At 37.2% G+C, this 144,179-nt stretch overlaps 1 protein-coding gene across 1 annotated transcript; it reads left to right on the top strand.

Annotated features, from left to right (window-relative positions):
* The first annotated feature begins 42,147 nt into the window (after positions 1–42,147).
* Positions 42,148–105,584, top strand: ARSJ (arylsulfatase family member J). Its single transcript, XM_065878018.1, is given in 3 exon segments — positions 42,148–42,548; positions 104,434–105,304; positions 105,306–105,584. Coding segments are annotated over 3 exon segments (1,551 nt in total).
* Positions 105,585–144,179: the final 38,595 nt, after the last annotated feature.

Here is a 144,179-nt window from a genome sequence, read left to right as displayed (position 1 = left end):
TTATTTGAGGAGTGAAATGAATAGAACTTCATGATGAATCGGCTATAGTGGATGAGAGTGTCCACAGGGACCTACATGTTTGGCACTTGCATATACCGTTGACTGAAATGGACCATGTTTGCAGGGAAGGTCATGAGTCTGGTTTTACATTACTGTGTTTGAGGTATCTTTGAAGCTGAGGCTTGTAGGGGCTCACTTTTTGTATCTGTAAAGTGAGAGAATGAGTAAGTCATCTCTAAGATTCTCTTTCAGCTATATACTTTGATTTTATTGTCTCCTTTAAATCTTATCTATAGGAGAAACTGAAAACTTGAATGTCCTTGTCCCAGTAAGTTGTCTAATTATAATAAGAAATTTTTAGAATTGGGAAAAAAAACCAGCTTTATCCTAATCTTGACTACTTGTATTTTCAAAGTATATTTCAGAGGAAATGATCTTTGGGGTTCAAGCTGTCAACTATAGTTTATCATTCTTGGCCTTAAACTGAATACAGCATCCAATTCCCTATGCCAGTTCTGAAACATATTTACATTTCTCTTTTCCATCAGGGGAGGATGGGGCAGTGGTAACAAAGAACTGATAAAAACAGAATGCCATTAAAAATGTAGAAAGGCAGTAAATACACAAAAAATAAAAGGTCATAAAAGTTAAGTTTTAAGGTCAAGTCTACAAATGCATTAAATACTGCATACATTTCAGCAAGTATAAATTATAATTAGCTCAAAACAACACTACATTTGCAGTGGTAATGCAGGGTCCTTCCTGAAAATGGTAGTAATTCCAATTATCTTCATGCTCTTGTTAGAAGTAGGAATTCGGTTACTGTGAAAGGCAGCCTCTAAGATGGCCTCCAATGATCCCCACCTCCTGGCATTCACACCCGTGAATGAAAGCTGTTTTTTCTGGATTGCACTTCATCCCTAACCCCATACCTAACTAAAAGCCAAGAATACATCAGAAAACTATTACTCACTTATACCATACGCATAGCAGATCTTTCGCTTTTTACTGTCTCTGTTTGAAAGATTCAACTGTCAGTAGGAAGAAGCAATGCAAACTTCAATTATGACCTCAAACTTCTAATTTCCTACACAAGAATAATTGTACACCCTAAATATACCTCCATGTTTTTTCATGAGATTATCACTCACCCCCGCATCAATTATGTATCTCTACCTGAACTTTGAAAAATCTTAAGAGAGTAGAAATAACACGCTAACATGGAAAGCACACTTTGAAGATAGTGTGATATGCCAATTGTTTCATATAATCCTCACAATAACTTTATAAAGGACATTAGCCCATCCACATAGAACCTAGAATATTTAGACAAGCTAAGCACATTATTAAAGGTCTTATCTAGCAACTGATAGAGCAGAGCCTCAATACATCTGATTCTGATTCTGTCCTTTTTTCATGGCCCTATTCCCACCTCTTGAAGACATGCTTGAAGAAGCAGAACCCAACTGCCCAAAGAGACTATATTCAATGTCAAAAGCTATCATAAATCCTTGTTTCCTCACAGAACCAGTAGCAGATTTCTTTGCATCTGAGTCGGGGATGTTCCCTATTGTTTTGGAATTCTCTGAAAAAAAAAAGAGAGAGAGAGAGAGAGAGAGAGAGAACCTTCAAAGAATGTCTCCAGTGGTACAGAATGGTTTTTCTTTGTATCTCTGTCCATCTCTTCTCTCTCTCTTATTTTCTCTCTCTCTTATTCTCTCTCTCTCTCTCATATTCTCTCTTTCTTCCTTTCCCTCTCCACAGGGGGATGAAGGGGTAGGGTTTGCAGGGTTATTTTTCAATTTGGGCTCCATATTCCTAAAGAGGAAAGAATCTCTGCTCAGCCTGTTAAACTGCACTTTAATTCTTCAACCCATCCTTTCTGAAAAGGTAACACAGTCCTCTCAGGTGAGTGAGTCTCAAGCAAGGAAATTGGTCTGTGAGCCAGTGTACATTTGCTTTTTTGCTGCCATATTGCCAATTGTAAAAGTAGACTTGGCTACATAGTCAAACCTTCATTACTCTTTATTCTAGTGTTTGTTGTAACATACTTCTTAAATATTTGTTGAGTGAGGAGAGAAGAGCAAATTAATGAATACAAGAGTTATCTCAGTGTGCCTAAGAAAGACAAAAGCATTTTTTCAGCCAGACATTAAATGGACTTTAGCAGCCCCCAAAACTTCCCAATCAGTCTCTCACTTCCAAAGGGGCAAGGGGATGGGGGGCACTGATGGAGGGGTGGAGTTAACTGAGGCACTTTTCAAAGCTAACAAACAATACCAAAGATCCCAGGACCTTCATACCCACTGAAGATAATTAGACACAATGTATTTTGTTGGACAAAAAGTGCCTTTGGTGTTTGAGTAAAAATGAAAGACACATTTTTCATTTTCACCAAGAATTTTATTGAACAACATATTCACCCTTTTGCTCCACTACCTCTGCCATTTTTCAGGCAACTTCATAATTCCATCTTCCTAAAGGTTTTTATCTTTTTGAGCAAAGAACTGTTCCACGTGCCTTTTACAGTCTTCCAGGGAATTGAATTTTTTCCCATTAAGAGAACTTTGTAAAGACCGAAATAAATGGAAATCCGAAGGTGCAATGTCTGGTGAATATGGCAGATGAATCAGAACTTCCCAGCCAAACTGTAACAGTTTTTACTTGGTCATCAAAGAAACATGTAGTCTTGCGTTATCCTGATGGAAGATTATGCATTTTCTATTGACTAATTCTGGATGCTTTTCGTCGAGTGCTGCTTTCAGTTGGTCTAATTGGGAGCAATACTTGGAATTCATCATTTGGTTTTCAGGAAGGAGCTCATAATACAGGACTTCCTTCCAATCCCACCGTGTACACAATGCCATCGTCTTTGGATGAAGACTGGCCTTTGGTGTGGTTGGTGGTGGTTCATTTCACTTGCCCCATGATCTCTTCCGTTCCACATTATAATACAGTATCCACTTTTCATCACCTGTCACAATTTGTCTTAAAAACAGAACGTTTTCTTTTACGTTTAAGTAGAGAATCGCATGCGAAAATAGAGTCAAGAAGGTTTTTTCGCTTAATTTATGTGGAACCCAAACATCAAATCGATTCACATAAACAAGTGCAAATGATTGTCAGCCCTTGATTTGGATACTTTGAGTATGTCGGCTATCTCCCGCATGGTATAACTTTAATTGTTCTCAGTTAATGTCTCCATTTGATCGCTATCAACTTCAACTGGTCTACCCGACCATGGAGAATCATCCAGCAAGAAATCTCCAACACAAAACTTCATAAACCACTTTTGACATTTTCAATCAGTCACAGCACCTTCTCCATACACTGCACAAATCTTTTTTGTGTGTTTCAGTTGCGTTTTTACCTTTCTTGAAATAATAAAGCATAATATACCAAAAATGTTGCTTTTTTCTTCCATCTTCAGTATTAAAATGGCTACACAAAAATTCACCAATTTTGATAAATCTTTTCTTAAATGCACGCTGATATGACAATTGTCACATACAATCTAACAAAATTGTTTCAAATGAAGTTAAAGACATCTAAGTGCTACTAGAGCCATCTTGCAGAAAAAAACCGAACGAACCTTTTGGCCAGCATGATAGAAAGGACCCCGGTTCCATGCAACATCAGTTTCCATGACCCCTCTTCCTTCAGCTGATATTAAGTATTGCTATAGAACAGACATTGCGCTAAGCCTTAAGCCTAGCAAAACCTGACCTAGTTCCTACTCCAGTGGCGGCGGAGGCAGGTATTAATCAAATATATTATAATTAGGGCTTCCCTGGTGGCGCAGTGGTTGCGGGTACGCCTGCCGTTGCAGGGGACACAGGTTCGTGCCCCGGTCTGGGAGGATCCCACATGCCACGGAGCGGCTGGGCCCGTGAGCCATGGCCACTGAGCCTGCGCCTCTGGAGCCTGTGCTCTGCAACGGGAGAGGCCGCAACAGTGAGAGGCCCGTGTACCACAAAATATATATATATATATATATATATATATATATATATATATATATATATATAAAATAATTATAAGCTAAAATAAACATTCTGGACAAAAGGAATTTAAGGTAGATGGAGGGCAGGACTGGTGCATGATCAGATCTGTATTTTTTTTTAATATAATTGCTGAATGTAGAAAATCAATTGGAGGAAACCCAAGTAATTCATCACTTTTCAAAGTAACCTATTTTTAATATTAGGTTAATAAAAATATACATAGAGGAAACCTCATCTTATGTGCACTTCTCTGGAACTTTGAAAACTAAATTTTATATTCCATGTAGGAAAACATATAAGCTGAGCAACATCTAGGCAAAGTAACTCTACATTCAAGATACTTTTGATGTTTTGTTGTGTATTCTTTTCATGCATTTTTTTAAATTTATTTTTTAATCGAAGTATAGTGATGTACAATATTCTATGTTACAGATGTACAATATAGCGATTCACAATTACATTAAAAAAATTTTTTAAATAGATCTTTATTGGAGTATAATTGCTTCACAGTACTGTGATGGTTTCTGTCGTACACCAAAGTGAATCAGCCATGTGCATACATATGTCCCCATATCCCCACCCTCTTAAGCCTCCCTCCCATCCTCCCCATCACACCCCTCTAGGTCATTGCAAAGCACCGAGCTGATCTCTTTGTGCTATGCTGCTGCTTCCCACTAGCTAACTATTTTATGTTCGGTAGGGTATATATGTAGATTTTACTATCACTGTGCCCCAGCTTCCCCCTCCCACCCCATGTCCCCAAGTCCATTCTCTATGTCTACAACTTTATTACTGCTCTGCAACTAGGTTCATCAGTACCATTTTTTGTTTAGATTCCATATATTCATTAGCATACAGTATTTGTTTTTCTCTTCCTGACTTACTTCATTCTGTATGACAGAATCTAGGTCCACCCACCTCACTACAAATAACTCAGTTTCATTTCTTTTATGGCTGAGTAATATTCCATTGTATATATGTGTCACATCTTCTTCATCCATTCATCTGTTGATGAACACTTAGGGTGCTTCCATGCCCTGGCTATTGTAAATACAGCTGCAATGAACATTGTGGTACATGACTCTTTTTGAATTATGGTTTTCTCAGGGTATACGCCCAGTAGAGGGATTGCTGGGTCATACGGTAGTTCTATTTTTAGTTTTTTAGGACCCTCCATACTGTTCTCCATAGTGGCTGTACCAATTTACATTCCCACCAACAGCACAGGAGGGTTCTCTTTTCACCACACCTTTTCCAGCATTTATTGTTTCTAGATTTTTTGATAATGGCCATTCTGACTGGCATGAGGTGATACCTCATTGTAGTTTTGATTTGCATTTCTCTAATAATTAGTGACGCTGAGCATCTTTTCATGTGCCTCTTGGCCATCTGTATGTCTTCCTTGGTGAAATGTCTATTTAGGTCTTCCACCCATTTTTTAATAGGATTGTTTGTTTTTCTGATATTGAGCTATATGAGCTGTTTGTATATTTTGGAGATTAATCCTTTGTCTTTATTTGTCCTTTGTTTTATTTGCAAATATTTTCTCCCATTCTGAGGGTTGTTCATGCATGTTTTAATTGGATTAGGGTGTGAGTGGGTGGCGGGCAAGTACCCTTTGTTAAAACTTGCTCTAATCGTTTGCTCTATAAAGCTTCAGGATATGGTTAACGGTGGAACTAGATTCAACTAGTTGTTTGTTATTTCTGAATCAATGTATTAGATCAACAACATGGATCTTTAAAAGGAATCACAACACAAAATATACCTTGTCATAACAGATTCCTCTAGTTATTTCCAGAAAATAACATTGACTTAAGAAATTCAACTAATACATATAACATCAAAAATGTTAAAATTAGAATAGTGTGGGAAAATGATACCTTTTTATTGAAAGTGACTTAAATAAAATATATTTTAAATCTATAATAAGACAATACTCCCATTTTTATCTTTCCATTTTTATGTAATATATATTTGTGTATTGATTTTCTCTAAAAATTCAATTATTCTTCCATTATTCCTCTACAGTTTTTTCCCATTTAATCTCAAATTATTTGAAACACCACTATTTGCTTACCACTCCTTATATAGTCTAAAGTATATTCAGAAAGTTCCTAACATTGTAAAGTATTTACTTCCTTCCCTTGAATTTTGATTTTTTCTACTTCACAAGATAGGAAGTAGAAATTCTCTTGTTACAAATGTCATTAAAGTTTATAGCAGTGAGGGAAAGAATACTTAACCAAATCAGAATTATTTTCCACCTATCAATTTATAAATTTTAAAAGCTCCCATAATAGCTGTACACCCATAATTATTGCTTATTTTATGTTCAATTCAGATAGGTTAATTGGATATTTCCACAAAAATGATACTATATGATTAAACGTATATTTACATGTACTTTTTTTACTAAAACTATTAACATATCAACACAAAGGAAATGCAGGTTCCTTAAATTCATTCATACAAAAAGAAATTTATGAATGTTGCAAAACTAGTTTCCATGTGGTATTAAACTGAAAGAAACAGAATACTTTCATTTTATCTCCAAAAATTTTTAAGGCAGATATTTATTATAAACCAGAGTCAGACGCTACTTTATAACCAGACTTTATGGCTCAGAATTTTCAATATGCTAATAGAAACATCTGCAGATAATCTATATTTTTATTTATAATGCCAAGTAAACACAAAGGGCCACAACGGGAAACATGACCTATAAAATCTTATTTTTATGAGCCAAATCTTTGATATCAGCAGGAAATTATATAAATTACAATATCGTTTAAAGCAATGAAATGCCTTTCCCATGGTATTATTTTAATATGAAAATCTGACAAACAACATTTTAAATATGGAATGTAATCTTAAAAGACATTTTAAAAAAACTCTTATCAGCAATATTCGTTTCCTCCACTGTGGACAGGGAATAATGTAAAACATCTGCATGTTTTACTGTTGCCAAAATACGTTATTATTGCTACAGTTGACCCAGCAACTTAAAATCAGAAGCTTCCTAAGAGACTGGAAGGGGGTGGGGGGCTAAGCGTTATATTCCATCAAAATATAAAAGCGTATGTAATGCCCATTCCACTTATTTTCCTTTTTTTTTTTTGAACATCTTTACTGGAGTATAATTACTTTACAAAGGTGTGTTAGTTTCTGCTTTATAACAAAGTGAATCAGCTATACATATACATATATCTCCTTATCTCAACCTTCTTGTGTCTCCCTCCCACCCTCCCTATCCCACCCCTCTAGGTAGTTACAAAGCACCAAGCTGCTCTCCTTGTGCTATGTGGCTGCTTCCCACTAGCTATCTATTTTACATTTGGTAGTGTATATATGTCCATGCCACTCTCTCATTTCGTCCCAGCTTACCCTTCCCCCTCTCTTTGTTCTCAAGTCCATTCTCTATGTCTGCATCTTTATTCCTGTCCGGCCCCTACGTTCTTCAGAACCATTTTTTATTTTATACATTCCATATATATGTGTTAGCATACAGTATTTGTTTTTCTCTTTCTGACTTACTCCACTCTGTATGACAGACTCTAGGTCCATCCACCTCACTACAAATAACTCAATTTTGTTTCTTTTTATGACTGATTAATATTCCATTTTACATATGTGCCACATTTTTATCCATTCATCTGTGAGTGGACACTTAGGTTGCTAACATGTCCTGGCTATTGTAAATAGTGATGCAGTGAACATTGTGGTACATGACTCTTTTTGAATTAACATTTTCTCAGGGTATATGCCCAGTAGTGGGATTGCTGGGTCATATGGTAGTTCTACTTTTAGTTTTTTGAGGAATCTCTGTACTGTTCTCCATAGTGGCTGCACCAGTTTACATTCCCACCAACGGTAAAAGAGGGCTCCCTTTTCTCCACACCCTCTCCAGCATTTATTGTTTGCAGATTTTTTGATGATGGCCATTCTGACTGGTGTGAGGTGATACCTCACTGTAGTTTTGATTTGCATTTCTCTAATGATTAATGATGTTGAGCATTCTATTTGTTTGTTTGTTTTATTTTTTTGTTTTTTTGCAGTACGCAGGCCTCTCACTGTTGTGGCCTCTCCCGTTGCGGAGCCTGGGCTCCAGACGCGCAGGCTCAGTGGCCATGGCTCAGGGGCACAGCAGCTCGGCGGCATCTGGGATCTTCCTGGACCGGGGCACGAACCCATGTCCCCTGCATCAGCAGGCGGACTCTCAACCAGTGCGCCACCAGGGAAGCCCAGTTGAGCATTCTTTCATGTGTTTGTTGGCAACCTGTACATCTTTGGAGAAATGCCTATTTAGTTCTTCTACCCATTTTTGGATTGGGTTGTTTGTTTTTTTGATGTTGAGCTGCATGAGCTGCTTGTAAACTTTAGAGATTAATCCTTTGTCAATTGCTTCATTTGCAAATATTTTCTCCCATTCTGATGGTTGTCTTTTGGTCTTGTTTATGGTTTCCTTTGCTGTGCAAAAGCTTTGAAGTTTCATTAGGTCCTATTTATATATTTTTGTTTTTATTTCCACTTCTCTAGGAGGTGGGTCAAAAAGGAACTTGCTGTGATTTATGTCATAGAGTGTTCTGCTTATGTTTTCCTATAAAAGTTTTATAGTGTCTGGCCTTACATTTAGGTCATTAATCCATTTTGAGTTTATTTTTGTGTATGGTGTTAGGGAGTGTTCTAATTTCATTCTATTACATGTAGCTGTCCACTTTTCCCAGCAACACTTATTAAAGAGGCTGTCTTTTCTCCATTGTATATTCTTGACTCCTTTATCAAAGATAAGGTGGCCATGGGCTTCCCTGGTGGCTCAGTGGTTGAGAGTCCGCCTGCTGATGCAGGGTACATGGGTTTGTGCCCCGGTCTGGGACACAATCCCGCAGAGCAGCTGGGCCCGTGAGCCATGGCCACTGAGCCTGCACATCCAGAGCCAGTGCTCCGCAACAGGAGAGGCCACAACAGTGAGAGGCTCGCGTACTGCAAAAAAAAAAAAAAAAAAAAGATAACATGGCCATATGTGTGTCAGTTTATCTCTGGGCTTTCTATCTGTTCCATTAATTTATATTTCTGTTTTTGTGTCAGTACTGTACTATCTTCATTACTGTAGCTTTGTAGTATAATCTGAAGTCAGGGAGCTTGATTCCTCCAGCTCCGTTTTTCTTTCTCAAGATTGCCTTGGCTATTTGGGGTCTTTTGTGCTTCCATACAAATTGTGAAAAAATTTTTTCTATTTCTGAGAAAAATACCAGTGGTAGTTTGATAGGGATTTCATCGAATTTGTAGATTGCTTTGGGTAATATGGTCATTATCACAATGTTGATTTTTCCAATCCAAGAACATGGTATATCTCTCCATCTGTTTGTATCACCTTTAATTTCTTTCATCAGTCTCTTATAGCTATCTGCATACAGGTCTTTTGTCTCTTTAGGTAGGTTTATTCTAAGGTATTTTATTCTTTTTGCTGCAGTGGTAAATGGGAGTGTTTCCTTAATTTCTGTTTCAGATTTTTCATCATTAGTTAATAGGAATGCAAGAGATTTCTGTGCATTAATTTTGTATCCTGCTACTTTACCAAATTCATTGATTAGCTCTAGTAGTTTTCTTGTGGCATCTTTAGGATTCTCTATGTATAGCATCATGTCGTCTGCAAACAGTGACAGCTTTACTTCTTCTTTTCTGATTTGGATTCCTTTGATTGCTTTTTCTTCTCTGATTGCTGTGGCTAAAACTTCCAAAACTATGTTGAATAATACTGGAGAGAGTGGACAACCTTGTCTTGTTCCTGATCTTAGTGGAAATGGTTTCAGTTTTTCACCACTGAGAACGATGTTGGCTGTAGGACTGTCATATATTGCCTTTATTATGTCGCAGTAACTTCCCTCTATGCCTATTTTCTGGAAGGTTTTTATCATAAAACAGTGTTGAATTTTGTTGAAAGCTTTTTCTGCATCTATTGAGATGATCATATGGTTTTTCTCCTTCAATCTGTTAATATGGTATATCACATTGATTGATTTGAGTATATTGAAGAATCCTTGCATTCCTGGGATAAACCCCACTTGGTCATGGTGTATGATCCTTTTAATGAGCTGCTGGATTCTCTTTGTTAGTATTTTGTTGAGGAGTTTTGCATCTATGTTCATCAGTGATAATGGCCTGTAGTTTTCTTTCCTTGTGACATCTCTCTCTGGTTTTGGTATCAGGGTGATGGTGGCCTCATAGAATGAGTTTGGGAGTGGGAGTTCCTCCCTCTGCTATATTTTGGAAAAGTTTGAGAAGGATAGGTGTTAGCTCTTCGCTCAATATTTGATACAGTTCGTCTGTGAAGCCATCTGGTCCTGGGCTTTTGTTTCTTGGAAGATTTTTAATCACAGTCTGAATTTCAGTGCTTGTGATTGGGCTGTTTATATTTTCTATTTCTTCCTGGTTCAGTCTCAGAGGCTTCTGCTTTTCTAAGAAACTGTCCATTTCTTCCAGGTTGTCCATTTTATAGGCATATAGTTGCTTGTAGTAATCTCATGATCTTCTGTATTTCTTCAGTGTCAGTTGTTACTTCCCTTTTTCATTTCTAACTCTACTGATTTGAGTCTTCTCCCTTTTTTCTTGATGAGTCTAGCTAATGGTTTATCAATTTTGTTTATCTTCTCAAAGAACCAGCTTTCAGTTTTATTAATCTATGCTATTGTTTCCTTCATTTCTTTTTCATTTATTCTGATATGATCCTAATGATTTCTTTCCTTCTGCTAACTCTGGGGATTTCTTGTCCTTTTTTCTCTAAATGCTTTAGGCGTAAGGTTAGGTTGTTTATTTCAGATATTTCTTGTTTCTTGAGGTAGGGTTGTATTGCTATAAACTTCCCTCTTAGAACTGCTTTTGCTGCAACCCATAGGTTTTGGGTCGTCGTTTTCTCACTGTCATTTTTTTCTAGGTATTTTTTGATTTCCTCTTTGATTTCTCCAGTGATCTCTTGATTATTAGGAGTGTATTGTTTAGCCTCCATGTGTTTGTATTTTATTCAGATCTCTTCCTGTAATTGATATCTATACTCATAGCATTGTGGTCAGAAAAGATACTTGATACAATTTCAATTTTCTTAATTTTACCAAGGCCTGATTTGTGACCCAAGATATGATCTATCCTGGAGAATGTTCCATAAGCACTTGAGAAGAAAGTGTATTCTGTTGTTTTTGGATGGAATGTCCTATAAATATCAATTAAGTCCATCTTGTTTAATGTATCATTTAAAGCTTGTGTTTCATTATTTATTTTCATTTTGGATGATCTATTGGTGAAAGTGGTGTGTTAAAGTCCACTACTATGATTGTGTTACGGTGTATTTCCCCTTTTATGGCTGTTAGCCTTTGCCTTATGTATTGTGGTGCTCCTATGTTGGGTGCATAAATATTTTCAATTGCTATATCTTCTTCTTGGATCGATCCCTTGATCATTATTTAGTGTCCTTCTTTGTCTCTTGTAATAGTCTTTGTTTTAAAGTCTATTTTGTCTGATACGAGAATTGCTACTCCAGCTTTCTTTCGATTTCCATTTGCATGGAATATCTTTTCCATCCCCTAACTTTCAGTTTGTATGTGTCCCTAGGTCTGAAGTGGGTCTCTTTTATATATATATATAGCATATATATAGGTCTTGTTTTTGTATCCATTCAGCCAGTCTTTGTCTTTTGGTTGGAGCATTTAATCCACTTACATTTAAGGTAGTTATTGATATGTATGTTCCTGTTACCTTTTTCTTAATTATTTTGGGTTTGTTACTGTAGGTCTTTGACCTCTCTTGTGTTTCCTGCCTAGAGAAGTTCCTTCAGCATTTGTTGTAAAGCCAGTTTGGTGGTGCTGAATTCTCTTAGCTTTTGCTTGTCTCTAAATGTTTTAATTTCTCCATCGAATCTGAATGAGAATCTTGCTGGGTAGAGTAATCTTGGTTGTAGGTTTTTCCCTTTCATCACTTTAAATGTCCTGCCACTTCCTTCTGTCTTGCAGAGATTCTGCTGAAAGATCAGCTGCTAACCTTAAGGGGATTCCCTTGAGTGTTATTTGTTGTTTTCCCCTTGCTGCTTTTAATACTTTTTCTTTGTATTTAACTTTTGGTAGTTTGATTACATGTGTCTTGGCATGTTTCTCCTTGGATTTATGCTGTATGGGACTCCCTGCACTTCCTGGACTTGATTAACTATTTCATTTCGCATATTAGGGAAGTTTTCAACTATAATAATCTCATCAAATATTTTCTCAGACCCTTTCTTTTTCTCTTCCTCTTCTGGGACCCCTATAATTTGAATGTTGGTGTGTTTAATGTTGTCCCAGAAGTCTTTGAGACTGTCCTCAATTCTTTTCATTCCTTTTTCTTTACTCTGCTCTGAGGTATTTATTTTTACTATTTTATCTTCCAGGTCACTTATCTGTTTTTCTGCCTCAGTTATTCTGCTATTGATTCCTTCTAGAGATATTTTAATTTCATTTATTGTGTTGTTCATCATTGTTTGTCTCCTCTTCAGTTCTTCTAGGTCCTTGTTAAAAGTTTCTTGTATTTTCTCCATTTTATTTCTAAGATTTTGGATCATCTTTACTATCATTACTATGAATTATTTTTCAGGTAGACTGCTATTTCCTCTTCATTTGTTTGGGCTGGTGGGTTTTTACCTTGCTCCTTCATCTACTGTGTGTTTCTCTGCCTTCTCATTTTGCTTCACTTACCGTGTTTGGGGTCTCCTTTATGCAGGCTGCAGGTTCGTAGTTCCCGTTGTTTTTGGTGTCTTCCCCTAGTGGCTAAGTTTGGTTCAGTGGGTTGTGTAGGCTTCCTGGTGGAGGGTACTGGTGCCTGTGTTCTGGTGGATGAGGTGGATCTTGGCTTTCTGGTCGGCAGGACCGTGTCCATTGCATTTCGGGGTGTCTTTGACCTTATTATTATTTTAGGCCACCTCTGTGCTAATGGGTGGGGTTGTGTTCCTGTCTTGCTCGTTGCTTGGCATTGAGTGTCCAGCACTTTAGTTTGCTGGTTGTTGAGTGGAGCTGGGTCTTAGCATTGAGAAGGAGATCTCTGGGAGAGCTTTCGCTGTTTAATATTAGATGGAGCTGGGATTTCTCTGGTGGGTCAATGTCCTGAACTCAGCTCTCCCACCTCAAAGGTACAAGCCTGACACCAGGCCAGAGCACTGAGACACTATCAGCCTCACACGGCTCTGAAAAAAAGTGAGAAAAAAAAGAAAGAAAGAAAGAAAGAAAAGAAAATAGAATAAAATAAAGTTATTAAAATAAAAAAATTGTGAAAAATTAAAAAGTAATTTAAAAAAAGAAAGAAGAGAGCATCCAAACCACAAAACAAATTCACCAATGAGAACAAGTGGAAAAAACTGCTAAAAACTATTCTAAAAAAAAATGGACAGAGAGAGAGGAACCAAGATGGCGGAGTAGAAGGATGTGCTCTCACTCCCTCTTGCGAGAACACCAGAATCACAACTAGCTGCTAGACAATTATCGACAGGAAGACACTGTAACTCACCAAAAACGATACCCCACATCCAAAGGCAAAGGAGAAACCACAATTAGACAGTAGGAGGGGCCAATCACAGTAAAATCAAATCCCATAACTAGTGGGTGGGTGAATCACAGACTGGAGAACACTTATACCACAGAAGTCCACCCACTGCAGTAAAGGTACTGAGCCCCACGTCAGGCTTCCCAACCTGGGGGTCCGGCAATGGGAGCAGGAATTCCTAGAGGATCAGACTTTGAAGCCTAGTGGGAATTGATTGCAAGACTTTGACAGGACTGGGGGAAACAGAGACTCCACTCTTGGAGGGCACACACAAACTAGTGTGTGCATCAGGACCCAGGGGAAGGAGCAGTGACCCCAGGGGAGACTGAAACAGACCTACCTGCTAGTGTTGGAGGGTCTCCTGCAGAAGCCGGGGGTGGCTGTGGCTCACCATGCGGACAAGGACAAGGACACAGGCAGCAGAAGTTCTGGGAAGTACTCCTTGCTGTGAGCCCTCCCAGAGTCTGCCATTAGCCCCAGCAAAGAGTCCACATTGCGTCCACTATAGGGTTGCCTCAGGCCAAACAACCAACAGGGCGGGAACCCAGCCCCACCCATCAGCATTCAAGTAGATTAGAGTTTTACTGAGCTCTGCCCACCAGAGCAACTGTCAGCTCTACCCACCACCAGTCCTGCCCATTTAGCCTCTTAGATAGCCTCAGCCACCAGAGGGCAGACAGCAGAAGCAAGAACTACAATCCTGCAGCCTGTGGAACAAAAACCACATTCACAGAAAGATAGACAAGATGAAAAGGCAGAGGGCTATGTACTAGATGAATGAACAAGATAAAAGCCCAGAAAAACAACTAAATGAAGTGGAGATAGGCAACTTTCCAGAAAAAGAATTCAGAATAATGATAGTGAAGATCATCCAGGACCTCGGAAAAAGAATGGAGGCAAAGATAGAGAAGATGCAAGAAATGTTTAACACCTAGAAGAATAAGAACAAACAGAAATGAACTATACAATAACTGAAATGAAAACTACACTAGAAGGAATCAATAGCAGAATAACTGAGGCAGAAGAACGGATAAGTGACATGCAAGACAGAACAGTGGAATTCACTGCTGCAGAACAGAAAAAAAGAAAGAAAGGAGCTGCAGGCAGCCTAAGAGACCTTTGGGACAACATTAAACACAACAACATTTGCATTATAGGGGTCCCAGAAGGAGAAGAGAGGGAGAAAGGACCAGAGAAAATATCTGAAGAGATTATAGTCAAAAACTTCCCTAACACGGGAAAGGAAATAGCCACCGAAGTCCAGGAAGCACATAGATTCCCATACAGGATAAACCCAAGGAGAAACATGCCAAGACACATAGTAATCAAACTGGCAAAAATTAAAGACAAAGAAAATTAATTGAAAGCAGCAAGGGAAAAATGACAAATAACATACAAGGGAACTCCCATAAGGTTAACAGCTGATTTCTCAGCAGAAACTCTACAAGCCAGAAGGAGTGGCATGATATACTTAACGTGATGAAAGGGAAGAACCTACAACCCAGATTACCCAGCATGGATTTCACTCAGATTCGACAGAGAAATCAAAAGCTTTACAGACAAGCAAAAGCTAAGAGAATTCAGCACCACCAAACCAGCTCTACAACAAATGCTAAAGGAACTTCTCTAAGTGGGAAACACGAGAGAAGAAAAGGATATACAAAAACAACGCCAAAACATTTAAGAAAATGGTCACAGGAACATACATATCGATAAATACCTTAAACGTGAATGGATTAAATGCTCCAACCAAAAGACACAGGCTTGCTGAATGGATACAAAAACAAGACCCATCTATATGCTGTCTACAAGAGACCCACTCCAGACCTAGGGACACATACAGACTGAAAGTGAGGGGATGGAAAAAGATATTCCATGCAAATGGAAATCAAAAGAAAGCTGGAGTAGCAATACTCATATCAGATAAAATAAACTTTAAAATAAAGACTGTTACAAGAGACAATGAAGGACATTACATAATGGTCAAGGGATGAATCCAAGAAGAAGATATAACAATTATAAATATATATGCACCCAACATAGGAGCAACTCAATACATAAGGCAACTGCTAACAGCTATAAAAGAGGAAATCGACAATAACACAATAATAGTGGGGGACTTTAACACCTCACTGACACCAATGGACAGTTCATCCAAAATGAAAATAAATAAATAAACAGAAGCTTTAAATGACACAATAGACCAGATAGATTTAATTGATTGTTCTAGGACATTCCATCCAAAAACAGCAGATTACACTTTCTTCTCAAGTGCGCATGGAAGATTCTCCAGGATAGATCACATCTTGGGTCACAAATCAAGCCTCAGTAAATTTAAGAAAACTGAAATCATATCAAGCATCTTTTCTGACCACAACACTATAAGATTAGAAATGAATTACAGGGAAAAAAAGGTAAAAAATCAAACACATGGAGGCTAAACAATACGTTACTAAATAAGCAAGAGATCACTGAAGAAATCAAAGGGGAAATCAAAAAATACCTAGAGACCAATGACAAGGAAAACACGACGATCCAAAACCTATGGGATGCAGCAAAAGCAGTTCTAAGAGGGAAGTTTATAGCTATACAAGCCTACCTCAAGAAACAATAAAAATCTCAAGTAAACAATCTAACCTTACACCTAAAGGAGCTAGAGAAAGAAGAAGAAACAAAACCCAAAGTTAGCAGAAGGAAAGAAATCAATGAAAGAAATAAATGTAATAGAAACAAAGAAAACAGTAGCAAAGATCAATAAAACTAAAAGCTGGTTCTTTGAGAAAATAAACAAAATTGATAAACCATTAGGCAGACTCATCAAGAAAAAGAGGGACAGGACTCAAATAATTAAAATTAGAAATGATAAAGGAGAAGTCACAACACACCCTGCAGAAATACAAAGTATCCTAAGAGACTACTACAAGCAACTCTATGATAATAAAATGGACAACCTGGAAGAAATGGAAAAATTCTTAGAAAGGTATAATATTCCAAGACTGAAACAGGAAGAAACAGAAAATGTGAACAGACCAATCACAAGTAATGAAATTGAAACTGTAATTAAAAATCTTCCAACAAACAAAAGTCCAGGACCAGATGGCTTCAGAGGTGAATTCTATCAAACGTTTAGAGAAGAGCTAACACCCATCCTTCTCAAACTCTTCCAAAAATTGCAGAGGAAAGAACACTCCCAAACTCATTCTTTGAGGCCACCATCACCCTGATACCCAAACCAGACAAAGATACTACAAAAAAAGTATACAGACCAATATCACTGATGAATATAGATGCAAAAATCCTCAACAAAATACTAGCAAACTAAATCCAGCAGCACATTGAAAGGATCATACACCATGATCAAGTGGGATTTATCCCAGGGATGCAAGGATTCTTCAATATATGTAAATCAATCAATGTGATACATCATAATAACAAATTGAAGAATAAAAACCATATGATCATCTCAATAGATTCAGAAAAAGCTTTTGACAAAATTCAACACCCATTTATGATAAAAACTCTCCAGAAAGTGGGCAGAGAGGGAACCTACCTCAACATAATAAAGGCCATATACGAAAAACCCACAGCAAACGTCATTTTCAATGGTGAAAAACTGAAAGCATTCCCTCTAAGATCAGGAACAAGACAAGGATGTCCACTCTCACCACTATTATTCAACATAGTTTTGGAAGTCCTAGCCACGGCAATCAGAGAAGAAAAAGAAATAAAAGGAATACAAATTGGAAAGGAAGAAGTAAAACTGTCCCTGTTTGCAGATGACATGATACTATAGAGAATCCTAAAGATGCCACAAGAAAACTACTAGAGCTAATCAATGAATTTGGTAAAGTTGCAGGATACAAAATTAATGCACAGAAATCTCTTGCATTCCTATTAACTAATGATGAAAAATCTGAAAGAGTAATTTTGGAAACACTCCCATTTACCATTGCAACAAAAAGAATAAAATACCTAGGAATAAACCTAACTAGGGAGACAAAAGACCTGTATGCAGAAAACTATAAGACACTGATGAAAGAAATTAAAGATGATACAAACAGATGGAGAGATATACCATGTTCTTGGATTGGAAAAATCAACATTGTGAAAATGACTATACTACCCAAAGCAATCTACAGAGTCAATGAAATCCCTATCAGACTACTGCTGGAATTTTTCACAGAAATAGAAAAAAAATTTTCACAATTTGTATGGAAACACAAAAGACCCCATATAGCCAAAATAATCTTGAGACAGAAAAACAGAGCTGGAGGAATCAGGCTCCCTGACTTCAGACTACAGTACAAAGCTACAGTAATCAAGACAATATGGTACTGGCACAAAATCAGAAACATAGATCAATGGAACAAGATAGAAAGTCCAGAGATAAACCCACACACCTATAGTCAACTAATCTATGACAAAAGAGGCAAAGATATACAATGGAGAAAAGACAGTGTCTTCACTAGGTGGTGCTGGGAAAACTGGACAGCTACATGTAGAAGAATGAAATTAGAACACTCCCTAACACCATACACAAAAATAAACTCAAAATGGATTTGAGACTTAAATGTAAGACCGGACACTATAAAACTCTTAGAGGAAAACCTAGGCAGAACACTCTATGACATAAATCACAGCGAGATCCTTTTTGACCCACCTCCTAGAGAAATGGAAATAAAAACAAAAATAAACAAATGGGACCTAATGAAACTTCAAAGCTTTTGCACAGCAAAGGAAACCATAAACAAGACCAAAAGACAACCCTCAGAATGGGAGAAAATATTTGCAAATCAATCAACAGACAAAGGATTAATCTCCAAAATATATAAACAGCTCATGCAGCTCAATATTAAAGAAACAAACAACCCAATCCAAAAATGGGCAGAAGACCTAAATAGACATTTCTCCAAAGACATACAGATGGCCAAGAAGCACATGAAAAGCTGCTCAACATCACTAATTATTAGAGAAATGCAAATCAAAACTACAATGAGGTATCACCTCACACCAGTTAGAATGGGCATCATCAGAAAATCTACAAACAACAAATGCTGGAGAGGGTGGGGAGAAAAGGGAACCCTCTTGCACTGCTGGTGGGAATGTAAATTGACACAGCCACTATGGAGAACAGTATGGAGGCTCCTTAAAAAACTAAAAGTAGAATTACCATATGATCCAGCAATCCCACTGCTGGGCATATACCCAGAGAAAACCATAATTCAAAAAGACACATGCACCCCAATGTTCATTGCAGCACTATTTACAATAGCCAGGTCATGGAAGCAACCTAAATGCCCATCGACAGACGAATGGATAAAGAAGTTGTGGTACATATATACAATGGAATATTACTCAGCCATAAAAAGGAACGAAATCGAGTCATTTGTTGAGTTGTGGATGGATCTAAAGACTGTCATACAGAGTGAAGTAAGTCAGGAAGAGAAAAATAAATATTGTATATTAACACATGTATGTGGAACCTCGAAAAATGGTACAGATGAACCGGTTTGCAGGGAAGAAGTTGAGACACAGATGTAGAGAACAAACGTATGGACACCAAGGGGGGAAAACAGCAGTGGGGTGGAGATGGTGGTGTGCTGAATTGGGCGATTGGGACTGACACGTATCCACTGATGTGTATAAAATTGATGACTAATAAGAACATGCAGTATAAAAAAACAAACCAAGAAAACAACTAATACTAAACTTTCTTTGGGTTATGTGTATGGAAATATGTTAATATAAATGTTTCAGACATTACATGAAATTTCTAAAAATTTTATATGTTCTGGTATAATGTTACATCATTATTCTAATTACTACTTTAAAATGTATATCTCAGAAATAACTAAATTTCCTTGTCAATTGCATTATTATGAACTTTCATCAAGTCTTTATCCATGGACATTTTTAAGTCTCTTGTCATTTACAGACAGTTCTGGGTGTACTCTGATGTTTTTGCAAAAATGTTCCTATAAAAGGGTTTCATCTTCAAGGAATTCACGGAAAAGACTGACAAGTACAGGTTTCTGGTAACTGACTATACTGCTGAACTGAATCAATAAGCATTTTCAGAACTCTAATGGCAAACTGATGAATTCATAAAAGTGCTAACAAAAGATCAAGATGAAAAAAAATTAATTATATGGGACTGAGTGAACTGATGAGGATGATTATAATTTTTGTGACTTTCTGTTTGAATAATAATAAAAAAAATCCCACAAGGACTCAGAGGCAAAAAATATACAAATCAATTTTCACTGTAAAGTAAAGGAGCTGTTACAGTGGAGGATTACTGGACTGAATGTCAATATTATGACATAGAAAAAAAAACATATATATATATATGTGTCATCTTGGGCATGTTACTTAAAAAAAAAAAAAAAATGGTTACCAAGCACTTTCAAATACAAAGTGCCATACAAGGTTAATAGTGATGATCACCATTTCAGCATACATTTCAATTGCATAGCACTTCTCAACTAGGGAGTTCAGAGAATTATGAAGATATTAACACCTTAATTCTGGCAACATCCTGAACAGGCAACAAATGTTCAATATTTACCTAGAATAATGGAATGATCCAAACCCATATAAGACATGATAAAACCACAGCAATAACCTTACATTTTTAATTTCTTCCCATGTATGTCTTAAAACACAGAGAACAACCTTTAAAAAATCCTGGCATGAAAAGCATCCAGTTTAGTCATTTTTCCTTAATGTTTTCCTTTTTTCTTTCAACTTTATTATGCAAAATTTCAAACATACAGGAAAAAAAACTGAATAGAATAATACACACCTCTCTGCCTATCACCCACCCAGTAATTAACATTCTCTCTCTCTCACATATATCTTTGCTGATCCACTGAAAAGTAGTTGCAGAAATCTAAACCTTGCATCCCCCCCAATATTTCAGCACATGTATCTCCAGAATAAGAGTATTTAACATAACCACACTTTCATTATCATACATACAGAAATTATGCCTTATTTTGCCTACTTAGTGCTTCATGATCTTGCTATATTGACCGAAACTGATTGAATTAGCAATGATAATGCTGTAAAGAGAACCATCTACAGGTTAGGTGAAGGAAGTCCAGTAACATATAAGGAGACCTGATATTAAGTATTCTACCTATTAGAAAAAATTCAGTAAATTACAATCTTGAAAAATGTAGAATGTAAGTACACAAAAAGCGGACAGATGATGCAGAAGTAGATTAGAGAAAAACCCAGAGTTGAAGCAAAGGAAGTATATAGAGTAGCAAATTTAGAAAAATCAGAGGTAAGAGGAGCTGGGTCACAAAGTCACTAGAGTAGTAAGCACTGGGTGTCCACTAGACAAGTGGGTTGGGTCACCAGAGCCATGGCTGAGTTAGTGAAATTACTGCTGATCCACTACAATTGCTGTTGAATCCAAAACAGCAGTGGCTATTGCTTTGAATCTTCATGAGAACTGCCTGGCTCTTGATACGCTTTCTTTGTTTCCTTCCATACATTTTGTCTTTATCTACTAATAAACCACATCACTGGAGAAAACTTGAGTATACCTATTTTTCCCTGTGACCTGAAAGTCACAAATTAAAACAAACTCCTCAATATTCTCTGGTTTCACACACTTTCAGCTGCTGTGTCTTACGCTGCCTGACCCAGAAGTGAAAACCTGATAGCAGTTTCCCTAATTCTGGCCTTCAAATAGAGGAGATATGACACTGTCATCTATTTATTAAATATTTATTAAGGAATTACTTATATTCCAGGAACTTTGCTCTGGGGAGGATATCATCCATGTTTAATAGGGGAAACAATCAAATTGTTATAACTAATAATATAATCTCTAATGTGCTATAACAGATGATGAATTTAAGGCTGTGACATCAACAATAGGGTAGATAACACTTCTTTAGTGAGTTGGGAGGTTAATAGAAGCCATAACATTTATGCTAGTTAACGTAAATATGTAGTAAATAAGGAGTAAAAAGAGACTTTTGGGCGGAGGGATATTATAGTTATGGGGTTATAAAAGAGCCATATTATTTTAGAGAATGATGGAAAACTAGCTAGCAAAGAAGTGATGACACTAAGAAAAACAGAGGGTTCAAGTTACTTTAATTTGACTGGATGATAGAGCTATGCAACAAAAGACACCTAATATTTTAGGTCATTTGTACAAAAACTGCTTTGACTGTGAAATGTTTCAAACTTCTTTTTATTCAATAGCTGGCTATGTATTTAGACAAAGTGTGGCCATGTTTTTCTGTGATTAAAATCAAATGAATTGGTTCATATTAGTGGGAAAAAAAAATGGACAGACAGAACCCTAGGACCAACGGTAAAAGCAAATCTATACAGACAAAATCACACACAGAAGCATACACATGCACACTCACAAAAAGAGAAAAAGGAAATATATATATATATGGAAGAGAGCAACCAAATCAGTAAACAAATCTACCAATGATGATAAACTCTAAATACTAAACTAAGATCAACATAAAACCAGAAACAAATTAGATGCAGAAAGCAAACCCCAAGTCTACAGTTGCTCTCAAAGTCCACTGCCTCAATTTTGGAATGATTCCTGTCTATTCATGTATTCCACAGATGCAGGGTACGTCAAGTTGATTGTGGAGATTTACTCCGCTGCTCCTGAGGCTGCTGGGAGAGGTTTCCCTTTCTCTTCTTTGTTCTCACAGCTCCCAGGGTTCAGCTTTGGATTTGGACCCGCCTCTGTGTGTAGGTCGCCTGAGGGCGTCTGTTCTTCGCTCAGACAAGACGGGGTTAAAGGAGCAGCTGATTAGGTGGCTCTGGCTCACTCAGGCCGGCGGGGTGGAGGAGGGGGGAGGAAGCACGGAGTGCGGGGCGAGCCTGCGGCGGCAGAGGCCGCCGTGACGTTGCACCAGCCTGAGACCCGCCGTGCGTTCTCTCGGGGAAGTTGTCCCTGGATCACGGGACCCTGGCAGTGGCGGGCTGCACAGGCTCCCGGCAGGGGCGGTGTGGAGAGTGACCTGTTCTTGCACACAAGCTTCTTGGTGGCGGCGGCAGCAGCAGCCTTAGCGTCCCATGCCCGTCTCTGGGGTCCGCGCTGGTAGCCGAGGCTTGCGCCCGTCTCTGGAGCTTGTTTAGGCGGTGCTCTGAATCCCCTCTCCTCACGCACCCTGAAACAATGGTCTCTTGCCTCTTCGGCAGCTCCAGACCTTTTCCCGGACTCCCTCCCGGCTAGCCGTGGTGCACTAACCCCCTTCTGGCTGTGTTAACGCCGCCAACCCCAGTCCTCTCCCTGAGCTCTGACCGAAGCCCGAGACTCAGCTCCCAGCCCCGCCCGCCCCGGCGGGTGAGCAGACAAGCCTCTCGGGCTGGTGAGTGCTGGTCGGCACCGATCCTCTGTGCGGGAATCTCGCTGCTTTGCTCTCCGCACCCCTGTTGCTGTGCTCTGCTCCGTGGCCCCGAAGTTACCCCTCCGCCACCCGCAGTCTCCGCCCACAAAGGGGCTTCCTAGTATGTGGAAAGCTTTCCTCCTTCACAGCTCCCTCCCACTGGTGCAGGTCCCGTCCCTATTCTTTTGTCTCCGTTTTTCTTTTTTCTTTTGCCCTACCCAGGTACGTGCGGAGTTTCTTGCCTTTTGGGAAGTCTGAGGTCTTCTGCCAGCATTCAGTAGGTGTTCTGTAGGAGTTGTTCCACATGTAGATGTATGTCTGATGTATTTGTGGGGAGTAAGGTGATCTCCGCGTCTTACTCTTCCGCCATCTTGAAGGTCTCTCCTCCACTTATTTTCTTAAAATCAAATTCCTTCCGAATAATTGAGTGTAAGAACTGACTTCATTAATAATATTTTACAGAGGACTATGTTTTTTAACTTTAAGCTAAAATCTTCTAGCATTTAATTTATAAACAAGAAGGAAGACACTTTAATAAATAATAAAAGGCATGATGTCATGAAAAAGGAAACCACGAAAGCAGAAGCAATAGAAGGCTTGTCCTTTCATTGCCTCTTTAGTCAAGGATTTTCTATGTGACCTTGAGAAGGCAACTAACAACTCAAAGCCTCCCTTTACATGTCTGTGAAGCAAACACAAAGTAATAGTTACCAGCTGTTTCCAGGGTCCATGAGTCTGGGTGGGATCTTCCCTTGTTATAATAGATAAATGCATCTCATCTGGGTCTGGCCGAGCCTGTCTATGACCAAAAGGGATGGGCTCCATTACAGTGCTTCAGGCCCAGCGGACACCACACAGGACAGCGTCGGGCCGGAGGTGGTCCAGGACGGCACCGTTCCTCCCACAGACACACTGAGTCTGCAGCTACATATGGAACCGTTCCCTCTGGAGAAGACCCTAAAACTAGCCAAACAGCTCCCTCGCCTCAGGAAATGAGAAAAGGGCCACTTCGAGGTACAGGTACAGTAGGAGAGGCTGAGACACAGTCTCGCGATAAACATGCCCTGACCACGCCGCGACCACAGAGCAAAATTCAGAACTTCTCTCTGAGGGTTGAAGGGTTCACACCCCACATCGGGCCCCCCAGCTTTTAAAGACCTGAACTTGAGAGAGGGAGCCCCTAAAACGTCTTTGAAAACCAGAGGGGTCACCTCCAGAAATCCGAGGAGCTGTGGCGAACCAGAAACTGTTCTTAAAGGCGCACGCACAGACCCACTCGCCCCAGGTCCCAGCGCAGAAGCAGCAGTTTGAAAAGTGCTGAGACTATAGATGAAGGAGATTTAGTTGCTACATTTAAAGCTTCTGCAAGAGGGGCAGGGCCTGTCAGGTTACTCTCCGGGGATAGAGGTGCTGGCAGGTGACCTTTTCGTGTTCCCCCTCCACCTTACCTACGCCACCTGGCGCCATTTTTCCTGTCGGTGGGCGCCATCTTCACTCTCCCTTTACCGCCCTCCACAGCGCCAGTAGCTCCCGAAGGGGAGCTTTTACACACGTCTGGTGCCCTGGATTTTGCGGCTGCAGTTTAGGGGACCCTGCTTCATCACCTGGCTCTGGCGTCCAGGGGGCCTTGCGTCCCTGGGACCCACAAGACAGTAACGATCCGTGAGATAGTTCTCAGCAGACTACCATCCTCAGGGTGCTGCACAGCGGACCACGGACTGAAGCAAACTTACAGCTTTTCTGAGAAGGAGGCCTGTTTTCTTGTCCTGGAGTTTCGGCCTGAGGGGCAGGCTTCTGACTGGCACTCTTCTAGAGGCTCTGAAGGTTCTCTCGGGGAACGGAGGCCGGCCGCCGCCATAGTTGTGCTCCACCCCCACCCCCCTCCAGCTCACTGGCCTTTTCCGGGAAGGAGTTCATCCCCCTGTCTGGTACCCTGATTTTTGCAGCTGCTGCCAGGGGACACCTCTACGTCACTTGTCTCCGGTGACCAGGCGGGTTTATGCTGGTGGGTACCACGGGACTATAACCAAGGGAGAAAGAGCCCTTAAACTGCTACCACTGTCAGGGCACAGCAAGAGGCAACAGAGCCGGGAGCTCAGTTTTTCAGTGAAAGGGGCCTATCGGCTTTCCGTCAGAGCTGCAGCCTGAAGGGCAGGCTCCTAATTCAACACACATCTAAGGGCTGATGGTCAACCTCCCCTGAGACTCAGAGGGTGGGCAATGTCTTCACATTCTTCCTCAGCCCCAGAGCGTCAGGATCTTCTGGAGGAAACTCTTACACGTGTCTGGTGCCCCAGTTTTTGCAGCTGCTGCCCAGGGGATGCCCTTTCATCGCCCGGCTCTGGGGGCCAGTGGGACTTGCATTCCTGGGTCCCAGGGGACTGTAACAATTGGAGAAACAGTTCTTGCCAGGCTACCACCTCCAGGGCACTGCACAGACCACAGACTGAAACTCCTCCAAAGTCTTTCTGTGAAAGAGGCCTATTTACTCATCCTGGAGCTTCAGCCTGAGGGGCAGGCTTTAGGTTTGCCACACATCTAGAGGCTAGGAAGATGTTCTCAGTTTGTGCTGTTCCTCTACCTCACTCCAGCTGGCTGGTATCTCCCAGATGGGAGCTTACACAATCGTGGAACGTCAATTTTTGCAACTGTCACCCAAGGGGTACCTCCAGATCCCCTGCTCTGGAGGTCAGCAGGATTTACCATTGTGGTCCCACATTACTATCTATATTTTCATACTTGAAAAGCTGCTGCCTGAGAATCTGGCTTCCAGTCAGTCTGAAATTATGTGCTAAGCTTCTTCCCCTTGGGAAACTGACAGGTCTGGGCACACCCTCAACAACTGGGAGCTATTAAAAATAAAACAGCCTGCTCGGACAATCACAAAGGTTCCAGAGACAACCAAGAGCTGGGGCAAGGTTGAACAGTAAGTTTCATCTTCTGCAAAGGCTACTCCTTCAAAACTGGGAGAGGTAGCTGTTTCATCTGATACATAGAAACAGAGAGTTGAGCAAAATGAGGAAACAGAGGAATGTGTTCCAAATGAAAGAACAGATAAAAACCTCGGTAAAACCTTATGAAATGAGGTACGTAATTTACCTGATAAAGAGTTCAACATAATGGTCATAAAGATGCTCCCTGAACTTGGTAGAAAAATGGATGAACTGTGGGAACTTCAACAAAGAGACGGAAAATATAAGAAAGTACCAAACAGAAGTTACAGAGCTGAAGCATACAATAACTGAACCGAAAAATACACTACCAGGGTTCAACAGCAGACTAAATGAAGCAGAAGAAAGAATGGCACCTGGCACCTCAGGTGAGACTATGCAGAAAAAGTTGGGTGCGCTGGGAGACAGGTCCTCTTCCAGTCACTGTAGAACCAGGAGCTGAGAGGGCAGGAATGGGAAAAGGGGAGAAAAAGAGAAAGGAGGGACACAAAACTAGCACATTTTTTATGAAGGTTATCTGTCAAAACCAACAGTAGAAATCATTGTAAACAATAAAGCCTAAACCATTTAAAAACATAAGAACATAAGAATCAACACAGAGATGCCCATTAAAACGATTGTTACAAATGTTTTGGATGTTCATATGAATTTACTAAGATAAAAAAAATTAAAATAATTCTTCTAAACATTGAGAAAAGAGCTAAATATTGGCAATGGTATTATGGTATACCTGAATATCCAAAATATTATATTAAATAAAAAACTACCAAAATTAGAAGAAAAAAAAACTAGCACATTTTGAGCACCTACTATAAAATGCAAATGGCGACAGTACCTCAGAGGATGTTAATGAGCGTTAAAAAACTTGACTCATTGGAAAAACCTTAGTGAAATTCCTGAAATATAAAAGTACTAAACAAAATTGTTAGTTTTAGAGAGGTGGGTTGGGAGTGAGACCAAATCGAATCTCTGTTCCAATATATTAGCTGTGTAACTAGTTACTTAACTTACCTCTGTCTCAGTTTCCTTAATTCTAAAATGGGGGTAAAGACACTACCCATTCATAAGGCTGATGCAAGGATTAAATATGTTAATACACACACAGTGTGAAGAAAGTGCCTAGGACTAGTAAGCCATTCAATAAGAGAGTTATGGTGAAAATATCACATCCTGCCAGGTACTGTGCACAATGCTTTCACAAAGTCATCTCATTCGTGATGCCCAATTCATGTTCTCTGGGGCAAAAAATAATAATTTGTATTCTCTTAAAGAAAGATATCACTAGGATATCATTATGTTTCTTAATCCCCAAAAATCTGACATCAAGTATTTTTTAAAAGTGGATAGCACTGGACAGTATGCTATTATTAATCTTGAAATATCCTAATGGAAAAATATCCTTTGAATTTATTTCTCTTCCACAAATATTTACTGATATGTGCCTGAAATATGTTGAAACTCTGTATGCATAATATTGAAGGAATTTCTTTCAAAAAAGGCCTTTTTATTATATGACAAAAGTTAAGGTCAGAATAGACTTTCTACCATGTCCATTATGTTCATAACTTTTATTCCCAGGTGACTTTTTCCCTCTAGTTTGCATCTCTTTTCTAAGAAGCCATTCAATTCATTTCCTCCTCACTTTGGTCCCTGGAATCAGTCCTTGTTGGTCTTTCCACTCTCACTTCAGCATGCTGCTGTTTTAGGAAGAGCGTCCATCGAATATGGCCCTTTATTGTCAGGCCTTGTATCATGGCCTGGGTACAGGCAGAGGCAAATTAACTACAGGGTTGTTTGGCAGTGTGACTTGCTATATAGCAAACAACACCCAAACTGAGTAGCTTAAACTGAGCCACTTTATTTGCTCATGATTCTCTGAGTAAGCTGGGCAGTTCTTGGCTGTGGTCAGAAGGTAACTCAGCTGGGGATGATGATTTTGGATGGCGTCATTCATAACTAGTTAGGTCTACTGGGCTTCATCTCTGGAACAAGAGACAATTCGTCTCTGCTTCATGCAGTTTCCCATCCTCCAGTAGGCTAGTTCTGTCACAGAGATCTCAAGGTTCTGAAAAACAGAAAGAGGAAAGGCAAGTCCCCAGGTACAAACACTTTTTAAGCCTCTGTTTACTTTAAGTGTACTTGGGTCCCATTGGACAAAGGAAGTCACATAGTCAAGCTCAGATTCAAGGAGGGGAATATTGATTCCTCCTCTTGATAGGAGAAGCTTTGCAAAGGGCAGCATACAGAGAAGGGAAGAATTTATGACCAGTCTGCACAGGAGGGTGAGCCTAAAAAAACTCATGACATCACACATATTAGGGGAAAATGAAATTTTTGATATTTGAAATTCAAGAAGGCATTAAAGTGGTTATAATAGAAAAATCAGTACTAAGTTGGATTTCCTTATAATGACATAGGATCTTGATGTTTTAAATTATATGTGGAACAAAAATGGACACCAACTCCTTTTCATTACTTAGTGTCTTAGTCCATTTGGGCTGCCATAACGAAATACCACAGACTGGGTAGCTTAAAAGTAACATAAATTTATTCCTCACAGTTCTGAAGGCCAAGAGTCCAAGATCAAAGTGCCAGCATAGTTGTGTTCTGGTGAAGTCTCTCTTCTTGGTTCCTATCCAGTGCCTCCTTTGCTATGTCCTTACATGGTGGAAGCAGCTAGGGATCTCTCTGGAGCCTCTTTTATAAGGTACTACTCCCCGTGAAATTTCCACCCTCATGGCTTAAGCACCTCCCAAAAGCCCCACCTACTACTACCATCACCTTTGAGAGGTTAGGATTTCAACAAATGCATTTTGGGGCGATTCATTCAGATCATAGCATTTAGAAACCCTAGGGGTCTTCTTCCAGTTGTCCTCTTCTCTGTTAGCATCCATAGTTGATACAGTTTTAGAAGAAGCAGTTTCAGAGGTAAACCTAAAACTAACGGCTCATCCTAGTTTTATGGTGTCAGTAATATTAACATGGATTCAGGATACATTCTCAGCATTCTAGGTTCAGAAACTCCAGCTCTATTGTATTATTTCATCCAAGCATGAGCAGATTAGCAATTTATGTGTGAGTAGTTTACACTAACCAAAACTATAAGAAAATGATCAAAAAAATAAGAATGCTAGTTTATTATTTTGAATTTATTATTATATTTTCAGTAGCTAGACAGGCTGCATTTGCTAGTGAAGGTAACTGCTTTCTCTTTTCCTTATAATGGACATAGTAATAAAAGGTCAAGCAGTGAGAAATGAATCAAGGTATATAGATATGATGATTCTTAAGAGATATTTTATGCAGGTGTAGATAGAAGCTGAGAGTATCTAGGCTCCAGTATGAAGGGGAAAACCTACATCTGTCACCTTTTCTGTTAAATTTGGCTGTATCCTTCTGGCATGAGATTACCACATGTAGGTGACAATTACATCACAGCCTACTTTACATTGATTACATTTTAGCCTTCAAAAGCTGTGAGAGAGAACCTTCAACATCATTAAAAGGATAACTAAACAGCAAGGAAAACTCCCCTGAGACTGAATAGCATGAAATCAAGCAATACTCAGCAGCATGGAAGCCAAAGTAAAGAAAATAAATAGAGCTGTTTACCTAAAGTTGGCATATGATTTCTCCCATATAGATTAGGACCCCTGTTTTAGACTCTCGTAGAACTAGATATATCACCTTCAAAGCACTTATCACAATTGTAGCTAATCAGCCATTATTTATTCTACCAGTAAACTGCAATCTGCATGAAAGCATGGACCGTGCCTGTCTTATGCTCTGTTGTATGTATTTCCAATGACTGACAATAATAGTGGGCCCTTGATAGGGGATAGTTTAACAAATGGCAAAGCAGGAGGAAGGAAGAAACAAAGAGTAAAACAAGCATATTTTTGAAATTGATTTGAATTGATTGAGAGGATGTGAGCTGAGTGAAGGAATAAATAGGAGAGGGGCCTGCCCACACATGTTAAGAAAGGAAATGATCATCCACTGAAAGAACTATAACAAAAATATATTTGGTAGGAATGAAAGTAGAAGTAGGGCATGAGCAAAGATTTCCCACTTTGAGGGATTAGGAGGCCCATAGTGAAACTGAGCCTAAGGGTGGTTAAAGTGGAAGTAAGAAGGAGATTGGGCAGTTAAAGAGGCTGATAAATCAAAAAGCCAGAAAGAGTACTGTAGACCTGGGCAAGAGGAGCACCTGCCCCAGTTCCCATCCTGTAAAGGGCCTACTCTCCAGCCCACCTTCAGTTCTGCTCCTTCCCAGAGGGCAGGAAGCCTACGCAGAGTCCACATACCCCCTTTTAGATCACATTTGGGACCCAAACATTCCATGCAAAGATCCTTTTTGCAGGTCTTTTCTCCTGAGGGTGGACCACACACCTATAGTATGCTCCCTGGATCAAGGAGAGAACACAACTGTTTATGGGGATATGGACAGTTTGGTCCTGTGGTCTGGAGTGTCTGCACAATAAGTATCTAAAGGCCTTCTGGTGCAGGAGCAGGGACAGGAAAAGAAAGGCATGAACATGAACTTAGGACCACTCAAACCACCAACTAATGACAGGGAACTCTGACAAGTCCAGGAATTCTAATCTTGATAGGCTTCCAGATCATTCTGAAGGTAAATATACATTCCAGCTCTCAAATGATATCTTTGTTTCCCATGTGTATTCCTTTGCTCTTCCTATAATAGGAGAATGCAGGATTTCTAGGGCAGAAACAAGCTAGACATGAGCTAAATTGATGAAGTCAGAGATTTCAAACGGAAGCCAACCAGAGGAATTCATTGTAGATAGGAGGGTAGAACCTATTTTGTTTAACAATTTATTAGCTTGACATAACTATTAAATATTTAGATATATGGCACATAGGCCTCCATTTTCAATCTTGACACCAGCTCTGTAATGTTAGGAGTGGGCCTAGCCAGGATGTTTACCTTATACTAGAAAGCTGTGATTCTGTAATGATCTTTCACTATGGGTTGATATTGGCTGGTTGTGGACTTCTTAGTATCCATAACTCTTATTTTTATGTGGAAAGTTAACCAGACTCTTTCCACAACCACTGGCTTAGGTTTAGAGTTCCACCAACTCTTTTCAGATGGGCACAGAGTCATTCATTTGTTCAGGAGACCCCAGAGGCAAAGCGTTTTCTGAAGTCAGAAAAATTAAGGAAACTGGGGAGAGATGAAAGACCAATATGGTGCTTGATAGTTTCAAAACACTTTTATGTTTACCATCTCAATTTGGTTCTTAGAACCACGCTGTAAAAGTAGATGGGGAAGTTATTATTTTCTTTCTTCACAGCTGAAAACTGAAACTCAAAGAGATAGCACCATGGTGGACAGCAGAACTAAACTTGAATCTAGTCTTCAAATGTACTTTATTTTTCAAGTAAGGAAAGAAGTACCATATTTACAAAATTTGAGGATATTTTTTAATAAAACAAGATATGTGAACCTACAGTGAATACCTATATGTAATTTCACTGTGAGAAGATGATATAGTATTCTTTGAAAATACATAAATTATTCGCTGGCTTGTGTTTTGAAACCTCTCTGACCTTATCAATTTAGCTGGTATCTAACAGGCTTAAGGCCTAGAAAGCCTGTACTTTTATTAAGGAGAGAGAAAAGGAATTAAAAAAAGGAAACAAAGGGTATAATTTTAGGGCTAGAATTCTTCTGACTCTTTATTTTTACCTGATGTCACTGAGGCTCAGAAAAGTTAAGTGAATTGCCCCAAATCACAAAGACACAGAAGGAAGAATATGACCATGAAACCACATCTGATTCACAACTCTGAGGCTTTCCTTCTCGCTGTGTCCCGTTAAACTGTTTTCACTCCCTTGCATTATATATAAATAGTGCTCCCATGACCGTTTGCATCAATATACCTTTTTTATTCTACTGAACTATTTCCTTAGGATAGTGTCAAAGAATGCTGTTACTGAGCTAATATGTTGAGATATCTGTATCATTTGTGATACGATATTGTGATACATATTATGCTTAAAGGATATATCAAACCAATGCTCTCAGAGGAGTACCAATTTCACGCCAATCTTACTAATATTATATATCATATACCATTCTTTTTACTAACTTAATAGGTATAAAAATGTATGATAGGGTTTCCCTGGTGGCACAGTGGTTGAGGGTCTGCCTGCCGATGCAGGGGACACAGGTTCGTGCCCCGGTCCGGGAAGATCCCACATGCCACGGAGCGGCTGGGCCCGTGAGCCATGGCCGCTGAGCCTGCGCGTCCGGAGCCTGTGCTCTGCAATGGGAGAGGCCGCAACCATAAGAGGCCCGCGTACCGCAAAAAAAAAAAAAAAAAAAGTATGATAATTTGCTTCACTTTATATTCCTTTCATTACAAATAAGATAAATGTTTTTACTTTCTTTTGATCCATTTCTATTTGCATTAATTGCCCAACTTCTTTACATACTAATTATTGGTGGTCAGGATATTTTTCTTATAAATTCGAATGAATTCTTTATATGGAAAACATATGATCTCTTTTCTTGCTATAGTACTAGAAATATTTTACCAGCTTATTTTCCTTTTAGGGTTTAGCTTTGCAAATTAATTTTCACATAGTTAAAATTTTGTATCTATTACGATGAACAAGCACAACCAGCAGATTCTAACAACTTTGTTTTTATTTCTCTGTGTTTCTTTAAATTCTGTGGGCCTAATGTCTCTTGCCCTCAGACTTCTAGACTCACTCACAAATAACAAATAATCTGTGGTCGTGGTACATCACAGAACCTGATCTTAATTCAGAATTAGGATCCCCAATCATATATAATTAGGAAAACTCTGAGCTTCATTTAAAGCAAATCTTCTGTCTGTTCCCCAGATCAGTACTACTTCAGCCTGGAAACCTAGAGTATTTTTCCAGTTCCCTGTTCCCTGCCTTGTATTTCCACTTCTCCTTCTCTAGCTTGTTAACTTCAACTTCTACTCCTCTAGGATCGGTGTGCAGGGAGAGAGAACAGGTAGGTGAGTCAAGTAGGTTCTTGAATGATGCCTATGATGCATCTGGGCCTAGCAGGTGCTCAGGGTGACTTTTCTTCATGTGGGCCCCCCACAGTGTCTTATCTGCAATTCCCTTGACATGGGAACAGGCGTCTCTAGGCATATTCTAAAGAGTCAACCCCTCAGAATGGACAGCTACCCCTTGATTCTCTTTATGGAAGTCTGCCTGAGCCTGCAGGAGACCTTCCTGAACACGACCTGAGACAATTCCGGGCCAGCTTCCTTTCACATGTGGCCCACATCTGGTTTCCAGGGAACACTCAAGCATCCTTTGCCCCACCAAACTCTGGGAGAGCTGGTCAGCCCCTGTAAACGCCTCTCTTCCTTTGGTTCATTGACAACTTGTCCTGATGTGTCTCAAGCAACAACCAGGTACCAGACCACAGGACCTCAGAGTCAGTATCTCCCACCTTGGACCCATGCAGGCAGGTTTAGAGGCAGGTTTAGGTGTTCTCAGGGCACACCAACAACTTTATAAAAATATGTCTTCACAAATCCTTTCTAATCTCCACACACTCTGACCCTTTATTGCCTTGGCATGGGTGAGAATTTTAAGAGTTGTCAAACTTGTTTTTAATAATCTCCTTTGAAAACTGGTATCTTGTTCTGGCATACTTCTTTGGAAAATCACAGCTTGAATCTTGGCACCTTTATTAAAACTTCTGATGTAATAGTCTGTTAAAAGTATTTCATAATCAGTCATTTACCATTGAAATTTCTGTATCATTTAAAAACAAAATAAAATATACCTGACATATAGTCAATTAAATTTTCTGTTGGAGTTTCCTTCATTTAAATTTTTTTAAGCTCTCCAACTTCAACTAGATATGTTTTTCTCTTGGTGTGTGCTAATTATTCATTTTTTTTAGTATGGTTACATAATTATCCAAGTATTATGTTCATCACTCTGTCTTTAACCTTTCTCTCATTTTGAAAAGTTTATTTTCGTATATGTTTTCCTATAACATCAAAGCCATTTTTGGCCTCTTCTTTCTTTAATTAATCAGTGTTTAATTATTGTTGTACAATAATATGTTCTACTACCTGGTAAGGCTGGGGCCTTCCTATAACTCTTCTTTTTGAGATTACCTTATGTTGAGTTCTGAATTATCATCAGATAGAGGTTTTGACTCAATGACATTAAACTCATTAAACTTAGGAATAATTTATAATTTAGGAATAATTATCATAGTAGTAGCAAATTAAAACAAACATTAATAATGCTTACAATGGGCCAAGCATTGTTCTATGTGCTTTTCAAATATTAACTCATTTAATTCTCAAAACAACTTTGAAAAAAAAAAAACAACTTTGGTCTATTTAATTATCGGCCCTATTTCTTCAACTCTTCCTGTATCCACAGCTTTGTCATGGCCTAATCCTGGGAAGGGTGTATTTTCTGCCCCTGACTCTGGGCTTGGTCATAAGATTTGCATTGGTCAATGGCACATGAGGAGATAAGCTGAGTGTTGGTATGTGCTTGCTTGGCTGGGCTTGCTCTCTGTGCTTCAGCCATTGCCATGAGAAGAACCTGTGTCTATCCCACTGAACGCAGGAGGAGATGGGAAACACTTGGAGCAGAGCTGGTCCAGCAGATGCACAGATCTGTAAGACTAAATTATTGTTGTTTTTAGCCATTGAGTTTTGGAGTGGTTTGTAAAGCAGCACTGTTTGGCAACCTGCCACACTATCCATTAGGTTCTATTACTATCCCCGTTTTACAAATGAGAAAAATGAGGCAAAGACAAGATAAGTGACTTATTAGCTAGCAAATGGGCAGAATGGCTCTAGATGCATGCTTTTAACTATCTTTACAATATTTGGTCCTTCGTTTTGAAGAAAGTTGATTCAAAACCATTTATTCAAATTTTTTCATCTTCCAATATAAATATATACTTTTCTTTGTAAGGACTCCACATGTCTCATCTAGTTTATTCTAACATTTATATTATTTGATGATTATTAGGGTTTTTCTTTATAGATTTTGGACTAAAACCTTGTTTTATTTTTCAACCTACTTTGTTATCAATACTTCAAAACTTTAGAGCTTTATCATTGTCAATGTTGGTAAACACAGATGAGAAATAAGCTTTAGTAAGCTATTCGCAGAGAACTTATCCCAATGAACTAACACCTACTGTGTTCTTTATCTCACTGTCCTCTTTACTCTTGACTCTATTGACCTCTCCCACTTCCTGGTGTGCTGGTTCTCTGGTTCTTGGCTATTTGATATACTATTCTCTTTGATGTCCTTCTCTTGCTCCCCACTTTGTTATAAAATAATAACACCTGTATAAGTAAAGGTATGGTTGTGAAGAGCACTGAGACAGTTCATGAAAAACCGCTTCATATAGTGCTGGCACCATGCCATTATTAAGTAATGTTCAATAAATGTCGCCCCCTTGCCATTATATTTCTCTTGCTACTTCTTAGTCTCCTTGTGGGCCCCATTTTATCTTTCCTATCCTTAAATAGTTCTGTCCTAGGCCCTTTCTCACTCCCATTTTCCACCTTTCTCTGGGAAATTTTACCCACTCTAGGTGTGGATGAAATTTTCTGTTCTGCCCTATTCCCTGAGGTCCAGACCCATATATCCACCTAACTATTGCACTCCTTCATTGAGGTGGCTCACAGACCTCAAATTCAACAACATTAATTATTTGCTGTCTACTCCCCAAACCTGCTAGTTCTTTCATGACTCCTACCATTGTAAATGGTACCACCATTCATTCAATTTCTCCAAGCCAGAAACTAGGTATAATCATTCATTCCTTCCTCATTCTTTTTCTCCAGTCACTAACTTCTATTGATTTTACTACTGAATATCTTATAAATTTCATACAATTTTTATTCTTTGATTCAATTGATTCTTATATTCTTAAATTCATATGATTGTTATAGATTCATAAAGTCCATAATCAGGAATATGCTACTTCCCTGGATATCTGATCAAGCACTTACTCTTACTGGTGAGCCTTGACTTTGGATTTCACATCTGTCTAGCCCCATTGAGACAAGACACTACACCACATCAATATCAGGAGGTCAGCACCCTACACCTTTGGTCCATGCCACAGGGATAGTAACAGGAATTTTACCCAAAGACATCTATGGAGGAGCTGGATTCCAAACTTAGCTCTTCCTGCTGGTCTTCCCTTTGAGTGTTTCTGAATCCACCAATGCCTGCACAGACTGCTGTCCCACATAATCACCCCCTTAGACTTTAATGCCTCTCCCTTCTTTTCTAGATCCTGGTGGTTTAGCCATATCCCAACTGTACTTCTTCCTGCCATCTTACAAGAACTAGGTGCTCAGTCCTCAGATGTGCTGACTCTAGACTTACCCACCTATTTTTCAGCTGTGTTTCCCATATTATATTTGGTAGATGGCACCAACCTTATCCATTAAGCAATCGCAGTAAAACTTCTTGATGCTTAAGTTCTAAATCAGTGGTGCTCAAAACTCAATACACATGAGAATCACCCGGAAAGTTTTTTCTAATATAGATATTTTCAGACTTTGGATATCGTGATTTAGGTTTTGGGTGGAGCTGGGAATTTCCTTTTTAAAAAATCACTAAAGGATTCTATTGAGCAGCCAGGCTTAGGAATTGATACTGTAAACAGAAAATTGCTATGTAAATGATATAGAATTTTATTTACAATTTAATCAATAAAAACAGATTTTAAAATTATAGAAATTACCATGCTTTCCTATAATAAACATTTTGTTTAAAAGTCTGCTTTCACATAAAGATGTTTATAGAATGGAAGAAAGATCTCTTCTTTGAGACTTCAGATTTTCTGAATTTCTCATGTCAAAAACCTTGCTACTTTTGGGTAACCACAGTTGAAACTTTGGTGTCTCATGTTTTCTTTATAAATTATTATAGCTTATTTCAACAGAGACTTTCCAAAAAAGGGGAAGTGATCTCAATTACTAAACCAGGCATTTAACCATCCTACTTGGTCTTATTCAGCGAGCTATTGTTTCTTGTGACAATGGCTCAAAGTAGCCTTAGATCCATAGCCTCAAAAAGAGTTAATAATGATTAATAAGGAGTTTATTATATGGAATTCATGTGAAGATGACTATATTAGGACAAACTTGTTTTAGACAATTTGTATATGAACTTAAACTTAGTAATAGCCTTCATTTTTAAGAACTTAATATACTTATAAACCCAAACAAGCACCAGTTAGGATTTTAAATCTTTTAATAGTCTGTAGATCCCTAGATTGACCATTTTCACATTTTTTTAAAGCTGCATTTAAAAATTAGCTGTATCTCTTAAGCATCTGAGTACATGTTTAGTTGAAAATAAATAAACTACAGAAGAAAAGGAAACAGTGTAGTAGGCATGCTATCCTACTAGGCAAAAAATACCAAAAAACAAAACTTGTTTATATGTATGCAATTTGTAAGCTAGGGCAATTCTGTCCATGCATGCTGTGCTACAGGAAATGTCATCTTTATGGTGAGGCTTAACATAAATGTTTCAAAGAAATTCTGTGCAACTACACATTTTACTGCTTATCTGTGATTTTTCTTAGCTTCTCTATTTACTGATAGGCTCCTCACATCCACTCCTTCATTCCACCCTCCACTCCTAGCCGTCGACTACCCTTGGTCTGTCCCCTGAGGAGCCCCAGGCCACACTGTGGTGCCTTATTCTGATCTCCCCTCTCTAGTAGTGACCATCCTGCCAATTTACCCTACTCATTGTTTTCCTTTAACATTATCCAATCAAAGGAGGTCCTATCTTGTGTCCCTTATTCCTTTGTCCCATGTGTTCCTCTTAGTTGATTACTTAGTTCTTTCTAAACTTGCAGTGAATGCCCATCTCCCATCAGATGGCATAGCCATAGCATAGTTCTTTATCCTAAAATATATATTGCTGTAGAAATTTTACACATTGTGGCAGTTGTGTGAGTCTAGTCTTTACTCCCTCAAATCTCTCCCTAAAAATGTTCTGTGATTTCTTATATTTTTCATCACGTCTTGCTCTAAAACAAAAAACTTCAATAGACTTAGTATTCTCAGGGTAAAACTACAACTCTTCAAACTTTTATGGACTGAAGCAATTCATTTGTAGCTTCTATCTCTACAAATCCCAGAAATAACCTAAATAAGATTTAGTAGAATAGTTTATCATATTATGTCCTGTTTAAAGGACCTCATCACTCCTAATGCCCTCAGAATCAAGCTCCATCCCTTCATAGCTTTTCAAAGTCCTTCAATATCTGGTGTCACTTGAACATTCTAACATGATTTTCCAAACTCTCCCAGTCCAACTGGGTCTTGGCCAGTTGGTATTCTCTTTCCTTTTATCTGAAATGTCCTTCCTTTAACTTCTCCTCCTTTCCAAATTTCCATCATACTTTAAGGCATAGCTTCAATCCCATCTCCTGATTAAGCTTTACCTGAATAATTGGTTCACACCAATTTCACCTCTAAGCAATTCTGCTTTTCTCATCTTTTTAACTGAATCAAATAGTATCTTTAATTTTTATATAATCATTCCATAACTAGAGTAGTGTATTTGCAATGTGACCACATCCAAGCCAAAATAAACCTAAGATGTGATTCCACAAGGGAACCTGATGCCTGAACACCAAGATGCCAGCTCAGGAAAGAACCATAAGTTATTAAGGGTCTTTAACTTGGGATTTCATGAGGATGTTAAAACTATTGCTTAGAGTGCATGAAACCAATCCTATAATTAGAAATGCAAAGTTTATGTATTTAAAATATCAATATAGGTACAATAAAGCATAGGCCATTCAACAGCCTCTGATTTCATTCTCAAGTCTTATGTATGTGGAAATAATCCTTATCTATATCCTACCGTGGGTGGGGCACTCAGCTGATGGATTTTCCCCTTTGAGTCACATCTCCTTTGGTCTACCATGGCATGACCATTCTTGTTTCTTGGCTCTTATTACTAACTGTAAGTAGTTCTTAGTCTCCTTTAGTGTTACTCCAGAAATGGCTTTTTTAGGGCTGAGTTCTGCCTTTCCATCCTGTGTGTGGATAGTCTGCATGCCTTGTGTGGGGATTAGAATTCTCTGACTCTGGCAGCTGTGTTCTTTCTGTGCTGTATGGCTGGAAAACATCTTAAAGCCACTTGTGGGAAGAACAGCTTTTGAAAAATATGGGTTTTATAGTCAGACAGATTTCTAAGTCTAAATTTCCTGCAAAAGAGGATAATAAACAATATAACATCTCCCTCAATTTTAAGGTTACTTCCTTGTACCACCTTACCCACTAACCACACTAAGTCAGCTTACTTTGTTTTAAAATGTCTTGGAATTTTGTTCCTTCTCTTTTGAATACTTATCTGGATACTTATACAGAATACCACAGAATAGTAGGTATTAGAGTTTAGGAATGATTAGTTTATCAGTATATTTCTTCCCTACCACAATGTAAGTTCCACTAGAGCAGAGGCTATACCTGACGTAGTTCACGATTATATTTCCAGCTTCCAGCGCTGGCCCAGCTCCTCAAATATTTGTTGAATGGGTGGATATCTTATAAGGTTGGTGGAGAAGGAAAGGAGGCACAGTGTATAAAACACTGTATAAATACTTACAGATATGTGTGTGTGTGTGTGTGTGTGTGTGTGTGTGTTTATCAGTACATAGAGTGTTATGGTTAGCACATGTTAAGTATTTGGTAAATGTTAACGTTTATCTTTTTACTCTTGCTTGAAATCTAAACTGAAAATGGCCCTCTTTCTTGTATAGCAACACGGACACTTCTTGTATTATGTCATTGACCCTCCCCAACTAAAAGTAGCTGGATTGATCTGAATGTTTATTTTCATCTTTTCTACTCAAGCACCTGGCTAGACCCACAGAGCTAGGAGCATTACCTCACAGTGCTTTCAATCTCCCAATACTCAGTTCACTCATTACACATTTGGTGATTTAACTCACAGAATTGCCAAGATCACATTTCCAAGCAGGTCTTCTAAAACTGCCCATCTCTCCACGGACTAACCAGAATGGCCTCAGGGAAGAGAACAGACTAGTAGAAGGCTACACATGTTAGCAAAAATAACTGCATAGTGCACACTACAAGTTTCAACGGTGTTAAATTTCCATTTGACTAATGTTTTGCTTAGAAACTTAACAGGAACTTTAGCAACAGGACAGAATATAACATTGTAAATCAACTATACTTCAATAAAATAAGTAGATAAATAAAAATAAGTAAATGGCTAAATGAAACTTAGATTTATACCTAGGCAATTGGGAGAATCTGACATTTTATGTGCCAGCATATAGTAGGTGCTCAATAAATAACTACTGAATGAATTTGGGGAGGGGAGAAAGCATGTCTCAGTGGCTCTTGGCATTAATTGCCTCCCCCTACAGATACTATAAATCCCATTCCTGTCTTTGAGCAGGGATTTAAAAACAGGACTCTAATAAAAGTAGGCATATCTTCATAATCAGGACAAGCTTTTGCTTTACTCCACATAGTTATAAAAAAACGCGGGGGGGGGGGACAAAGTTCCCCGAATTTCTAGATGGGAAATGGTGGTTTCTGTACTGCAGGAGTGCAGACCGGCCTCGTGGTTCCTGAGGGCGAGATGTGTAACTCCTCTTCCTCCCCATGTTCTTGGCTGAGACACGCTAAGGGTCAGTTTGTGGAAATGTAAGGAGGAGGCGATTTCAGTATCTTCGTGTAGAGAGACGCTAATGAGGAAGTCAGGCTGTAAAGGCCAGCAATAGGGAAAGGGAATTCAACTTAACTTGTAGTCGGGACTGTTTAAAAAAAAAAAAAAAAGGAGGCGGGAATAAAAGAAGTAGGAAAAATTGGGGGGAGGAGAGAGACTAGAAAAGGAAAACCAGAAGAGCAAGGAAGGAGTGTTATCTACGCAATTTGTTGTTTCTCCTGCTCTTCCTCTCTCACTCCCTCCAGAAGCTAGAAAAAGTTTGCATGCACAGCATTCGGAATGGGAGAGCGGCCTCTTGATTTGCAGACCCGTGAGGAGAAGCGCCCACTTCACCCTTCCCCGTTCCCGCCGCCGTTTTCCCCCTCTCCGGAGGATGGAGGGCAGTCCTCGAGACCCAGAGAAGCGGTAGCCCAGGCGGATCCCCCTGGATCCAGCAGGTTTCAAGCAGCGGGCAGCTCTCTCTCCGGAAAAACCTCCCCTCCCTCCTCCCTCCTCCTCCCGAAAAGGAAAAAGATCGAACCTCTAAACCGGCTTTACCCCTCCCCCTCTTCCTGGGGGAGCTAAAGCAGAGAGTACAGTTCTGTGATTCACTGGAGAGAAAAAAGGGTGGAGGCAGCAAAGAACTCCGAGTGCCAAAACTAAGTAAGTTCTCTGACAAAACGCACGCAGCTTGCGGCGCCTCCGCCGGGCCACCAACCCCGCGGAGACCAAGTGGGCTTGGCGTGGAGCGTGCACGGGGTCAGGGACCCACTTCGGTCCCCGTGCGCTCCAGCAGCGGAGAGAAGGAACCGCTGCTCGAAGTTCCTGCGGAGAAGAGGTGGTCAGCGGTGGAGGGAGATCAGTAAAGCGGGCTGTTTTTGTCATTTCGCCGCCTGGTGAGTGTCGGGGAGATTGGCAAACGCCTCGGAGAAGACCGAGAAAAATAGCTGTGGAAAAGTGGAGAGAGTGATCCGGAGGCCGGTTCACTGCATGCTGCTTGTTATCTGCATGGGTAAGAGCTCTTTTTCGGCGGTTCCACTTCCCAGTACTTTCCAGGTGACCGGACTGCCGGACCTACGGTCGACCCCGCAACCAACGGTGCGCGCGCCCCCGGGAGAACCTCACTCCTCCACCTCGAGGGCGAAAAGTTATGGCTACGAAAAGTTCCTGCCCAAGGTGATTATCAATTCCTTACTTGATTTTTTTTTTCTCTTGAGAACTTTTGGGTGGAGGCATTAACTTTTTGTGTGGAAGCTACTTTGGGGAGCGAGGAGGAGGAGGAAAAAGTGCGATCTGATGGAGAAAAGCAACTCCTTGGTCTTCGACACGTCCCATCCCCTAAGCCACCACGTGTAGAAGATTAAAGTTGTTGGACGTGTTGACAGCTGAGAGGAGCACGGACTTCTTTCCAGGTGGAGACCCCTCCACCTCCACCGCCTGTTGGTTCTACCCCTCCTGCGTGCATGTGTGCGCCAGCGGCGGCGCGCGGTGCGTTGTTCTGCCTTGGAGTTTCAGCCGGGACCAGAGTGAATGGCCCCCAGGGACTGCGCGGGACCTCCGCCGCCGCCACTTCCTCCGCAAGCCTGGGTCTGGCCCCGAAAGATGCTAGCCATGGGGGTGCTGGCAGGCTTCTGGGTCCTCAGCCTCCTCACCTACGGTTACCTGTCCTGGGGCCAGGGCTTGGAGGAGGAAGAGGAAGGGGCTATGCGACCTCAAACTGGAGAGAGACCAGAGCCCAGCATAACTACCATCTCCCAGCCCCATCTCATTTTCATCCTAGCGGATGATCAGGGATTTAGAGATGTGGGTTACCACGGATCGGAGATAAAGACTCCCACTCTTGACAAGCTTGCTGCCGAAGGAGTTAAACTGGAGAACTACTATGTCCAGCCTATTTGCACACCGTCCAGGAGTCAGTTTATTACTGGAAAGTAAGTGTTACTGCTTCATATATTTATTCCTCGGAGATATATTAAACACTTGATTATGATCCAGCTCCTAACTTACTGGAGTTGCAGAAGATATGGGGAACTAAATGTATGAATGAGTGAATGAATGAATGGATCAAATGCATTTAGTTGTGGTGGGAATTAAAATGGATGTCCTGTTGATGATCTTGAAAGTCTCATCACTAGTTTAGTCTCATTTTTCTTACTCTCAGAGCCTGCTGTGAAGGGCCTTCAGAGTTTTAAAATGAGATCAGAACTTGTAAACTCCCACTTACCAACCAGAGGTCTCCAGAAGTGTTCTCCTTTTCTAAATCTATTTTGGCTTTTGAGCATGTTCAGATTTTGTTTCAGGTGTCACAATAGAATTCACAGTCACCATCATTGATAAGAAAAACAGACCAAATTTTTTCTGGACTCTTGGTTTCTTCTTCTTTTTTTTTTTTTTATAAATTTATTTATTTTTGGCTGCGTTGGGTCTTTGTTGCTGTGCATGGGCTTTCTCTAGTTGCAGTGAGCAGGGGCTACTCTTGGTTGCAGTGCGCGGGCTTCTCATTGGGGTGGCTTCTCTTGTTGCAGAGCATGGGCTCTAAGCATGTGAGCTTCATTAGTTGTGGCACATGGGCTTCAGTAGTTGTGGCTTGCAGGCTCTAGAGCGCAGGTTCAGTAGTTGTGGCGCACGGGCTTAGTTGCTCCGCGGCATGTGGATCTTCCCGGGCCAGGGCTCAAACCTGTGTCCCCTGCGTTGGCAGGCGGATTCTTAACCACTGTGCCACCAGGGAAGTCCCTCTTGGTTTATTCTTAAATCTGGGACTGAATAATCAAAGCCACAGGTAATCACAGAGAGAAGAGGGGCCAAAGAAACGTATGGAAAGCAGTGTAAAATCTGACCAGTGTACATGTGACTCTATTTGGGTCTTTGATAAGTAATTTTCTCTTACAGGATCACTAAGGAAGGCAATGGGTAATTACCAGGGTGGTTCTCAAAATAGGAGAAGATAACAGTTGTAAATGCTCAGCATGAGTTAAACTTCCTCTGAAGTTTTCTGCTGCTCCTCACACATCTGAGAATTTTCTGATTAACTCTAAGAAAAAGCAGATTATTAGGATGCTTAAGTAAGTGTTTTTAGTATTATCATTGCTTTGCTAAACAGCTAAATATTCTACTTAGGGTGTTCACTCGTTTTCATATTTTTACTCTATCCTGTCAGAATGTAGGTTACTATAACTGATTTGCATATCCAAATTCAGCCTGTGGAACTGAGATAAACTAGGAGACGCAGAGGTCCAGCTGCCACTGGACAGAGGTGGAAGAAAAGCCTTAGTGGTTTCAGTGTATGAGTCTTGTGATTTCAGTTCCAGGGGACCCTTGCTTCAGTGAAGTTGTTCTTGGAATTGGATCCTATAAGAGTAGCCAGTATCCATTGGAAAAATAAAAACTATTTTGTAGTAATCTCTGTCTTGCAGAGACTTTTGCTTAATATACGATTTCTACTGCTTAGCAAACTGTCACAAGTTAGCATCACTGCCAGAAAAGAAAAAACAACAGTCCTGTCCTCTCTTTAGTGGGAGAGTAAAGAAGACTCACTGTACTTCAGAGTCATTTTAAAGGTTAACTGTGGCATCAGAAAGTCAAGGGCATTTGGTATTTATAAAGGAGAAGATTGTTGGCTGGAAAATAACAAGTCCATTTGATGGCCTGTGGGTCAAGTTCTTCATGTCTAATCCAAACACTCTTATATTTGGTTTATGAAATAAATGAGTCATAAAGGCTCCCTGAACCTCTTAAACTAAATTTATAGAATTTAGATTTATTCAGATAACCAAGAGTAATTGAAGAGCATATAACTAAATTGTATGAATTTATCTTTCACAATAGAACATTTGTTTAAGACTTTTCACTAAAGAAGTTCTTCTTTAGTTCCTAAACATTATCTTGCACTGATAAAATATCTAGGTTTTATCCTTTAATATTTATGAAGCAGACATGAGGGTGGAAATAAATCCTCCGTTTTCTTTGCTGTCAAAGGTTGACTCTCCTGTCTTTTCAATGCAAACATCTCATAAGAAGATTTATTCTCCTTATTAAAATTTTCTGTTCAGTGTAATAAGTTGTGTAACTGTCTTATAGACAAAAGTTTCAAATAACTACTGTGATTTGACTTAAATTTCTGTTTGAATTAAACAGTTGAAGACATTTGCACTTTCAGTTCTCCTTTTAGACAAATTGCTGGAACCTTCCTTAAATGAACACAGATGTAAGAAAGAAAGTGGTTATAGAAGCCTAGTTCTGGGTCTAATATTCATAATGCAAGCCCAGAGAATGTGGTCATTTGTCCTCTCCATGAGTACATATCTATGATTTCTGGATCCTCTAAAGTTAAAAAAAGCAATAAAAATGTAAATGGACTGAGTTATATTAAGGGAAAGAATAGGTTATGTGGAATATGATAGAATTCAAATATCTTCACATTTATAAAGAAAGAGTTTTAAGTGATTGAAGCTGGAGCTACTTTTGATACTATTAACAAAACAATCCTCCCTTTATATTTTGCTGGAGTCAAAATGTAAAAATCTATTCCCTTATACTGCACAAATCTTAATAAATTCCAGATTCTTTAATAATTTATGTCATATCAGTCTGGCAATATTGAACATAAGCCAGCCTGTCAATAAGCATTCATTGTGTGCAGATCCCTTTATTGGAACTGTGAGGAACAAATAAGTAAGCCCTAATCTCTGGACAGTGATTCTCAAATTTGCACAGAAAGAATTAGCCAAATGGTAGTAGCTAAAGTGCAGATTTCCAGGCCCAACCAATGACTCAGCTTCAGTGGTCTGGGGGTGAGCTCAGAAATTAATAGTAATTTAACAAACGTGTCAGGTTATTCTAATAATGGTACTAATATAAATTGAGTGTTAGTATTAAATGCTAGCATCTACTGAGCAGTTACTGTGTTCCAAGATAATGCATTTTTATCTCATTTAATCTTTATAACCATTCTATGAGGTAGTAACTATTGTTACCCCGTTTTAAATAGTTGTGGCAGTAGATTCCAAGAGAGGTAGTGATGCAGAAGTTCTGTACACTGGACTTTGAGAAACAACAGTGTAGGTGTTCAAAGTTAGACTGGTAATATAAAGGTTGATTGAGAAAGCAGCTGCCTACATTTGGTTTATTTCAAAGTAATTTTTTCACCTTTTTTTAAAAATAGTTTTTCAAATAAAGACATGTAGACATGACATCATTTCTTCTTAAAAGAGAATATAGTGAAGGCCTCAGAAAGAGAATTATGAGTTTTGCAAAATTTAGATGTGTTTTATGCAGACTTTAGAGTTGGCAGTCTGAGCTGAATTCATATCTTGGGCAATAATTTTGTGTTTTTACTATTTTGTTATTCATTTTTCCCACTTGAAATACCATGATGATCATTTTTAACAAATGCAAAGGTAACTCAAATAATGTGTATTTGTAATAGAATATTTGATAAATTAATTTCTTTTTACAAACAACCCTTGCCCCTTGCCAAGGGTAATCACACTCCCAATTTCTAACACCTTAGATTAATTTTGCCTGTTTTCAAACTTCATATAAATGGAATTGTAGAGAAGGTATTTTTTCATGTCTGGCTTCTTTCTCTTAACACTATGTTTGTAAAATTTATCCATGTTGTTGCCTGTAGATATAATTCATTTATTCCAATTACTGAATAGTGTTCTTTTATATAAATACACTGTAATTTATTCATCCATTCTGTTGAAAGACATGGGTTGTTTCCAGTGTTGGACCATTATTAATAGTGCTGCCGTAAACATATTTGCAAATGTTTTTTGGTGAATACAGGTGTACGTTTCTCTTGGGTATCTATCAAAAAGTGGGATTACTGGATTATCGGGATATGTATGTTCAGTTTTTGTAGATACTGTCCAGCAGTTACCCAAAGTGGTTCCACCACTATACACTCTCATTAGCAATGTATGGAAAGTGCTATTTGCTTCACATCATTGCTGACATTTGGCATCGTCTTTTTCATTTTAGTCATTCTGGTTGTTATGCACTGGTATACCATAATGGTTTGATTTGTGTTTCCTTGGTTACTAAAGAAATTGAGCATCTTTTCATATTTTTGTGGACTGTTTGGATATCTCCTTGTATCTATTCAATTTTTTTGCCTGTTTTTTCCATCAGATGCTGGCTTTTCCTTATTGATTTGTGGCAGTTATTTTTATATTCTATTCCTTTGTCAGATATTTGTATTGCAAATGACTTCTCCCATTCTGCGGCTTGCTTCGTCGCTCTCTTAATTAAGTTTTTGGATGAACAGAGGGTTTTAACTTTATTGTAGGCTTATTTATAATCTTTTTCTTTATGTCCTATTTGAGATATCTTTGACTAAATCATGATCATGACAATGGTCTTTTTTTAAGTTTTATAGCTTTATTTTTCTATTTACATCTATAATTCATCTGGAATTAATTTCTAATATGGTATAAGTTAGGATTCAACCATATTTTTTCCATATGTAAATCCATTTGATCCACACTATTTATTAACAATGTCATACTTTCTCTACCTCACTACAGTGTCATCTTTTTCATAAATCAGATAAATGTACATGTTTGGGTCTGTTTCTGGACTCTATTCTGCACCATTAGTCTCTTTGTCTATTCTTGTGCCAATCCTACATTCTCTTAACTACTATAGCTCTATAATAAATATTGATATCTGGAATGTAGGTCCTTTTACTTGTTCTTCTTCCAAAATGCTTTAGCTATTCTTTACCAGTTCACTCACTTTAATATGAAAGAAGGGAGGGTATGGATGTACAGATTCAAAGAGATTGAAAGATTTGGTTTTGGAGAATATGAGGTAGTTCTCTTCTGAATTATTCTACTTTCTAAGTGAAATAACAAATGAGGTCATTAGATGAGAATGAGGATCTTAAGGTTTAAAGACAGAGATAGAAAATATTCTAGGAAAGGGAGAAAGTGAATTAAGTAGGGCAGTACTGTGAAAATATTGGGCAGCAATGAGAGCCCATCTGAGATTCGTGGTCATAAATTTAAACAGAGACCAGTCATCGCTTGTTTTTCTTGCTCCATGTTCAGGTACTTGTGTTCAGAAGAAGCGCTGTTGAAGAGGTGGATTTAACTAGATTTGGACCTTTGCCAAATGAATAGAGTGGGATTGTGGACTCTAAACTTGGCAAGAAAAAGGGAAAAACTATAAGGGGTTTATGTTCTCTAAAAAAGCGCCAGGGTCAATGGATTGACTGTCTGACTAGGGTTGAAGTGAGGATACCACAGTATACTTGGAAAGCTGAAAAGATAGATAATGGTAGTTGGAGAAATGCATGCTTGGAATCAAACTTTCATAAGTAGTGCAGTTTTAGAAATGATAGGGGAATGGTGCTAAAGTGAGATGGAGGAAAACATCTTTGGAAGTGAGGAAGGCAAGGTATTGGAAGGGCAGGAAGTTGGATGGATCACTTGGGTGGATATTTAGACCATTAAGAATAATGGGAGAAATTGTATTAAAGAGCACAGAGTGAGCCAGTTGCTGGAATCATCTATGACTGAGCGGTGGGAGGGCAGGGCCTGGAATTGGATAAAGGCCTCTAACAGGAAAGATTGTGAGTCTCTAATCTGTTGCCTGACTTTTCAAAAAAGTTGCACCTTTAAAAAGAAACAGGAGGGCTTCCCTGGTGTCGCAGTGATTGAGAGTCCGCCTGCCGATGCAGGGGACAGGGGTTCGTGCCCCAGTCCGGGAAGATACCACATGGCGCGGAGCGGCTGGGCCCGTGAGCCATGGCCGCTGAGCCTGTGCGTCCGGAGCCTGTGCTCTGCAACGGGAGAGGCCACAACAGTGAGAGGCCCGCATAATGCAAAAAAAAAAAAAAAAAAAAAGAAACAGGAGCCAAACCGTGTAGAAGTGCCAGTGAGGAACTAAGAATATACCCAGTCCCTGCTTCAGACTCTTCGATAATTGGGGTATGGGTAGAAGACCAGCCCTGAGTTGAGAGGATAGCCAGCAATCAGCTAGAGCAAGAAGGTGGAAGAAATGTCCAGGAAAGAAATGAGATCATAGAGGATTTTGCTAATTACAGACTTTCAGTAACAGAAGGCTCCTTGGAAGGAGTTAGGGAGTTAGAAGGGGAGAAGGATTTAATTAGAGCAGAGAATGTACAGAGATATATAGAGATTAGAATATGAATGAAAGCAGATACATTGGAAAGATTGGAGTTAGGATGAAGATTCAAATAAAAAGTCCTGAAAAGTATGGTGGGATTTTTTCCAGATGATCTCTTGGGAAATGTTAAGTGTCAAGTTTTAATTATAGCTTCTTTCTAGAGATTGATTGAGCTGGGCCTCCTGCCTGTCCATAGCCAACCACTGCAGCCACACTGTGTACAGTCAGGCACATAGTTAGGAAGTCTGGGGGTTTGGTCCAGGAAGACAAGGTCTATGTAGACCTCCTCTATGGACTGCAGTGGGCTGTAGAAGCAAAGGAATGTGTCTCCCAGTAGTTTATAAAGTATTCTTTTTAGATATGAAATTATCAATTAACAATTACCCTAGTGTTGAAAACCCTGAAAAAGTAGTTGAATTCTTTCAGTCACTTTCACAGGAGAAAGATTCAAGAAAGCAAAGGGGAGTAGGGTTTGATCATTCCAATTCATAGGCATGTGGTACATTCAGAAATATTACCCCCCCACCCCCACTTAGATCATAAACATCAAGGGTCATGCATGCTTCCATCCACTTCTGTTATCCAAGACCTAGTTTTAAGTAGTGTTCTACCACTTAAGAGTACACAATAAAGATCAGTTACTAAGAGTTCACTTATTACATTCATAAATATTTAGTTAATACATAAATATTTAGAAAAATGTTTATGGTTAGAAGTTTGGAAGAAACAGGAGTTTTTCCCAAGCCTCACTTTGGCTTTAGAAAATGAATGTAAGAGCAAATGGAGAGGATGGCTTTAAAACCTTACATATCCATTTCAAAGAGAGTGGCTCAAAAGACAGCACCATTCAACAAATAGCTGCCTTTTCCTATTTGAACATATGGATTTTTCTGACAGTAGAATCATGGTCAAGTAAGCTATTGGCACACCCTTATGATCAAAGCCCCTACTTTTAAATGAGTCTTTTTAAAAAGACACCCTTTGAAGTGAATCCCTATTCAGGTAATTCTGGTGAGTTTCCTGAATAGCTGTCCTGAAAGGTGGAAATATATCCAGGTGCCGAGGGTTCATATCATTTTGTTTCATCCGTATGGCCTCTCCCAGAGATCAAAGAAGGCAGGACCAAAAAGGCTTGGAGCCCCTGCTTCTAATAGGAGCTCAGCATGAAAACGTCTTTTATTTCAAAGTTTAGTTTCATTTGGACTTTTTCCTATAGCAATATTATGGAATTAGTTTTTATGTAATCTTTTTCCGTACTTTACTTTGATATAATTAGAGTGTGTTGCAATGTTCTTTTCTCATTCCAGATATTAAATATTCCCAGGAGTGTAACTTCATTGAGACATTCATCTCCCTGTGTGCTGTATTGCAAAAAACACTTTTTGTGTCTTTTCCCTTATTCCCTCTGTCTTCTAATTCACCCAACACATTGGCTTTACTCAAACATGACTATCACTACATCACCACCCTCGGCAAACTAGGGAATTCCTAGTTCCCACTGACTACCACAGAATGGGGAAAGAAAGTGATTTTAACTGAGGGCCTTCTTGTACTAGTTGCTTTTCAAACATCCTGATATTTGATCTTCACATCCACCCTGAAGGTAAAATATTTTTATTATTTCAAAAAATATGTATCACATATTTAACAAATGTCCTCATTTTATGGATGATATATGAATGTTTTAGAGAAATTATACAAGTTGTGGGTGGTCATACAGCTTCTAAGCAGCAGAACCTATATTGGAACCTAAACTCGTGTGGCTTCAACAAAACCCTTGTTGTTTTCATCACCCCATTCCATCTGCCATGAAATTTGTAAGCACCTTAGTCCTGTCTTCAAAAAAATTTTTAGCCTTATCTTTCTCTGTCTTCAAACTCTCTACTCCAGAGAAAAGAATGATTCACTGTTTCTCGAGCACGGCTTATACTTGACTTTCTCCCTCCTTCTGCACATACCGTTTCCACTCCTTGGAATTCACACCCTATCTCACTTGGCCCAAATGCCAGCCACTCATTAAGTCATTAAGACTCAGCTAAAATACCATCTTCCTTATACAGGTTTCCATGATTCCTTAGCCAGAAATACTTATTCCAATGATGACCTTACATAATTATTTCTATTACTGTCATATTAGGCATGATTTTCCACCTGGTTCACACGCTGGCCCCCTGAGTACCAAGACTGATTTATTACCTCCATAAATCATGCAGCAGCCAATCTAGTGCTTTGTACTAATAGGCACAAAGAATACCTGTAAGGAACGAATGAATGAATGAAAAAATGAATAAACAATCATTTAAATATTTCCGTCTGGCAGGCAATGTGACAGAGCAGAAAAGACATAAAATATGCAGTGAGGAAATCCGAACTAGAGTACTGATTCAGCAAATTTCTGTGACCCTTAAATGAGTAATTTAATCTTTCGGAGACTCCATGTTTTCATCTGTAGGATAGGAATAATGATAATCTCAAAGGTTATAGCACTTGAGATAACATACATGAAAATAGTTTGAAAACGTTTAAGTATTACATAGTTTTTAAGTAAACATTCTTCTACATTTAGAGCTACAGCTCCATAATGTTTAATCACATACTAACTTTAAAAGAACTGACTACTTGTTCTTTATAAAAGTTGTGGGTATACTCATATCTCTTTTCCAGTTTCAATCTGTAAGCACAAAAAGTTAAATTCCATGTTTCAATTTTAATATATTTTACCCACCAGGATTTCTCGTATATTTTTGTTCTGAAATGTCCAGGAAGGTGATTAGGGGTATATTTTTTAAGTTTCTACACTTGGAGATTGTGTGTGTTGTTGCTGGTTGTCACACTTGGCATGCTGCTGTCGTCATGCTTGGCCGAATCTGCTGGAAGCCTGCTAAGGCTGTGACAAGCAAAAGTAGATGTATGTTTAAACAGTGACATTAAGAGTACCATACTAAATGAGAAGAATTAAAAATTGGGTAATGGAAAGGCCAGTGATTAATTACTTCAAATTCCTTCAATCAACAATCATTTTCAAACGTTTTCTTGAATATCATTACTACATCTTATTCAGCTTTGAATGCTAGCTCACCCCAGGGACTACCACTCAGTAGGTGTGCAATAGAGTTTTAAAATAAGACATTGTTCTAGGCTTCATGGTGATTGAAATTTCACGTACTTTATGATCACTATTTCATTAACTTCCTAGATGATTATATTGCCTGCAGCATTTGAATCCACACTCCACCCTAAGACCTGAGTGAAATCTCTGCAACACAGTCAAAATCATGCCACTCCCTGCTTTAAAATCTTTTAGAAACTGCCATTACCTGTAGACTAAAGCCCAGTTCCTAAGCATTCCATATAAGGACCTTCAAAATCTGCCCTCTGACAAGATTCGGGTACAATCTCCCAACACTTTTCCATTTATACCCTCTGTGGATTATCACTGCCAGGGTACTTATACTTTCCCACAAGGGCTATGCCCCTTAACCCCCCTGTTCCCTTCTAAGCAGAATTCCCTTTGCTAGAATGTTCTTCATCCTCCTCTGGGAAAACACCATTGCATCCTTGCAGACCCTCTATGTCCCTCATCTCCCCTCCAATACTTCCCTGATCATTTTACACCTTTATACACATTTTCTTGGGTATAACAAGATGTGGCAGCCAAAAAAGTGATAGAATTCTTAGAATTCAAAGGCATGTTGCACATGATTTTTTCCAACAAAGAACATTATTGATCATTTTAAAGCAATAAATGGGACTCTTCACTCACCAGACAGAATCAGTATCATGTATCCATCATATCACCAACACCAGTCTACTAACCACCTACACCTGGCAGGAGAAAAGCCAGATAATAATTGCTAGGTCATTGTACCCTTGCTGAGGAGATACATTGATACGCTTTCTCAATACTTGGTCGTTCTCCAGCTTGCTGGAGAGGGTAAGGGAACCAGATCTGGATGAGAAAAAGGCTGGGGAAACTAACAGGACCCTGTGAGAGTACTGGGTTATTCCATGCACAGTGTCCATACAAGCTGGATAAGCATGGTTTGGCAACGTTCAGAGTCTGAGAAGGTCCAACCAGTAGGTGGACACAGTAGCAGGAACCTGAGTGGCAACCAATACTCGATTAAATTAAATTCACGACCACAAATCCGAAATAGGCACGCGTAAATGCCCCAGTGATCCTCTAACCTTCCTCTAGTATATGTCCAATTCTTCAGAACTACTATTTCAAGATTTCTCATCTCCTCAGATTGCCAATATCCCCTCATCAGCTCATTACTTTTCTTCACAATTCCACTGAGAGGAAAGAAGCAATAGTGAATTATCTCTTTCCTATCACCAGTGTAACATTTCCTGACCTACGGGCATCGACAGCCATGTCTCTGCCTTCCTTCCTCCAGTAGGGCATTGAAGTGCTCGAACCCGTCAAAGACACGTGCCTCCCAGAGCTCCTTCTCCCCTCCTCACGCACCTGAGTCCTACAGTTTTACCGTTTCTCTCCTTCGTTATTAATTTTTATGTCTCTACAAAATCATTTCCATCAGCATGTAAATGAATTTAAGTTCATTCTGTCTACAAACAAAAGCAAAGCAAAAAAGTTAATTGACCCAATTTCTCTGCTCTCCTATCTAGCAAAAATTCATGAATTATCTGTACTTGCGAGCTCCGCTCTGATTATTAATTTATACTATATTAGTCTATACTATAATTATCAATCTATAGTATAATTTTGATAGTATGATATGATGCTATATTGTATTATGTATGCCATAATGTATACTAAACATATATTATACTATATTATAATATACTAAACATATACTATATTATAATATAGTATATTATACTACAAATGTATACCATAAATGATCATTAATTTTAAGATTTTTAATAAATCTGTAATTTATTACAAATTTATAAAAAGATTGTGCCATATTCTTGAATCTGAAGAGCTCAAGAATTTTTTAATTGTTTTATTAGACTTAAAAATTATCTTTGAGATTGAACATCATGAGGTTAAAGACAGTGTTATATCCTTTGAACACATCAGGTTCTTGCATAGATAAGGCCATAATAAATGTATAATAAATGTATGTAAACTGAATAATCCATACTCGTCAAATTAAAGTTTAATTTAGTTTAGATTTTTTAACACATTTAAAAATATAAGCTCAAATACTTGAAATCAGTTTTTTCTTTGATCCTTGTTTGGTTGTCTTTGTAATGCTATAAAATTAATTTAATTGTACATTTTCTAGCTAAAGCATTTAGTTGAAGATAAAATATTGGGAGTGGAGATGTACCATTTATGTGACATTTAAGGAATATATTTTGTATATGTATACTATTCTCTAATATATTTTCTCAAATCTATTTATATATGTATTATATATCTCTCTCTCAATATATTCTCTAAGCCTCATAACTTGGGGATAATTATTAATATCCACATTTTACATAAGAAGAAATCAAGCTCACAGAAGTAAAGTGTCTTGGCCAAAATCCCATAGTAAGTAATGAGACTAGAATTCCAACCCCCAAAATTATGATTTTCTGCTACATTATTCAGATGGTTGACAGGAGGGGTTAGGTATAGCTGCATAGCTTATCTTTAGAGTAGAAATAAATGAATATCTTATTTAAGTGAAACAACAAAAACCTAAATATAGTTATTCTAAGAACCAGAAACTCATTTCAAACTGGCTTTCCCATTCAGTTTGGGAAAACTGGAATCTGTTCTTGCTCTTCATTTGTTTCACATATAAATTAAGGATAATGTTATTAGTTTACCTATTAGAATTTGTAAGAATACTTAAATTATTAATAAAATTATCAACCACCTGGAGAATTTGTTAGAGCATTTATTCCTCTGGGCTCTTCCCCAGAAATTTGTTTCAGAAGGTCTAGGGTGAGGCCTGAGATGCCAGATCACTAACAAGCTGCTTGGTGATAGTGAAGTTGCTCGTCAGAAACCACACTGATTAACACTGCAATACACTTTTTTTGTTGTTGTTGTTGTTTTTTTTTTGTTTGTTTTTTTGCGGTACTGGGCCTCTCACTGTTGTGGCCTCCCCCGTCGTGGAGCACAGGCTCCGGACGCTCAGGCTCAGTGGCCATGGCTCACGGGCCCAGCCGCTCGTCGGCATGTGGGATCCTCCCGGACCGGGGCACGAACCCATGTCCCCTGCATCGGCAGGCGGACTCTCAACCACTGCGCCACCAGGGAAGCCCTGCAATACACTTTTAGCCTTTAATGTTCCAAGACTATTTATTACCATCTTTATCTCTCTTTTTTTCACCATTTATTTAACACCTACTCTATGCATATGACTATTTAATTAAGTACTATCCAAGCTTCAAGTGCAGTTGTGTTTTTCCTCCTGTGTTCTACAATTGAAAGCTTGTTTCAGGTCTCAAAGGTCTAACTTTTGAAGAGACACCTTCTCTATTAATGTGTTTCTGCTCTCCCATAGAATGAACGATAAAAAGATTCCTATTTTGGGCAAAGCAGTTGACTCAAGAGCAAAAAGCAACTGAATTTCTAAGGACTAAATCCTAAAATTAAAGATGCTAGGAGATAGACATTTTGGCACACTACTCTTTTCTTTTAGAACCTTTCTACTACAATGACAACTTGAAGAAAGTGGACGTTTATTTCAGGGTCTTGTTTAAATTAAACTATGGATTTGATCTAATTTGCATCAGTCTCCTGATCAATCCATGTATATCCTAATTTTCTGTAGTGTTGTACGTAGTCTGAATTAGCTGAGGAATTCATTGTAATTGTTTGCCTTTAAAAGAAAATTGGGCCATTTGGATCAGTAGTCTGAGAATTGCTAGAATAATTTAGTGATTTGGTTCCAACAATAGAACTTTTCAGGTCTGGTTTCTGATACGGTTCTGAATGATCTCAGATGTCAAAATAACAAAACAAAAAACATAAGTAATTTAGAGTTTTGTTGAGGCAAATGTTTATATTGTCACTTAATCCTCACCACAAATCTGTGAGGTAGGTAAATGTTACTATTTCTCATTCTTGTAAAGGAGATTCCCAAAGTTAAATGCATATCCTTAGATGTTCTATAGGGAAGAAAACTAGGCATTGACTAATTTGTCAAACTCAGTGTAAGCCTTCATGAAGCTTCCCATTACCATTTGATGGTTCATGAGGTAATGACCCTTGATTTAATTGGGCTTCTTGTTTTTGTTTCCTTGAAATTCATTCATTATTCATTCATTCATTCAATACTGAGCACCTACTCTGCCAGAAACTGTTCTAGGCACTGGGAAACATATCAGTTGACACAACCTCCAAAAATCCCTGTTCTCGTGGGATTTATTCTAGTGCAAGGAGACACAAATAAATAAAATATATAGTGTGCTAGAGGGCAATATGCCCTGAGAAGGAAAACATAGCAGGAAACAGGATGGGAATTAAGAGGTTAAGGGTTAAGGGTGAAGAGAGCAATATTATGGAGGTCAGGGAAGGCTTCACTAAGAAAGGAGGTGAAGGAGGGGGTCTCGTATGTTGCTGCTCCAGGCAGACAGTAACCACACAGGCCCTGTGACAGGGGCACCCCTGGTGTGCTCAAGTACCATCAAGAGGCCAGTCCATCTAGGCTAGATCAGAGAGGGGGTAGGGGAGAGTAGGAGGAGGTGAGGTCAAGGCGGTTAAGGGAGCCAGATCCTGTAGTGCAATGAAAGCCAAGGCAGGGAATCTTGACTTCCACTCTGAGTGAAATGGGAGCCATTGGAAGGCTTGGAGCGGAGGGGTGACATGACCCAACTTTGGTGTTAACAGAATTGCTTTGGCAGATTATTGAGGATAGATCCTGGAGGTAAGCTTTGCAGCAGGAAGACCTAGTAAAGAGACCATCGCACTAACCTGTGTGAGAAGTGATGGGGTGTGGAGAGCAGTGATGGAGAGGGGTCAATTCTTAGTACATTCCACAGGTAGAGCAGACAGAATTTTTGGATGGACTACAAATGGGTTGGATGGTTGGAAAGAAAAAGAGGAATCAAGTACAACTTCAAGGTCATTCATTCTGCTATTAGCAAAAAAAACAAAAACAAACCAAAAAAATAAAATAAAAGTGCTCACTCAAACAGGTAAAGTTACTACTGATCACAAATTATAGGAACTTCTTTGACAATTACATGGTACGCTTCAAAGCCCATCAATGAAAAATAGCCTTTGCTTCTCCATTCTCCTTTGCCTGACTCCCTGAGGTTTGAAGGATTGCAGTAATATTTTTTTTCATTATATATATAATATATATATATTTCATTTCACAGTATAGTTTGGGGAAAGAGTAGTAGATGGGGGTCAGAAGATCTGCATTTGAGCATTTGGTTCTGGCTCAGCCACTTACTAATATTTAAAAACAAAGACAAAGCAGCATAGGTAAATGTGGAAGAAGAGGCTTTTTAGGGCAAGGATGGCTGTCCATGGGCCCCAAGGCTGTCCCAGGATGGCATTGACTGGGTGAATTCACCATTCCCATCACTTTACCAGATTGGATTTACAGGCACAAACTCTGCACATCCAGAGTTTCTTAGATGGTTGATGAAAAAAGAAACCAACGAGAAGAGCCAAAGTATGAACTCAACATTTCTATTTCCATCATGCTGAAAATGCTGCTCCTTCAGACAGATCAAATACCAAGTGTCTGCAAACAAACATGCACACACCTACACATATCTTCCTTTCTCTTGGATTAATGTCAGTGCCAAAGAGTCTGGACAGTGCTTTGTGGTTGGCCCTGCACCTGTAATTTTAGAGTTATGATATTAATGCTTTACTTCTTATATTACATTGTTTTTAATTTAAGGTACACCCATTTTGTTTCTCAGTTTAAAATGACTAAAAATAGAATATCTGCTTTTATTTTTAGAAAAACAGGCATTTTTTTTAAAAAGTCCCCCTTTGGTGATCTCTTCTTTTTGTTCTTCAAGTTAGTAAAGCACTTCCTAAATAGCTTATGAACCGCCCTGAATAAGTTGTATTACTGCTGTTGTTTTCTGGACCAAAGAGTCAGTCAACAGCTGTGCAGACCCTGAGAAAAGGTTTATTGAGAGGAATGTTTGTTTCCGTTCATTCACCTTAGTTACCCTCTTATTGAGATCAAAAGGTCCAACCTTGTCTGATGTAACAGCAAACCCACATTTTCCTTTTCTTGGATTTTAAGGACAAGCACTGCAAAAAATCTCTTACTGATGCAAAAGATATTTTTCAATGATTTATTTCTTAAAGAATGCTGAATCTAAAAGAATCTTTCGCAATTTCAGATCCCTCCTGTAAGTCTCTTAGTTTTAAATCTTTGTGTGAAACTGTAGTCAAGCCACATTCTATTGTCACATAAGTGTTACTTCACTTCCCAAGTGCTGAAGGCCTTCCCCTGGTCTCTGAAGCAAGATTTTAGTATCACATCCCTGGCTGTCTACACAGGAACCACACTGCTGTCTCTTTCTCCATTACTTATTTTTGACCTCAAGGAGCTGGCCAGTTCACACATGTTTGCCTGCCATAGGTAAATTTGTTTATTTCCTTGTTGGACTTAAAACTTGTTCTGTGATTTACAAACTCCATTTTTTTTTTTTTAACTGTGGAACTTTTTATTCAAGTGAATTTCTTTGATGGAATAGCCCAGTATACAAAACATATAAAGCAGAGCTGCTGGCAGGGGTTCCCACCCTCAACCCCTTCCTTCTAACGTAGACTCAGGGCCCCTCTGCCCAGTCTCCAGGGCTCCTGGGTCATTGTTTGAGATACTCAGGCCTATTTAATCTACTCTGGGAGTAATTTTCCAACATGTCAAGGAAGATGAATTACTGACTGAATGCTACAAATGAGTACCTTTTCAATAATCTCTCTCAAGAATATAGAATACAGGCATCAGTGTATAAAAATAATGACACAGAAGGAGCAGCAACAAAAAGCCACCAATCTCTTAAACACATTTCTTAAAGAAAATGCTTTGATTACAGCATATTTTTTTTTTTTTTACAAATTATGATGTTCGTTTTGATGCTTTTAAAGAATCGCTAATAGCTTTTAAAGATGAGACAATTCAGTAATAATCTTGAGGTATTGTAATACTACAGTGGAGGGGGCATGCAAGACTTTAACACCCAAAGGAGGGGACATGGAGGTACGTGGAAAATAATAATGAAACCACGATGCCTATACAGCGGAAAAGGCTTTTCTGGTGTCAGACTTTCAAGGTTTTCTCTTGTCATCAAATACCATTTCAATATCCCAGTAGGGAGAAAAGAGTAGGAGGAAATTGCTATTCAATAACTAAGTTGTAGTTAACATGTTGTAGAACAGTTATTGGGAACTAACATTTAGAATTTGTTCTCCTTTGTAGACTTTATAAAATGCCTACTATACTTCAAATGACTCATTATTATTTCTCTAATTCTACAGCAGGAGAATCAGTTGTTCAGATGAGAAATGAGAAGTTGATAAGTCAAATAGTAAGAGAGGAAAAGAGAACAAAAATTTAAGAGACAGTTAGTGATAGAATGGACATTACTTAATACCTGAATGAACATAGCTTGAAGTAGAGGAGAAACTAGACGGTTTTCAGAAAAGTTCTATTCGGGTGATTGGTAGATCGTAGTAACATTAACCAAAATAGGCATTAATCAAAATTCATAGTGGAGAATATTCAGACTTTAAGCCATGCTATTTGGCTTCATATTTGTCCTCCATTTTTCAGAAACAAAATACTGTTTGGTACTATGCAACCATATACAACATTCTGATGAAACAGTTAATCCTATGTTGATTGTAGTTGCCAAATGGTCTAAAAAGAAATAGAAAGTGAAACATTAGCGAGTGTCTGTAAAATTTGTGTTTAAATGCTATACCTGATCGTTGTACCTATATAAATAAAAAAAGATAGCAAACTGAGGCTCCTCTAATAAATGTTGAAATTCATAAAAGATAAAACATGAAACATAAAAATTGTGAATCACTATATTGTACATCTGTAACATATATAATATTGTACATCAACTATACTTCAATTTTTAAAAAAAGATATGAAACAAATGAAATGCTGTTTCTCTCTTACTCTGGCCTTTCATAAAAGTTAAATATTCTGTCTCCCTTGAGACTGTGAAATTGTTCACAGGTTCACATATGTCCCTGATGTTCTAACAGCTAAGTGTCTTGGGGAACTTTATTACTCTGACTCATGTTTGGCCAGAATGATTCAATATTAGGGAATTAATTCACTAGGTCAGGACTGGTCTGTGCATTTGAAACATTAAACAGAAGATTTTTTTTAAAGGAAATGTCATGCATATTTAGAAGTAAAGCTGTTAATGGGACGGAACACTGCACTGAGGGTAAACAGAAATCATTTCTCCATCACCCCAACCCCACAGTATGCTATTGGTTTATGAGGTATATGTTCTGGGTGAGCCATTCAAAAATATGTCTGCAGCAATTTGAGGCATATTACCTAATTTAACAACATTCGCCTGCAAAGAAATATTCTTTTCAGACAGTTCTAGTTATTATTACAATTTTTATAGTGCTTTAATGTCACTATTTTAAGAAGAAAGTCATCATTTTATCCCCCTCCCAAAACTCAAATAGTTTTGATTCTGCAGAAGTTATTAAAAGGGTAAGGGAAGTATAAAAATAAAAAGAGTGTGTATAACCTGTGTGAGGGCTTTGGCCTTGAAAGAAAAGCAGGAGAGAAATAGTGTGGTAATTTTAAAAGTAGCAGGTTCAAAGAGAGCATATTTTCAAGATACAGACAAACACTTGAAGAGGTGGGTGAAGGCATAGCAGAAAATAGAGGGGAATTTAGCGGAAAGTAAGTGATTAAACAAAAGAGAGAGGTAAAATCGTGCCACAGTTGCCCTCTTCTTAGCCTGTTTGAAATCTTATTTATCCTTAAAGATCCAGATCAGTGTTTTCCAAATATGCTATGCCTTAAGCCCTGTTATATATACATTAGTATATATATATATATATATATATATATATATATATATATATATATATATATATAAAAGAGCTAAAGACAAAATATTCAGGTTAATATATTGAGAGAAAAAATAGCAAATCTGTGATGCAGAGACCTGACATTTATCAAAGCTAATGGTTTACAGACCTTATTTAATTATCATAGGTGTCTGGTTTGGGGAATGTAGTACCAATAGGAAAATAATTAATGGATTCCTTAACCTCTCTACACATGGGGAAACATGAGACTGAATTCTGTCTTTAATCATAACCTTGATAACACTGTTCTTGGCTACTGGTTAAGCATATAATTTTTTATTTAGCACTAATTTTGCTTCTGTAACTCTCCCCAGTTAGACTGGATTTTCATAGTGCAGTGCTTTATGTACAGGAACACTAAGTAAGGTGGCTGATTTTTCATCTCCTTTTTTACTGGGACGCCTCATTCAGTTCAAGTTGCATCAGTAGAACTGCTGTTCAACTTTCTTTTCCATGGTAGTTTGGAAGGAGAGAGTAAGATGAAATAGAGGCTCCAGGCATTGGCAACAGCTGGAAGGCATCCCTAATTAGATTCCAGGCAGACTTGGGCCATGTTTATAATTTTCCGTATGCTGGCTTACAGTTTCTTTTAAAAAGGTTCCCAAAACAACATGAAAATTTAAAAAGATTTGCTGCACTTGTATATGTCACACAATACAAAGCTGTTTTCTTGAGCACCTTAGCATGGAACATAGAATGGTAATCACTGACTCCTAACTTAGGGGATGTTGTCCAGAGAGGATGGTCTTAGAAGGTCTGTGTGCTTGACCGATTGTTATTTATGCATAAAAGTTTTACAACTGCCATTACATCATGAGATTAAAAGATGTATTTAAGCCATGTAGATGAAATTCTGTCTGACTTTTAAGGTTTTTCCTCACATAGGCAATTTGGAGTCTTTCTTGCAAGTTAATGTTACTTTTTTTTTTTTTTTAAAGAAACGTAAAAGAAGAAAACCATTGTGTTCAATATACAAACAAATCAGTGGGCAGGAACTATGAGAACATATGTTGTGCATTTGTGCGTATGGTTTTGTGCTCAACAATAGAGAGAGAACTTGGAGTTGTTAGGTTTTGTTTTTCAATGTTGTATACTGGAAAGATGGATTTAAAATTTTCCTACTCGATGGAATTAAAAAGCACATTTGTTGCAGAAGAACTTTAAAGACCCATTGCCATTCTCAAATAAATGGCTAGCTGACTTAATTTTACATTTTATTTTCCAATAAAATGTATTGCTTATTAGCTTTGCAGTCATACAGGATTTATTTTTGTATTCACTTTTCTCAGGAGAGGTTTCTGAAATTAATTTTTTAAAAGAAGATGTTTAAAGATGGTAATAAAGATACATAAATAAAATGGAAATAAGATATGTAAATAAAAGCTATGTAAATTTAAAAATACCTTAGGCAGAGCTGAATATAAAAGAACTGTCATCATCCCGAAGCATCAGATATCACATTGAAACCTTAATGCTATTAACTTACTATGTAATGAGTCCTCCTCAGGCTGCCTCCATAAACCTAGCCTTGCCTAAAAACATTTCATAATTATGAGCAGCCCACAGTTATTTAAAACACTAATTATTCTAAAGTAAAATGTATTCTCTATGTACGACAAAATACATAATTATGTAGGTTCGTCTTACCTGTACAGTTGCAACAGCTTATGAAATGGTCCATGGCCACCATTCTCTTCGTTCTGCCATTTTTTTTCATTAAGCCACTGAAATTACCTTACTAAATTGCATATTGGATGGTACTCTCGACAATGGGGCACTTACGTCTTGCTTGGCACAAAAGACCCCTCACAAACCAGCCTCTTGCTATCCTCCCAGACTCCTTTCTCATCACTCCTCCAAGACTCCTTTCTCATCACTCCTCCAAGTACCCAAGTACCTACTTACATCTGATCATGTCACCATTTCAAGAACTTATCTCTTTTTCTTACTTTTATGCCTTTTCATGCTGTTCCTTTTGTAATGCCTTTTACCCCTTTCTCATCCTGTGATTTATCCTTCAAAACTCAAGTCAAATTTTACTTCCTTTGTTTATTCCTGCAGACGGGTTTCTCCTTTTTTATTCACACATTTTATTGACACTTACCAGTACTACAGATCTTCAAAGGCACAGGCCTTGTCTTAAAATTTTTAATTTGCCTTGTATCTGACATTACATGGCATATAGTAAACAGTCACTAAATATTTATCAAGTGAATATGTGTCTTACTTGTTTCCAGTATATTTGTAATATTTCTTAATATTTTTGCTTTTCATAGCTTAGATCCTCTTTTTTCTTAACTCTTTATGTTCTAAGGGAACAATATATTAACAACACCCTGTAAAAAAAGGAGGCTCCTTTATTATTATGAATAATTTGGATCCTAATTTTTTTTTATTCTAAGTGTTTATTTTTATAGAGTAGGCTTTATCTCACTTTCTTGCAAAATCACTATCCTCCCCAATATTATTCTCATATTTTTAGACAAAGAAATTTTAAAAGATATTTTAATTTTTTTTCAGCTTGGGCATATAGCTCAATGAATATTCAACCTCTCCAGTGTTGACTTGAAAAAGTATTATATTTCAATTCAAGTCTGTTTTGTTAACTTGTCTCATCTACCCATTCAGTCTTGTTTAAGAGATGGGGTTCAATGAATACTTGGTTATAATTTAAATTATATCTTGTTCCAGTTAATTAGAGAGAGGCCTAAGTCAGTTGGAAATATAAAGACAATGAAAAGAGAAAGGGAAAAAGAGAAATTATCATCAGACTGTAATCCAAAGAGCTACCATTTGGATATAACTGGCAAAGAAGCATGAATATATATTGTGCATTTTCCAGATATTTTATATCCACTTGTATTTTATGACTAATATCAGTATATCCTGTGGATAAACAGTTATCTTGTATCTCTACTATAAATTTCAAATCAAAACTTTTAAAGTTATAAGATTGTTTTATCCTTACTGAATAATTTAATTTTACTTATTATAAGTGAAAAGATTTTTTATTTTTTACATTTCTTAATATATTAATTTTCTGATTAAAATCAAGATACAATAGGGAGAGGCTGAATTATGTAATTTGTCTTCTCATAAGTAAGATGATGTGTTATTATCCCAGAACAACTTGGGAATGAGTTTTGTTTCTGTAGCAGCTTTGGACATAGTCAGTTTGCTTAAGTTGGAGTTACATGATAGCTAAACAATTTCCAAAAGGTAATTTTCATTAAAAAAAAAAAAAAAATCCAGAGAAGAAAATCCAAAGCCTTCTCTGATTTAAAAAAATGATGGTTATTTTCAACCACATAAGCAGGAAAGTTCCCCTTCCTAACCAATTTTAAATTCCAGTTAAGCTTCTTCTGTCCTTACTTATATTCAGTGGGATTAGAATACTTACCATAAGCTATCATTTTCATAACTTATAAATACCTTAATTCATTCCTTAGCCTTATTTCCTTGAGCTTTTGTTTTGTGGAGTGTTTTTCTGTTTCATCATGATTGGGTTACACATGTAATAAGAACTCGATGTGAAGTAAATGTTAGCAAAGCACTTAGTTTTCATAAACTATATAATGGTTTATATAGATATATTTATACTCTAATTTATATATAATAAATGTGTGTGATTCAAAAAGAACATTTTGTGACAATAGCTAATTTCCTTACAAAATAAACAAAACTTATAAAATAATATAGACTAGATAGAATAGAATAATCCAACCAACTTGCATTCTTCCTAATAGAAGTTAATTTACATGAAATTTTTTCACATAAAAAAATACATCAATGAAGATAAACAGGTTGCATGTATATCTACTAGGCAGTATCATTTAAGTTTCTGATATTGGGACTTTTTAACCTATAAAAATGGCACTTTATACCTAATAGGTATATTAATAAAAAGATGATACAATGTTAAGAAGTCATAAATACTATTAAAAAAATAAAGCAACTTAAGGAAAAAGAGAGTGAGAGGAATTGCCCTATTTCTATAGGGCACACAGTGTAGGTGTCTGTGAAGAGGAAACATTTGCAACTTGAATGAAATGAGGAATAAGGTAAGCCCACAGTTGGTCCAGGCTGAGGGAACAACAGGGACAAAGGGCCTGGGATTGGAGCCGGCTTCGTGTTGTTGAGAAATGGTCAGGACGCTGGTGTGGAGTGAATGAGCAGAACATGGTAGGAAATGAGAACAGAGGCAAAATCAGGGACCAGACCATGTATGGTCCTTAACCCAAGAGTGATGAGATGCCACAGAAAAGGTTTTGAGCAGATGTGCCATGATCTAATTTATATTTCAAAATGGTTTTTCTTGCTTTCAGTACCTCAGCCGGACTGTATGAGGTAGGACTCCAAATTCACAAAATAAGGTTAGTGTGTCTCCCAGGATAGGGTGGAATTTGCTTTCTCTTCTCATAGCCACTTGAATACTGGGCTAAGTCAAGAGAAGCCGGTCCACAGAAGTAAACGTTCATCCACAAACAAACCTCTACTACAAAATATGTGCTCTCCCACCTGCACAAATGTAGCCTGACTCCCCAGGCTTCCAAGGCAAGCTTCCCCACTCCTACCCCAAACCCTACCCAAGTGTTCAGAAGCAGGGAACACCACCACACCTCACTGTAGGTTCCAGGAGCCTCCATAGCTTATCTATCTAATGCTGGCCATCTGGCAAGTATAGGGCCTTGTCCTTCATCCCAGGCCACTAGTGGAAGAGTTTGGTGGAGTTAGGGCAGCATCATAAATAGGCAGCTCACAGGTCATTTCCAGTCCTTTCACTGAAGCACCTGTACAGTACTATCAGAGGATCAGTGAGGATCAAAGAGTCCATTTATTTTGGCCTCTGGACAAGATCAAAATCTCTAAGAAAGAGACTTGTTCATGGTATTCTTTGTTTCTATTAAAATTACAAAATTGTCATTTGCAATGTTTTTATAAAAAACACTCTTGTTTTAGCTACTCAGAACTTCATAAACTATTCCCTATTCAGCTAAATATTTTCATGTTTTGCCCCAAGCAGAGTGAACATACTTGCTTTAAAATTTGAGCAATTGCCTTTAACTTTTTTTTGAATATTTCAGCTATAGAGATATTTCAGGCCTTTTTATAAAAAGTGTGAACTCAAACATGCTTAATGTGAAAACACATTAACTTAGAGATTATATTGTCTAATTAAAGACATGGTTATCTATTTTTCCCTCATCTCAATGAATATATGTCCTTTATCTTTAGTTTGGAAACCTTTATAATTGTAACAGCACTTTAATCAAAGGTAATCAAAATTAGTGTGCTTTGAAACTTTATTTTCTTAACACATTTTGGATAAATCAGTGCTCTTTATCCTGAGGCATTACATTATTCATGAGTTGTTGGCACATTTAGGTAAGTACTTGTCAGTAACCATGAGGATCCCTGGGTGAGGTTTTAGGTTTGCTAAGGCTACAGTCTACACAAACTGCAAGTTTCAATACACAGAAAAAAAAATTCTGACCAAATAAAATAAAGTGGAACCGAGCAAGCGTGTTTAAGTAGATTTCAATAACATTTCTAAACTTTTGGTTTAAAAAGACTCAGTTACCATACTACAAATGGCTTAGAAACATTATCTTCATAAAATATTAAACCATAGCCCCTATTGCTGGAAGATACTAAAAGGCAACATTTTCTTTAAAAATTACATTAAAAAGTATAATAGCAACATTATTGTTCCTGCAATGTAGAATCTGTTAAAGGATTTTGAAGAAAGGCAGCACGACATTGTAGAAATAACACAAGATTTGGGATCAGAAAGCCTCATTTTGGACTTTGAAAGTTGTGGTTTAAAACACTGTCTTTCACTATGTGATCCTAACTAATTCATTTTACCTCCCTAAGATTCAGTTCCCTTAACCATAAATGAGGATTATAACAATTATGAAGTTTAAATAAAGCAATATGTAGACTGGAAAGCACTCTGCACATGTCATTAGTATTTTCATGGTATTTACTGAGCTCTAGTCATATGAATTTGGTGCTTGGAAAAACCAAACAGATTGCATCCTAGTAGTTTCTCTTATAATAAAAACTCTGGCACAGCCCCTGCAGGATGGCGTGGAAGCTGGGCTTCTGAGTATATCTGTTGATTCTTTTTTCCAAATTTTCTTTTTAATTACATAATCACTTAGATTACCATGAGTCCACATAGATTTAGGACCTAAAAGAAGTTGGTTAATTGGTTGAGTTAACATGTAACTAATAACCAGTGTGTCCACTTATTTTAATAGATTTTAATGAGAATTGGGGGGAGGGGAGGGGGAGGTAAGTGTAATACATCTGCCATAACTGCTCAAGGACTTTCTCAAACTAGACATAAGTGCCACTGGATCTGACAAAACTCTGAGAAGTGGCTTTAGTGTGTTCCTGATAATGAGTGTCTCCGTTTTTCAGTTCCTGTTCTACCCTTCCATTATCCCCTGCCTATGTTAAAAGTACCTTGATCTCCCTTTCCTCAGATTTATCCAATAATTAATTGCATCCATCTGGCATAGACTCAGAAACAGATGCTGTGTGCTCACATATGCTAAAGAAAACAGTCAAGAAACTGAGAGGGGGGATAAAAAAGAACATAGCTCTGTTTGTAGGGGAAAAGAAGGAGACCAGAAATAACATAAGACAGATAAGTGCACAGAGAATAATAAAGAGGAAGCATTACTGCATTAGAACAAATTGGAAATTATTTTAAGAGCTTCCGGACATCTGGCTCCTGGGGTGTAGGTGTTGAATGTCCATGGACCTTTCAGAAACAGTGCAAATTTAAAAGGCATGGCTCTATTTTCAGTAAGTGGGCCATTGGTGGACTGCTGGCCAGTATGAACTGGCTTCATCTCTCTCGCTACTATGAGATAAATTCCCACCTATTGGTAATACCTGTACATCAAAAAATGCCTGTAACTATGGAAATCTTTGTCCTTGGGACAGTTAGTGCAGTGAGAGATAAAAGAGATAGATGTGGGCTTCTAAAGTATAATCTATGTTGAACTTTAATGAATGAAGATATTTTGGTTTTTTGGAACATAGAGCTTCCTAAGTATTTTGTTTGAGGCAGAATTTGAAATAAACATTTTATTTATTTTCTTTTATAAGTATTTGAAATCTATATCCTCATTAAGGATGAAAACAAGCAAATAATATGAAATATGGGTTTATTTACATAAGCTTGAAATTTTGTTCTATTTCATACTCCTTTCAGATTATACTTTTTAAGATCAGAGAAAGCTACTGTGGAAAACTTATATATTAATTTCAAGGAAAAATCTGTATTGATTGCAAGGAATATTTTTTATTTGCTGGGAAGGAGGGAGGCAAAGAGAAGGGAGACCACTGTTAATAGATTTCCATATATTCAGATATGTAATGGATATGTTCAGCTGTCTAATGAGATGTCAGTGACTCTAGGAAACCAGAGGACATCTTTTCAGAAAGTCTAAAATAGATTTTGGTTTTAATATATTATTTTAATTACTTCTTTGCTGAGAAAGCCATTAGAAACCCAGAACAGTAAAGTTATAAAGAACCATACTCATTTACTTAGTCCTAAAGCTTGTTCTAGTATGCTTTCAATATATTTAAAAACATTGCCTTTTTGAATCTCACATTTCTTGAAACAATTTTATTTTATTTAAACATGTCCCACATCTTTGACATCAGTGACCTTATCATCACTTCTGCTATTTTTTGAATCTTATTTTCTCCCCAGAGCACTTAATCTTCACTTCCATCTAAGTTATTTAACATTCAGCAGTTTTAAAATCATTTCTTATGCTATCACTGATCATTTTTTTTTTTACAGATACTGAAATTGGAAATACTTTTTTACCTCTTTAAATATTTCCTCCCTTAATTAATTAGTATGCATTTTCACTAGGTCAATCTGGTGCCGCATTTATGTGGATAATATTTGGGGCCAAAAGGTACAGGTATTTGAAATTCAAACTATTACTGAGACTATTGCATTAAGTTTGTATTAAATCCATAGAACTAAAAAAAATGGTATATTATGTTTACAAAGTATACATATGCCTCAAGACTTTAAAGAAAATAGAATGTATTTTGTTTACAGTCTCCTTGGAAAGCAGAATGAACTTCAAACTATAAAAGATTGATGAAATATGATTATAATTACTAGCAAATAGAAGCCCAAGATAAATGAGAAGATTTGTCCACTCTCCACAAGTTCTAAGAAAGAAGGGCAGGTCTTTGAAGCAGATTGTCATAAGTTTTGCTATGCTCTCTTCCCAGAGTTCTAATTATTGAATCAGGATACTCTACAATCTTTCAGCATAGAGAACACATGCTCTGGAGTTCAACAGACCTCCATCCAGATTCCAGTTCTTCCACTTAAATTTCTTAAACCCCACTTTCCTTTTTATGAAATAAGGATGCTATTACTTTCCAAAGGCTGTTCCAAGAATGAGAGATATTGTTGGTTTATTGCTAGATATATGGGTAGACACTCAATAAATTGTAGCTGTTATTGCTGAGTCTGTGCTATTTTGATCTTAGCTTTGAATACAGACTTCAACCATGACACCAAGATTCCTGTTGTCAAGGATATTTTCTGACATTGATATCAAACTTCTAAAATGTGTGTCATTGCTGTGTTCTCCATCTGAGTGCTGACTGGCAGATCCATCTTGATCATGTCCCAGTTTTTATGTGAACCATGTATCTAAACTGGAATTTTTGGATAAGCCTAAAATATATGCCTCTCCTACCGAGTGCTGGTCTTCTCTAGCCTACAGGTGTCTTGGCCCTACCAGCTGTCACGCAGTCCGGTACCTATTTCTCAGCCCTCTATTGCCCTCTAGTGACTGCTTTCAGCACTACCTCATCCAGGGGGTTAAGAGATTTTAAGAACAGTTAGCTGAATTGAAAATCCACAGTGGATTAAATTACCTGCCATATTTTGAACATTAATACGTGTGTGAAAAAATTGAAAAGCATCTATTGAAGACTCCTGAAAAGTAAATGTATCAGAATATTGAAGATGTGTAGTATCCCAATGTCAAAAAGAGAAAAGTCTGGATTTTAGGAACAAGACTGATTAATTGATTATGGTGCCCTGATTAAAAACTCTACTTGACAAGGCAATTGATTATTATTAAGTTAGTAATCAGCGATCATTAGAATCTACCTCAGATTCATGGAGAAGAAATCATGCCCCCAAAATATCACTTAATTTTCTTTTGGCATGCCAACATCAGGGGAAGTTATAGGTATACAATAGCTCAGTTTCAACAAAGTTTATAGAAAAGTCAATCCTTTTAACAACAAAAAAAAATAGACTTATTGGTAAGTAAAAAGTTGAATGAGCCATTCAAAGTGAATTGAGTGATAAATCGAAGTTAATCTGAGGGCAGGTCTCCAGTAACATTTTATAAGACTTTGCTCTGAGTTAGTGCTGTCCCTTCAAAGTCTTTAACACATGATTCAAGTGAAGACATATTTACCAAAATTAACGGAGGAGGAATAGCTAACATACTGGATGACAAAATCAAGTATCTTCTGGGTCATTAAATGGCAGGAAGAATGAGAAAAAAAAAAATCAGGAAATGGGAAATTCTCTGTGTAGATTCACCAATTAAACTGTTCTTCTGCAAAATGCAGGAAACCTGGCTTAAGACAATTATACATGAAAAAAAATAACAGGGTTTTAGCTGCCTGTGAACTCATCATATGCCACCCACGTGAACTTCCAAATAAACTGATGTGAATCCTCACAAAGTGTAGACCGCACATCAAGGAAGGTAATAGTCCCACTTGAACTTTGCACTGTTCAGACTACATCTGGATTCTGAGGTTCAATTCGCATGCCAGCTTTTCAGAAGGACACCAACAAACTGGATTGCGGGCCAAGGGGAGCTCTGACAACCGCAGAGCGTGAGGACTGGCTGAAATAGCTGAGACAACTCAGAAACATGGTAACTGTCTTCACATATTTGAAGAACTATAATGTAAAAGAGAGTCTGCATTTATTAAGACTCCAGACAAGTAGAGCCTAGATCAATCCAAATAAGAACCTTCTATTAGCAAACTCTTCAGAAATAAAATGAGCTGTCTGGCTCTTTACAGCTTTACCGTTTGGGCTTTTAATGCCTTTCTCATATATCTTTAACTTCTGTGATTCTGGTTCCTTTCCCTTTTTTATATTTGTTTCTTCAAACATGGAAACCTTCATTTATTTTCTTTTATTCCTCGATTCCTTCCCCCAGACTTGTGCAGAGTTGGACAAGAGAGTGCCATAAACAGAATTACATAGTGTCCTGGCCAAACCAGTATGCCAGTGCTCAACTGTATGCAGATTTCTTTAAGAATAGGATGCCATCCCAGAACAGACTCCAGAAAAAATAATTCTTATTCCTATGCCTAGTTATGGATAATCAGAAAAACCATAGCCTCTTAATACGCAAGCCTTTATAATCAGTGACTGTAAAAATAAAGACAACAGGGCTTCCCTGGTGGCGCAGTGGTTGAGAGTCTGCCTGCCGATGCAGGGGAAACGGGTTCGTGCCCCGGTCCGGGAAGATCCCACATGCCGCGGAGCGGCTGGGCCCGTGAGCCATGGCCGCCGAGCCTGCGCATCCGGAGCCTGTGTTCCGCAACGGGAGAGGCCACAACAGTGAGAGGCCTGCGTACTGCAACAACAAAAAATAAAGAGAACGCAATCACTATCGCATAAGCCTAAGGAGCTGGTGAGCAGCATTTTGATAATCATATTACAGAACCAAATAGAATTCATATAACTCCAGAATTTGTAGGCCTTTTGAAACAAAACCAACCTCTCTCTCTCTCTTTCTCTTTCTTTTCTTCCCTTCCTACCTTTTTTCCCCCCTTTCTTTCAAGATTTATCTCACAGCTGTTGCATAACGTTTCTCAGAATGATTCAGTGTCCCGTTCCTATGTTTCTCTTAGGAATAAGCTGTTTCCTTATTACCAAACCAAACCGACTGCCAGGTCCAGGGCTCATCTGGCTGGTGCTTCCTACATCTGCTGTACTAGGAATAGCTTTCCGTTCACCAGCTGGCAGCAAAGCAACCGTGAGGGTGCAAGAGGAGGCAGGTTTAGGGGGAGCATAAGAAGAATGGGGAGGATGTAGAATAGAAATGTCCTTTCCTCTCTGTGATGGATTTCCTTCAGGACAGCTCTGGACAGCTGAAATCCCTTCAAAGGGAGGGAAATAGAGAAGCTGTTCTTTCAGAAGCAGGTTTCTCCTTTCAGACAGCCCCATATTATTATTCCTGTGTAATCACTTTTCAGTACATTTTATTAGAACTTCTTTTTATTTCCTGAGAAACCATGTAGTTTGCATCTGTGTAGCACGCATTTCTGTGGACCCCTAGTGTCTTGGCATTTACAATGTCTGATTCCCAGACGTTCCCAGGTTAAAAGTAGGAAAAACCTAGGAAAGAAAATCCCTCCATACTTCTTTTTCCTCCAAAGAGCCTTTAAATATCAAGTGGAGGAGAGGCTTTGAGCCATAATAACAATGATCTTCGTCTGCTCTGCAGGCTTGTTGGGAGGCATAAGGAACTAATATGATATGTATAGAGTAGGGTAACTCTATACATTTCAAAAGTGCTTTATTAGTGATGAGAACATCTGCTTCATCTCTTTATGCCTTCATTTCTTCATATTTAAAATGACACTAGCATACCTAACCCATGGGGTCATTATGAGAAATACATAGGAAGAAGGTGGTAAAGCCCTTAGCACAGGGACAGGCCTAGAGTCAAACCTCACTAACACTCGGCTGTTAACATCATTCCTGTCTATTTTAAAGTTGGACGTTGAAGGGGTCATCAGTGAGTATCTGTGGAATGACAGTGGGTCATTGAATACCAGTCCTAGTTCACTGTGTGCAGATCATGAACTTTGTTGAGAAATGGCAGATTCTAGTGTGTGCTTCCTCATCTTTTGTCCATATGCCTTTTTTCCCTCCTCTGATGAAAGTCAAGCGTAAAGGAAAGAGATGGTCTCTGGTATTCACTGTATCTTCACTTCTAGCCAGAAAAAAAATGGTGTCATAGATGAGATCACACATTTCTTAAAGGTGGACTTTAAGAAACTTGTTGAACATCTGTTGCAGTGAAGAAATACAGAAAATTATAAGAGCAAAGCCAAATGAAGAGATACAGAAAATTCTAAGAACAAAGACAGATATTATCCAAAAAGCCTGGAACAGGATGTGGAACAGCACAGGGCTGCACTCCTCCCTTTGTGCTCCTGCAGTAATGTAATTGTTATGTTTCCTGGAATATATATATCAGTGAAGCACAATAAAATTCAAGGCTATAAGGACAGCACTGATGATATGCTTGGAAAAAATCCTAGAATACAGCATGCTTGCAACTATTATCAGGGCATAGAAAGTTTTAAGTGGTTGGTTTTAAAATAAGTAAAGCTGCCTAGACATTATAAAATATGACATTTTGTATAGCTTTAGGGTTCCAGGGAATGTTCAGATCTACAATGTTAATTGTAAAGAAGATTCCAAAGTAAAAAGTAATAATTTTTAATTTTTTCCTGGTTCAAATTTCTTGGTGATTATAAACCATTTGGATTTGCTGATTTATAGTTACGAATGAATATAAATCTCAACAAGTAATTTCCTATTCAGGCTCTTATAGATAAGATAGTATTTTAGAATGAAGTCATAAATAACTCACAAGCATATTACTTCTGTAGGGAAAGAAACCTTCTCTTCTACCATTTTTGGGTTTTTTCCATAACAGTTATCACTACTTGAAATTTCTTATTTGTTAATTGGTCATGTTGACTAGGCCAAATATTTTCTTCACATATCATATATATATTAGCTGTACCAAAAAGTTAGCTATTCTAGGCTATGATGGAACATATATCTTGGGGGCTATTTAAATAAACATGTAGTAAATATTTTTTTCATAGTTTTATGACTTTTCCATTTTAAGAAAAAACTCTGAAGTTCTAGCAGCACTGCCCATTGTGTATATACCAACTTAAAGATCTAAAAAGATCACTCACAAAAATAAAAATACTGTAAAAAGATCACTCATATCCACTCCTTGCCAAATCTAAGAACATTCCCTAGTCATTGTTGATTGTATTTTACTTTGTGTTTGAATTAGAGAGGAAAACTCCATGGCAGAGGCGGTATTTGAAATGGGCCTTTAAATATGGAAGTGGTTCCAGAACAATGATTCGTTTTGAATAAAGTCACAGGAGTGATGTTTTTTGGGGTTTATTTCGAACAGTGACAAAGTGGGCTTATATTCTGCAGTGTCTATACTATGTGTCCTTTGTAGGTAACTGGGTTTTTTTTAACAGCAGGATTATGTCATTGGGCTTTATTTTGTAAAATATTGATCCTGAAGCTGCTTAATAAATTAGTCTGAGTAGAACAATATGGAAAGTGAGAAGAAGGGGTGGAAGCTGAATTCAGAGGCTGTTACCATCATACTAGGTCTTCAAGTCTCCCCAGGATCTAATCTTTCTTTGCCTTTATTACTCACTACTCATCCCACATTTACCTAACAAGATTCCTTGTAACTGGTATCCTGTCTTCCTCCTTTAGCATCTCAACAGTTTAATCGTATTTCAGGGAAGTCAGGTCCCTGACACTTTCTCTATCCTGCTCCCACCATCATCCCTGCAAATCCATGTTCTGGAAACATGACCTTTCATACATTTCTTACCTCTGTAAACCTCTAATTTATAATCTGTAATTATAATAATAATGTCTGTCTCAGAATTGTGCTACAGTCGATAATGAATGATAATATTTTGAGTGTTCTTGTTTTTGAATTGCAGTTTTAACTTGGCGATGTTAATTTAACATTTTGTCTTGCTTACAGTAATTCATGTATATGACTTATTGCTTCATCTAGATTATAATGTAAAGTATAAATTGTATATTATTTTTGTTTCCACCATAGAGTTTCATGTACTGCCTTATATATTAGGTATTTAATTCATGTTTTTTTACTTGAATTAAGTGACAATTTATAACTTTTAACAGCACATCTGTTTTGAATTGTGATTATTTGGGGGCTTCTGGGGAACACACAAATATCAGATACTTTATTTCATTGTAAATCATTTGAGGGCAGATAGACCATGTCTTCCCATCTTTTAAAGTCCTAGATTTTCTTACAAATGGTAGGAACTAAATAAATACTTGATGAACCAAAACATGAACACAGAAGAAGCGACGCTTGTGTCATTTTAAATTCTCTGAGATGCCAAAGGACTACACGTTGACTTGCTTATTTATGTAACTGAAAAGTGGCTTTTTTGTTTTACAACTTTCAAAGTCCTTAGAAACTCTGACTAGTGCATCTTATTTTCAGAATATAGAGGGTGTTCTCATGTTGCTGTGTACATCACATTTACATCTGGAAAGATGGCATTCATTCTTTCTAGAAATATTTATGAGCCTCTACAGTGTTCCCAGCTCTGTGAAGAGCAAAGAAATTCAGATGTAGAACCAAACGGAAAGATCTGTTTATCTATTAATAAACCTTCAAAGGCTACTTAGCGGAAGGCTATCTCTTTCGCTGAAACCTGGAGGTTTACTTCAGGACGGCCTTGTAGAAACTGGAAAAGAAAAAGAAAATCAATTGTGTAAGGGGTCCCTAAGAACCTTACCCCAAGAATAGTCTGCTTTAAACATATATACTTAAATTCAAGAAATATGTATACAGCCTGTCAAAATATTTGGATTTAACATGAAAAAATGTTTTCTCTTATTTTAAATTTGTAATCCATTTTGAATTTACTCTTTAATGTAACTTTTTCTTAGAACCAATTCTAGGCCAAGTTTTAAAGTGGATAAAATCCATCTTTGGTAATACACCTCCTTCTCTGAGTTCTCTTTCTTTACCCCTGCTTTCTAGGCATTCAGTATTACTCTGTTACTTAACCCAGCAGGACCTAATTCTCACTAAGTTTTCCGTGTCCTTTAGATGCCTTAATATTCTTGTGTTCACAGACTTTGATGCGATTTAACTAAAAGTGGGGATGTGAACATATGAACAGAAGATATGAAAGACACATTAATATTTCATTTGAAACAACTAAATACTTATTGCATTCTTAGAGGTATTTTTATATATATATATATATATATATATAAATTTATTTATTTATTTTTGGCTGTGTTGGGTCTCCGTTTCTGTGCGAGGGCTTTCTCCAGTTGCGGTGAGCAGAAGCCACGCTTCATTGTGGTGCGCGGGCCTCTCACTGTTGTGGCCTCTCCCGTTGCGGAGCACAAGCTCCAGACGCGCAGGCTGAGTAGTTGTGGCTCACGGGCCTAGTTGCTCCACGGCATGTGGGATCTTCCCAGATCAGGGCTCGAACGCACATCCCCTGCATTGGCAGGCAGATTCCCAACCACTGCGCCACCAGGGAAGCCCCTTAGAGGTATTTTTTAAATTTATTTTGCTTCATTATTATTCTGCTTTTATGAGCTGCAAAACAAAAATGTTTTGGTATTTGAGCCCTAATAAAATATCTTCACTTCTATGATTAATGAAAGTGCCCTTCTAATTATTTTTAGGTTAAAGCCTACAGTGAATCTGATTCTAATTCTAAAAGAGTATGTACTAGTTTTTTTTGTGGTTAGATTATTTCAGCATAGTATAAAAAGTAGAAACCAAATTATTTTTTTAATTAGAACATTATTTTTAATTCTAGCTATTAAAATTTTCTCTTCTTTATGTAGTAACATTCTCTGAACAATTCTCTGTCTAATGAAAAATATATTTTTCTGTGTTTATGGGTTATAGTGGGGAAGATCATATTACTGTCTTCATTTTATGAACAGAGGGTAAAGACACTATAATTTTTTATATTCCTTGCTTGATTTTTAGTGTATAAGTCCCATAGAGCATCCTGCCCAATGTCACACAAGTAGTGAATGTTCAAAAAGTATCAGTTGTTAGCTATGTGTCCATTTTTCAAGTCAACTTTCCTCATTTGTAATAGTTAACTTTATTGCCTTCTTCACTCTGCCACACCCCTATGCTAAAACACTCATGCAGTACTATTTCAGTCATATTATGTATCTGGCACTTTGCAGTGCACCAAAAATACAATGATGAAGAAGTCAGAAAAGGCCCTCACCTGCATGGAACTTATATTCTAGTTCCAGTGTGCAGTATATAGGGAACAAATAACCCAATGAGTAAGATAACTTCAGATTATGCTACATAGAAAATATACAGGTTGAGTTGATAGAGAATACTATTTAACATTCAGCCTTCACTTATGCATGTATTCATTCAATATATTTAGTTCTTTTTTTTTTAATTTATTTTTTGTCTGTGTTGGGTCTTTGTTTCTGTGCGAGGGCTTTCTCTAGTTGCGGCAAGCGGGGGCCACTCTTTTTTTTTTAATATTTATTTTATTTATGTATGTATGTATGTATGGCTGTGTTGGGTCTTCGTTTCTGTGCGAGTGCTTTTTCTAGTTGCGGCAAGCAGGGGCCACTCTTCATCGTGGTGCGCGGGCCTCTCACTATCGCGGCCTCTCTTGTTGCGGAGCACAGGCTCCAGACGCGCAGGCTCAGTAGTTGTGGCTCACGGGCTTAGCTGCTCCGCGGCATGTAGGATCTTCCCAGACCAGGGCTCGAACACGTGTCCCCTGCATTGGCAGGCAGATTCTCAACCACTGCGCCGCCAGGGAAGCCCTATTTAGTTCTTAAGTAGCTATTATGTGCACCAGAAATTACGAACTCAGGTGCCTGTGTGTGAAGTGTGAAGTGTGAAAAGCAGCTACCCAATGAAAGTTGTAGATGTGTTTTCTGAATGTTCTTCAAATTTTTTTTTGCTGACCAAACCAGATTGCCCTTTGGAATACATCTGCCCACTGTTTTCTACCTCTACATGCAAATGTCCTCTTTTTCAGAAGGTAGCAGATACATTCTCTTTCTTTTGAATGTCAGTCTGATTCAAGTACACAAAATTCATTCATTTATTCATTCACTCATTCATTCAATAACCTTTAAAGTAAAACCTTTATTTCAGTGTTCTTGTATGAAGTAGAAAGCCAGTACTCAGACTCTACCCTCCAGTAAATTGTAAACCATGTGACATTCTTTCTGTCTATCCAGCCAGAATTAACTTCCTCCTCTTCAGAGCACACAAAGAATTTTTTGTCTTGCATTTATTTCTATATATGTCTTGTCCTCCTTACTTAGCTCTTTATTTCTTATATATTTTGGCATTATTCATAACATCAAAAGTTGTGCCTTACCCACAGAAATTGCCCAGTACCTGTTTATTACATGAATGAGAAAAAGGTCAGACTAAGTCAGAGTTGTTACCTGTATGATCAGTATGTGTTTTCTAGATTAAAGCATCATATTTTGCATTTATTTACATTGTGAATTATGGTGAGGATATAATGGGCAGCACGTTCCCTAATTATTTGGTTTTATCTGACATTTAATTCCCTCGGTTGGTATCCTTAATTAATTGCATAAGGTTAGAAAGAATGTTTAAAATTCATTTTAAGTTTTCAGAGGTACCGACTTTCAGAAGAAAAGTAATATGAAACCCAGACACTATTAATTGCTATTTTAGGGGAAGTTTGAGAATCATGTTATATACTTAGGATAAATGGGAAAGCAGAGGAAGGGTTGAGCATGCACTCAAAACAAGGACACAGAGAATCCCTGAATTGAGTTTGCACCAGAAAACTGGTTTTGTTTGCTCTTACTTTCTTGGATCAATTCATATTCCAGTTTAGTAAAAGATAAACTCCAAGGTTTAGAATACACAATTTTAAATTGTTTTGTTTTTGTTTTTTAACATCTTTATTGGAGTATAATTGCTTTACAATGGTGTATTAGTTTCTGCTTTATAACAGAGTGAATCAGCTATACATATACATATATCCCCATATATCCTCCCTCTTGCATCTCCCTCCCACCCTCCCTATCCCACCCCTCTAGATGGTCACAAAGCACCGAGCTGATCTCCCTGTGCTATGCAGCTGCTTCCCACTAGCTATCTATTTTACATTTGGTAGTGTATATATGTCCATGCCACTCTCTCACTTTGTCCCAGCTTACCCTTCCCCCCTCTGTGTCCTCAAGTCCATTCTCTACATCTGCATCTTTATTCCTGTCCTGCCCTTAGGTTCTTCAGAACGCTTTTTTTTTTTTAGATTCCATATATATGTGTTAGCATACGGTATTTGTTTTTCTCATTCTGACTTACTTCACTCTGTATGACAGACTCTAGGTCCATCCACCTCACTACAAATAACTCAATTTCGTTTCTTTTTATGGTTGAGTAATATTCCATTGTATATATGTGCCACATCTTCTTTATCCATTCATCTGTCGATGGACACTTAAGTTGCTTCCATGTCCTGGCTATTGTAAATAGACATTTCTCCAAAGAAGATTTACAGATTGCCAACAAACACATGAAAGGGTGCTCAGCATCACTAATCATTAGAGAAATGCAAATCAAAACTACAATGAAGTATCACCTCACACCAGTCAGAATGGCCATCATCAAAAAATCTAGAAACAATAAATGCTGGAGAGGGTGTGGATAAAAGGGGACCCTCTTGCACTGTTGGTGGGAATGTAAATTGATGCAACCACTATGGAGAACAGCATGGAGGTTCCTTAAAAACTAAAAATAGAACTACCATACGACCCAGCAATCCCACTACTGGGCATATACCCTGAGAAAATCATAATTCAAAAAGAGTCATGTACCACAATGTTCACTGCAGCTTTATTTAAATTGTTTATTGTTTTAAATCAGTTACTTCTTTTGAGGAGGGAGGTAAATAAAAAGTTTGATTCGGTAAGTATGAGGCACATATTAGAGATTAAAATGGAGTTTTCAGGAAAGCAATTAAATACAAGAAACTGGGGTTTGGAAGAGAGATTATATATCTGAAGGTATAAGTGAAAGACATTGAGAGCCATGAGATTATATGGGAGCCAAAGTTGAACCCGGGCACTCCAGAGTTAAGATGTCTATTAGATCAAGGGAATCAAAAGGGTACTATTTAAAAAGAAGCAGCCAGCGAAGTAGGAGGAAAACCAAGAGAGTGTTCTGGAAGCCAAGCGAAGAAAGTGTGTAAAGGAGAATCAAATGATCAAGTTGCCAGAAGCTACTCATGGACCAAGTGGGAGGAAGACTGAATATTGGCCATTGGATTTAACAACATGGAGGTCAATGGTGATCTTTTAGTGGAGTTGTGGGTAGAGAAACCTATTAGAAATATGTTCAAAAGGGAATGGAGTGACAGCCTGGAGGGGTGGGATGGGGAGAGTGGGAGGAAGGGAGACGCAAGAGGGAAGACATATGGGAACATATGTATATGTATAACTGATGCACTTTGTTATAAAGCAGAAACTAACACACCATTGTAAAGCAATGATACCCCAATAAAGATGTTTAAAAGAAAAAAAAGGGAATGGGAGGGCTTCCCTGGTGGCGCAGTGGTTGAGAGTCCACCTGCCGATGCATGGGACACGGGTTCATGCCCTGGTCCGGGACGATCCCACATGCCGCGGAGCAGCTGGGCCTGTGAGCCATGGCCGCTGAGCCTGCGCGTCCAGAGCCTGTGCTCCGCAATGGGAGAGGCCACAACAGTGAGAGGCCCGCGTACCGCAAAGAAAAAAAAAGAAAAGAAATATATACTTAGTAGCTGGCATCATAAGTACATAGACCAAGTAAATTATTTATTATCCTAAAATACAAATTTTTGTATGATATAGAATGTTACTGTGTTGGCATAACCACTGCATTCATTCTCCTGCTGAATGGAAGCCATTCTTACCTTTTATTTCAGGACTTCCCTCTCTTATAGCTGGGCTCCATTTCCCCATTGTACAGTGCCCTCATTGCCTAGTCCTGACTTTTGTGGACAGCACCTGGGTTCTCTGCCTGTCTCTCCCACATCCAATATTTTGAAACTTTATGGTTCTGCATTCCTTAGTAGAGGAACTTTCTCTTGCTATAACTTGAGAGCTAGAATATCTTGAAAACTATAGAGTTCTACTGGCAAAGTCCTATCAGGTGACATTCCAGTTAGCTAGTTTTAGCTATCCTTTAACCACACAGAACCCTTCCCAACATCCTCAACCCTGGCTCTTGCCTGCCATGTTGAGCTACTTAAAATTCCACCATTGTGCCTGTTTACATCATTTAGCCTCTGCTAGAAAGGATTTTTCCTACCCTCTTTACCTTTCTATTCTATATTCGAAACTCGGCTTAAATATTTCCCCAGGGAATATTTCTTTGAACTTTCTTGAAATGCCAACATTTGAGTTTCCATATCACACTGTCATCACCCCTATATAAACACTTAACATGCTGAATTGAAATTACCTAGATCTTTACCTTATCCTTTATTATTTGGCTGTAAACTCCTTGAGATAAGCCACTACATCTTGTTCACCTTTGTTTAGCAGCACACTGTTTGGGATGGAAGGGAGGGAGGGAAGGGAGGAAGGAGAGGGGAGAGAAGGAGAAAGTTAATTATAAAACTGAAGAAACCTAAAGAGCTCTGGGTCTTCCATCTTTAAACAGACAAGTAAATATTTGCTAGAAAACTTTCATAATATGAAGGATAGGGACATAAAGTTGAAGTTTTATAGTTATGACATAAAATAAAAACAAATTATCTTTCTTCCAAGCTATTCATCTCAGTGTTCCTGCCTAATTTATATCTTATGGTGCTTTTAGAATTTTATATCACTTTGATATGCAAATTTCAAATATATACATTGCTCTGGGAATATATTTCATATTTTATTGATTATAAGATGACATTATAGTAGAGAATCCAATATATTAAATAAAATCATATTAAATATGTAAGTTAATTATATAATACTAAACAATTTTTTAAATAAGTTATGAAAAATATACATTTTATTAGAATTGGGGACTATGGTGCTATTACTAACAGTAAAATCTAACAATTATTGAATACTTACAAAAAACCAAGTACTTTACATAAGTTATAATATTTAATTCTCAAAACAACCCTAAGTGGTAAATTCTACTACTATTATATTACATATGAGGAAACTAAATGCACAAAGTTCACATTGGTAATAAGCCCTGGAAGTAAAATTTGAATCTAGACAGCCTTACTCTGGAGAAATGAGGTCCAATGGAACTTTTATTCAATGATAGAAATTTTCTATATCTGTGCTATCCAGTATAGTGGCCACTAGCCATATGTGACTATTGAAAACTTGAAATGTGGCTAATATAAATGAGAAACTGAATTTTAATTTAGTTTAACTTAATTACTTTTAATATAAATAGTTGCAGAGACAGAGATTTATTTGAAGGAATGGGCTCATATGATTGTGGATGTTGGCAAGTCCAAAAATCTGCAGGATAAGCCAGCAGGCTATAGACCCTCCAGTTCAAGTCTGAAGGCAGTATACTGGGAGAATTCCCCTTTCTTCAGAGGATGTCAGTCTTCTTCTATTAAGGCCTTCAACTGATTGGAATATGCCACCCACTATGGAGGATAATCTGCTTCACTCAGTCTGGTGATTTAAATGTTAATCTCATCTAAAAATATTTTCACAGAGATATTTAAAATGTTTGACCAAATATCAGGGTAGCACGGCCTAGTCAAGTTGACACAAAAATTAATCATCACATAGTTCACGTAACATTTTTGTACGCAGTTCAACAAGTTACATCATTCTATGGGGTACACTGGAAAGGAATTTAACCAGTACTAAATTGAATTGCTTTCATAAAATCAAACAAAACTAACATGTTTCATAAATCATCAGATAAAGCATTCTAGTTTAATGTTACTTGTTTCAGAGTATTCTAAAATTCTTTGATGCTATCTAATTATTATCAATACTACTTTCTTGTTTTCTAGAGTATCTGAGTAAAAGTATGAAGACTGCTCTAATATTATCATTTTCCCATAGTGAAAATATCACAGTGATTGAGGGGAGTTGAATCTACCATTACTTCCATCAAACAACTACAGAACATATCTAATATATTTGAAAAAAAAAGCATAACGATAGAGCTAATGGGATGATACTGTGTAACACATGCCGTAATTAAGCATGGACCAATAGCTAATCCTAAAAGAATAATTAAAATACTTGTTAATAATCCTTCTGTTTACATTTCAAATATGAAAAGTAAGTGTTAAATTACATTTCTTTGTTGATTACAAACTCTTAGTAATTGGAACTATTTAAAATGAATAACAATACTTGATTTGGTCTGGTTTTTAATTTCATAGCAAGGATTTCAGCTCAGTACTCTCCTAATATAGCATCTTTGACTAAGTTATGAGATTTTACTTAAGCAAAGGGCTGCCTTGGGAAGAGAAGTAGACACAGAGATATTTCCTGCATTTTTAAGTGTTCTTCCCTGTAGTAGACATTACTTCCTTCACACACTATAATGTTTACATTGCTCTCTTTCATATTTGAATGAGGAAGATGGATCACAGGGAAGAAAACATCTGCCCTGTTAACATTGTACAGCATAGTGATTGTTATTTGGTTTTTTCTTAGAACTATATGAGAATTCATTGATTTTTTTCTTCTTGCCGTACGCGGGCCTCCCACTGTTGTGGACTCTCCCGTTGCGGAGCACAGGCTCCAGACGCGCAGGCCCAGCCGCTCCACAGCATGTGGGATCCTCCCGGACTGGGGCACGAACTCGCGTCCCCTGCATCAGCAGGCGGACTCTCAACCACTGCGCCACCAGGGAAGCCCGAGAATTCATTGATATTTAGACTCGTTGTCCACCTGAATTTTTCACCAAGGTACCTCATTTCTGGTTGTCGTCCACCAGGCTATCTGCATGTGGCTATTGTGAAGATGAAATTTTATGTTGCATTTGGACTAAAAGTGGCTGGAGGCAGCCTTCATTTTAGTGATTTGCAAAATGGAAAGCTGAACTCAAAGTGACTGTAGCTTTCTGACTACGAAGAGAAGCTATGCCATGTGGTGAGTTTAATTAACACAAGGCTGGTGAGATTATTCCTAGAATGATGGGTTAATAATCACTTAGCTGGTGGCTTTGTTTACAGCCTAGATGAGCAAGACTTTTTAATAAGCTTTGTGGTTGACCTAGCCTCTGGGTTAAAAGTTACATTTCTGGTAGATTAAACAGATTTTGTAGTTTCAAGTGAATAACTCTGAGAACCTTTGCCCCCCTCAATAAACATTAAGCACAGGAGGGCTTCCCTCGTGGTGCAGTGGTTGAGAATCCGCCTGCCAATGCAGGGGGCACAGGTTCAAGCCCTGATCTGGGAAGATCCCACATTCCACAGAGCAACTAAGCAACTAAACCACAACTACTGAGCGTGCGCTCTAGAGCCAGTAAGCCACAACTACTGAAACCCACATGTCTAGAGCCTGTGCTCTGCAACAAGAGAAGCCACCGCAATGAGAAGCCGGTGCTCTGCAACGAAGAGCAGCCCCCACTCTCCGCCACTAGAGGAAGCCTGGGAAGCAACACAGCCAAAGATAAATAAATAAATTTTAAAAAAAAACAAACATTAAACACAGGAACTGTCATTCAAGATAATAAGAAAAAGAGTGTGTTATAAACTAAAAGAATCTTTCTTAAATCCTTTGCACACACGTCCCAACCCCCAGTCTCCTAACAGCCTGGTTCTTTGTGCTCTTCCTTCTGTTACTGGAACGAGTAATACTCAGCACCGTTTATGGAAGTTGCAAAGCAATTGTGTCAACAAGATTCTTTTCTCTCAAGGCTTGTCATCAAATACCATGGTTTTCTATAGTTTCTTTTCATTTTAACCAAAGATAACTCAAAGTTTAAAGCTTATAATTTTTCTTTCTACACTCAGGCTTCCCAGTGGTTTCACAGTTATGGTCTTTAAAAATGTGTATCTGTACATCTATTTCAGACAATTTTTTTTTTGGCTGCAGCATGCAGCATGCGAGATCTTAGTTCCCCGACCAGGGATCAGACCTGTGCCCCCTGCATTGGGAGCACTGAGAGTTAACTGCTGGACTGCCAGGGAAGTCCCTATTTCAGAGAATTTTAAACAATATTCTGCTCTTTCTCTTTGTTTGATGAGTCGAATTCAACTCCATACAATGCCCACACAGTCCAGTCGTCCCATTTCGTGCAGTAACCCTAGATTTAATGCTCCAGGATGTCATTATTGGTGCCATTGCTTTTTATCGAATACCTTCTTAAGCTTGTCAGTGTCCCAGATTAAATTGTTCAAGAATGAGAATGTGACATTTGTGGTTATCCTGGACCTCAGGACTATTCAAAAAATGTTTAACTTCATTCTTGTTCTGAAAAGTGATTATGGTACGTTAAGTACAGATTGACTTTCTCATAGTAGGCATTCAAAACAGGCCATCGGGGCTTCCCTGGTGGTGCAGTGGTTGAGAGTCCGCCTGCTGATGCAGGGGACACGGGTTCGTGCCCCGGTCCGGGAAGATCCCACATGCCGCGGAGCGGCTGGGCCCGTGAGCCATAGCCGCTGAGCCTGCGCGTCCTGGAGCCTGTGTTCCGCAATGGGAGAGGCCACAGCAGTGAGAGGCCCGCGTACCACAAAAACAAACAAACAAAAAAAAAAACAGGCCATCGTCATAACTCATGTCCCATATGGACTTACATTTGATGTGGACTTTGATCCTAAGTCTGTGCCTCTGAAGAGACATAGAGACCTCTAGATACTTTATGATTTTTCTCCTTAAAGTTTTCATTTTAGGAGAATTCAGTTCATCTTCCAGCTTCTAACTACTAGTAAAAGTTACTGATTCATAGACTGCTAGAACAGAAAGGCCCTGGAGACTTCCTAATTCTAGACTCTAGACTTACAGTTTTGTGGAAGGGTTTTCCTGATGTTGGCTAGTATAGTTCTTAAAGTGTATCACCAATTGTTATTCTAACCCATTTCTGCAAATGTATCAGTAGTCTACAGTGTACAGAGGTTTTGTGAAGTGATCCTGGATAATTTTTATTCTTGCTGCCTTGTTTTATAAATGTGTACTTTAAGTCTGTTCACCTGTACCTAATGGCTACTGAACACTTTTCTGGAGAATGTTGTATGAGATTTGGACATTCAGGTAAACATGAACATTCTATGGGAGTCTTTTCATTCATACTGAAACTGCCCTGTTATGAGAGCTAGAGAATAATTATGATCTTTGGCAGAATAGTGGTATCATTTTTTTCTAACTCTCAGAAACTAGCTGTTGGCTTTTATACAAGGGAATATCAAGTTACTTCCTCTTTTTTAAAATTCAAAGGGGTGTGGAACAAAGTGTTCAGTACACAGAAGGAAGTGCTTCCTTTCCACAGAACAGTATGTTTCTAGTTCCTACTAGAAATCTTTAATAAAGCATCACAATATTCACTTTACAGAGCATGAATCCTGTTAGATACAAAACTATTTCAACACCCAGATTGTATCTATGAGCGGGATCTACAGGACTCTGTTTTGCTCCTATCTTACTTAATAATGATTACTAAACTTGTATTAAAGGGCCTCTATACATATTATCTCATTGAACTTTCACAGCAACCTGAAGAGAAAGGCATGTGTTACAATTCTGACCATATTAAGTGAAAGTCAGATATCATTTGGAACAGTGATTTAGTTAACCATGATTCACAGCCCTCTTCCATAGTCAGGGCTGGCCAAGGCCATTCCCATCATTTCTTTGGCTTTCCGGGCTGCATTCCTGCATCTGCCCATCCTTCAGCTTCCTCCTCTAGTCACACTGAGCTATGAACCTCTGCCCCCTCCTTTTGCCACAAGATTCCCAATAATTTTCTGAGGCATTACTGACTTTTCTGAAAACGTGGGGTCATGTTGCATAGCAACGGGTTTCTACCATCTCTCTGGCTCTCGCCCTCACTAACTACCCCTTCCCCAAACCCACAAGAATCAAACATGTCCCTGCCCCTCATACAGGAGGGGAAAGTTAAGTTTAGGAAGGGTTAGTGATGGATCCAGATGATGGAACATGACCTGAAAGCCATGTGTTCTGATGACAGATCCAGGGCTACAATTGTTACTTTAAAAATATCAACATTAACCGTTTGTTTAGCACTTTACAATTTACATAGACATTTTACTTACGTTAACTCATTTTAATGTCTTTAATAATGCTGTGAGGTAAGTATTATTGTTCCATTTTGAAGAAGCATATATGGTTACATAGAGAATTGACTTACCTTAGGCAATGCCTGTTTGTTAATGCTCGACTTTACCCTTTCCTTTGAGATTTCATTTACCTAAAATTGATTTCATCTCTTTGTGGCAAGTCCCGTAGTTTCCCAAGGATTTCTGTTAATTACTAGTCTCATGGTCATCTCTTCCTACAGCTGAGCCCTTGCTCTCAGCTAAATCTCACCTTTCCCTAGGACAATATACCTTTCAGCTTCAGTGCAACCCATATATGAAAAATAGTCTTTTATTTATTTATTTTACTTTTTGTAAAAACCAAAGCTGGCTACTCCAGAAGTTGAAGAAAGCAATACAGAAATTTCTCACCACTGACATGAATTTTGCCAGAATTGGCATACTATTTTGGCTTTAAAAAATAATTTTTTCATTTTGCTGGAGAGTTAACAATGGATTCAGTATTGGAATTTTTACTCCTAATCTCATATTCTTTTTACCACAAAATACTATTTCATAGAAGTATTTGTTATTTAGGTTTGGTAATTATTTATATATCTATTCAGAAAATTTTAATCATAGAGTATTTCAGAGAATATTAAGACATCAGTGGTTCTCAAACATTTTGGCCTCAGGGCCCTTTTGCACTCTTAAAAATCACTGAGGACTCCAAAGAACTTTTGCTTATATGAGTTAATACTATTGGTTTTTACCATAATAGACATTAAAACTTGAGAATTTCTTAAAATATTTATTTAAAAATGACAAACCAATTACATGTTAACATAAATAAGATCTTTTTATGACTATAACGATATTCTTTTAAAAATGTAGTGAGGTTAGCATTATTTTTAATTTTACTATCTCTTTAATGGCTAGCTTAATAGAAGATAATTGAATTTTCATTGTTGTTATGTTTGAAGTATGTGAAGAAAACTTAGCTTCATAAAGGTATATAACTGGGAAAGGGAGATGTGTTTGAGTCGTGTTTTCAGATACATGTGATACTCTTCTTGATTACTATACCAAAATTTGTCAAGTGGTAGTTATTTAGAGATTCTTACTCATTGTTAGGTGAGACCAGACAACAACCAAAGGTTGGAAAATGTGTTGTCTGCCAAAACTCTAGTAACCGCATTGAACTCTGTAATTTTTTTCTATTGTGTTTCTGTGTTCTGGACACTGTTCTAAGCACTTTGCATATGTTAGCTCATTTAATCCTCATAATAACTCAGTGAGAAAGGTGCTAATATTAACTTCATTTTGAGGTTACTGAAGCAACTGAGTAAACTGAGGCATAAAAATGGAAATGAGGAAACTGATGCACAGAGATTCTCTGAAGTGCATTTGCCATTTTAGTTTTCAGCTCTGTTGTTTTACAAGATAGTAAATTCAAAGTAAAATAACCCTAATAACATGGACAAGTAATAGAATTACAAAGTTATTGATAATCCTGTGACATATTGAACATTCTAATAATAAATTGGTAACTTACCAAGGGAGATCACATAGTCCTCCGTTAGTAGGCCAAAATCACTATTATTCCCTTAGTATGCCTCCAGTTATATTGTCATTAATGATCTATGTTTAACTTGTTTCTAATATAATTTTTTCTGAATATGACTTCTAAGAACCACATTAATTCAGCTTCTGAATATAATTTTTAGCAAATCAATACATGTTTGCATGCACTTTCCCTTATGTTACTATAAAAATACCATTAAACTAATTTTGAGAATCTGTATTTTGGATCCTAGTAGAGATACAGCTAAAACAACACTTAACAGCTTTTCAGGATTACAGAAATTCAAGAACATGGGAGTGACAGTTTTGGCTGTTGCAACACAAATTTTTAGAGGAGTTGGCAGGTATAGCTTGATAGGACACATGATTCCTTCTGATGGTACAGGAAAGTGGGCAACGGGCAGTAAGAGAAGCAGCAGCTTCAAGAACAAATTTTACTGCCATGAATTTTTAATGGTACTTTCTGGGAGCTTTCCAGGATACATTCAGCTGAGAAACCTACGATCGGTAGTGAGTATGCTTTCCCAGGGTCATAGATGCAGTATCTGTGTGATATTTTGGAAACCTATCTGTTATGGTATGAGTAAAGAATAAGAAAAAATTGGGTGGAATAACACAGCTGAGAATTATTTGTCAAATCTTCCCTCTGGTAGACAAAATAAGCATCACTTAATAATATTAAAGCACTCCAAAGAAAGTTTTGGGGAACAAGTTTATTTCCATGTCTGAAATAAGCAAGATCCATATATTAATACTGGAAAGTATGACTCAGGCAACAAAGAGATCAGGTGGGTTCTGCTTATATGTCATTACAGCTCAGCATACCATAAATCTTCCTATAGATTGAATGCCTATCCTTCTTTTTACAAACCATCTTCATTCAGAACATTAATTTTTTTTAAATAAAGCTGAGTACTTGGCATGGGTCTCCCTATAGATCAATGTGTTATTTCTTTGCATTCCTCCATAGACATTTAAGTAAACTGACACGTAAAAGGGGAAAAAAGCAATTGCATGGCATAAGCTTCAGTTTGACAACTGGAAATTCCAATCTGACTGCCAGGAAGAAAGACAATGGGCAAGACACTAATTCACTAGTCCCAAGTGATGGCATTATGTTTTGTTTCGCTTTGGTTTTGGTTTCATCACTTGCACACAACAGAGCAGTAGGAGAAAGACATGGAGTTAAAGAGATGATGGATGGGAAGGGCACAGAAGAGAGAAGATGTAGTAATAAATAGTTATAACTAGCATTTGTATAGAATTTTACAATTTACAATATGTCTTCTGTATTTTATTTCATATAACCCCAACCAAAAAAGAAAAAAAAAGTCCTGTGGAGGGATCTTCAGGGCATATTTAGTTCTTTTTTATTTCCAGTTTTTTAAATTATTATTATCACTGTGAAATATTTCAAACATACGAAAGCTTCTTAAGAATAATTTAACAAATACTCTGGGTATTTTTCTACATAAAGGAGAAAGTTGAATGAAAAGAATTATTATATAAAATTAAGGCAATTGTGAGCTTCCCTGGTGGCGCAGTGGTTGAGAGTCCGCCTGCCAATGCAGGGGACACAGGTTCGTGCCCTGGTCCGGGAAGCTCTCACATGCCGCGGAGCGGCTGGGCCCGTGAGCCATGGCCGCTGAGCCTGCACGTCCAGAGCCTGTGCTCTGCAACGGGAGAGGCCACAACAGTGAGAGGCCCGCGTACCGCAAAAAAAAATTAAGGCAGTTGTAACTATGCTATTGTACATGGGGTAGAAGAAAGATGATCTATGATAATGATTTGGACAAGGATCCGTTTAAATTTGCTAAATTTCTTTCATTTAACTACTTATATAGTTCAACAGCTCAGAATATAAAATATCAATTCCACATTCTTATCTGCCAGCATTAGTTGCTTATTAATACTGTCATTTTAATAATAAGTTCTAAGCTATTTAAAATAGTTCAATATCTGTATTTAGGACAGAATCAATTGTCATCGCTATTAGAATTTAGAAAAGATACCAATAGAAGGGCAAAGTCACAGATAGATTAGAAGGCCATGAATTTATCTTTTTGGAAAGAAATTATTTAATACATGTCAATTGGTGCCTATGTTCTATTTCTAACGATGCCTACATGAAAAGGCATGGCTCTAGCCTTGAGAATTTAGTCATACCAATTAATACAGTTTTACACAATAATTATCTTTAGTTGAAACTGCTTTATAGCATAGAATTATAAAGTTCCTTTACAAGTAATGCTAATTAACTGAAAGTGCAATAGCCATCTGCCTTGAGGAATAAGCAAGTATATTCTTTTTGCAACTTGCCCTAAAACATAAAAATTATTCTCTACTTTTGATACTCAGTATATCACAATATGCCCCATAGATTTATTTATCATAAATTCTTACTATCTTTTGTGTTCCCCACACAGTACAGTGCCTGGAATATTGTAGGTTCTTAATAAGTGTAATTTTTATTAAATTGAATTTGTAAATTTTTCTGGAGACTGCCATCATTTTCTCTACTAAGCCGTTGAGTTTCAGTTTCTTTTCACATAGCTTGCAGCTAAGACACTGATGCCTTCCACATGAGTTTGACATAAAGTACTTTCACTTATGTGTGGCTAATTTCAGGTGCAAAGATACTCAGTTATTTGCAAGAGAATTCCTAAGGACAGGTAGGAGGAGATTATCCTGCTCAAGAATGCAAGAATGTTACCACTTTTTTGTTGGGCTAATTTCTAGAGAAGACACCTGGTGAACAGAAATGTCAAGCTCTTCATAATTATTTTTTCTTCAAAGTCAGAACTACAAAGAAAACATTGGACTTTTCCACCATTTGAAAATATGGCAGTCCTATTTCTAGGAGAATTAAATAAATGATGGACTGATGCATACAGAGGAAAATGAATAGATCGTATTTTCAAAAAAATTTAAAGAATTTTTTCCTAAGGAATCTGCATTTTACATTGATAATTTTAACTAATATCAATAGAATATTAGCTAAGAATATTTTTCGTAACACATCCTGTCTCAGGGCAAAGTTGGTAATGTGAAATGTGGTTTAATATTTAAGCTGCTCTCTGTTCTACACCTCAAAGCACATTTTCTGTTTAGAATAGAAGAGATCAAATTTTTTCTAAATTGATTTAATAATACTCTGTGGTAGTAGTAAAAATAGCAAGAAAAGAAGAAATTTTATTTTGGCAGTATGGGTACACTTTGCTTTTTGGAATACATGTGTCCTTGAAAAAGTCTAAGTTAAATCATTTTAAATGCACCTCTGGAGTTCCCTCTTAAATTTTACTCTGTAAATAATTTTATAGATGAGGAATCAGTTAACTATATAAGTGAATGTTCATTTAGATAGATGTTTGGTAGTCTTTAATTTATGTATTAAACTTTATTTTGTTTAAATAATGGAGTGTAGAAAGTCCGGGTCTTTAAAAGGAATACTTCCAAAAGATAACATGGAAAAAGGGGGTCATGGCAAAGTCCCTCTGGTTAGGGACTAAACTTATTTTTTGATGGAAACTACCAAGAATTTACACACACTATAGATGAGAGTAAAAAGAATGTTTTCAGAAAGAAACCACTTACCATGTGATTTGCAGCCTTGTTTCTTATGAGACCAGGAAAACTGTAATCAGTGTAGCAAAATCTTTGTGGATGACAAAGGCAATTGCAAGGATAAACAGCAGGCTCCGATGACCAGCAAAGACCATTCAAAGGTAGGAAGTTTTAAAATTATGTGACAAGTTATCTATCCTTTTGTTTATTTAGTGAAAGGAGACATTTTCTCTGGCTTTTAGGGGATAATTGCAGAATTAATTTAGCACATTCCCTCCCCTTTCTTCTGGTCTAAAGGTAATCTTCCGAGTAGACGTCCTTACTAGAAAGAACGTTCCTTGATAAGATGAATGAGTTTTTTCATTCAGTTGGCATTTAGATTTGTTTTTTTATTTTAAATTGCTAACAAATTGCCTTGGTAAAATTAATCCCATATTAACAATTAGTCTGAGTAGAATAAGCTAGTTATTTTGAAACCCATTCATCTAAATTCATCTATATATAAATTTATATAACAGAAAGTGAAAGCTTCCTCTTCTCCCACAATTGTTATTCCCCTGAAAATAATCATGTCCAAGGGTTTGGTGTATATCTTTACATTTTTTTCTTTCTCTTTCTCTCTCAGTGAATACATGCACACTCACATTTATTCGTTCATTCACTTAAACAATATTTATTGATGTCCTATAATGAGCCAAATATTGTTTTAAGTGGTGTGGATACAGCAGTGACTAGTCCCTGCCCTTATGGAACTTTACATTTTTTATTATAAAGAGCTAATAATAAATAAGATATTCTGCCATAGCCAGATGTCCTTCCAGTCAGCAATACATCATAAGCACTTTTCCGCATCAGCGCTTAGAGCCCCACTATACTCCTTTTTTATTTTCTTTTTCCATTTATAGTCTTGAAGTAGTCTATGCTCACCATCTATACATTTTCACTTTCCAATCATGTCTCAGCTTACAAAAGTCTGGGCTTCTTCCCACACCGTTCTACTAAAATATTGTTTATCAGTTCCCATGTGCTTGTTGTGAAATCCAGTTAACACTGTTCAGTTCTCATCTTCTTTGGCTCCTTCACAGTATGGGATACAGGCCACTCTGTATAACTCCCCTCCACTGCTCTAGTTCACACAATAGCTGTTTCATCTCAGACTCTTTCGCTGGTGCTCCTTGCTTTTCTTCTAGATGATGGTATTATTTCCTTGGCCCTCAGTCTCCATTCTGCCTGTAGATAGTGTCATGTGCTCCCGTGAATTCACATACCACCTATATGCTAACTAGTCTCAGATCTTTATGTTATGTCATCCTGTACACCTCCTGATGGGTATCTCACAGGTGCCTCCAGCTTAATGCAGAGCAGGATTCATTGTCTTCCCACTCATCCCTTTTCCTCTTCCTGAATTTCTTAGTGCAAGAAGCCTCCTTTTACTCAGCCACCCAGACCAGACATTCTGGCCTCATTCTCACCATTTCTCTGTCCCATGCTCTTCACCTACAGTCTGTAACCCTATTAAATGTCCCTCTTTATAATCTCTAATCCCCTCCTCTCATCCTTACTGTCACCCATCTCAGTTTTGACTATCAACATTTATCTCTTAGATTAGGGCAAATCCCCTTGCCTAAGTCCTGTTCTATTCCAATGCATTCTTCACACTACAGCCAGAGTGCTTTCTCTAATGCAAAACTTATTATGTTATTCTTTTTTCAAAAGCATTTCCGTGGCTTCCTATGAGCTCTACATTAAGTACAGAAACCTTAGTACAGCTGTAGGCTGTAATGCAACTCTCTGTGATTTGGTACCTACTTGTCTATATACTCTCATCTCCTATCAAGATATGTCTGAATCTGTGTTCTGAACTGTTGATCCACAGAGGACCAAACTGTCCCTCCCTTTCTGTATTTGAACATTCCACTCCTTACTGAAATGCTCTTTGCCTTCCTTTCAGCCCTTTACCTGGATGGCTCCTCCTCCCTCAAGAATCATCTCTGATTCGTGTTCCCCTGTGGCCTTGCTTTTGTCCATGTTGTTGCAAGTGTTTGAAATGTCTGTCCTTTTCCCAGATTCACCCAGATACTCCTGTGAATGCGTCCACATCTAACATGGTCCCTTCTGAGAGCATTTCCTGATCCTGCTATGAGCACTCAGAGAAGGCTGTGGCTGTCTTTGCTGTAGCATTTACTCCCGTCGTGATAATCCTCTGATTGTCGTCTGCATCTCACATAGACTGAGTTCCTTGGGAGCGGAACCCATCTTATTCAACTTTGTGACCCCCCCAAAGCTAGCAGTGTCTGACTCGTGGTGGATGAGAGAGTGTTAAATAAGTAATTCATTCTAAACTATGCCTAGTTTTCATCTCATAAATGAGTGGATATTTGTTCACGAGATGAAAAACTTGGCATAGACTTGGTATGACCACCCTCCACAACCTCCACCTCCCACCAGAATATATAAGTACTAAATAATGAAATTAAGGCCTACAAATAGAATTATAGTCTTTGAGATAAAAAAAGTCTTTGGAAGAAAGTAATAAAGGAACTCCTTTCAGCATACGGAAAATAAGTTATATATTTCTAACTTATAAATATCTGTATGACATTTGATTCGTAAACTATAGTCAATTATACCTGTTTCCTTCCCTTCAAACTATCAGTTTCTACTGCACTATTGGCTGCTTTAGTACCCTCTAACCATCCTGGATTTTAGAGCCTGAATGAAACTATTAGGATTCATTTTTTATCCTTGTAAGGGTTTGTACTTACAGGGATACATTAAATATGTAATTGGATTAAAATAATAATATTGTATTAGATATTATTAGAAAAAGGAGAATTCAAAAACTACCGCCACTGCCAGCACTCAGTAATATAAATTAATATTTTAAAAGATTACAAAACTCTTCACATGTTCTAATGCCAAGCTGAAAGGCTCACTTAGCTTTTTTCTTGTAAGTTGGCCGGAAAATGAGAATGATAGCTATTGTTTTAAGCAGATTTGGCATCAACTCTAGTTTTACTGTTGTTCATATGGAATTTTCTTCACATGGTAGCCAGATGGAGACCAAAAAAATCCACTAAATTTCAAAATTAGTTTATTTTTTAGCAAACATGATTACAGTATGTATTCAGAATGCATTATGTGAAAAACCTATTTTTTAATCTAACTTTATATTATCAAAGAAAGAAGTTAAATATATGTTGATGCATTGTGGAAACCTGTTTATCAAATACTTGTACATAAATATTATAAACTTGGTTTTGTAAAGCTGCTCTGAGGTCGTATGGAGTTCTTTATGGAAACACCAAGCTATAGTCCTTGACACATGAATTTTTATAGAAGGAACCTTAGAGGTCATTTAGTACTTCTCTTCCAATTCAGGTATGTCTTTTACAGAATCTTTGGTAGATGATCATCTAACCTATTTTTTTGTGGTCTTTGTTTCTTTTCTTTTATAGAATTTTTTTTTTTTTTTGCATTGAATTGAAATCTGCCTCCTTGTAATGTTACCCATTAGTCCCAATTATATACTTTGGAATAAAACAGAGACCAGCTGGTCCATCTGCTATTCACCAAATGATGAAAGCCACAAATCTAGAAGTCATTATTTTCTTCCCTTTCCTCTCTCATTATCCTCCCTCCCCTCATTGAAGTTGTCCTATCAGTTCTTAAGTCCAAAGTATACATTTGATCCATCCACTTACTTCCATTTTTACTGCCACTAGATGGTAGTCCAAGCCACCATCATCTTTGACCCAAACTAATAGCCTTAAAAAAAAACCCTCTGTGCTTCGATTTTCATCTCCCTATAATCTCCTTCCTATACCAACAATCTACAAATTGTAGTCCTGACACCCTAGGACAACACAAGATGATTCATTAGAATGCAAGAAGAAATACCAGAAATTCTATTTACATTTATTTTTATCTTATCTGTCTTAATTTCTATTTTTGTATAAGTTTCTATAATGTTTATAAATTAGTACAGTGTATATATTTTAGCTCTTATTTTTCTTTTTTGCTTTTTATTAAATTCATAGTCTGATAGATCCAACTTCCCACATCTATTTACATAGTCTTATATAACTAACATGTAAACAGTTGATTTTTTTAAATAACATGTAGTGCCTTTCGTTTAACCCATTTAGATTTTCTTACACATTTTTTAAAATTTTTGAAACTATCTTATACCTACAGAAAAAATTCAAGTACAGCACAAATAACATTTTTTCCTGAACCATTTGAGAATTAGTTGCCAACCTGATGCCCCATCATCTCCAATACTGTAGTGTATATGTCCTACAAAGATATTTTCCTACATTAGCCACAAAAGAACTATCAAAAACAGGAGAACATTATTATTCCTATTTAGTCCTCAAAGTATGTCCTTTATTGTAACCATTCCAATTCAGAATCGCGTTATTACATTTATTCATGTCTCCTTAGTCTCTTTCAAATTGGAAGAGTTCCTCAGTCCTTCTTTGACTTATATAACCTTGATACTTCTGAAGATTTGAGGTCAGTTACTTTGTAGAATGTCCCTCAGTTTAGTTTTGCCTGATACTTACTGAGAATTAGATTCAGATTGTGTACCTTAGGGTGGAACACTGTAGAAACAATGCTGTATTCTCATTGCATCCTATCTGGTGGCACATGGTATTGATTTATCCTGATTACTGATGATGTTAACTTTGATCACTTGATTAATGTGGTGTTTATCAAGCACTTCCAGTGTGTGGTTACTCTTTTCCATATATATAATTAATAAGTGTTTTGTGGGGAGGTACTTTGAGACTCTATCAATATCCCATTGCATACCAAACTTTTCCCATTTACTTATATTAGTATGGACTCAGGGTCTCCTATTTTATTCAGCGGGTGTAATTTATTACTGTTTATTTTGATGCTTGCCTTGTCCCAGATTTGGCCAGTTAAGAGCCCCTTAATTCAGGATTCTACGTCTTTTTAACATATTCCCTTTCAGTCTTTAAGCCCTTCTTTAACTTTCTATGTACACTTTATCATCTGTTTCAACAACATTTCGGGTCATTTAGATTACTTTGAATCTTCATTATGCCACTTTTAACTATTCCTCTTACATAATAAGCATGTCTTCTATTTCTTTATTTAAGTCATGGATAATAATTATCAATGAGTTGAAGCCAAAGAAAGGGCCCAGTTGTGCTGCTCCAGAAACTTCTTTCCAGATCGGGGATTCTCAACCAGTTAATCAGTTAATATTAATATACTATTTTTTAGTTTATTTTGAACAATTATCTGATTAGTCTTCCAGCTAGTTGCTGCTGCCAAGTCAATGTCACTGACAAGCCAAAAACTCTATCAAGATCTTCCCTAGAGCCCAACCATCTCCTTCCTGAAATAAAAAAATTTTTTAGCATTTTTAGCATGCTGTTCTTCATGACTGACAGCACCATCTCCATCTGATCCCAGGGTTCAGAGAACTCTTAGCTTCATGTCACCCTCATTGCCAGTAGAATCTTTACTTACAACCCACTTTGTAATATAACAGCTCTGGGGGCAGGGGGAGAAACAGAACAAAACAAAAACTTAATTCTTAGCACATGTTATAAACTCAGTAATATAACTTAACTACAGAAATGAATAAATACTGAAGATTAATGCAAATAAATTAACCCAAACTTTACATGGGTCTAACTGTTCAGTTAGCTGTGAGTGTACAGTGTGAGTCTCCAAAGCCAAAAATCTGGATTCCAGTATAGAACCCAAGACTTACAGCTGTAAAACTTGGGAAAGCCACTAAATTACTCTGAGTTTCAGTGTCCTTTTATTGTTGTTATTGTTGTTGTTAGATGGAACTAATAAATGGAGCCCGCCTGCCTGCTCCACACTGTTGTAGAAGCCAGAGAATATCATGTAAATGAAAAGTTTCCGTATGCAGTTAACTGGTTTGAAAGTGTAAGATTATCATTCTTATCACAAATATAGAGTGCTGTCATACAGTTGATTTACTGTTATTTTATAAGAAAAGAATCATGGGCAGCCTTAAATGCCTATCATTTTCCTAAGCTATTTTCCTAATTCTGATCCTTTTTTAAAAAAGAAAATGAAGCTAACTTGGCAGGACTTTTCTTTTGATTCTACCTAATTTGTTTGCTTGTTTGTTTGATGCTCACAAATTATCTACTTAAAAAGTTGTTCTCAAAATTTGGGGGGATCAGCATAAGCCTCACTATTTGGTTTATAAATTCTTCCTATCTTTAATTAGAAAGTTAGAACAGATTCACTTCTCAAGACTGACGTGGCATCTTTCCTCTGCTCCTTGATTTTTCAAGAAGTAGTGGAATTAACTCTTAAAGAGACTAGAGAAAGCATCAGGCTTAGCCCTTGTTGTTCAGGAACATGTTTCACAGCCTGGGGGCAGGTTGGGGAGTTGGGAGACATCTCTATGTCTCTATCTTCCATCTATAAAATGAACGTTAAGAATCCTTCTCACTGTTGTAATGAGGACTAAATGCAATAATGCATGTGAAATAAGGCCTATAAATGATAAAACTTTAAAGAAATATGTTAGTGACATATGATTCAGAACTCTGGGATAATAATAATAAAAGCTATCATTTACTGAACGTACTCTCCTTACCAGACTCTGTGCTCTCTTTTGATGCTACAACAACCCAATATGTATTATTATCCCTATTTTAAAAATGAGGAAGCTGAGGATCAGAGGGGATAAGTACTGACCAAAGTCACACAGCTAATATGCAGTCGAGCAAATTCAAACCCAGTTATGTCTGGCCCCAAAACCTATACCCTTAACCGTTGCCTCCAATTTTACCTCATACTCCCTCCTATTTGGCCCTACAGGGTTGAACTCATTTAAGCGGGAGCTGCCCTGAAAAGCTCTCTTCTGTTAGGAACTGCTGCCAACCTTTATACTGTTGATTCTAAATTTTCCAATATGAAAACCATTCTATTCTGGAGAAGACAGAAACCACATCGTTGATTAATAACGCTGAACTCTCTTATTTATCTGCTAACACTGTACCATCTTCTGAAAGCAGCAGCCCTCTTCTTTCGTACTCTTTTTGTATGAACATTTTCTCTATTTTACAATTTCAAAAGCCTCAATTCCCTTTGCCTTTAGTACTAGGTGCAAAAATGCCCAATTTAATTAGAAAGACTTTAATTGGTTACCTGTTCAATTACTTGAATAGATTTCTGGCCAAGTACATTTTCTGCATAAGGTAATTAGTTAGTAACCCATGCCCACAAATCCTCCCTCAAATTCTTACATCATACAGATTTCTCCTTTTTAAATATCCTCAATGTTTATATTGATAGGTGTTACCAATTTGTCATGTACTTATACAAAAATTAGTGGTTTCAGAAGTGAATGATCCTGAACTGAATCAATAATTATCAAGAGCAATAAGACTTTATGAATTTAGTGCTAAATAATACATATGAAAAGCTTATTTCTTTGGCAATTTATTACTTAAATTACCACAAGTGTGTTAATTGTGAACTTTGACAGCTAAATGATCAGCTGCGTAGACAGGACCCATATGAATGCTGCCTTGTGTTAGTGACTGGACATCCCTACAACTTCTATGAAACCATCAGCCTGTTACTGCTGTTGACACTTTGAAAGAACTCACAGTTGCATTATACTATCATTTGAACATTTGAAAATAAATTGAACTCTTCACCAAAGACATGTGTAATACGTTGACCTTTCAGGTTCAATCGATTTGGAAAAAAAAAATATTTTTGATCTCAATATTACTCTTTGTAATTTGATTCCAAGAATATTTTTACTTTTACATTAACACTCTCTAAAAACTTCATTTTCTCAGAATCTCTATCGTTCCTATTTAAAAAGTCTTTTTAAACTTATGTAATAACTATAGATATTAATCACTCTTAAAATGGCATGAACTAATGGGTACATCTTGACCCAGTTGAAAATTCATACCATTCTCTGGAAAAAAGTCCCTTGGCAAAATATCCTTGGGAAGAGAACAATACCAGAAATTAACAACTGCTTAATTTTAATGTATAGAAAGAGTTACCTTGTTTTCTTAGACTACATTGTAAGTGAATATAATTTTCTTAAAAAGGAGACACTGTGGGAAACATATGAAAGGATTCATTTCCTGCTGTTTTTGGAAAAATGTAATTCTTCTGTAGTATTAGCTAAAAGATTTACCTAAAATGGCTTTTCAACAATAGCGTATTGTGAGTCAGAAATATTTTCTTTCTCATTACAGAGATTTAACAGGTTTTGACAATCAAACAGGAGATTTTGGTATAATTTTTGCATGAATGTTTAGTTCTTCCTACTCAGCTGGAAATTATTTCAGAAAATGATTTAGGAGAGATTACTACAAGCAACTCTATGCCAATAAAATGGACAATCTGGAAGAAATGGACAAATTCTTAGAAATGCACAACCTGCCAAGACTGAATCAGGAAGAAATAGAAAATATGAACAGACCAATCACAAGCACTGAAATTGAAACTGTGATTAAAAACCTTCCAACAAATAAAAGCCCAGGACCAGATGGCTTCACAGGTGAATTCTATCAAACGTTTAGAGAAGAGCTAACACCTATCCTTCTCAAACTCTTCCAAAATATAGCAGAGGGAGGAACACTCCCAAATTCCTTCTACGAAGCCACCATCACCTTGATACCAAAACCAGACAAGGATGTCACAAAGAAAGAAAACTACAGGCCAATATCACTGATGAACATAGATGCAAAAATCCTCAACAAAATACTAGCAAACAGAATCCAAAAGCACATTAAAAGGATCATACACCATGATCAAGTGGGGTTTATTCCAGGAATGCAAGGATTCTTCAATATACGCAAATCTATCAATGTGATAAACCATATTAACAAATTGAAGGAGAAAAACCATATGATCATCTCAATAGATGCAGAGAAAGATTTCGACAAAATTCAACACCCATTTATGATAAAAACCCTCCAGAAAGTAGGCATAGAGGGAACTTTCCTAAACATAATAAAAGCCATATATGACAAGCCCACAGCAAACATCATCCTCAATGGTGAAAAACTGAAAGCATTTCCACTAAGATCAGGAACAAGACAAGGTTGCCCACTCTCACCACTCTTATTCAACATAGTTTTGGAAGTTTTAGCCACAGCAATCAGAGAAGAAAAGGAAATAAAAGGAATCCAAATCGGAAAAGAAGAAGTAAAGCTGTCACTGTTTGCAGATGACATGATACTATACATAGAGAATCCTAAAGATGCTACCAGAAAACTACTAGAGCTAATCAATGAATTTGGTAAAGTAGCAGGATACAAAATTAATGCACAGAAATCTCTGGCATTCCTATATACTAATGATGAAAAATCTGAAAGTGAAATCAAGAAAACACTCCCATTTACCATTGCAACAAAAAGAATAAAATATCTAGGAATAAACCTACCTAAGGATACGAAAGACCTGTATGCAGAAAATTATAAGACACTGATGAAAGAAATTAAAGATGATACAAATAGATGGAGAGATATACCATGTTCTTGGATGGGAAGAATCAACATTGTGAAAATGACTCTACTACCCAAAGCAATCTACAGATTCACTGCAATCCCTATCAAACTACCACTGGCATTTTTCACAGAACTAGAACAAAAAATTTCGCAATTTGTATGGAAACACAAAAGACCCCGAATAGCCAAAGCAATCTTGAGAACGAAAAAAGGAGCTGGAGGAATAAGGCTCCCTGACTTTAGACTATATTACAAAGCAACAGTAATCAAGACAGTATGATACTGGCACAAAAACAGAAAGATAGATCAGTGGAACAGGATAGAAAGCCCAGAGATAAACCCACGCACATATGGACACCTTATCTTTGATAAAGGAGGCAGGAATGTACAGTGGAGAAAGGACAGCCTCTTCAATAAATGGTGCTGGGAAAACTGGACAGGTACATGTAAAAGTATGAGATTAGATCACTCCCTAACACCATACACAAAAATAAGCTCAAAATGGATTAAAGACCTAAATGTAAGGCCAGAAACTATCAAACTCTTAGAAGAAAACATAGGAAGAACACTCTATGACATAAATCACAGCAAGATCCTTTCTGACCCACCTCCTAGAGTAATGGAAATAAAAACAAAAATAAACAAATGGGACCTAATGAAACTTCAAAGCTTTTGCACAGCAAAGGAAACCATAACCAAGACCAAAAGACAACCCTCAGAATGGGAGAAAACATTTGCAAATGAAGCAACTGACAAAGGATTAATCTCCAAAATTTACAAGCAGCTCATGCAGCTCAATAACAAAAAAACAAACAACCCCATCCAAAAATGGGCAGAAGACCTAAATAGACATTTCTCCAAAGAAGATATACAGAATGCCAACAAACACATGAAAGAATGCTCAACATCATTAATCATTAGAGAAATGCAAATCAAAACTACAATGAGATATCATCTCACACCAGTCAGAATGGCCATCATCAAAAAATCTAGAAACAATAAATGCTGGAGAGGGTGTGGAGAAAAGGGGACACTCTTGCACTGCTGGTGGGAATGTGAATTGGTTCAGCCACTGTGGAGAACAGTATGGAGGTTCCTTAAAAAACTACAAATAGAATTACCATATGACCCAGCAATCCCACTACTTGGCATATACCCTGAGAAAACCAAAATTCAAAAAGAGTCATGTACCAAAATGTTCATTGCAGCTCTATTTACAATAGCCAGGACATGGAAACAACCTAAGCGCCCATCATCGGATGAATGGATAAAGAAGATGTGGCACATATACACAATGGAATATTACTCAGCCTTAAAAAGAAATGAAATTGAGCTATTTGTAATGAGATGGATAGACCTAGAGTCTGTCATACAGAGTGAAGTAAGTCAGAAAGAAAAAGACAAATACCGTATGCTAACACATATATATGGAATTTAAGGGAAAAAAATGTCATGAAGAACCTAGGGGTAAGATAGGAATAAAGACGCAGACCTACTGGAGAACGGACTTGAGGATATGGGGAGGGGGAAGGGTGAGTTTTGACAGGGCGAGAGAGAGTCATGGACATATACACACTAACAAACGTAGTAAGGTAGATAGCTGGGGGGAAGCAGCCGCAAGGCACAGGGATATTAGCTCGGTGCTTTGTGACAGCCTGGAAGTGTGGGATGGGGAGAGTGGGAGGGAGGGAGACGCAAGAGGGAAGACATATGGGAACATATGTATATGTATAGCTGATTCACTTTGTTATAAAGCAGAAACTAACACACCATTGTAAAGCAATTATACCCCAATAAAGATGTTTAAAAAAAAAAAATAAGAAAAGAAAATGATTTAGGAACTAATGTGAGGTCCTTAGACCAAAAACAACAATAACAACAGCATGTTACCAAAGCAAACTTGAGTCCACTCACCTGTGCGCAGTGCCCAGTAAAACCAGTCTACTGCCACCGGGTTGTGGTGAAGGAAAGTGCAGCATTTATTGCAGTCCCCAAGCAAGGAGTCTAGGCAGCTAGTGCTCAAAAGACCCTGAAATGGCTTTCAGGGAAAGGTTTTTAAAGACACAGTGAGGGAGACGGTTATGGGGTGTGTGATCAGCTCATAGACATTCTTCTGATTGGTTGGTGGTGAGGTAACCAGGAGTCAACATCTTCAACCTTCTGGTTCCAACCAGCCTGGGGTCTATGTGCTTGTGGGCAGCATTCAGGTAACTTCTCCCACCTGGTGGGGGTTTCAGAATCGACAAAATAGTTCAAAGATATGGCTCAGAATATTAGCTCTAGCCCTTGAAGAGGAACTAAAGATCCTTGACTTTGTTTAATGGCTAAACTATTACTATTTTGTCTTGCTTGACTGTTTTCCTTTGTTTCTACATTTTCTCACTTCTCTGATTAAACTTATTCTTTGGAACTTGGGGAAGGCCTAGGAGGCTAAAGTTTTTCTGAGAACAAGAAGCAGGCAGAGGACATGGCATGGTGGGAGGGGGCTGGGAGGTGGGGTCTATCCTGTGAAGGCTCCATAGGATCCTGCTCGGTTACAAACACTCTGAAATTTATATACTTTCCTTTCTCATGTTAGTTTGTTATGTCATGTAATTAATGAAAAGATTAAAGTTTATTCAGATTAATTCTGTTATAAGAACTTTAAAAAGATTTTGAGATAGGTGGTGAAACCTTAGTTTCAAAAATACTGATTCAAATGCATTTCAAATGTTAAACATGTAGCTAATTAGGGTAGGACTTTTGAGCAACAGTAGAATACTGAATTGGTCATATTTTATTTGGGGTAACATTTCTCTTCATAGAAACATTGCTTAATTTAAGAATCATTGTTTTATGTGGAATCTATCTTTTATCCTGCACTGACACAATTTTTACTCTTTTGTCAAGGTATCAGATACATACCGGACTTCAACATTCTATCATAAGACCTACACAGCCCAACTGCTTACCTCTGGACAATGCAACCCTACCTCAGAAGCTGAAAGAGGTTGGATATTCAACACATATGGTTGGAAAATGGCATTTGGGTTTTTATAGAAAAGAATGTATGCCCACCAAGAGAGGATTTGATACCTTTTTTGGTTCCCTCTTGGGAAGTGGCGATTACTATACACACTACAAATGTGACAGTCCCGGGATGTGTGGCTATGACTTGTACGAAAATGACAATGCTGCCTGGGACTACGACAATGGCATATACTCCACACAGATGTACACTCAGAGAGTGCAGCAAATCTTAGCTTCTCGTGACCCCAGAAAGCCTATATTTTTATATATTGCCTACCAAGCTGTGCACTCTCCACTGCAAGCCCCTGGCAGGTATTTTGAACACTACAGATCCATTATCAACATAAATAGGCGCAGGTATGCTGCCATGCTTTCCTGCTTAGACGAAGCAATCAACAATGTGACCCTGGCTCTAAAGACATATGGTTTCTATAACAACAGCATTATCATATACTCTTCAGATAATGGTGGCCAGCCCACAGCAGGAGGAAGTAACTGGCCCCTCAGAGGTAGCAAAGGAACCTACTGGGAAGGGGGGATCCGGGCTGTTGGCTTCGTGCACAGCCCACTTCTGAAAAACAAGGGAACGGTGTGTAAGGAGCTTGTGCACATCACTGACTGGTACCCCACTCTGATTTCACTGGCTGAAGGACAAATTGATGAGGACATTCAACTGGATGGCTATGACATCTGGGAGACCATAAGTGAAGGCCTTCGTTCTCCCCGAGTAGATATTTTGCACAACATCGACCCCATTTATACCAAGGCAAAAAATGGCTCCTGGGCGGCAGGCTATGGGATCTGGAACACTGCCATCCAGTCGGCCATCAGAGTGCAGCACTGGAAACTGCTCACAGGGAACCCCGGGTACAGTGACTGGGTGCCCCCTCAGTCGTTCAGCAACCTAGGGCCGAACCGGTGGCACAACGAACGGATTACGTTGTCAACTGGCAAAAGTGTATGGCTGTTCAACATCACAGCCGACCCCTACGAGAGAGTGGACCTTTCTAACAGGTACCCCGGAGTCGTGAAGCAGCTCCTCCGGAGGCTCTCACAGTTCAACAAGACGGCTGTGCCTGTCAGATACCCCCCCAAAGACCCCAGAAGTAACCCGCGGCTCAATGGAGGCGTCTGGGGACCATGGTATAAAGAGGAAAACAAGAAACAGAAGCTACGCAAAAATAAGACTGAGAAAAAGCAGAAGAAGAGTAAGACAAGGAAGAAACAGCAGAAAGCGGGTTCGTTTACAAATTGCCGATTGGGTGTTCCTCGTGGATAGGTACAAATTTTTTCCTGTCTGGTTAAACTTAAATCAGTACTTAGTCTTTCACCAGTTTTCTAGATGAACCAGCATGTTTGGCTCAGTGGGATTCCTGCCATCAGCCTCGCTGTGTTTGTGTTGTGCTACTCCAGAGACTTCTGCCACCTGGAAAGCTTGTGCTCAGTGCCAAAGGTGCTACTCTTGGAAGCCATGCTTAGAGCAGAAAGGAGATGTTTGTTTCTCTTGCTCGTTCATAAAAGGTGGTCAGTGACGAGTCCAGCTGTTGTGCTTCAGTCAACTGACCAAACACTATGCTTTAAATTATAACATTGGACTGTAACCCGCAATTGATGGACATGCTACTTTGATGGAAGTTACAGGGCAGCATGATTAAAAACCACCTTTGATGAAGTGTAGTCAAAGGTTGCATCACCTCAAAGGCCTTGAAGAACATTTTCTTCTTAGAGAATTTTTGTATATCTATCATAGGACACTTGGGTTTTTTTAATTAATTCTATTTCATATATCATTTCCTTTCCTGTGAAAATAAGCTGTTTTTCTCACATGTGAACAGCTTGCACCTCACTTTATCATGCATAAGGGAATGGCAAATAAGAATGTTTGAGCACACTGCCAAAACGTGAATGTAACTATTTTCTAAACACTTTAATAGAGTGATGTTTCAGAATAAAGTACATAATTTATTTTTACAGAAAAAATATTATTTTGTTTTCATAAATAGTTTTACAAATCACTTTTAATTATTTTATTTTCTACATACCATTAGAAGAATTTTATTTCATATTATCAAGATTATCAAGTACTGTAATACTATAAATTAATAGTGTGTGAATTTATAGAATATAAAAAGAAAAAAATGATAATCATCATTGTTCAACCATTATTTTGAATGTAACAAGATGAATATATTCCTTACAAATTACTTGGAAATTCAGCGTTTGTACAGAATTGAGAGACAACTTTATTGTTTCTGTCATAAACACTTTATTTATGTATCTTAATTATTAAAATGACATATTTTATAGCACCAGCAGATTGTGTGGCTTTTCTGATTTAACATCTATATAGAATTATATTATTCATTTTAACAAACAAAAACCTTTACAAATAGGCAAATGAAGGTATGATTTGCTAACAACCATAGTAATATAATATGGATTTTGCAAATAAGAGATATTTCCACTTGACCACTGCATGGAGAAAAGTGTTCTCTTATTAATAAATAAGATTTGTAATGACCCTACTCTTATACAAAGTGGACTTGGTGGGGAGATACAGAGAAATGAATATATGGGTCCTATCTGGCGTTGTTAAAAATCGAATTTGAAACTCACGCATGCAAATGCCATGAGGAGGATCAAAGGAACGTGATCTGTAATGAAGTTTATCATGGGTGATCAGTGAGGATCCGTGGGCCCTGGAGTTTTCTTTAAGGTGCCCTCTCCTAATATTACCTGTAAGTCTCGTAGTTTGCACTCGAAAAATCACAGGGAGCTAGAACTGTGATATGTGAAGTTACAATTGTGATTAAAGAAATGTACATGGCAGTATGGCAGCATACTATTAAATACATTTATATCAGAATTCAGAGGATAGCTTCTCACCGTTCATGGAAATCTATAAAAGAATCAATAGACTGTTACCAAAATTACTAAAATGGACAAAAATCATTTAATATTTTAAAATTTTAATATTTCAGTTCTAGAATATATATCTCCGTTTCATTATATAGGATTAAGTACTATTTCCTGAGTTTGTGTTTTGTCAACTGTATATTTAAATGGGTCTTAAAAATCAAAGGCATACTGTCAGTGTTTTCCTCTCTTAGTGGCACATAAATTAATGAGGTGTCATAAAATAGATAGTATCTTATAATTCAAAAGATAGTTATTATTACATTAAAAAAGAGTTCTGAGGAAAAATGAGTTCAGGATATGTGGAGTTAAACAAGGTTAAAGGGTTCAATTTATGCAGACTTTCTTACAGTTTTTAAAATCTTAGCTTGCCTTGTAAATCTCTAACAGAAGGAAATTTTTATATAGTGTTTTCTAATTTATTTCACCATAAAACCCTTGTCTATAGCACATTACACAGGACTAGGCAAAGTATGGAACAGACCTCAGAAATTTTTAGTGTAAACATAGAATCTTCTAGAAATCCCTAGCAAAACAAAAAGGAGAAAAAAGGCAAATTAGGATCATGAAAATTAACTCACATTTGAGGCCAGTAGATATTATGTAATATGGTGTGATTTTAAATTCTCTGTAAATGACCATAACTTTCTCAATGAAAATAAATTAGCCCACAGTTTTCTACCTGGAAATGACTTCAAGGACGTTATTTACTATTTTTAGGAGAGTACCTGCCCGCCCCCCCATGACTCTGGGTAGGCGATTTAGGAGAAGTCTGTGTCTTGCCCTTAAGAAACTAAAATCTAATACAATAGTCATGTATAAATAATGAACAGAAATGTTTCCAAAATGCTGTCAACAAATCACTAGGTGTTTCAAGATGTCCAGGGAGGAAAATACTCTGCACTTGACTTTTATGCCTTAACCATTAAAACTATGTTCACGTGGGGCGTTTATTCACAGTTCATTTTCCTGAACTGTGATTCTCAGGTTGCATTTCTTTTGCAACCTGAGAGTTGCCCGTGGCTTTTTCAAGTGTAAATGGCACCACTTTAAAACCTCTGATCCTTTTATTAGGATACCAAAGGAAACCCCTGGAATGAAATATAAGTATCCCCCTAGCTTTGTCAGAAAATAAATTGTGGATGTGGCTTATGTGTCTTGGATGGGAAAGAATCTAAATCATTTTATTCAAACGACAAAACAAACAAAACTCTGTGGTACCTTTCAATCAGTGAAAAAACATCCACACCATGGCTGTCAAGTCTTGTTTCATCTGTATTTACATACTTTTCCCTCACTTTTCCCTTTTAAGAATCTTAAGAATAGAGGAGAAACTGTCCCTTTGATAGTTGAATGAGTAGATACTTAATACATTGTAACATTTGATGTTCCAAGGTGCATGAATTTGGCATCAGGATTAGCTTCTTAAGCATTTTATTCCTGGGATTCTTGAGTACATACACTGTGAATCTGTCAGTAGCCATCAGAATGTGTGTTGTTGGCAGGAATAAACTGGCTTGCCAGAAGCAGCAAACAAAATTCTTGTGTCAGAAGTTAGTAATTTCATTGTTTCCTCTTAGCGAAATTACTTATTAAAATTCATTCGTCCTACAAATGTTTGTTAAATCCTACTGCCTGCTTGGCAGGCAATGTTCTTGGTGCTTGAAATCCATCAGTGAACAAAATGGATAAAAATTCTTATTCCTTGTGCAGGTGACATTCTAGCCAAGTGATGCAAACAATAAGTAATAAACATAAATAAATAAATTATATACTATATAAATAAATGATATACTATATAAAGTAGTGTGGAAAAGAAAGAGTAGATCAGGATAAGGGGAGGACTTATTCAACACCAAGTTTACCCATCCATTTATTCAGCACTTGGTAAGTGCCACATATGATAAACGCTGTGATATGGTGACTAGCAACATGAGAGAGAGTCCCTGTTTTCAGGTAGTCTGCATGCTCCTGGGAGACACAGCCATTAGTCAAATAACCAAACACCCTCCTCTTCTCCACTCTCTTCCCCTACTTGATCTTTCTCCATAGACTTATCACCCTTTAATATATTTCATATTTTACTTACATATTTTATTTATTCTCTGTTTCTTCCCACTAGAGTGTAAGCTTCTTAACAAAAATAGTTTTATGTCTGCTCTATCTACATCTGTATTGCCAGTATGTAAAACAATGCCTGGCTCCTAGTCAGTGTTCAATATATATTTATTTTTTGCATGAATAGGTAAGATAATCACAGATATTCATATGTTCAGCTACATTTGCTTGGGTTTCCACTTTCTGCAGTTGTATAGGAATTTCACTGTTGAAAAATAGAACTAATCATCCCCCATACCATTCCTCATAATAATAGCATTGTTGTGAAATGAAGAAATTTCTAGCATTAGAAAAAACTAACTTGAGTAATGTATAGTTATAGGAACAGAGTGTTAACAGCAAAAATCATACAATTCTGAGAGCAAATTTTATCTTTATTACCTAACAGAGTACAACATAATTATTCTAACACTACTTTGAATGTAACAGAATACAGTATAAATGAGAGTTTCCAGAAAGGAGAAATGGGGATTAAATTGTGAATAATTTTTGTAGCAAGCCATAGAAGGGAAAAATATAAATAGCAAATAAACCTCTGTGTCTTCACAGAATTATGAAGCCAAATGGACTCTATCCCACATCCTTGGGTATCTTGTTACGAAGCTCTCCAAACTGGCAAAGAAAGAATTCTGTTTCTTTAAAGGTAAGTTTTTCTTAAGTATTTTATTGGTCGTAGCATCTCTGTGAAGTCCATTGATTCATTGATTAGATCTGACATTATAAAACACACGACATGAAAATGTTGTCCATGGGAGTTAGGTAGACTTGAACATATTTACTTAACTTTCCATTTCATATCTATGATTTGAAATTTCCTTCCTCTCAAATGTACTGCAATCCTATAATATTCTTTGTCAATTGGGTTATGCAATTTTGGATAAAATCAATCCCACCAACTTAAAAGGTCCAAGAAAATAACATATGCTCATTAAAAATGTGTATTCATTCTTTGCAGAAATTCTTTAGCTGTTAATTGTAAATGGAGGGCATCTTATCTAATGAATCAAATAAAAGTAAAATTTATCTTTCAGAATAAATATCCAAAAACAATTTTTAATATGACTTTTTTTATAAATTTATTTATTTTTGGCTGCGTTGGGTCTTCATTGCTGGTGCGGGCTTTCTCTAGTTGCGGCGAGCAGGGGCTACTCTGTTGCAGTGGGCGGGCTTCTCACTGTGGTGGCTTCTCTTGTTGTAGAGCTCTAGACGCATGGGCTCAGTAGTTGTGGCTCACGGGCTCTAGAATGCAGGCTCAGTAGCTGTGGCACATGGGCTTAGTTGCTCCACAGCATGTGGGATCTTCCCGGACCAGGGCTTGAACCCGTGTCCCCTGCACTGGCAGGTGGATTCTTAACCACTGCTCCACCAGGGAAGCCCAATATGACATATTAATGCTCTGGAAACAATACTTTAATAATTAAAGTTTCTTCAGCCTTAAGAGTTGTGAATGACTGGGGATTACTTTCGACTGAACATCTAAATTCTAAACAACTGTGAGAAAGAATATTTTCATAACAAAGGTTAAAAAAGTAAAACCTTGATTTTACTTAATAATCTGAAACTGTATCTTCTTATATCACCATCACCAGAACTTCCAGAGGCTCCTTTTCAACAAAAGTGATAGCATAACTCATCAGTCATGGAGACTCATTCTGTCTCTAATACATGTCCCACTAACATTTCTCTATTTTAAGCTTTCCCTGATTGGAATAATCAACTGTCTCTAGCATCAAGAAGGTAGGGAATTATAAGCATATAACACCACATAATTTCTACTACACATTCAGACTTAACAGCAACAAAATGTAGGGGTTCAGAGCATGTCATCCCAAAATATGCCCCCTTGGAATATTGGTTATTTTGAGTGAGTTAAAGGCACCTTAAAAATACCAGATCAGTCAGGACACCTTGACCTTCCTTTTACTTCCTGAAAGGAGGAGATAAAAATCCCAAGTGAAAGGTGCCCTCTCTGTATCAGGAGGAAAGAAGACATTCTTATCACCAGAGATGGGAAGTCAAAGCTGAGAGAAATCTGTACAAAAGAACTTGTTAAACTAACCCTCATCTTTCTAGTCACTTTTCCACAATTCACTGTCCTAGCCCAAACCCCTTTGCCTTGTCACATCCTCAATGTTTACTATACTTTGTCCAACCCAGGACATAAGCATCCAGCTCTGATTGCTTCTTTGGGTCTTCATTTTCCTGTGAAGGTGCCCATGCATATGTAAAAATAAAATATACAGTCTTTTTATTAAACTTGTTTTTCTTTTCTTCAAGTTTTGCTCAAAGCCCTAAGAGTTAACTTAGCATTTCAAAGATTACAGTCACAGATGCCAGGGTAAGCTATTATCTCCCTACTGCGACAAGTGGCTGCAGTGACAGTGTAGTGAGGGGAATAAGTGGAGAGGTTCTTCCCTTCTTTTTTTCTTTGACTCCATGCCTGTGCACTTCCCAGCACCTGGGCTGTGGCTGGACTGTTTCTTTATGTCCTCTCACATAGAACCATGGCTTCACATTTTACATTCTTGGTTCCTTTATTGTCCATCTCTGAGTCCCACACCCCTTCCTGCCCCAGAACTAGGCACATAGACACCTGTGTCCAACAGATTATTAACGTTTAAATCCCTCCCCTCCTGAAGTTCCCTGGCATAAAGGGATGGGTGTGTAGAGCTACCCCCATCTGCTGGTGACAAGAAGCCCTGAGCACTACCCCTAAACTTAAGTCAGCCAAGATCAAGGTAGAAGGGGAGTGGGCCATTGGGGGAAGCAGATAAAGTGTTTGTGCATGCATAAGTGAGCTGTATCTCCTTTCAGGTTCAAAGAGCTCAACAGCTGCAAAGCCCAAAGACTTGCTTCAGTTTGGGGATCTAATTAATGCTTTCTCTCTGTTGTTTCTTACCTTTGGGAATTCCTGCTCTTTCTCATCTAGCATAGAGGAGAGAGCAACAGAGGCTTCTAACATTCTCTACCACCCACAGCCCAATTTCGGGAACGCCTGGACCCTTTCTTCCCTTGCCTGGAATAGAAAGCAAAAGCCAAAAGCACCATTTAGACTGCTCCTTCCAATCCTACCTCACAGTCCTCAGCCAACAAATGTCTCAGTCCTTTCAACATGTCTGCTACTGATTTCTGTGGACTTCTCTCAAACCCTGCCAGCCTGTGAGGATCTCCTCCATCTCTCTCAGCAAACCATGTTTCAAACAGGAACCCATCTTTGTCAGCAAAATTGATACATTTTTACTCTATTTCTTCATTGTTATCCAGAAAGCAACCATGAAGCTTCCAGAGCAGAGATCAGAGTCATTGTCATTGTCATTGTCATTACTGAGTATAGTGACTGCACCAGTTTCCCTCCTTCAGGGTTACCAGAATCTGTGTCTCCCGAACCGCAGTTCTTAATGTTACTGAATCTGGACTTGGGTCTTAAACGCAGCAAAGCCAATATACTGACACTGGGTTGTGGTGAAGGAAAGTAGTGTTTATTTGCAGGGCACCAAGCAAGGAAGATGCACAGCTCACGCTCAAAAGACCTGAACTCCCCAGTGGCTTCTGGGGAAGGGTTCTCAAAGGCAGTGTGAGGGAGAGGGCTGCAGGTGCCTGATTAGCTTGTGCTCAATTCCAGTATTGGTTGACATCAAGGTGAAGTTTCCAGCATCATCAATCTTCTGGTTTCAACTGGTCTGGGGTCTACATGCTTTGGGTCAGCAATTTTCATCTGGTAGGGGTCTAGTTCCTATAAAAACAACTTTGGAATGTGTGTCAGACCTTTATGTCTTTGAGGGAACTGGGAGTTCGGTGGCTCTGCTATGTGGCTGATTTATCGTCTAAATTGTTAGCTGTTTCCCAGCTCAACAGCTGTTCTTTGTTTCTGCATCTTCATAGGGAGTTGTATATGGTTTCATTAAGACCCCAAATAAACTCTTTTCTTATCTGCAGCCTCCTGCATTATTTTATTTTGGTTGACAGTAGGAATGTCTACTACATGCTTACCCTATGACAGCAATTCCACTCCCAGCTATTTACCCAAAACCAGTAATAAAACCATTACATACCTAGCAAAGTGTCTTGTACACTGTAGTATTTAATTAACATTGAACACAGAACAAAAAAGGCCTAATATAATCGTTCGATATTTTAATCATTTTTCTACCATGTTAACTAGCATGTGGAAATTAGTGGAACCTAAATAAACATCTCTCCAATTACATGTTACAGATGACTGCCACCAGGTGTCATGTCAACAGGTTTCTTTCAACTGGCTGAAACTGTATGTAACTAATTTTTAATTATTTAAATCTACGTCCTTTAAAATTAAGCCATGAAACTGAGGCAATGTGAATGATATATTGAATGGTAAGTGCAATTAAATCTGTATATACATTTCATTCACAATTGATTCATGTCTAATAATCACAAATAAAACTCAATTCTAACCAAAATTGCTAATAAATATAAACTGAAATAAAAACGCATGCATATATGCATGTATGGCTTTCTGATTATATGATACTCTACTAAGAAAATGAGAATTCCCCTCAAATCCCTCTCTGTCGTTCTCATCTTTGCAGTGACTATCCTTCTGCTTCTCTGCCCTGCCCCACTCCACCACTGCCACTCTTTCTTCTGCCTATTTGTCTATCTACCACTCCTCTTTGGCTCTTTTCTCTTTCTCATGCTTTCCTTCCCCATCTTTCAATAAATATATTGTATTTAATTTACCTTTCCTTCCCCATCTTTCAATAAATATATTGTATTTAATATCTCTAAAAACTAAACAAACCACTTGTTGAAATTTAATATTAACTTATGTTAGTTCTGTGCACCTATCTTTAAAAAAGTCTTTGAGCAAACTTTCACATTAGGATATGCTATACCAAATTGCCACTTATGTTCCAACCTAATCTAAGAGTGACAAAGACTACTGATTGAAAGTTGTATTTTTACCTACAGTCAAAGGTAGTAATGATATTCAAAAAAGATAACTTTATTTACTATTGCCAGATTTACAAATATCTTTGTGTATATATTTGTATATTTAATTATAATCATATAATCGTATAATGTTTGCTTGAATTATGGTTCCGGAACTAATTATAGCTATTACTGGCCATTAAATAAGGAAATGTATTTGCAGCTCAAAAATTTGTCTCGTTAGATTTTCTACTGGAAAAAGGCATATACTAACAGGATATTAACTAGTTTTAAGTGGATTCACATTACTACCCTGCATAATAAAACAATAAGCAAATCTCTGCTTTCTAGATTATGAATTGTTAAATATTTGTTTGCCTGAATTGTCAATATTTTTATATTTATGATCATTTTTGTAAGTAAAATCAATGTAAGATTTAAGTACTTATGAACAAAAAGATGAATCACCATTTTCTATTAAACTGCATCAATTCTTTCCAGCAAGAAGTAGTTTATTAAATTATATCCTACTAACTTCCATCATGACACATTCGTCAAATTACCTAATAGGCTGTGTTATGGGATAATTTCAGTAGAATATATTTTGAATTATTCTAAACTGTCTTAAATTGACTGATAAAGAAACCATAGTTATTTTATGAATTACCTAGTTCTACCTCTAAATTTCACCTAAACCTTCCTATTAAAAACAAAGTTATAAAAAATAAAAACAGTTATGGTTTCAATAAACTTCAGATTATTAATACATTGTAGTCCTCCTTTTCCCTCTAAACATCATTTGACTATTTTTTCCACCATGCATATTATTATTATTTTATTTTTATTTTTTTGCGGTACACGGGCCTCTCACTGCTGTGGCCTCTCCCGTTGCGGAGCACAGGCTCCCAGACGCTCAGGCCCAGCGGCCATGGCTCACGGGCCCAGCCGCTCCGTGGATGTGGGATCTTCGCGGACCGGGGCACGAACCCGTGTCCCCTGCATCGGCAGGCGGACTCTCAATCACTGCGCCACCAGGAAAGACCCCGCCATGAATTATTTTGTTTTCTTTAAAATTCTTAAATAATTTTGGGATTTTTGGTCAATATGGAACTATTCTAATTTCCTTATAATTTGTTATTAATGCTAATTTACTTCTTAATTTATTTGCCCTTTATAACATCTTTCTCTTTTGACGTCTTTAAAATGTCTTTGTAAGATGCCTTTGAGCTGAGACATTTCATCAGCTGATTTTGATGCTGTACGTGCTTGTGAAATACTAAGTAAATCCTTGAAAATTTTCCCTATCATTACTTGTCTTTCCTCTTATACTAAAAAAGTATTTTGTGTACTATTTACATGCAAAATATAAATTTCTGAAATCTGACTTCCAAAGTCTATTATCTCAATTTCAAGGAGTGAAGGAACTTGAACAAATAGATTTCAACTATTGTTCAAATGTTCTAATATCTCTTTATCTTACAAAATGTACTACTGATACTCTTACTATTTTAAAACCTTGAAGTATCCTTTAAGATTGAGTGTATCTTATAAATGATAAGCAGTATGATCGAATTTGCCATGCTAAAACCATTCACCTGTTCTCACCTCACATTCACAATATATGTCATCTCAGAAATTCTCCAGGAATCAAAAATTTAACCAGTGTTACTAAATGAACTTCCTATAATTGTGTGTGAAAAGAGAGGAAATGCCTATTTCATAAAAACGTTGGTAACTTCATTTTATTTATTTTACTGCCTTCTCTGAATGAGAAAACCAACCTTGATACATAAGTGGAAGAAAAATAGGTAGCTAGAAGCTTCACATTGCTGGTGTATGTCCTCTACAGAGAAAAGACACAACAAAAGTACTACTCAGATCCAGTTCTTTAATTTTTTGTTTTTTGGGGGTTTTTGCAAGATGAAAAACATGAGAACTTCGTAGGAAAGCTGTGTTCTCTTAGACCAACCATTCGTACAGGGCCTTAATTTCCTACAAAAAGAGAAGTTTGGACTAAATCAAAGTAAGACAGTAAAAGGCAAAACTGATTTTTCACAGATCATAATGTTTAAAAATAGATGTCACTCATTTCCTTGAGCTTGACAAATCCCTCAGGAGTCTCATCTCATCCTTTAGCTGTAGGTAGTTAACAGAACATTAAACAATAAAAAGTCTGAAATCAGTCAAATGATGAATTCAACCACTCTTCTCCTTTCAGTACGTCACACTTATTCTCCAGCCTGGAGAGACCCACACGCAGGGAATGTTGCTGTTCCTATTTGTTTATAAAATATAGTGTGTGCCTAATAACACATCATAATATTATCATTATTATAAATAAGAGAAGTATATTCTTCTTACTTATTATGGTTAATAACAGAAGTACATTACTAGGAGGCATATCGTTGTTAGGCACATTTTAAGAGGCATTATAGGGACTTCCCTGGTGGCGCAGTGGTTAAGAATCCACCTGCCAATGCAGGGGACACAGATTCGAGCCCTGGTCGGGAAAGATCCCACATACTGCGGAGCAACTAAGCCCCTGAGCCACAACTACTGAGCCTGTGCTCTAGAGCCGGTGAACCACAACTACTGAAGCTTGCGTGCCTAGAGCCCGTGCTCCACAACAAGAGGAACCACCGCAATGAGAAGCCCGCTCACCACAGTGAAGAGTAGCTCCCGCTCCCTGCAACTAGAGAAAGCCCGCACGCAGCAGTGAAGACCCAACACAGCCAAAAAATTATTAATTAATTAATTTTTTTAATTAATTTTTTAAAAAAGAGGCATTAGCTTAAACTCACTCATTAGAGCTCATGACTAGATTAAAATGTTTTTAAAACTGCATAGGTGACTCTCTAAAGCAAACCTAGGACTAACAGACTGAAATTACTGAGAGGCAAGTGTTAGTTCAATATAAGCAAGACCTTTCTAGTACTAGTGCTGCCTTCAGTGGAATGTGGTAGACTCAAAAAACACTGTGTTTCTGTTATTGAGAGAAATCTAACACAAGTGGAATCGTTACATGCGAGAGACACATCCAGACTCTGTGTGTTAATTAGAGCCGGGAGAGTCGCCCAGAGCCCAGACTGCTACAGTAGTTTGGGTACAAAACCACCTTACACAGACAACCAGAAAAATGACCTTCCACAGTTTCCCAGTCCAAGGTTCCTTCCCAGCAGTGATTCTAATGATGTGAATAGGTGTGTATATTATTTATTTTCCCTGTCTTCAACTGAAATCAGTAGGAAAAAACAACAGGTTTGTGCCACACTCAGAAGCTTGTGAGCATACAGGCTCAACTTCTCCCCCTGGAACATCAAATGTTCACTCTCATGATTTCATCTTTAGCTGATGGCATACACCTGTTCCAAACTCTTTTTCCAACCCTATTTCCAAGGGAGATAGGGTCACCTCTATTTGTAATTCACTTTAAGTTCATGTGATTTTCTCATTATAATGTCTTGGCATAAGAAGACACACCTGCTGCCAGGGCAACCAAATCGCACAATTTGTTTCCTTAAAACAGATGCTACCTGGTCAAATTCCTTCTGTATTCTTGGTTGGCCTCACTTTTGTGTTATTAAAATGCAAGCGTTCTGTAGTTTCCCGCTTATTATTTTTCTTGTTTTTTACAGGGTCTTGTTGATCTATACTCTTTTCCTTTGATTCGCTGACATTTTATTTTTACTGACTAACTCAAATACATTTCCCCACCTTGAAAGTGAGATCGTTTTCCCATCTTTTACATACGTCTGTCTCAGAATTTTTATCTCCATTAAAAAAGTAAAGAGGGATCAACTTCTGTAATTTAAAAGCTTATATTTGATCAAAACTTCAGTGTATGTCTCAAATAATTGAGGTTAATATATTGCATTTTTATAGAATCAGTGGAAGCCTATATGAGCATTACAACCACTTTTTAACTTGTGCTGTTTTAGTTTCATCACAGAATCATGTCTTCTTTAACATACTTAACATGGTCAAATCGACTGTAATCATTTTTCTCCCTTTTGATTTTTGATGTTTTTGATGTTAAATTTGATATCCTGGGCATGGGAAGATCTCTCACAAACTACCCTCTTTGCCTTTTTTCATACTACCTCAGATATTTCTGAAAGCATCCTTGTTTTTGATAACATTAAGATATGTCAAACCCAGTCTTATTTTTCCAATCTTATGAGGTAGAGTCATCTATATTTCAAGAAGTTCTGGAATATTTTAGAGAAAAAGAATATCAGAAGCCATAATGTTGACATTAGATTATACATTAGACTATTCCATGTGATTATAAGAGACAGGAAGAGTGACACCAGAGGACCCAAGAAGTGTCTGCTTGCATCATTAACGCATATTGAATATTGGAAGAGAAAACTATGTTCACAAATAACATAATGAAGTATAATATTTTAGCTTATTCAAAATGATGAAAATGTTAAAAGGGCAAAAATAGCTTACAAAAGTGAAACTTTGTAACAGCAATTTTTCTTAGCATATTGAAACAAACCATTCTCAGCAGTAGAGTTTTCTCAAAAAGAAGGGACAATCAGAAACAATAGTTCTTGCCAATAAAATATTCTGCCTTTTCCTCTCATATATTCAAAACTGAAGAAGCAACTTAAGGAACTTTAATTAAGGTTAGTTCTTTTCTATAAATCATAGGATTTTTAAATAGATGGCTTGGGAAAGAGGTCAGAGGACATATTCTTTCTTATGCATCTTAACCAGTTAATTACTTTTTAAAAATAGTAAATGAGGGAACCATTTCATTTATGTTTGTTTTGAATCGTTATAAGGTAACAGACATTTCGAAAATGAAGTTCTGAGAATATATCTTGAAGATATATTTCTTCCATAAAATGAAAGTTTTTTTTCAGAGAGTGGCTTTGTGGATTTATGAAAAGTATTGCTCTTTATTTTAACTGTATATGGAAACATTAGGTACAGACCAATTATTGCCAAATTTCATTCAGCCAGCTGCCATTCATATGATGCAGATGTTTGTGATCAAGTCTCCCTAGAGAGCTCAATGTGTTGCAGCAGAAGAGTCAGTTCATAAGCCTTAGCTGTATTTCTAAGAGCTGTCATTTCTCCTAATCACATCAGCTACAAGTGTGCTAAATTCATTCATAGATAAATGCTGAGCATTACATCAGAATCAATCTTCCTTTTAATTATTAAGAAGCGTATCAGTGGATAAGCCTATTGTCATACCTTTAAGTTAGGATTTCTTAAACTGTTTTTTTCCCTAAAGAAATATAATGGCTTTGAAAGAGGCTAGATGTGACAGGGATTTGAGTTTTTCTCGAAGGACAAAAGTCTGAAAATAACTGTTAGTATAAAATCAGTAAGAATTTATAAAGAAAAAACTATTAAATAAAAACAAACTCAACTGATCTTTGACCATCAGATGAGAAGGCAGGGCCTTGGCTCAACTTTTCATTTAATTATACCTTGGCTGAATATTCTGGGTAGAAAGAACTTGCCTTTTTCTTATACTAATTTGTAGAAAGACTAGATTAAAACAGTTTGCATAGTGACCCCAATTTTTTATTATTACTGTACTAATCTGACTAAGAATAGAGGGAATAGAAATGAGAATAGAAAATGAGTTTCGAAAGGATATGTAGGTTAGGACTCAGAATAAGTCTCAGAAGTATGAAATTGAATTTATAAAGGAAATTAGTACCCTGAAAGTTCTCAGGTTGAGTAGCTGTATATACTATTCATTCTGGACAATTCTGCAAACCACAGTGCTTTCTTATCCACATTTACCTGCACATACTTTACCTTCATTGTGTATTTCTAATGCTATTTATAGTTTACTGTTATCACAAAAACCACAGTTGTCCATATTTTAAAACTTGTACTGTATCACTACAAACATTAATTTCTAATGTAGTGCAGAGAAGTCAATGATCTTCAATGATGTTTGCATAACATTTATGCAAAAGACAATTTCTGTCTTTGATGATATGTTGTTATAACATGGTGTTGGCAGAGCACCAGTTGAAAACTTTCTTACTGTCCCAGGATTAATGCCTTAGGGTCCACAGTCTAACACCGAGTAATGCAAGCATATCTTCCTATTTCCCCAGAATTAGCGCCCAAATCCACATTCTAATGTCAAGTAATGTCAAATTCTAAAATCAAAAAACTATGAGCTACTAAGCTACTGAACCAGCAGAGCATTTGGTATCCTAGATTTAAAGCTGCTGATGAGAGAAGAGAAGGGCCAGAGACATAATGAGGAGAGAGCCACAAGGGGGCACAGCCTGTACTCCCATTGTGTGGTGTGAAAAGGATATCTTTGTTTCCCACAGTCACTGTGAGTGTAGGTTAGACATTGAGTTATTTTACTAGCACTCCCTAAGAGAACTACAAACTAGGATAGGAATCCCCAACCACAAGAGGTAATGAAGCAAACTTCCCCTGGCAGAAGTGAAGGATAATAGGTGGTTAAGCATCAGCTGACTTTCCCAAGCCAGACTACAAAGGGTAAGAGTCCCTCAGAGCCCTTCAAAGAACTAGCAAATATCTGCCCATTAGAAAGCCAGCACTTAGATGCCTACCACAGAGAAGTGGCTGCAAGTGACAGAAAGTGAAGAGCAATCCACCCGTGGAGGATTAGTTTAAGTAATGGGAGAGCAGTTTCAGCTAACAAAGTAAATGTCAGCCAATTATCCATAGGCAGTTACGTATTTACACATTTTGACTCTTCCTCCCTGCCTCAACACCAGTGGACAAAGGGCTTGAAAAGACACAGGGTTATGAGAGATTTTTTCCACTCCCATCATTAAGCACAATTTCCAAGTCGCTGGACTCTGGGGAAAGGAGAGCTTATATTGATTACAAGATTTATATTCTAAAGTAGATAAGACTTCATATTAACAACCAGTAACTTGCATTCTTTTTCTTATGTAAAATACCTACGTACATCTCATTTGTAAAAGAAAGTTCTGCTTCATCTGTAATTCTATGGTACCAATTATTTTCTCTCAGTATTTAGAATATATTATTTCACTATTTTCTGGCCTCAGTTTCTACTGCTGAGTAATCAATTTTTAATCTAATTGTTCGTCCCTTGTGATTATTCTATTTTATTCTCTAATATTTTAAATATCTCTTCTTCTTCATTAATATCTTAATTTCACTACGTCTAGGTGTATGTTTGTTTTTATTTACCTCCTTGGGATTCATTGAGTTTCCTGAACTTGATATTGGTGTATCTGAAATGGCAGTTATCTCTTCAAATATTTTCTTCTCACCATCTTTATATTTTATTATTCTGGAACTATCATTAGGAGTGTCTGGGAACTCTTCCCTCTGTCCTCTCATATTTTCCTTTCCTTTTCTTTCTTTGCTGCATCCTGGGTAATTTCTTTGTATCATTTAATGATTCTTTCTTCAACTGTGTAATTTTATCCATCAATCAGATTTTTTAATTTAATTTTATATTTTCATCTTTACAACTTCTGTTTGGTTCTTAATTGATAGTAATTTGGTCTTTGTTTATATTTTTGATTCACTCTTTTTCCTTAAGGAATTAAAAAATACTCATTTATATTCTTCTGATTATTACAATATCTACAGGCTTTGCAAATATGGTTCATAACATTCTGTTTCTGTTAACCTTGCTTACGGCTTATTTTTTCATGTTTTTAATATTTTTATTAGGGGATGATATTCTTTGGAACTCTGAGAAATGTTTAAAAATTGTGTTTTCTTTCCTCCGTAGCAGATTTGTGCTTTCTTTTGCTGGGCTCTTGGGGTCACTGCCAAACCAGAATCACTCTGACTTAATTATTGGCTTGGGTTTTAAGTCACACAGTAGTATGAATTAATGCTCCATATCCATGGTCTTAGGGTGATTTAGGGCAAAAGGAATCTTAACTTGGTATGTGAGAGTTACCTAAAGGAGGTGGCTGAGGATATGGACGCAGGATTATTTGTTTTGCATATGAAAGGCATGCTCACAGGTAGTTGCTAACTCTAGGAATTAGTTACCCCTGGGTAGGGCAGTCTCTCCCAAATCAGCAAGGCCCCAAGATATCAAAGCATCATAAAATATTAAAAATCATAATACACAAGGCTAGACAGGCAAGTACTCTCAACATCTTCCTCTGAAAGGGGATTTCGCCTCTTTTTTTCAGTCACTGAGTGTATTGTCCTCTGGGAAGTGGTGTCTCAGATTTTTGAGGTTATCTCTGACCCAGCCTTCTAGGACACTCAGATCCATGCTTTGCCTCCAGCTCCGTGGGTGCACGGGACTTTAAAATCCAGGCCCAAATTTACTGACAATTGTCAGGTTTTCTCCAGGCAAACACTGACTCCAGTGCTCACTTACTGCTCTGGATTTGTGTTTTTTGTCAATTCTGCCCTCTAATGGTTTTTCTTAATTTACTACCACATTAGCAATGATTTTTAAAACATTTTTTAACATTTAACCCATTATTTCAGGCATTTGATGTTAGGAGGGGTTTTTCTGCTCGACTGGTCAACCATTTTGCCAAAATTAAAGTCTTAGATTTACACTTTAATGTCTCTGCGTGCTGAAAGTTATTCAATAAACTCTATTAAAAGCAAGGGGAAAAACTCCTAAAATAGTATCTAATGAAATTTTAATCTTGAAGTTTTTTAGGGTTTTCAAACAGTTTTGTACATTTTGAACAATTGCCACAAACATATAAGCTACTTGAAAATTTTGACCAAAAGTTTTGTAATTATTTTCTCTAAGAAATTTTAAACCTTTCCTGTCGTTATATATGTTGCAATCTGAAATCTAATTTTAAAATGGGAGAACATCTGTCTTCCTTTTTCAATATTGAAACTATTTATGTGAGGGATGTAAATATTTCTAATATACAGACTAAAGTTTCTCATTCACTGATCTTAAAATACAGAAGTTATCGACCCTATCTTCTGAAAACACAATATCCTCTAAATGGGTGGTAAGAAAACATTTTAAAAGCCAAAGAAAACTCAGTATGCAAGAATATAAATGTGTAGGTTCATAAATTATACTCAGAAAATAAAATTTGCATTGCATAGTATATTACCTGCAACTTAAATATATTAATTTTGTCACTTTGTTTTAATTTTCAAGTTCTGATAATACAAAAAAAATGTTTTTTTAACCCAAAGTTGATAATACAACTTGATTATCGTAAAAGACAACTAGTCTTGATTTTTCAATAGAGCAGTTTGAGTTTATTGTCTCATTTTTAATTATAATTAAACTAGCTGGAAGTTCATAAGAGTCAACGTGTTTTATGTTACCAAATAACGCTGGGAATTCAAACAACTGTTGTCACTAATTAATCATTATTTCCATTTTCTTATGAATCAAGCCAGATTTGAGAACTAACTAGTAAGCAGGAAGTTTGGTAAAAGACCTGTTTAACAAAAGGAATATGAACAAACATGTTTCGTATGTAGTGACTACTCCAAAGTTATTTGCCAATTAAGTTATGTACCTTGTGAGAAATATCCTAGTATTTATATCAAGATTAGCAGACCGAGAAAAGAGGAAGGGAAAAGTTCTGAATAAATAAATTTTCCTTTCATAAGAATTGGCTCAATCTCAATAACAGTCAAAGAAATACAATTTTAAACAAGATATTTTTCAACTATCAGATTACCAAAGAAAACAGTGTATAATACCAGGGTTAGACAAGGGAGAAGTGAAATCAATGTTTTATGCACTGTTAGTTTAAATATAAATTGCTCCCAGCCACAGGGGGACATATTGACACTATGTGTCATTAAAAACCTTTTTAAAATGTGTATATACTTTAACCTACTAAACTTTCAGTACTTTTCCCTAAAAAAAAAATTTTTAATGTGTGTAAAGATGTAGATACACAAATGTTTATCACAATTTTGTTTATAATTGTGAATGTTTCTAACAAGAGTGAGCCCCTGAACTAAAAATATAGGCTAAAGAATTTGCATAGCTCTGCTCTTTCAGGAAGGACACACCTTCTGATGACTTGACTTGGGAGGTCACCTCTCAACCAAGCACCTTTCCTAGCTAAGGGCTCCTTTTGCTAGCCTGCCTACAGCGTGGTTGTGTTATCTCCCTTAACTGAAACTGATGTCTGTGGTTCACCACCTCAACATTGACTTAAAACTTATTATTAATACCGCCTATGATGTTTACTCCTGATTTTTATTCTAATTTATTTCACTTTTATATTTTAGATTTTCTACTTATTTTTTAACTTAAACACTTATTCCTACATTTTTAATAAACATAATTTAACTTTATTTTGTAGTCTTAAAAACCACTTTTAGTTCCAATAACCTCTTTCTTAACTTTTTACCATTTAGACCTAGCTTCTTTGGCGTCTATTTTCAAGTTTCATTTTCTTAACTTACTTGCTTTTTCCAAATTTTAAAATTTATATGAGCCTTTGGGATAAATTCTCTTGCCTTAAAGTCTTTGGGATAAATTCTCTTGCCTTAAAATTATACCTTATTTCTGCCTTTTGGTTAGACTTCACCTACTTAAATGTCTGGTTTTTCATTTATTATTTCATTTTAATTTTTTTTCTGTTCTGTTGAACAACCTCATTCCACGGCTCACGTTCATGAGGAGAATCCTGGCCCTGCCCACAGATGACTCCTTAGCCCATCTGCATGAAGCAGTAGGATGGCTCTCTGTTTTGGCACAGTCCTTGCTAAGCTCAACTTGCACAAGAGAATGTGAATTCTGCTTGCCAGGTCCGTTGAAACTTAACTGGCAATTAACTTGAAGTGTAACTGGCAATGTGTTGTAAAGTCAATCCAGTTCTTAACAAAGCCTTATTTGAAAGAAACGTGGTCGCTTAGACTGCTTAAAAGTTGTACAATCCTTCCATGTCTCTCTAGGTGCTTCCATCAGAAAGCTTGTGATCAGCTGTGCTGACTTCCTTAGTTACATATTTTTATTTTATCTGGATACATTATATGCATTGTTATACTCCACTGTAAAGAATTTGGAAGACAGTAACACTCTGAAAGAGAGAAAAACAAAGAAAAGTTCAGCATTATAACCCAATTTTACACATTAAAAAACCAGGACAATGTGGTAATTATAGGCATCCAGTCAGTAGCAGAACGGAAATTGGAGCATCCACCTTCAAGTTATGAAATAACTTAAAATTCAAGAATCCAAGCCATCAGACGCTGCTGCTATAATTGCCAGATTTCCATCAACACTGGGGATCAACCACCAGTCAGAAATAATCAAATTCCTTGTGCTGTTTTCTCTACTTTATTTTGAGTAATATTAAAGTTCCAGAAATATATCAACCCAGGCAAATCCAGTGAGTATAAGTAACGGAAAGTGTTAGCTCCCCACTTTTTGCCATATGCTCAGAAAAATCTTAGACAAGTTCAACTTGATGTTTTGTGAATACCCATCTAGAAACACTGCAGCTTTACTGGGTGGGGTTTTGTGGCAATTTTAAAGTACACACAGTTAGTCAAGAATACATAGATGAGCATGATATAAAGATTCATTTTGCCACAAAGATTTAGTTTTGCCATTTAATATTAAACAAAATATTTAAATAATACTGATAAATATTTCAGGTAGTGAATAAATATTTCCAAGCCACAAAACTTTGAAACTCAATCTCTACTCCATGGAACTTTGTATTTGTTTTGGAGCTCAATATTGTATAAGTACCATGCAGAGATTTTTCTCCAAGACTTTTTGCTTTGCTTTGTTTTCTGATTATAAAATTAATTATTCTTATTGTAGAAAATGAAAGAAGCAAAAAAGTAGACAAATGAAAATGAAAACTTCATAGGAATAACTATAGCTAGCATTTGTTCCGCGCTTACTTAGTGTGAACACAAATCTAAGCATCTTACATACATTTTCTCTACCTCCCAACAGCACTGCACAGTCACTACACTGCTTACCCCTATTTGATAGATGAAGAAAACAAGACTAGTGAAGTTACTTAAGTGATTAAGTGAATGGACCACTAATCATAAAAGGTGAAAGTGGATGTATTGCATCTCATTTTTTATTCACTTCTTCATTTTGATAGATGATAGACAGCAAGATAAAGAGAGAGATGATAGATATATAGATACATAGATACATACATAGATAGATACATATATAACATAGATGCATAGATAGATATACTTTTCTTATTGTTAGGACAGCTGTATTTGAAACCTGATTCAGCCACATACGATTGTATCATGCATTTTTTCCATGCCTTGAAATTTTACCAAAAATTTAAAATCCTGTCAAGTCAGTTTAAATTACATTCAGCTAGAAGGGACAGCAAACCTAACAGATAAGTTTAACATTTAAACATGTAATTGCTTCTTCAAGTACAAGAATTCTAGAGATAGGCAGATGTAAGGCAGGATAGTAGTTCAAGGATGCCATCAGCAGTCTGGCTCTCTCCATCCTTCTTCTTGCTGTCCTTAGCATATAGGGCTTCATCCTTATACCCGTCACCTTGTGGCCATATGGTGGCCGCTGCACCTGTAACTGTCATGTTTCAGGAAGGAGAAAAAAGGGGGGCGGGTGGGAGAAAAAGGATCATACCCATGGCTCTGTGCCTCAGAAGCCCCTCTCATCATTAGCCAAATCTGGTTCATATAGTATTTCAGTTAACTCAGTACTGCGTAACAAATGATCCCAATACTTAATGGCTTAAAACAGCAATGAAATGGCTGACAATTCTGCCTTTTGGATAGGTTTCACTAGGGGAAGCTAGTCTCTGCTCCAGGTGATGTTAGCAGAGGCGGCTCAGCTGGGGCTGGAGGATCGAAAATGGCTCTGCTCACAAACCTGGCACTCAGCTGGGCACTCAGAATGACTGGGGATTGACTAGGTCTCTCTCCTTTCCTTCATAATTTCTCATCCTCCAAGGCCCTTCTCTATCTCCTCATGAACTTTTTCTAGCCAGATAGTTAAAATTCTTTACATGACGCCTGGCTTCTAAGAGAGTGAAAAAACAGAAGCTGCAAAGTCTCTTCAGACATAAGCCCGGAATTCAATCAACACCATTTCCACAGTCTACTAGTCAAAGCAAGTCATGGGACCAGCCCAGATTCAAGGGCAGAGGAAGACAGACTCTACCTCTTGATGGAAGGAGGGGTATCACAGGGATGGAAGGAATTTGGGGTGACCATCTTTGCAAGTAATCCAATGCACATAGATGCTCCTATTCCAATCACTGTTTAGAAAAATCTGTAGTAGATCAAAAGACAGCCAGGCAACAGTAGTGTCTGACTTAAGTCTTTTTTTTTTTACCAAGGAATTCCTATTCCCTCTTTCTCTCTTTCTTACCCTCTAGCTCTCTAATTCCCCGAGCTCTCATCCTCACTCTCACCCTCTGCACCACACACATACACACACATATATAATCTCCCAGGATTAAAATTATGTAAAGTGATAGGTTAAAAATTAAATATAAGGTTAATCCTAACTTTAAAGATAGGAAAAAAATCACGCGTGAAAAAGTCTTCTTGGGGCAGGGAGTGGGAGTAAGGGGAGTTGTAGGAAATAGATGAAGGGGATAGAGAGGTACAAACTTCCAGTTATAAAATAAATAAGTCATAGGGACATCATGTACAGCAGTGGGAATATAGTCAATAATATTTTAATAATTTTGTATGGTGGCAGATGGTTACTAGACTTACCATGATGATCAATTCCTAATATATGTAAATATCAAATCACTACATTGTACACCTGAAACTGATATAATATTATATGTCAACTATACTTCAATTTAAAAAGGAAAAAAGTGAAGATTTCTCTGTGTGGTTAGGCTAATCTTTTTGTTTGTTTGTTTATTAGGTTTTTCAGTATTTTCTGATTTTCCATAAATGATATTACTTCCGTATTAGAAAATAATAATAAATATAATTTTCTAAAAGCTGAATTTTTACTAGTAGCCTGATATTCCATTATATAGATGCAACAAAAGTGATACACTATTCCCTTATAATTGACTATTTAGGTTGTTTATAATTTTTCCCATTAAATCACGCAAAGATAAATGTATATAAATAACTATAAATGTGTTTTCCTAAAAATTTCTTTCCAAGAAATGTTATTTCCACTTAGACTTTGACCAGCAGTGTATATAACAGTCTTTCTAATCATATCTTCAGCACCTTTGGGTATTTCTGCAGATTTTTAAATTTATGACAATGTATTTTTTCTTTTCCTTTATTATTAGTGAGTTTGATATTTTTAAAAATATGTTTATTGGCCACTTGTATATTTTCATGTATGAATTATCTGCATCATTTCCAGTTTTTCTGTTGGAACTAAATTTTTCATTTATCTTTAAAAGTCTTCCTGTGTTGTGCAGTGGTGGCTAACACAACATTGTAAAGTAACCGTACTCCAATAAAAATTAATTTAATAAATAAATAAATAAATAAAATCAATGAAGAAAGAAGTCTTCCTATAAAAAAGCATATTAACTTCTTTTTATAACTTATTATGTTTTCCTAATTTCTCATCTGCTTTTCTGATGCTTTTCTCCCAGAAAAACTTAAAACTGTCTTACTTTTGAAATCTATCAGTCTTTTCATTTGTATTTTCTCTCATAGCGTATATCCTCAGATATTCCACCCCATCCTGAGATATTAAGTATTCAGTTAAATTTTCTTCTAGTATAATTTAGAATTTTCTGTACTTAAATTTTTTATTCACTTGGGTTTTATCCTGATATATGATGAAATGAGAAGGTTTAAGCTAACACATCCCCTCGAAGTGAAGGCTGTTTCTAACGCCATTTATTGAAGAATTCATCCATCCACAATTACATATATATGTGTAAATTGTAATATATCATATTTTGTCTATACATACATAAACACACACATTCACATACTATGGTCTAATTAATTTATCTACCAATTCTTATGGCAATGAATAGCATTATTTCTAGTTTTATAATAATATATTTTAAAAATCTATGCATTATTAGGGCAAGATCCCAGTCCAACTTTTCCACTCAAAAAAAAGGAAGAAGAAAAAAAATTTTAGATCATCTCAGTTTTCTTTTTTTAATCATTCCAAATAAATATTCAAATCTTTATTTCAGAGTCTTAAAATGATCCTACTATTATTTTCACTTAGAGTTGCAAGAAGTATTTAAATTAATTTGGGAAGAACTGGCATCATTAAAATATTCTCATAAGAAAAAATTTATTTCTGTACCCATGAGAATTTTTCTTGTTTTTCAGCAAATTTTTATAATTTTCTTAATGTGGATCATGATATTTCTTCTTAAGATATATCCCGTGGTAGTATTTTGTTGCTTTCTGGAATTAAATAATTTTCTTCCATTATATCTGCTAAGTGATCATTATTTACTGAAAATCTATCATTTTTCATGTCTTTCACATACCTGACCCTTTTACGGAGTTATTTTCTGCTTTCTAAGAATTTTCAAATCATTTTCTTCAGTATTCTTTGTATATGCTGTATTGCCAGCAAATAAATATTACTGTCTCTTCTCCAGAGAAGATATACAAATTGCCAACAAACACATGAAAGGATGCTCAACATCATTAATCATTAGAGAAATGCAAATCAAAACTACAATGAGGTATCACCTCACACTGGTCAGAATGGCCATCATCAAAAAATCTACAAACAATAAATTCTGGAGAAGGTGTGGAGAAAAGGGAATCCTCTTGCAGTGTCAGTGGGAAGGTAAATTGATACAGCCACTATGGAGAACAGTATGGAGGTTCCTTAAAAAACTAAAAACAGAACTACCATACGACCGAGCAATCCCACTACTGGGCATATACCCTGAGAAAACCATAATTCAAAAAGAGTCATGTACCACAATGTTCATTGCAGCTCTATTTACAATAGCCAGGACATGGAAGCAACCTAAGTGTCCATCGACAGATGAATGGATAAAGAAGATGTGGCACATATATACAATGGAATATTACTCAGCCATAAAAAGAAACGAAATTGAGTTATTTGTAGTGAGGTGGATGGACCTAGAATCTGTCATACAGAGTGAAGTAAGTCAGAAAGAGAAAAACAAATACCGTGTGCTAACACATATATATGGAATCTAAAAAAAAAAAAAAGTGGTTCTGAAGAACCTAGGGGGAGGACAAGAATAAAGATGCAGATGTAGAAAATGGACTTAAGGACACGGGGAGGGGGAAGGGTAAGCTGGGATGAAGTGAGAGAGTGACATGGACATATATATGCTACCAAATGTAAAATAGATAGCTAGTGGGAAGCAGCCTCATAGCACAGGGAGATCAGCTCAGTGCTTTGTGACTGCCTAGAGGGATGGGATAGAGAGGGTGGGAGGGAGCTGCAAGAGGGAGGATATATGGGGATATATGTATATGTATAGCTGATTCACTTTGTTATAAAGCAGAAACTAACACACCACTGTAAAGCAATTATACCCCAATAAAGATGTTTAAAAAAAATATATATATATATTACTGTCTCATTCACTGCAAAGTAAAAATCTTATTTTTTTCTATTTAATGTCTTATACATTGGCTAGAATTCCAGAAGAGTGTTATGATATAAATATTTGTTCATTTGACTAATATTTAGTGAGTGATTGGTTTTCTGGTTGCTAATCTGTGAAACAGTTACATCATTTTGTAATTTCAGAACCCCATTCTCATTTGAAGTTCTTATCCAATTTTTGTAATTATGTTTCCCGTACCAGTGGTCATACTTTTCATGGGGAAAATCCCTCCTACCACTTTTTTTTGGTCTTTGTAATCCCAGCACGGAAATTCAAATATCAGCTATTCACTGGATGTTTGATGAATGGAGACATGAATGATGCAGTGTATAGTTGGAGCCATGTCTATGGAGAATGAGCTAAACAAGATGTGTTCACTTAGACACATAACATTTCCGCCCACCAATCTCTCTCAGCCTCCAACCAAAGAGCTGTGACTTTGGAGAACAAAAATATAATGAGCAGTACAGCTGAACTGAAGGGACTTATTCTAGGGAATGAGCTGGTGGTGAAGAGCAGCAGGAAGCACAAAGAGGCTTTACCCAGGAATCTTATTTTTAGTCTGCTTATATGCAGGATGTTCATACCCCTCTTATCACTGAGGAGATTCTAAGGAATAAACTCAGAACAACCTCTGTTCAATATTTGGTAATGGGTTAATTATGGGAATGGAAAGCCATTATGGCTACACAAAAGAAACTAAGGATTTCAGTATTAACCTGTGTGCAAAGTTCAAATTGGACAATGGGAGGGTTAACCGATATGGAGAATAATGGGCAGAAAGTATCGCTTTTTTGCCCTAATTGTCAAAATAATATCTATGATTGTATATGTGAATGGTGTACTCACCATTTAAAATCTTAATCCCAAAATGTAGTTTAGAGATTTAAGAACATAAACTGTTTTTAACAGGTCTAGTTTTCAATACGTATGCAAAGTCTTTAAAAACTCTAGCTGTCAATTTGTATAAAAAGTGATTTAGGGACAGGAAAAAAAAGTGGATTCTCTAGTCTAGGCCACTGGTTTTCAAGTCAGGTCTGTGTGTGTTTCGTCTGGGAAGAGATGGCTTAAAGGAACCAGGCTCTAAAAATTCAACTATTGCTCTAGACTAATTTTATAACTAAAGAATGTTATTGTGAGTAGTAATTCTTGGATTTGTGCACATTGCTATCACTCATTCTAATGAATGGGCCAGGAAGAAAGCATTGTTTTCTAAAAGCAGGGATATTTACTCAAGAAATTGTTGAACTCTGAGTAAATATATTCAGATCCAATAGTTTTCTAATCTGCTTTATTTAAAATTAAAAAGTATGTCAAACGGAAAAGCGAGGGCACAGAAATAGAGACACAGATGTAGAGGACAAATGTATGGACACCAAGGGAGGAAGTCGGGTGGCGGTGGTGGGGGATGAATTGGGAGATTGGGATTGATATATTTACACTAATATGTATAAAATAGATAACTAATAAGAACCTGCTATATAAAAAATAAAATAAAATTCAAAAAAAATAAAACAAAAGCCAGGGCATTCCTTTTGGTTAGGACCAGTAGAGAAATGTTGTATAATTCTCAAAGTACTCCTTGCATACTCAAAAATCTTGAGATGATAAAATCAGATTAATTGTATTATTCAATTCTTTAAAATAGAACAAATATATTCTAAGTATTTTGTGAAGAAAGAATCTGGCATAATCATGACATGTCAATTGTCTCATGAGAATGAAAAAACTTTTTATTGTTGCATTAATTATGGACAGTTAACACATAGTTAATTGTGCTACTATTCATTTAGCTTTCAACAATTATGATGGGGGAAATTCTACACTGATACAGGGACATGACAAAATGTGTCACTCAGGAGCAGAGTTTTATATTTGTCAAGTTTGTTATTATTGTGTTGGCTATATAGGGCCTGGGGAAATAAATGAAGAATTTTCTAATGTAATAGTATCCACCAGAGGGAGCATAGACAGTCAGAAAGAATATAAATAATAACTAAGGTTGACCAATAAAGCAAATAGCTTTTTCCCTGGGCTTCAGTATTTTTTTAAAAATTAATTTAATTTTAAAAAAGAACATTTCCGAAATAATACCATCCCTCTTTCATAGAAACAAAATGTCGTAAAAAATTAGATATTTTTTTAACAGTGGTTCTGTGGCTATATTTGTGTTTTGAATCAGTCCTTTCATCACAACAAATTATAAATAAATATGAAACTTTGCTTCACACATTCGTGGCCAAATGCATATATAATACGTGCTTGACTTCTTTCTCACATTACATAGTGAACCCAAACCTGCTAAGAAAAAGCACCTACTTTTCTAAAAGTCTATAGTCTCATTTAATCTAGGCAAATGTGACTAGGAAAGGAGTTGCTAAAGATGGCAAAGTTCACCCCAAACCAGTGAAATTTTAAAACATTTCTAAGTGAACAAAGCCAGAGATTCCATCAGTTTACACTGCCTCCTGGGCTTATCTGCTGGGGTTATCTGCATAATCACTTAATAGTGATTCCAGTGGCTCTAGAGGTGACTTTCAGAAACACTACAGCTTTGACAAGAAATGTAAACCATGTTGTGGTTTACAAGGCCAATATTGAAAGTGTTCCTGAGCACATTTCAGTTTTATCTTTTTCAAATGCATTATCACAAAGCTTCTAGTTTCCATCTTTGTCTCTATCACTTAGTAAGTGTTGATGTTAAGTCTTCAATAGTGGTCATTCTATGACTGAAAAATATTATTAGGCATAATGATTACAGTGTTATAATTTAACATTTGCTAACATTCTTTATATGTATAAACAAATTTATATATATATAAAGGGTGCTAGCAACTGTCATATATGCTTATATATTTATTTTATACATTTAAATATAGAAATGCTTATGTTTTTTATTGAAATATAGTTGATTTACAATACTGTGTTAGTTTTAGGTGTACAGCAAAGTGATTCAGTCATATATTTTTTTTTTCTTTCAGATTATTTTCCATTATATATTACTATAAGATATTGAATACAGTTCCCTGTGCTATACAGTAGGAACTTGTTGCTTGTCTATTTTATGTATAGTAGTTTGTCTGTTAATCCCATACTCCTAATTTATCCCTCCCCTCTTTGGTAACCATAGTTTATTTTCTATGTCTGTGAGTCTGTTTCTATTTTGTGTATAGATTCATTTGTATTATTTTTTAGATTACACATATAAGTGATATCATATAATATTTGTCTTTCTCTCTCTGACTTACTTCACTTAGTATGATATTCTCTAGGTCCATCCAGGTTGCTGCAAATGGCATTATTTCATTCTTTTTTATGGCTGAGTAATATTCCATTGTATATATGTACCACATCTTAATCCATCCCTCTGTTGATGGGCACTTGGGTTTTTTCCATGTCTTGGCTATTGTAAATAGTGTTGCAATGAACACCAGAGTGTATGGACCCTTTCAAATTATGGTTTTCTCCAGATGTATGCCCAGGAGTGGGATTGCTGGATCATATGGTAACTCTATATTTAGTTTTTTAAGGAACTTCCATATTGTTTTACATAGTGGCTGTAACAATTTACACTGCCACCAACAGTGTAGGAGGGTTCCCTTTTCTCCGTACGCTCTCCAGAATTTATTATTTGTAGCCTTTTTGATTATAGCCGTTCTGACCGGTGTGAGGTGATACTTCATTTTGGTTTTGATTTGTAAATGCTTATATATTTATATATGTATGTATATAAGTAGCTCACATGCATATAAGGCTTACTGCATGCCAGACTCCCTTTTAGGCACTTTATATATGTTTACTAATTTTTCCAACAACCCTGTGTAATAGATACTATTATTATCCCCATTTTATTAAAGAAAAAACTAAGAGGCAGAGAAATAAGTAACTTGCCCAAAGTCACATATGTTGTAGGTGGTGAGGTGAGAATTTAAACGTAGGCAGTCCAGTTTCAACATTCATACTCCTAACTACTAATAGAGAACATTTGAGGAGATTACAATTTTATTTGTAAATAAGGAATGGACTTTAGTAAGTCAGCAGTTACCAGCCAACAAATAAAAAATGTTAAGCTAAGGCATCATTCACTACTAAATATCTGGCCAGGAAATGGCATGGTATGCATGTGTTTGTGTGTACACTTGTGTTCTTTTGTTAGTAGCATATGAGAAATTCCTAAAGGCATATTAAAAAGAACTTGTTAGAGAAAAATTAGTTATTGTTAAGAAAACACGTCCTGTCTGTCGATTTAGTCTAGGTGCTAAAATTTTTTTTCTAGTTCCTAAAGGGAATTATAGATCCTCAAGTGTCTTTAGATGTTCTCTCCACTTGGACGTTCTTCATCTATCCAAATGTCTACCTTTCAAGAATCAGTGGCCTCCCTAACTTTATTACGAATCCTTCCCTTCTCTTTATGGTCTAATATTTTTCCCATCTTAGTTCCTGTAGGAAATATTATATGCATTATTCATTTAGCAATTAAGCATTTTCTGTCATATTATATCTTCTACTTCTGCCTCATTTTTAAGTTTCTTATCTTTTGAATACTTCTCTCTAGCTGGATTGAAAACTCTCTTGGGTAACTGTCTTTTTCCTTCTTTCTATAACCTGCAGAATGTTGTAAAACACTTTGAGCACAGAATAAATATTTGTTGACATCATTCTCTTTAAATGACCTTGGTCAAGGCATTCATTTAATAACTGCAGAATTCAAGTCACAAGAAGATTAAGTGAATTGTTTATGGTTGCAATAGTTTTAGAAAAATTGATCAAAATTCATATTTCCTCACTCTTGATCTGATACCTGCCTATGCATCGTGCTGCTCCTGTATTTGGAGAATAATTATCAATAACCCAAATTTTTTCTTCACTTCATATTTTCAAAGAATGTGAGTATAATAATATAAATCCAATTAATAAACCTTAAATAAAAACAATAATGTTTGAACTTAGCACAGAAATCTGGTGAAACCTAGAAATGACTTTATCCTATGGGACTACCCTAAACATTTTTGCCTATTATTTTTCTAGGGATGTTTTAATAACCATTCATAATGCTGAGCATTCTCCTCCATTATGGTAAAATTCCTAAAAGGAGAGGCCCTGTCTGCTTCATCCACTAGTGTATGGGAGTCTAGCACCTAATGTAAAGGTATGCAATAAATATTTATGAAGTGAAAAATGAATGAATAAACAAAGACCACTTTTTCTTGAGAACGTCTCCATATATTGCTCTGTTTACTCCTGAAAACAATTCTCTGGGATGGTTCATATTCCCCACAAAAGGAAACAAACTGAGAACGGTGAACTGATCTGCCCACAGTTACACTGGCAATAGAGTTGGAGCCTGTGTTTGCATTCTGCAGGCTAACCCTCCCTAACTAATAATAATGTGTTATTGTTCTAAGCAATCCTCCATCTTGTCTTTTCCAATTTGGATCTGAGTCTCTCTGCAACCAGTAACTGTTTCCCCTTTGTACCTTGTAAGGGTCAAGAGCTCACATTCTTCATTGTTATAGGTAGCTGTGAAGGAATGTATTTTGTTAAAGAAGTATGCTTGAATTTGTTAACATTCTGGAGGAAATTCTTGCAACACAAAAAACACTAACCTGGGCTTCCCTGATGGCGCAGTGGTTGAGAGTCCACCTCCCGATGCAGGGGACACAGGTTCGTGCCCCAGTCCGGGAAGATCCCACATGCCGCGGAGCGGCTGGGCCCGTGAGCCATTGCTGCTGAGCCTGAGCGTCCGGAGCCTGTGCTCCACAACGGGAGAGGCCACAACAGTGAGAGGCCCACGTACCGTAAAAAAAAAAAAAAAAAAAAAAAAGCACTAACCTAAGAGTTAGTCTCAGCTGCTACTACTTACTTTAGATATTAGTAGAGCTTTACACTGGCAATCATTATAAAATTGATTGTGTACTTTATAAATGATATTGAAGTTACGACCTTGAAACTTTTAATTATGAGATGACTTATTAATGGGTCAATAACTAGTGAAATGTCTAACACAAAAGATAGTTATTTTATTTTATTTTATTGGAACACGACTACAACATATTTAAATTCTGACCAGGATTGTTAAACATTTCTCAGCTTATTTTATCAGCTCCAAAACATACAGTTAATTGTACTGAAGGAAATATTTCAAAACCACATTAAGGAATGATACAAAAAACTAAATCAAAAAGAAATTCATTGTAATGAAAAAAAGCAAGTAAAAAATGTTCTTAGTATGTTAAATCTAATTATTCTTTTTTATCAGATTACTAACTAAACTATGTAAGGTTCAGATCATTTAATTTTTAAAATGCTCTGAAACTTAGGGGATATATTATAAACAGAAGGTAATGGAAAAATATGTTAAGTGGTGGTTTAATTTATGTTGTAACAGGCACTTGAATGTGTGAAATTTTGTTTTTTTTATGTGATATTATTTCTTCTAATTATTTTATACCTACTATCTTGACTTCAGTACCAAATGACCCTCAGGCAAGAAAGACAGTACAACAAAATAATTTGTAAAGTAAAGCTAATTTTTAGTGAATTCTCCAAGGAATTCACTGCTTCTTAACATTTCAAATTAACCTTTTTATGTCACACATTATTAAAAATAAATCCAATTAGGTTACACAGCTCCTATGAAGTAATTTCCCCTTGGACATCAAGATGCTATTTCTACCTCTCCAGGGAAAATAACATTTAAAAAAAAATTAATACTGAACTACAGAAATTAGAATTTTAAACTTTATGTAGTACAAATATATATATTGGATTTAACACTATTACTTTCTCATATATCCATAATGTGAGTAGCTCATTTAATCAAAAATACCTAAGAACATTGTTTCCCACAGACCTGATACCCTCACATAAATAAAACATGGATAGCCACCAGGTGTTAGAAAGAAAAATTCAACTGAGTAAATTTAAAGTAAACTGAGTAAATTTAAAGATCTATTTGGCTCTATTCAAGGAATAGAATCAGACAGCATCCCATCTAGCAGATAGAAAGGAGCTCTGAGGAGCTGTACAAAATGGAAGGCTTTTATAGGCAGAAGTGGGTGGGAAAAGGAAGCTTCTGGCAAAGAGTAGATTATTTCAGGGAAGGTTGCCTTCCTTTGGGGGAAGGCAGAGGCCTATCAGGTAGATTAGTTCGTTAGTGCTGACCAGGTAATTCCAGATTGACTGGTTAAAGGTCACATTCCTGGGAGAGGCTGAAATTAGGTTAGATATTTTTTTACCTTTTGTTTTGTTTTGTTTTGTTTTGTTTGCTGTACGTGGGCCTCTCACTGTTGTGGCCTCTCCCGTTGCGGAGCACAGGCTCCGGACGCGCAGGCTCAGCGGCCAGGGCTCACGGGCCCAGTCGCTCCGCGGCACGTGGGATCCTCCCGGACCGGGGCACAAACCCTTATCCCCTGCATCGGCAGGCGGACTCTCAACCACTGTGCCACCAGGGAAGCCCCTAGGTTAAATATTTAATCTTGGTTTGCTGATGTGAGGCTTAGCACAAGTTACTCCATTTTGGGCTTGTTGTTTCTTTTTTAACAAAGGTAAGAAGCATCTAAAAGAATTTTACATCTTACATCCTCTTATTTTTTTAAATGTGAAATTTCTCTTCCCTTTTGGAACTAAGACAGAAAATAATAAAAATAAAGGAAAGTAAGCAAAATAATATCATGAATAAAAGGAAAAGAAAATAGCAATAAAGGATGAGTGATGAAGGGACTAAATACATTTTTAACTATACCAAATGCATATTTTTTAAAGGGTTTAAAGCAATAAAAAAAGATTCTTAATAGACACTGTTGATTCACAGAAACTTTTTCTCCATATTCCTTTTCTGAGGTATGAATAGATTATCCTGAGATATAACTTATCTCACATTCCATACTTGGGGTCCAGAGAAACATTTTTTTTTTGCAACATTCATCCAGCACTATAATCATCCTTGAATTTTAGTAATCGTGTTCTTGTTTTTAAATCAATAGACATTTTTGGGCACCAGCTATGTACTACGTGCTATGCCTTGTGGACAGAAAATATGTTCTATGTAAAGTTAGACTACCTGAGTTTGAGCTCAGATTTCACAGTTCCTGGGCTGCAATCCTTTAGGACAAATACTTTAACTGCTAGTCTTACTTTCCTCATGTGTAAAATGGGGATAATACCTACCCTGCTGATGTCAATGAATGTAGGTCAGATGCATAAATTATCTTGGCCTTTGGAAAACACTAAGCAAATAGATATTATTATTATATCTCTAGGACTATAGAACATGTCTTCTTTATAGTTTTTAAGTTCTAAGGTCCTTTGTACAATGTCTATCATGTATACCAGCGGTCCCCAACCTTTTTGGCACCAGGGACCGGTTTTGTGGAAGACAATTTCTCCATGGGGTTGGGGGGGATGGTTCAGGTGGTAACGTGAGCTTGGGGAGCAATGGGGAGTGATGGGGAGCCACAGATGAAGCTTCACTCACTCACCTCCTGCTGTGTGGCCTGCTTCCTAACAGGCTGTGGACTGGGACCAGTCCATGGCTCGGGGCTTGGGGACCCCTGATGTATACAGAGCTTAACAAATAATGACTAAATGAATACATTAGTGATAGCTCATAGCAATTAGAAGCTATCTCACTAGAGAGGATGAAGTGAGAAAGAACTACAGTGGGAGTCCAGCCCCAATTGCTTCTAATCGCCAGGCCTCCTCTGGAGACTGCTTTCCTTAATAGTCTCAGAGACATGATTTGGAGATGGACTGTGCTCCCTGAAAGCAATAGGATGGCTGGAACCAGCTAGCAGCAGATAAGAAGATTTAGCTTTTGGATGTAGACTTATTTCAACACTGGTATCATATTTCTGTGAGTTTGCTCCACTCTGGTAGAAAGAATAGGAAATAAAACACAGTGTCTTCCCTTTACCACTGATTTATTCACATTCATTTGTTGGATAAAATTTGTACCGTTACCAAGTTACTGTTATGGTGGTGTTTACACTAGCTGTTAGCAAACCCTGACATCTGAGAAGTAGCTGATCTCATATCTTTTAGATAATCAGATTCTATTTAATGTTACCAATTTAAACTCTATAGCCATTAATGAACCCATTAAATATTTTCATTGCCTTTCACAAGTCTGCCTTTCCATCTCTAACCACGTGATTCCTTCGGCAAAGTAATTGCAGGCAAAGAACACTTTTCTCAACTATTGCTGCTATCTGGCTCAACATCTTCATGATCAAATGCACACATTCTTAAGGACTGTAAAATGGAATTTTTAAGAGATATCCTGTGGTTATTTTTAATCTAAGATCTCAAACAATAGCACACCAACCTAAAAGGCGTGCCGGTGGGAGGTGAGCAAATATTAACAAGCTTAGTACAAATATTTGAGTTCCTACTATGTGTCAGGCTTTGTGCCAGGTATTAGCACATTACTCATATAAAAATATGTGTAACAAGTGTCCTTTGCTTATGAAGAACTTATAGATAAATATTTATTATTATTTTGTTAACTATATATAAGATGTTAAAGCAGTGAAAGGGACAGAAGGAATATCAGAAGGAACACCAAAAGCCAGAAAGTTCAAAGACCTAGGGTAAAAAAAGGAAAGAATTCAATTCTATATAGGGCAGAAGTATGAGGGTAATAAGAGTTTTACAAATCATCACATCCCTGGGATTCAGTTTCTTCATTTGTCAAAGTAGGAGAATGGCTCAGATAGCTTTGATGATTCTTTGATTTGTGATAAAATATGTTCACAAATTCTTAGACACTCCTCCTTTCCAAGAGTGGAATCTAGTTCTCCTTCCTTTGAGTGTGGGCTGGATTTAATGAGTTACTAAGAATAGAATATGGTGAAAGTGACTGAGAAGAGTGATAAAAGACATTGCTACTTGTCCCTTGCTCTCTTGGATTGCTAATTCTGGGAGAAGCTAGAAGCTATGTCAAGCAGCCCCGTGAAGAGGTCTCCTGCCAAAGGAAGTGAGATCTCCTGCCAAAAGTCATGAGATAGCACCATCTTGGAAGCAGATCTTCCAGCCCAATCAAACCTTCAGATGACTGCAACCTGGCTGACATTTTGTCTGTAACCTCATGGGAAACCCTGAGCCAGAACCACCTAGCTAAGTTGCTTCTGGATTCCCAACTTTAAGAAGCTGTGAGATAATAAACACTTGTTTTAAGCTGCTAGGGTTTGGTGATAATTTGTTACACAGCAATAGATAGCTAATAAAATGATAGTGAAATAAATTAATGTTATATAGTGAAAAATTCATATAAATGTGTATAAATGAATAATAAATCATAACTTTTTATTTGGGGGAAATTAGTAGCAGGATTAGGGAAATTCATAAGAGCTTTTGCTTACAGAACCATTGAAGAGTAAAACTGAAAACATGCAATTCTCTTAGAAATACTGGGTAATATAAATGGACCATATAACTTGATCATAATCTTGACTGACTCTGAAATAATACAACCCACTGGGGTAGTTCATTATCATGCAATTTTTTAATGAGCCTGTCTCGCACTCAGTTAATATGTATTGAATGAGGGAACATGGAAGATGACAAGGAAATGTATAGGTCTGGGAAGAGTGTGGCTATATATGTTAGAGAATACTTATATTTTGTGCCAGACACCATGATAAAGACTTAACATGAATAAACAAGGAAGTACTTATATTATTTTAAAAAATTGATATGAAAGTATCCACTACCTAAAGCTAATTTAGAAAGAGAGAAAATATAGAAAAGGAACTTATGGAAATAAAATGCTCTCAGGCAGAGTAGAAATAGTAATTAAATGAACCCAAGAAAATCCTAGAAAGTGTGACTTAGTGTCTCAGATAGAAGATTTTTCCCTGGGCTATGTGATTTTCCACAAAGAGAAAAAACTAGGTAAACCAGTCTGAATTAGTGAAATACAATTTTAACCAGTGTTTATTTAAAACTACCTGATGCCCAAAACAATTATATGAATAGGCCTGTTTGCTTACCATTATCTTTAATGTTGCGAATATAATTATGTATTACTTTTTCAAAAGCTTGTCCTTTTTCTCGGCATACTGAGCTAAAGCTACAAATAAAGATATAATAATAGTGATGATAAATTAAAATTTAAAGATGATGAAATATTTATTGGTTATATACAAAAATGTTTTAGTTAAACCATGTATGTACTTTAATAATTTATAAATGTATATTCCATTAAATGTCACCTCAGTTAGGATCTAAATATATCGTTAGAGCTCTGAAAGAAGAAATTGGGCTTAGAAACAGACCCAATTATCTGTTTTCACATCCTTTCTCTTTCACATTTAATTGGAGTAACGAGCATCAATCCTGCTTCTTATTAGGTCTAAGAGTTCACGGACCACATGACTTGAGGTATAACTTTTAAACACACTTCTGAGTTTTTTTTTTTGCAGCCCAGACTCCTTCAAATACCAGAAACTATACAACATATCTAACTCTTGAAGTATGCCTTTCTACCTAAACAATAATGGCGATTAAAAATAATAAATAAATTGAACCATAATCCCTACAAAAATACAGAGCACACATAACTGATATGCCCGGTCTAGCTCAGTTACAAGCTGTGCCTGAAAGGAACGCCAAGGCCTGCATGCTGCATTCACAGAATGACTTTCAGAACTGCCCTGTCGTACCTTGCTTTTTTTTCTTGTTATCCCGTGGTTAACCTTCACTTGTTCCCTGGTTCCCTTGCTGTTAAGCTTAACATACTCATTGGCTGCCAGCCCAGTTCCAGACTTTTGGCTTCATTCCCTGCACTTCGAATCACAGTTCTTCTTCCTAACTTCATCTCACATTATACCCTGATAAAGAGCTCTTTTTTAAGAAATGATTCCAATGCTTCTCCCACACATACCATTTCCTTGCAGCTGATATTTGGGTAGTCTTGGCCCACAGAACAGGTACAAGGTATTGTAGGGTTGGCTTACATATGGGAAGGATTATCTGCCCGTGGTGTGCATGCCACTGTTGTACATCCCCAGTGGAAACTGGGCTCTCAGCCATCGGCAGTCCTCCCTACCTACCTCTTTTTTTTCTATTGAAGTGTAGTTAATTTACAATGTGCATTAGTTTCTGGTGTATGGCAAAATGATTCACATTATATATGTGTGTATGTATATTTTCATTTTCTTTTCTATTATGGTTTATTATAGGATATTGGATATAGTTCCCTGTGCTATGCAGTTAGGACCTTGTTGTTTATCTATTTTATTTTTTGTTTTGTTTTGTTTTTTTGCGGTACGTGGGCCTCTCAGTGTTGTGGCCTCTCCCGTTGCGGAGCACAGGCTCCGGACACGCAGGCTCAGCGGCCGTGGCTCACGGGCCCAGCCGCTCCGCGGCATGTGGGATCTTCCCGGACCGGGGCACGAACTCGCGTCCCCTGCATCGGCAGGTGGACTCTCAACCACTGCGCCACCAGGGAAGCCCTATCTATTTTATATATGGTAGTTTGTATCTGCTAATCCCAAACTCCTAATTTATCCCCTACACCACCGCTTTCCCCTTTGGTAAGCATAAGTTTGTTTCCTATGTCTGTGAGCCTGTTTCTGTTTTGTGAATAGGTTCATTTGTATCATATTTTAGATTCCATTTATGAGTGATATCATATGATATTTGTCTTTCCCTGTATGACTTACTTCACTTAGTACAATAATCTCTGGGTCCATCCATGTTGCTGCAAATGGCATTGTTTTATTCTATTTATGGCTGAGTAGTATTCCATTGTATATATATACCACATCTTCTTTACCCATTGATCTGTCAATGGACATGTAGGTTATCTCTATGTCTTGGCCATTGTAAATAGTGCTGCTATGAACATTGGGGTGCATGTATCTTTTCAAATTAGAGTTTTCTCTGGATATATGCCCAGGAGTGGGATTGCTGGATCATAGGGTAACTCTATTTTTAGTTTTTTGAGGAACCTCCATACTGTTCTCCATAGTGGCTGCACCAATTTACATTCCCACCAACAGTATAGGAGGGTTCCCTTTTCTCCACACCCTCTCCAGCACTTATTGTTTGTAGGTTTTTTGATGATGGCCGTTCTGACCAGTGTGAGGTGATACCTCATGGTAGTTTTGATTTGAATTTCTCTAATAATTAGCGATTTTGAGCATCTTTTCATGTGCTTGTTGGTCATCTATGTCTTCTTTGGAG

This window comes from Phocoena phocoena, chromosome 5 (assembly GCF_963924675.1).
Source record: "Phocoena phocoena chromosome 5, mPhoPho1.1, whole genome shotgun sequence".
NCBI lineage: Eukaryota > Metazoa > Chordata > Mammalia > Artiodactyla > Phocoenidae > Phocoena > Phocoena phocoena.
This window is presented reverse-complemented; position numbering and strand designations above follow the sequence as displayed.